Source organism: Plectropomus leopardus, chromosome 10 (genome assembly GCF_008729295.1).
Source record: "Plectropomus leopardus isolate mb chromosome 10, YSFRI_Pleo_2.0, whole genome shotgun sequence".
Lineage (NCBI taxonomy): Eukaryota > Metazoa > Chordata > Actinopteri > Perciformes > Serranidae > Plectropomus > Plectropomus leopardus.
The window spans coordinates 18,851,533-18,972,969 of NC_056472.1; the positions used below are offsets into that span (position 1 = coordinate 18,851,533).

The 121,437-nt window shown below is 39.4% G+C and overlaps 3 protein-coding genes across 3 annotated transcripts; 2 read left to right on the forward strand and 1 right to left on the reverse strand.

Moving 5' to 3' along the window:
• The first annotated feature begins 37,083 nt into the window (after positions 1-37,083).
• Positions 37,084-61,503, forward strand: hnrnpa3 (heterogeneous nuclear ribonucleoprotein A3). Its single transcript, XM_042494758.1, has 12 exons — positions 37,084-37,335; positions 55,106-55,198; positions 55,963-56,085; positions 56,681-56,827; positions 56,909-57,119; positions 58,016-58,105; positions 58,214-58,285; positions 59,423-59,470; positions 59,642-59,779; positions 60,442-60,555; positions 60,657-60,727; positions 60,829-61,503. Exons 1-11 carry the CDS (start codon positions 37,084-37,086, stop codon positions 60,710-60,712), a joined length of 1,344 nt encoding a protein of 447 aa, XP_042350692.1. The 3' UTR covers positions 60,713-60,727; positions 60,829-61,503.
• Positions 61,504-65,602: 4,099 nt separating this feature from the next.
• On the reverse strand, positions 65,603-73,098 carry nfe2l2a (nuclear factor, erythroid 2-like 2a). The gene is made up of 5 exons (XM_042494848.1): positions 72,913-73,098; positions 68,783-69,049; positions 68,417-68,509; positions 68,164-68,334; positions 65,603-67,237 (listed from the first exon to the last, which is right to left on the reverse strand). The coding sequence occupies exons 1-5, from the start codon at positions 72,949-72,951 to the stop codon at positions 65,987-65,989; spliced, it is 1,821 nt and encodes a 606-aa protein (XP_042350782.1). The 5' UTR covers positions 72,952-73,098; the 3' UTR covers positions 65,603-65,986.
• Positions 73,099-79,822: 6,724 nt separating this feature from the next.
• agps (alkylglycerone phosphate synthase) lies at positions 79,823-116,270 on the forward strand. Its single transcript, XM_042494844.1, has 20 exons — positions 79,823-80,058; positions 84,979-85,068; positions 86,301-86,391; positions 86,471-86,591; positions 86,736-86,810; positions 87,833-87,904; positions 88,736-88,815; positions 91,734-91,814; positions 93,371-93,496; positions 93,733-93,841; positions 99,066-99,193; positions 99,781-99,832; positions 102,018-102,094; positions 102,182-102,294; positions 104,598-104,667; positions 105,940-106,001; positions 106,841-106,930; positions 109,478-109,577; positions 110,393-110,450; positions 114,660-116,270. Exons 1-20 carry the CDS (start codon positions 79,874-79,876, stop codon positions 114,779-114,781), a joined length of 1,902 nt encoding a protein of 633 aa, XP_042350778.1. The 5' UTR covers positions 79,823-79,873; the 3' UTR covers positions 114,782-116,270.
• The last annotated feature ends 5,167 nt before the right edge of the window (positions 116,271-121,437 follow it).

Genomic DNA, 121,437 nt, shown 5'->3' on the forward strand with positions numbered 1-121,437 from the left:
AATTCCTCATTGTTTCTAGATTTCAAAAGCTATTACTTTCCATTGTTATGTTTAATAGAATAATTAAAACATTCAGGCTTTTGCGATGAGATGTTGATGACATCTGAGTGTATTTTGGGTCAAATGAAACTGCTTGGATTTTTCATAAACATATATTAAGTTGTGACGCAGACATGCACACTGAATTATTATTTATCATAGGATTTATCAACTCAAAGAGAAAGATCCCCCCCGTTGTGTTGTCAAACCAGATCTGTGACACAATAAGCGACAAACAGTATAGTTTGAAAGGCAGTTTCTCTGAATATAATTTCTGCTGGCAAGATGAAGCGAAAGGACCATGCTGTGTGAGGAAATTGTTCTGCTAAGTGACTCTTCCCCTCACATTGCCAAGCAGCATCTCTCCATATAAATGGCCGTCCGGGCTATTTGTCAGGAGCCCACATCAATCTTGGAGCGTATCGCCACAGAGCCAGGAGGCGAGTCGGTGTAGTGCTGCTGTTGCCAGTCAGAAATGCGTTGAGCTTGTCTCCTCGGGCCATCCTCGCTCTGTACAGTAGACGAGCAAAGCTGCAGCCACTCTTCTGAAGACTGGTCACTTTCATTAGAGAAGTCATTAAAGGAATTACAGGAGCCTGGCCATAGATTTTTCTTGGATTATTGTATTCGGATTTAACTCAATTCATCAAGGATATAACTGTGAGGCTGCAGTGACAGTTGCAAAAATATGTGAAAAATAGAGAAAACAACATTTTTCTAATGTGTGTATGTGTAGGTCTTATTTTTTTTACCGCTCCTCTCTGCATCTGTGACTTGCTGATTTCCTCATGGCCTCTGTAATTACACCAAAAAGAAATATGAGGGCAGAAGGCTAACCCAGCAAGGAGAAGAATGACTAAACAGGATTTTACAATCAGTCTGCACTTAGTTAGGTCTTTTTTTTTGCCTCCAAAAGAAAACTGAGTTATTTAAAGAAAACAATCAAAAAGAGGCTGAAAACCTGTCAGGGATCTTAGTTCATCTTCACTAATTTACTCATGTTCCTGATCTTAAAAAGATACATGTGGCAATATTCTATATCAGTGATACTCAGTTTACAGATATGGTGCCACAACCTTGTCTCCTAGGGATGACAGCTGTATGTTATTAAACTGCTTTCTTAATGACATTCTTGCGGCATAATATCGCTCGAATATGATCATATACAACGCTTCTTTCAAGTAACAAAACATCACATTCATGTACCACTAACCCTTCAGAAAGAGGTAATTTGGGAGGATGCAGGGCGTACAAAGTGCAGGACCTTGACACCAGCTGCTGTCTTACTGTAGGTTTAGGTAACAAATGCACTTTGGTTCAGGTCCAGGAGTCAGGTAAAAAAACGAATAATCTTCTCTTCGGTTTTAGCAAGAAATGCACTTTTGTCAAGGTTAGAAAAAGATTATGATTTTGGCCAAATACTCATTAAAAAAAGGTAATAAAAAATAATAATGTGGTCACTACAAGTGGAAACAGTTTTGCAAGATTGCCTATTTTGGTGGAAAACAACTGAAATATGTTGTAAATGAACATTTTACTGATATGTTCAGTATCAACATTTTTGCAGCTTGAAAGATATGTTAATTTGCAACATTTTAAAAAAATGTTAACAGAAGTGTTAATAGAAAGCAATGTGCTTGCCATCACATTTCTCGCAAAACATATTTATTGTTTAGTTGTATTTAAACATAACTTCCATGAGACGAGGCTCAATGGGATTTTATTTTGTACTTTCAATGTAAAAAAAAAGTTACGAGAGTAAATAATAAAGCATCAGAAGATCAGTATCAGTAGTCGTCTTCTGATTCTTATATCAGTAGTATAAGAATCAGAAGAGGGTAAAGATGAGTGAGAACAGAAAATGTCAAAAGGTTGAAAACAGGCAATTCATTTATTATAAATACTGATCAATTTTAAAATATTTGTACATGAACTGGCCCCTTGTGTTCTGTCATTTTGCAAAAGTGGCCGCCGAGCAAAGCAAGTTGAGAATCCCTGATTATGATTCTTATTGTCAACAAATCCTAAAAAAAATAAACAAATAAATAAATAAAATTAAGAATTAATCTCAGTTTGTCTGAGTGAGTCATCAGAAACATCATTCATAGGACATTGTTTGCCCTCCAATGGAGAGCTTCAGAAGGTGGCATTCCTTTCTACTGGCAGACTGAGATCCCCCTCAAATATCTGATTAACTTGTACAAGATTTGTCCAAAGATCTTTGCATTTTGAGGAAATCTTTTATCATTTCATTCACGCTTTGATAAAACCGAAAGCCATTTGAAATAAAACCCTTCTCATTTCTCAAATCTTCCAACACTTTTACTAGAGACACTTGAAATAAAGAAACATTCACATCTTTCTTCAGCTTAGCCTGATAATAATCAGTCATCATAAATTGCTATATGTGGATTTCCACCATGTTCCCCCCCCCCTGCTCATTTTTCATGCTTATATTGTCATGACCTAGAAGAGTGTGTATTCAGGGGGATGTTTCTGATCTCGTGTCTTGAGCTGTGGAATAATGTAAGAGCACTGGTGTGTTGCTGCTGCGGCTGGGGAAGCGTGTTGCCATAAAATATTAACGACTTGGAAGCCCAGCCACCTGACAAGATGAATGTAATTGGCCCTCGCAGCTCTATCTGTGCATGTTAATGAGATGGGATGGTATTTAAATCAGTCGCGCCCCAGACACTGTGGCTGCAGTCTAGAAAACCACAAACAAAGACGCAGTGAGAGAGCACGGATGCAGCGAGATAGATACAGAAAATGTCACTTATTATTCAGTTTTGGGGGACCTGCTGCTTGCATCTCTTTGTGTTATTATTGTTTGTTTAAGCAGAACAATATTTGTAGCTGAGCCTTTGAACGACTTTTGATCAAAATTACCTAAACTAATGCTGAGATTAATTTGTTTTTTAAGAACATTTTGAGCAAGGAGGTGCTTGGGAGAAGCTGTGGACAAAAGCCAGATATAAAGCTGTGGTAAAGGTGTGCACCTGCACAGCACCTGTCTTTCCAAGGCGCCGGGGTCAAGGCCCACCTGTCACCAGTGGTCTGGAACAAAGCTGTAGTCTCTAAAACAAAATGTGACCACCTCAGGAGAAAACACGAGGCTGTGGTAACCGCAAACAACAGCTTGAGTCAGCTCTCCCAGGGGGCACGACTCGAGATATTGTAGCAGGTAGCAATAATATAACCTGAATCTTAAAGGGAAAGAAGGCCAGCTTGTGCTCAGCGAAGACATGTGTGAGAGAGACTGTGTGTGTGCGTGTGAGCCTCTCAGATTTCTGGCAACTGAATGAATTTAAAAAAAACGTTAGCAGATGGGAAACTGTGTCACATTACTTTCATTATTCTGACAACTTTTACCTTTTATGTGACAGTGCTGTGGTCATCCTCACCAGCACCTCGTAAAACCACACTTATGTTCTCCGCTGTAGTCATGTGATGCTGGCTGGACGAAGGTGTGATGTATCAAAGCCCCGGTGTCTCAGACAGAAATCTTGGCATGCTGCGTTTGTATCCGTGTGTGTGCAGACTGGGAGAGACCTGACGCCAAAGGGTGGGGGAAGTGCAGGCAGGAGGACAGATGGTCTCCCTCATGGTGGCTGAAATAAAAGAGGGAATTAGAGGACTCCAAGGTGTACACTCTGACGGCAATTACAGCAAATAGATTGGAAGTGGACCTCCAGGCACCCAGGGAGGAAGCTCCGTGGGGGGGAGCTCCACCTCAACGCATCTGGTTCCCCCAAAACAAGTCAAGATAAAACCACACACCCTGTTTACGCTGAGCCCACTGACCATTAGCATACTACTGTATATCAAAATAAGTGTCAGAGCATTAAAAAAACCTGAAAATAAACTTCATGTGCACTGTAGAGTTTGAAATGGATTTCTATATTACCATTTTTCTTGGTTCAGATATGTAGCTGAAGGATTTGCAAAACCAATTTCAGACATCCCTGGGAGCTGTTTTGGTTAGTTATTCTGCTGCCTGCAGGAGTTTGAAAACAGTCAATTATTTTTGTCTTGCTTGCTTCCGCCCATTGATTCTCAAACGATTTTCACTGCCCCTCCAAGTAAGGATATGCAGCAATTGAATTAAATAAGCCCGCCCAATCAATATAAAATACGTAACACATCCACGCTTCTCTTTCATAGCCTGTGGAAACCGACAATTCATTGCAGATGAAAATGCAAACAAAGTGGAAGATACTTTTATAGATCTATGAAAGCTGTTATGGAGTTTATGGATAGCCATCAAATATTTTGAATATAAAATATTTAATGCATTACTTCTGGCGATATTTGTGCGCAGAATTTCAAGCAGAATTTGGGGCTGCTGTCTTTCTTTCTCCAAAGCCATTTACGGCGGTATAGGGATCAGCAGATTCCATTAGCCTTGCCCCGTGGCTGAATGAGTGAGATACCATTTAGAGAATGTGTCTCTAACCCCAAAAACCTGCATTCCCATCAATGTATAAATGATAAAGACACAGTCTAATGAAACAAAAGGCTCCCTGCCAAAGTCGTCCATAAAAATAACATTTGGGTGAGAGAGACCTTAAGCTTATCCATTAACCTCGGAAAAGTGTCTTTACTGTTACTCCCACACTGTACATGCTGCTGTGCCAACAGCACTGAAATACACACAGGATAACTATAATAAAAACTTAAAGGTCCAGTGTGTAGGATTTAGAGAAATATACTGGCATAAATGGAATATAATATATTAAGTAGGGCTGTCAAACTATTAACATTAACAAAATGTGATTACTTGCAGAATTTTAATAATTAATTGCGATTAATTGCATTTTTTAATCACATTTCTAATTCCATTATTTTACATTTCAAAACAGTGTTGAAGTTCATATTGACAAGGCAGATCATTTCTTACCAGATTGTCTTGATTGAAAAAACTGCAGGACTGGAATAAAGTGGGCGTGCCTGTAAAGGAGAGACTCATGGGTACGCACAGAACCCATTTTCATTCAGATAACTTGAGGTCAGAGGTCAAGGGACCCCTGTGAAATGACCATGCTGATTTTAATTACCAAAATTTTGCAGAGCTTTGGATTGTTATTTAGCCCCTTGACAAGCGAGCATGAAACGGTTGGTATCACTGATTCTTAAGGTCTTTCAGCTTCATATAATACCAGTATCATCACCCTAGCTTTTAAACTCAGCCGGCTACAGCCTCTTAAAGCCAGGAATGCCAGCCAACGGTTAACACAAATGAAAAAAAATGCGTTATGTACAGACTTTAAACGAATCGCGAGTAACGCGTTAAAGTTGACAGCCTGTTCTTATAAAACAGTTCATACAATATACATACAACAGTTTGCACAATATCCTATGAATTAGCATCCCATGAATGACATAAAGTCTGTATTAACTCAAGTACATAATTAACTTTAAGTTATGGAGGTTAGGTTTAGGCAAGTAAAGTTACTGTGGTTAGGTTTAGAAATCGAAACATGGTGTGCATATTCCTTAAAATGACTCAAAGTTCACACGATTCCAAATATGCATCCCCTGTGGACAGTCTGCATTTTTGTTACTCATCCATCACCCAAACTTGGTGATTTGTTTTTTTCGTCAGTCACGACATAAAGCAGTCCCTCCATGATAAGCCGAATAGCATCCAAAAAAACCAATGATTTATAGCATTAAACTGCTTCATTTAGACTTTTATATATATATATATCATTTTTAATCACCTGGTCTGTTTGTTTCAGAGAGAAAGGGACCTCTGCAAATAATTCAGCTCCTGCTTAAAACCTCATGAACATCTGGATCTTTGTTTCTCCGAGCTGTTAGGCTTGTAATGATAACTCTGATTTTAACTGAGAAAATGCTTTACTCTGTGTTTTTTTTTTGTTTTAGCTTTAGTTTATAATTTTTTTTTCACCTGGTCTGTTTAATTTGTAGAGCAAGATTCCTCTGTGGATAGTTCAGCTCCCAATACAAACATCCTGGACAATGAACAGTGAAACAATTCTAACCAGGACTTCATGGTTGGCACATGGGTGAAGTTTCAGCCGCTTGCAATCTGCAATCCTCACCACTAACTGCCACTAAATCCTGCACACTGCTCCTTTAAAGATTAAAGATTTTTCTATACATAGATATCTGGTTGTCAATCTGGAAGCAGAGACAGCTAAAAATGATATTCAAAGTATCTTTTATTGGGAAAAAATCTCCCAATGATTATGAATTTAATGACATTTGATCCTCACTATAAGAAATATGCCTCAAGCGCATAATAGATGCCATAGTTATTCCTTGCTGGCTAGTACAGAGTGAAGTTGTGCACTATTATAAACCTCACGTATTCCCATGAAGATTTACACAGCAGGCTTAAAACAAAATGAGAAATCAGGTTCGTATTGTATACAATGTAAATAAAGGCCGACTTTTGGCCCGTGAGTTATGGCCTCCAGAACTGGCTGCTTTCCCTCGTTGCATAAATTCATGAACAGTAAATCACCGGCTTCTGAAAAAACAAGGACTAAAAAAAAAAAAAAAAAGAAACCAATGCATAAAAGATAATTAGGCAGTGAACATATGTAACCAATCAAATGTTTGCATGAGTTTAGTTATTTTTACCCACATTATAATAAGATGCAAAGAAGAAAAAGTCACAAAAACAAAACATATATATATATATATATATATATATATATATATATATATATATATATATATATATATATATATATATATATATATATATACACATTTTTAAAAAAGTTCTTGCTTGCAGAAGTGAATTGTTTTATCGATGCTTGAGTGAATAGAAGCACAAAACTAACAGCTGATTTGAGAGTTGCTTTAGTCTCACATGCAGATGTGCAACATGTTTTAAGTTTTGAGGATGGAGGAGGTGTCCTGAGATTAGAGAAGCTGAAGAGAAACAGGATTGATGTGTGCTTGCTGGAAGCAGACAGAATAATATCTTACAGACTCGAGACCGAGAGAAAGCTTATATTTAAATACGCTTAGTTTTATGTGGAATCATCAGGGACCATCCTATGGAAGAAAGCACAAAGTGAGAATAACAAAAACTCACAATAAAACATTAGCAAGTCAAAATCCCTTCTGTTGATGGTGCTCTTGCGTTCAGTGATGCTGCAGTGTGTGGTGGCAATACCAATGTTTGTCATATTACCTTGGTTAAGAAATTCTTTAAGTTCAAGGAGTGAAAAGGCGAGATCAGTGTGCATGAGGCTGGAGGAACAGGTCAGGAGTGTTATGTATGGGGGTGTAAATTTGGCATGTGGCTGGTAGTCTTGAATTTATGTTGTTGAAAGATGACCATGGGCCTCTCTCTGAAAACATTTTATCTGTCCCAGTTGAGCACACATCACTTTTCTCCTGTTTTCTCCCTTTTTTTCTTACTTTATAAGTCCTCCTCTTTTCACCCTCAGTGCAACCCAAGAAAGAACTCCACAGCTGAACGTACAGCAGATATGCATGTTACATGTATGTGATCATAGCCCCTCTTATGTGCCTGATGCTCTCCATGTGCTTCTAAACCACCAACATTTTTTCGAGAAAGGAACATTTTTTTTTTTGTTTTAGAATACACCTCCACTCCATTTCATTTGATACACATGGCGATTTATATTAGACGCAATGCGCTTTTGAAATTTGAGCAATCTTTGGGTATTTGAGTATTTACAGCAGCTTCTTAGCATGCGAGAATAAAAACATCTGACCTTCACTGTGCATGACTGCTGTGTTTGTGTTGGACTGAAAAGTCTGAGAATCAAAGCAAGAGAGTCTGTTGAACTCATACATGGTCATAAATCATGGACAATACTGTAGATATGAACTTTCAAAACTATTATAATAAAAACATACAAAACTGCGAGATCACAAAATCTTATTTGCTTTGCAGATCTGTAAGTTAACCTCTGTATTTTCTATATGAGTCGAAGTTTTGAAAAATAAACCATAGAAATATTGTGGCAAGAAAAAATAATTCAAAATATATGTTTTACTAATGAGAGAACAGAGTGCTATTGATGCCACAATGACTATAACCCTAAATTAGAAAAAAATACCTAAATTATGCGATAGACCCCAGCACGCACAATGATACAGTACAGTTAAACATAATTTGATTTCAACATGTTTTATCTGCACACTTCACCTTTTTTCTCTCCCAGAGGTCCGTCTGTCTGAACTGTCTGCAGGTCAGCTCGGATCCCACTGCTGCTGCCGACAAACAGCAGCAGCAGGAAACTCCCCGCCTGGCGGAGCAAACACACTCTGCTAATTACTGAAACAAAAACATACTTTTGCAATGACCCAAACAACCTCATCTATTTCATTTTGTGGCACTTTATAAATGAAATTAAACCAAACTTTTCCCAGCGAGCACCAACTCAAACATGGATGTTACTATTTTAGTGAGAGTTATATTAAACTCAGGAAGCAAAAAGAAGGATTTGTTGTTCAATTCAGTGATGGAGGAAGTACTCAGATGTTTTACTTATGTAAAAGTAGTAAAACCATGGTGCATATGTGTAGATTTTGGCAGAATGGCAGAGGATACATTCCTATATCTATTTAGAATATGTGCATTTGTTCACTCCCAATAAAAACATGGAAGTAGCAGAGGGCTTTTATTTTGACAAAATTAGAAAAAAGACATTTCCACCCTAAACTCATGCAGAAAAGCAAAAATTGGTGCAGAAAAAATCACCAGACTGAAGGAAATTAGGTGTTTGATGCTCAAAATTTCCTGGTAGAGGACCAAGGGACAACTTCTGAGGCTAAATAATAAGCCAGTGTGGGATACCTAAAAACTGCAGTTCATTGAATGGCCACTTGAGGCTGGCTCCAAAACATAGTTAATCCCCATAGACTCCCATGTTAAAAGGCCCAACTCTACAGCAGAAATAAACATGTTTACAGCCTGGTATAAAGAACAGCTTTGGTTTCTATAGCTAATTTAATCATTCGCGACAACTGTATGGGTGTTGAACATTTACATAATTCGCCCTTTTACTTTTTATTAAGGCCCAAAGTGATGCATATTTAAGCACGTGGCCACATTGTGTAACAGGCTGTCTACGAGGCGTCACTGCAGTCTGAGTCAGACCTCCCCTCCAAATACGGTCACTTCTGGCTCCACAAAAACAAGATGGGGGCAGCCTAAATGCAGAACTTGAGGCTTCAGAACGGGAGTCCACAAGCCAATAGGTGACATCACAGTAGCTACATCCATTATTAATGCAGTCTGTGGTCCCCACTCAATGTTGAATTGAACCCCATGCCACAGTGTAATTTTACTCTCCTACATTCAAAATCTTACTTATGTAAAAGTACATAAGTGTTAGCATCAAAATATACTTAAAGTATCAAATGAAGAATTATGCAGACATTTTTCAGAATGTTATACAACTTATTTTATGCACAAATATTGTGCACATAGTAACACATAGTATTTTTAACTGTCACATAAATGTTCAAGGTAGAAGGTAGGTTTATTTGTCATTTTTTCTTAAATGTGATTTAAGAAGAAATTAAATTAAAGTTGACCCTAAATCCTGCTACATCTTTTTGGCGTCATAGGATGAGTTGAGGAGTCTCACAGTCTGGGGAAAGAAGCTGCTCCGTAGTCTGGTGGTTCTGCAGCGGATACTTCTGTATCTTTGTCCAGATGGCAGCAGAGTGAACAGACTGTGGCTGGGGTGGCTGCTGTCTTTCAGTATCCTTTGGACTCTGTGCAGACACCTCACTTCACAGAGGTCACTGATGCTTCATAGATGGGAACCAGTGATGTTCTGGGCAATTTTAATCACCCGCTGTAGAGCCCTCCCGTCCTGGGTCATGCACGAAACATGCCAGTTTGTGATGTTTCCAGTCAGTATGCTTTCTATTGCTCCTCTGTAGAAGTTAACCAGGATCTTGCTCTGGAATTTAGCCTTCCTAAGTTTCCGTAGGAAACAGAGCCTTTTCTGTGCTTTTTTAACCTGAGTGGTGATGTGTGAAGACCAAAATAGGTTCTCAGTGATAGTAATTTGAAGGAACCTATAGCTGTTCACCTGCTCCACCTCAGCTCCACTGATGTAAACAGGGATGTGTGTATGTAGTGGAGTAGTTTTAAGTAGCATGAAACAGAAATACTCCAGTTAAGTGCAGTAATTGAGTAAATGTGTTTAGTCATCAGAACATTTAAATATGCACAACACAGAGTGATGGCAGAACATCTCATTGAACTGATAATTTGCCTGCGGTACAGACTGAGGAGGCTGTTGAAATAAACACCCTGTGATCCCACAGAGAGATTTATGTTTTCCCACAAACACATAAGTCGCCAAACTAATAACTGAACACAGCTGCAATAAGCACAAGTCTGTGCTTTTGTCTTAAACGTAATCATCATAGAAAACATTTAATCAAATGAAAATAAATCCTATCAGATATTTGAAGTCTTTAAAGAACTATTCAATATCCTCCATGAATGATTTTAATAGAGTGAGTCATATTTCAGGTGGCCTGCTTTTCAGATTGTATCACTGCTCAACATTTGTCACCTGTCAAATTATTTTCCCCCCGCATGTCATGTTCATTTGTCAAAACAGCGTCGTTCAAAGTTGCCTCCTGCTTCACATCCAACTAAATCAGATTTTAGTGGGGGTGGGTTTTTATTTGGATGTCATATTTATGGTAATGTTAGAATAATAAAATTGTGCAGAATTGTAAATGTCATTTATCTAAGTCTCAATGTATTTAAGCAAATTTCTGGACTAATGACTGGACCATAAAGTGAGAATGAAGGGTTGGATTTTTCAGGGAGAACATATTTAATCAGAACACAGACAGAAACAGCTGCTGCAGACTTTACCTCAATATGAGGCGCTTGCCAAAAGGAAACAAATGCAGTTCTGTTCAGTTTGTGGCAAAAAAAATGAAAATCATGACACTAAAAACTACGTTACCTGATTTTTTTTAAAGAGCGTTTAACCTCTTCACATTAATGAAAGCTGGACCTGGCCGGAGTCCAGACCACCAGAGGCCACGACTGTTCCCAGGCTAGAGACTTACTGCTGCCTCTTACCAGGGTTTTAACACGTTAATATTTCTGCAGTGTCTGATCAATGCCAGAGAAAACCATTTCTTATCATTCTTCCAGCTACTTAGAGCCACATCTGAATTACGGTTGGTGTATCCGATGCACATTTATTCTTCCCTCCTGACAGTTTTATGGAACTCATTATCCGCTTTGTGGCCATGGCTGTGAATGGAGAACCTGTGGGGGTTTTATGTGTAGCCAGTAGCTCCTCCACTGACCACATTTAATGTCCTCTCAGAAACAAAAAAACAGGCGGGTCGAAGGGTGGGGGGGTGGGGGGTCCGAGCCCCCTTTGACAACAGCAGTGAGAGAGTGCCAGTGTTGGGTCTGTTGATGTGAGGGTGAGGGAGCAGACATAGAGCCAGACCAGAGTTTTATTTACCTCAGGTGCAACGGCTCATTATAATGGTGTTAATGAGGAGCAGATGTAGCTGAGTGAAGAAGAAGGAAGAGGAGGAGGAGGAGGAGGAGGAGGAGGGGTACGGGTGGCTGGAGGAGCTAGGTGCGGCCTATCCAGGGCGAGCCTACATGGAGGTCCTGTCCAGGGATCCCCAAATCCCCCCTCTCATTGCAACCAACACGCCCGCTCTTCACGTGTTAATATCTACTCAGCAAGTGCTATTAGCAAACCCTGAAAACTGCCTACCACAGTGATTTAGTGAGCCCCTCTCGACATTGGCTATGCTGAAAGGTTATTGGGATATTACTGTAGTCATGAATGATTTAGACCTGTGAGGCACCGTCTTGTTCAAGTTATTTGAATAAGGATGGTGAGGCTTTTGGTTAGTCTGCACACAGAGGGGGCGTTCTCTATTTCTCTTATGGTCCACAAACCCAGGAAAATACCAAAACGGTCAATTAATTAATCATACTGATAAGTACTGCCTGTATTTTCAAAACCTGATTTAGCTTAGACCTCAGTTTCCATCATAATCTATTAAAACACATCACTGAGTGTGCCGAGTGAGATATTTTTTCATTTACACTTCAGTCTGTTTTGGTTCTGTCCCACATACACTGTCCCTCTGCCCAGTGTTGGAGGGTAACTAGTCACATGCAATGGATTTATGAAATTCAATTACAGAATGAATGCTATGTAATCTATTTCAGTTACTGAAAAGGTAATAAAATTAAATGTATGTATCAAAATGTTGGTTCTAATAAAGGCTTTCTGAATATGTATTTCTCTGTATAATAGAATACAATAGAACAGAATAGAAAGGTTTAAAAGTTTAAAAAAATAAAAACAGTGACACAATAAATACATTAAATACAATAAATAACAATAAATAAAAGGCTAGCATAGAAGTTAATTTATTATTGCACAGAATGGTTCTTGTTATAGTTACTGCACAGCGTGGATATAGATCATGAGAATGATGGGATGTTATGTCATATTTGTGAATTGTTTGAGTTTAGCAAAGAAGCTTAAATGTAGAATATAACATTCATTCTGTTGTTTTGCAGCTTTTACACTGTGGACGTCGCCTGTATAAATAATAGACGTAGCCACTGTGATGTCAACCATTTCTTTGTGGACTGCGGTTTTGAACCCTCGAGCTCTGCATTTCGGCAGTGGCCATCTTGTTTTTTTGGAGCCAGAAGTGGCCATATTTGGACGACAGGCTGGAGCTGTGGAGGAGCGAGGGGTGGATCTGACGGAGAAGCCGAGGACACTATTGGCCTGTCACTCAAAATGGCCTGCCCTTAAATACACGTAAGAAAAATCTTTATTAATACTAATATTATTTCTTCTTATGTTTGACATGTGCTTCATGTAATAGTTTGTAAAGCAAATATAGTGAATAAAGTAATAGTAAACAGAGTAAAATTTCAAAACTTAGCACCAGGAAACATTTTTGGATAAATCTGTGATGCGTCTGTTTATCTGTCCCTTCCCTGAATCCCTCAGTGAAGAGAAATGCAATCCTCTGTTAGAGACGAGCCCCTTTCTGCTGCTGACAATGGAGCGGCTTCAGCTTTGAGTTTGCCATTGTGACTTTTGCACTGACGGAGCCCCAGCAGTAATGATCTCCATGAGCCCTCTGTGCACGCCAATGGTGGGCCATAACAGTCTTTATTCACCATGAAACCTCCACTGGGAGCATCTCTTGGTCCCCGGGACAACAATGCTGGCAGCCAAGCCCACAGTCGGCCGGCTCGTCTTTTACGTTTTTATGGGCTTGGCCTTCCCCCTGCTATTGAGGCAAATGTAGGCCATCAAACAAAACAATTTATGACCCAGTCTAAATTTGACCTTGGGCCTCCTGAAATGCCATTGCCCTCAGAAAATGTAGAAACCCTATGAATGAAAATATGTATGTATATATATATATATATATATATATATATATATATATATATGAAGACATAAACTTATTTTTCAGTGGTTTTACATGAGAACATTTCACTAAGGAAACATGTAGCATGGGAGTTTTTGTTCCATGTTGCTGCACATGATGGATCGACATATCTAATGGGGAATTTTAGGATCAAAGCCTCCGTATTAGAGATAATAGTGTTGTCCTTTATGCCTGGAGCAGAGAGCGAGTGCATTTTTTACTGCCTGACCTCAAATATTTCTCTGCTATTAGGTTTTTTTTCTTTTTTTCTGTTTTTAGTTACTGACGCAACACAGTGACCTGGTCGACTTTTGCCTTCTGGTTTGTGAGCAGAGCTGCAGGGAATTCCTTATTTACTGCAGGGGTGTGCCTCGCCTTGTCTCCATTCAGCAGCACATGTTAGATATCTGTCTCTCGCGCCGCTGCAAAGCTTCAGTTGTTTATGGCCTCGGTTGTTTATGGCTCATCCTTTCTAGGAAGGGGAAAACCCCAGGTTGCTGATTGTGTCGCTCCAGATTTTTCAGATTTGCCTTTCACCGGTTTGGTTTGGTTTGGTTTTATTTGTCATAAAACAACTAACACATAATAACATTATTATCTAAATATTCACATATTCAATATAACAGGAAACATGGACATACAAAACACAAAATGGAACAAAATAAAACACACTATAAAGATGAATTATGCATAAAATTGATGCAAACTACATACATATATTTAAGTTTGCTGTGTGTCTGTTTGTTATGTTAAAGTATATAAAATATTACTCTTAGAGGACCAAGGTTTCATTTCAATTTTGGCAAAGACACATTTGAAACAGTTAGGTATTCTCATCCCAGCTTGTGAAATACTGCCACTCCTGTGGCAGTTTTGGAATTCAGGGATTATAATTTATTTATTTTCAAAATTTTGGCAACAAAAGTCTGTGGTTAAGTTTAGTCAACAAAGGTCAATGCTTAGTTGGAGGTAACAAAAGTCTGTGGTTAGGTTTAGTCATACAGGCCTAATATACTCAGTGTTGTAATGTAACAAAGTAATAATAACCTCCTTTGTTACTATTTTTAAGTATTGGGAGTGTTTTGGGAGTATCTTTAGCCTACTTTACTTGAGTTTTTATATTTCTGTCAACTCTTTTAATCCATTACCATTTCTTAGATAAATATATATACTATTACTCTTCTATATTTCCTAAATAAAATGTATACTTTTACTCCACTACATTTCCCCTAAGCGTTTTAGTTACTTACCCTACTACAAAAAAATCTCCTTTAAAAACTAATTTGTTCTCTTTGGCTCTGTCAGGCCTTGTATGGGAGTTGACAGTTTTTGTGATTTTGCCTTGTTTTTTTTATTGCCTTTTTATTAGCAATTTTAAATTTTAAAAAATAAAATTCTATTTATTGATTGACTTTGGTTAACTCGGTTGTTTTTAAATGTGCATCATATCCTAAATAAATGTGGATTAGATTGGAAAATGGAGCAAAGGGAGGAAAGGAAGGAAAATGGGTTTTGTTCTTTAAATAAATCCTTTAAATTGTGAAAATGACATTCTTCTCAAAGTGTAGGCAAATGTTAGTTCAGTTTTTAAGGTAGCATATATTACATAAAAAAGGTAAAAATTCAGACAGCCTGCTTTTTTATTACCAGCATTTACCTGTACTTTTACTTTAAGTGCATTTAATATCATTAAATTATTTTTGATAGTCCTACTTAAGTACAGTAAATATCAGTTAAGCATGCTTTAAGATTTTTATCCAAGTAATATTCTAATAGGTGAGTTTAACTTCCACCAAAGTCATATTCTGTAAGTAAATCTGTACTTTTACTCAAGTATGGCTTTGAGATTCTTCATCCGCCACTGAATATAGGCCCACTGTTTAAAATCTCTTTTAAATGTCTGTAACATTCACATGGACAATGGTGTCATTTCCTGAAGACAGTGAATGCCCGGCGGTAGACGCTCAAAGCTCTTATTGGACAGTCATGAGGCAACGTCAAGTTCCTGAGCTGCTGATTGGCTGGTGGGCGGGAGCTCAGCAGGTGAGGGTGTGGTCGTCGTGAGGACGGAAAGAGAATCTTCGATGTTTAAAGCGATTATCGTTACCAAAATATTTGTAGAGAGGCAATATTAACGCTACATAGTAATTCACACTGTTTGATAAAAGCGTTTAGGGTCTGTCAGAGTTTAATGTGAGTTTCCAGTTAAGCTAACAGCCGCGCTGTTGCCAAGCTAACGTTAGCTCGCGTTGACTTAGACTGAATTAGCTTCGGTGCTAACCTTCAGCTAGCACCCTCATGGACATCGTTGGCCTTGACAGCGGACGGCAGGAGACCAGACAGCGCACTGGGTGACCAGGTAAAGCCCAGCTGCACCTCTGGCGACGAGGGAGGAGAAACTTTCTCATCTACCGCAGAGGACATGGTGAAAGGAAGCTGTAGCAACTGATCTCCGGGTGGGTGAGTAAGCCCACTCCATTAAATCATCTGCAAATATCGAGCTGCTTCTCGCATCATGTGGATTATTAAAGGCAAAAGAGGTATGTAAAAATTAGACAAACACCAACTTCACCTGTCAGTGAAAAGAAATTCACTGTTGACTTGCTGCAGGGGTCTGTATTGTCTGGTTTAATTGTTTTGGGGATTTGCCCATAGAGGTTTTTTTGCAGCAATAATGACGCAATATTACACTTGAGGGTGTGCTTTAACTTTGTGGCACTTCAGTGATGCGGTCACTGTAATATTGCAATTATATAACTGTTACCAAAGTGAAATAAAGAATCAAAATATTTTCATGTTTAGGGGCAATTAGTTCTCAAAATAAAAAAAGCTTATTGCGACTGTTGTCTCCTGTTTCCATGGAAATACAGCCTGTTAACTGTTTAACAATCAGCCACATCAGTGGATCCCTATATGTATTACTCCAGCAAGTAGGTCAAACCTTTGTAATGATCGAGTAAGGGACATGTTTTCTAGTCCCTGTTGAGTCCGCTGGCTAATATGTGCTTATGATAGAGATCATAGGGGTTTTCCAAACTAAATAAATATCCCCGATATAAACATGCAAAATGCTTAGCTTGCTCGCTCTTGTTATGACTAAAATATATGCTGAAAAAAAATCCATAAAGAAATCGAGCTACTACATCCGAATACTTTTCTTGTATTTTTAAGCTAGTAGCTGCCATGTCACCGGCACAGCTGGCGGAGGATGTTTAACATTTCCAAAAACTCAACCACACAGCCGAAGTCCAAATGTCATAATTAATGAATAAAATTTAGACGTTAATTTTTTTTAAATTCCCAACATGTTATCTGACAAAGTGCTCCACAATCACAATCACTTCGCCTACATTTCCCATCATGTTTAGTGCTGGACTGAGTTTTAGTTTGCTGTTAAGTTTTCTGTTTTCTTTTCCGATGTCACTATTATCAGTGTTTATAATGTGTATGCTCAGAACGTTCGGGTTTATGCTGGTTATTGTCATCTTTTTGTAATAGTTTACACTGTAAGCGTGTTGGCTGGTACTTTTTTTAATATCAGCTTTATTTCCACATTTTTGGTTTCCAGTCCTGCGACATTGTGCAATATAAATCCCTTTATACTCCTCTGAGGTGTTCCTCGTCCCTTGCCTGATAAATGTTACCATGATCGGATCATTTTAAGTGCAGTGGTTAAGAATCGGCAGAGTAATACTTTTAGGGATGTGGAAGGAGTGCTGTCTGAATTTGAGCGCATTATAAATGTCACATTGCTTGGTCGGAAATTACTTGTATAATATTTGTTTTATTGCTCTTACGGCCTAATCTTTGGTTTAAAACATCTTGTAATTTGAGGTTTAAAGTGTTCAATGTGGTTAATTGTTATGTTATTTACTTGAAAACACATACAGCTTTAAAGTCTATATTCTTTTACAAAGTAGACAGACACACTCTCAATACACATCAGAATACAGTATAGGTAATATTACTATGGAGTGCAAGTAAACAAATCTGGGTGCTGTTTGTAAAGCCTGTAGAGTAGAACATTGTTACACATGTAAATCTCCATCCATGTAAATTGCATTATTGCAGTGTCAAATACAAGAAAACATCATCTTTCCTCTGAATATGTGTACACACGTTAGCTGGATTCCTGCGTTTGGTGTAGAGAGTGACCAAGAAGCATGAATGATACAAGATGAAAGAAGGGCTCTCCATCTCTGTATGTTATATGGATTCTTCTCACGCATTTCCCTCTGAGACAAGGGGTTCAGTAATCTGTATCCTTTAGTGAGAGAACCCCATGGAGATGCATTAAAGAGATAAATTGGTATCATCCCCAGTGTGACAGACTCCTCATCTGTCTCTGCTCGCCTCCATTGATCACAATTTATTTTATTTGTGTTGTTTCATTATTAGGCGGAAGAAAAGCATTGCATTAATAAAGCCCTGATTATAAAGTTAAACAGAAATGCTATACTGTTACACAGGAAGCCGGGGTTAAAGCGCGAGGCTCCGGCACGCCTGCCCTTGTATCTTCTTACAGAATAAACTGAGATCACAGGCGGCACTGATCAGTCACTGCAGATCTAATTCATTTCTTAACGATTATCAGGCTCTCCTGGAATGGACACACTTCTTCTAAATAGATCAGTAAAATATTGCATTTCCCAGTATGCTCGTCATATCTGAGACAAAGCACGGGAATGAACTCGCTGGCAGAAAGACTTGATCGGGCTTGTTTTGTGCTTTTTTACAGTCAGATTCTTCTGCATTTTTTCATCAGTAGAGAAACAGATGCACACTTTAATCTTTAAATCACTTTAAACCTGATATTATTATATGAAGCAAAGATTATAATTATTATAAGCTTTTGATCTTATGACTAAGTGATGATGAAGTAAAGTAAGATTAGCAAAAAAATGTGATGTATTTGGTGACTTTTTTAAAAAAAAAAACATAGTTTGTTGTACAATTATAGTAAATCGATAATGTACTTTGATTTCTGAGTATATAAGAAATATTTAGAACCTTACTTTAAGTAAAAGGAGCGAGTAGAAGTTATGTATTCAAAATTGTACTGAGAAAAAGTACATCAGTATTCATCGCAAATGTACTTTCAGTATTAAAATTAAAAGCAGATGGGCCCCTTTAAGACTATTATATATTTGCATTTATATGCTATGGTGTTGGTGTTTTTTTCTATAATGATTGTTCATATTTTAGAATAAAAAATATCACATGTGTGATACTTGTTATTTGTTGAAATTGTACTTGAGTAAATGTACTCACGATATGTACTAGAGCTGCTCCATTAAGGCAAAAATAATAATCACAATTATTTTGAATGGTATTGAAATCAAGATTATTTAACAATATTTAATACAATGACTCATTGGCTCTGAGAACATCATGCATTTATTGAACTTTAGCTCTAGTGTTTCTTTTTCACCTGGATATCTTTTAACTTTAAATTCAAGTGAGCTGAAAAACAGTGAAAGCTTTGTGCTGCAGCCACGGCTGTGTAACAAGTCTTGCACATGATTGTTGTTTGTCCACATTCACATAATGAATAAAACTTAACCCAACTACAATCATTTAACAAAACATAACAGTTACAGTATTAATAACAGCTAAACAAATTTTGAGTTGAGATCAAAAATGGTTTCCCTAACTGAGCAGAGACTCAGCAGACAGACATTTCTCTATGATCTGTTCAGGAGGGGCTGGGATTGTCACTAAAGCTGGTCCACCTTAACAGTCCACCTTAAGTGAGCCTGGTCAGTTTCCAATAGGAGTCTAATTTAGCTTGCTAACTTTGGGGCTAACTCCCTTTAATTTAATCAGCAGATGGTAAGAAAGAGGAGGAAACTTTGCTTGGTTCTTGAGGAGTTGTAGCATGTATTCACGTACAGTCAGCCTTACTTATTCACACTGCTCTGCTGCCTATAACTCCATACTCTCTGCTGCAGTCGCCACAGCCGCGCTGTAACCGTCACCGACACACACGTGTTTGCTCCCCACACTCGTGCCCGTTGCTTCTTGCGCTCTCTCTCGCCTTGCACATTTCCTGGAACCAAAATGAGACACCAAAGTTTCAAAACAGCTGGAGAGGTGGTGAGTCGTGACTCGCTGTTTTCCACTCGTGCTGAAACTTCTGTTTGGACTTGGAAGGGTGCACTTCATTTATAAAATAAAAGACATAACAGGAGCAACATTGGTAGACTCTTCGAGTAGCATAAAACTGTTTTATTGGGATTATCTTGTTTTGAAAATTGAGGAAAGCCAAACTTGTGATCAAAAATAAAATGCGATTTATCCCCCAGCCCTAATATGTACTTAAATCTTAAGATATGCAGATCATATTGTAATGATAGTTTAAAGGGACAGTTCTCCCTAAAATCAAACATACATATTTTCCCTTTTACCCGTAGTGCTACTTACCAGTCTACATTGTTTTGGTGTGAGTTGTGGAGTTTTGGAGATATCTGCCGTAGAGATGTCTGCCTTCTCTCCAATGTAATGGACTAGATGGCACTTGGCTTATGGTGCTCCAATCACCAAAATGTTAGGAACTATTCATAAAGGATTTGAGAAGATGCACATTTCCTTCTGCGTGGTGATACAGTTGGTAGAAAGAAAATAGTTCCTACATGAAACTGCTCTGTGGATTGTCCGAGTAACCGGGTCATGGTTTCTGAAAGAGACATTGCTGAAAGAGACTCTGCAACTCGCACTAAAAATATCTAGACTGATAATCAGCACTACGGGTAAGAGGAAACTAAATGTATTCTTAATCTTGGGGTGAACTACTCCTTTAAGAAAACTTGCATGACTCCAGACTGTGTGCATATTCAGAGAAATCCATGTTCCCACAGAAGTGATTATAAAGTTTCCTTGCAGCTGTTTTAGCATTAACAGAAACAATGTCAAGTGTTCACAGTTTAAAGAGCATTCAATAAAAACAGAGTAACTACTGTGTCGACCCTGATGTTTCAGGTGAGCGTGAGCTCTAACCATTTCACTACGGAGCACAATATTTTACTTTCCAAACCACTCGAATCCAGCTGTCGTGGTAAAGTGAGTGTTGATTCACTGCTCTTACTGGAGAACTGTAAAGCAAAGCAGTCATTCAAACACAATATGTCATAACATTTTTCTCTACAGACTCAAAAAATGAGTGCCAAAATTCCCTGTGTGAAAGCCAAGTGTCTCTAAAAATGCACTGAGCTGGTGACATGAACAGATTGATGTATATTTTGAACAATAACAAGGAATGCATTTATTAGCAATCTTGCAAAATGACTGCCGTTAAAGTGATTGCAATAAAGGGTGGAGCCTCGGATGTTAATTCCTGGCTCGGGTCGCAGCGAGGAGGCAGCCAGTAACAACACTGTGGTAAAAGGCTGCATGCCCCAACTTTATGTCATGAGGTGATGTGGTAATGTGCTGACAGCACAATATTTCAACACCATTTTGGAGGGACCTGACTTAATATTTTTCCTTATGAGCCCATACGATTCACCATAAACACACTCAGACACGCAGCAGCTGGAGCTGGATTTGCTCTTATTTCTGTGCAGTTTGAGTGCTGGTCAGGGATCAGTGGTGGAAGAAGTGTTTAGGTCCTTAGTTAAAGTATAAGTACTAATACCACACTCTGAAAATACTTTACTGCAAGTAAAAGCCATTCAAACAAAAGCTTACTTAAGTAAAAGTATTTAGGTATTGTCAATAAAATGAAAGAATGCAAAGAAAAAGTACTCATTGTGCAGTAAAATGTTTCCTCATAGCCATTTTTTTTTTATGTAGACGTGCTCAATTTAATGTCTTTACACACTGCAATGCATCATTTATATAAGATCATCATATGTTTGTTTTCCTGAGAGAACCACATATGTCTAAACAGTCAGCTTTTCAGCTTTGTGATGATGCATTTCCAACTAATCAAAGAGGATGTTTAAATTAAGAAAACATTCAGTTTGATCTGATACGTAATTTAAGCTGTCAGTTAAGTGTAGTGCAGTAAGAATGGTTTGTTGATGCCTTTTTGGAGCCTCGAGCTTGGTATTTCCACTGTCACCATCTTGATTTATTTATTTATTTATTTATTTTGGTGGGTCAGAAGGGACCAGAGGTGACTATATTTGGAGGGCAGGGTGTAACTGAGGAGGAGTGAGGGGTGAATCTGACTCAAACACTCTGGAGACCGCAGACAGCCTGTTGCTCAGAGTGGTCACGTCAGTAATAATGCGTAACTTTAAGCCTTACTAAAATGTTCATGGGTGAGTTATATAAACCCTCTGTACAGTTGTCACGACTATTGAAATTAGCTGCTGAGACCAAAACCGTTTCTTGTATCAGGCTGTAAACATGTCTATTTCTGCTGTAAAGTTATGCATTTTAACATGCGAGTGAATGGGGATTAACTGTTTTGGAGCCAGGCTCAAGTGGCCATTCAAGGAACTGCAGCTTATGTGACTTTCTAGTTGGCTTCTTCTTTCAGTCCTGGAGGTTGCTGCCTGAAAGGTTTGCCAAACAAGTCCAGTGCAATCAGTGGTTTAAATAAATGCACAGCGCAAATAACAGCAGCATAGCATTGATAGTGAGGAAGCAGCGCGAGAAAGAGAGGAGAGAAAGGTGTCTGACATGTAATGAGAGTCTCCAGCTGGAATCCAACCAGGAACACAGCGGTCATGGCATGTGCCTGAGCCACGAGACTACACTGATCAGCATTCACAAAGTTGGATTTATTGAGCCAAAATTAAAAAAAAAAAAAAAAGATTTAACAACGATCATGTTTCATGCAGGTGGTATTCACTGGCCTCTTCACTCTCTGAGCAACACAGAAAACATTACTGGTTTAGCAGCTCTAGTTTCTCAGTTACTCTTGTTAATGATCATATGGAAAATGTTCAGGATGAAAAGACATTCATGCACAGGCGTTATTGCTCGCTATAAAAATAACCCAGATTGGAAATAATTTCTATTCCTTTTAACTGCACATCAGAAGACTTCCTATAAGCTCTTTTCCACATTCTCAAATCTCCAGAAACAAGCCAATAAGAGTTATTTGAACCAAATAAAAATAAGTTGTGAAACATGAAATAATGGTAACATGCCCTGTGAGATTTAGTTGTGAATGTGTGGCAGCCTCAATGTGACAAAACTAGAATGGGGCGCTCCGGACGCCCACATGTCATGTGCTACACACCCTCGTACAGCAGGAGCTCCTGTTAAGGTTATTTTTACTCCGGCACCTGGAGGTGTTTCAGACTTGCTCTGGCCTGCACTTTTTTTTTTTCCCTCAGCACAATCAGGTGTGAGAGCAAGTGATCTTCATTCACTGCAATTAAGATTCTGCCTTCATCTTCTCCTGGTACACAATTACTGCTCTGCTGCTGTTTGCTCTAATTGCTCTTTCTGCGGGGATTGGTGGGAAGCCAGTGATTGTGATGGGTAGGGGATTATCTCCTTTCCTTTACTCTGCCCCCTTAAAAAAATCATTTGTAAACTCCCCGGTGTAATTACTGAGCCTCATGATTAATTGTCTATTGAAATTAGCGCGGGCCGAGCTTTCATTTTTACTGCAACGAATATTAATTAATGTTAACTCTCCCCTTTTCTTTTTTTTTCACCCTTTTCCAAAGCACATCTTTTGAATATTCATTGTGGTCTTGAAAAATGGGCACAAGCCATCGCCTTGAGTCCGAGTACTGACACTTGGCTATCACAGAAAAATATATATCTGGAATTAAAAGATGCGTTTTAGGCCATAAATAATATTTACAGGAGGTCGACAGGTGAAGAAAGCAAGCTCTTATTTAAATCACGTCTCATCTGTTAGTCGAGAGGTGTCAGGGAATATGCAAAGCAGCGCCTCAGCCTTTGTTTTCCTTTTGGAGAGGGAAGAATAGTCACATTTAATTCAGTTTGTATTTATTTAACCCTTGTGGGCAATGACAAGTTGAATAAGTGCCATGTAATCACATTCAGCATATTGTCATGCCATAATGTATAGAACACAATGTCACCTTGAATAAAGCTTGCAGCAAAGGAATACATTTGGGTAATAATATGGAAATGTACACTAAGGTCTTAACATTAGAATATCTCCATATTCTATCAAGTAGAAAATGCTCTCATTGGCCTGCTGGACCCCAAGCTGGAGCTCAACATCTGCAAACTCCCAGATCACACTAGTGTCCAGTGTGTGACACCAATTGGCACACCCATTTTAAACATTACCACTTGATTAAATGGGCATTATTAGTGCTATCAGCCTATACATGTAAGTTAACAGGGTCCTGCTACACAGAGTACATTTACATGCACGAAATAATCCGTTTTGTTGCCCTTACTCCGAAAAATATTCCTATTAAGCTGTTTAGATGTCTAATGAAAAGGAGTATTCCACTAACACATCTGTTAACAAACGGCCGTGCATACTCCGATAATGTGCTTTTATCATCGAACCCACCCTAGAATATGTGCATTAACCCCCCCAAATAAAACCATGAAATTTAAAGGCATTTACATCATAAATTGATGCATGCAGTACACAAATTGATCAATGAAAATTCACCACAATGCAGAAAACATGGTGTCAGATGCTCAAAATCTTTCAGCGGAGGACCCTCAAAATCCCCATTTCATATTTGTCTTCGACAAAGTTGAAACTTGCGTAAACCTCAAACTGCATTTAGATCTCTGCAGCCATATTAACCAAACATAAAAAAATAATCATTCACTGATATTCATTGTTTTTGACATGATCGTGATCATACATCCTCATGCATATATCTTCTGTCCTGGCATATTTGCACTCAGGGTCATGGGATTTAAACTATTATTATTGTGTTTTAATGACAAAGCAAAGACTCAAAATTGTTTTATTACTCCCAAGGCAGCTAAATCTGACGCAAAATACCTTTGTCAACCTTACAATAACACACTTTTATTGCACATTAATGTAATCTTCATATTAAAAAATGCCGAACCCCATAACATAACCTGTCAAATATAAAAATCAGATTTCTATTATCTCTCCTAAATGCAATTTTACTGTCATTTGTCAAAGTTATTGGTCATTTATCCTGGCAGAACAATGTCTCAGTACAGTGAGATGTATAACAGTTGGTGACTCACAAAGACATAAAGAAGGGAGCTCAAAGTGATGGCCATAAATACTTAATTGTTTATGATCACAGAAAATAAATTGTAGGCTTTTCAGCTGTAAATCAAATGTGAATTGTCAAACAATAAGGTGAGCAGTAATGTTTGTACTGCTTCAAGCCAAGCCCATGATCATCAAGACAACTTTTATGTGCCGCATTTAAAGTTACGCACATCATTTAAAATTATGCACACACATTTAGTTCACAAGATAAATGCAGAAAACACTTTTACTCAATTGGTGGTTTTGTAGTTTAGGATTTACACAAAAGATCAGTTGTAATAATTTACACAAGTTTGCTGTGATGACTTTAAAGCATTTTGTGTTTTCTCTTTTGTGTGCTTAGTCAGGAAGAAGTTGAATGAATGACCGCTCAGTCCAGAAACACAGTTACAGCAGATACAGTTAGAGGGATGCTTGTGTTTGCTGCTGTTTTGGTATAGATGAACTCTCCCCAGAGGCTCCGTGGCCCCTGATTCAATCAGTGTGTCTCCACGTCCACTGTTTCCTGGCACTGATATATTACAGGGTGCAAGTGGTGGTGTGCTCCGTCACTGCGTGGATCAAGTTATGTCACAGCCATTTCACAGCTGCTGCGATTTTATTCCGTGGCCGTTCAGAGACGCTGAAGGGTGAAGACATTAGTTTGATCTGCGGGGTATGATCCCTTTATCTGAATGTGGATTGAGTAAGGCGAGATGAAGGTCGACTGGAATTCGTAGTGCGCGCACAGAGACAAAGAGGGCAGAGGGAGTGCAACTGGAGAGAGAGAGTGAATGGAGGCAAAGACAAAAGAGTTAATGTTATATTTTACAATACTCATAAACATTAATTAAATCAGACAAATTAAAGTATAGAGTGGGAGTTTTTCTGTTTGTTTCTTATTGTCAACCCAGTCTATTTATGGTACAGCAGCTCAGGCAACATTATGCTGGTAACAAACGTGCTCATTTTGACTCAAAGCATGATGTTTTTTTCTTAAAGAAGTATTTCACAGATAGAAAGAAGACCCTCACATAAAACTAGGCCATCTCTGCAGTATGAAAATGCAAATACTTTTAAAATTGGTGCTACATGACCAGAGAGAAACAGAGACTGCTTTTATTTAAGAGGTAGAAAAACTACAATTACCAGAATTCTTTGCGCCTGAGTAAAACAATGGTAGCGGGTGATCTCGAGCTAGAGTTAAACACTAAGCTAAATCATGTTTCTAAAAACATTTGACCCCAAAGATATTTAACTTAGTTATGCAATCTTGGTTTATATTTAATCAGCGCCGCCTAGTTTAGCCTATTTTATCTCTGTTTTTTCAGCCTCCATTTGTACTGTGTAGGAAGCAGTATGGTGCCCTCTTCCTGTTCACAAATGATCGCCATTACGGCGAAACGGGGCATTAAAATGCATTTCTGAAAACATTTTAGGCTAGAAATAGGCAGTTCAGTAACATAATCTTGATTTATATTTGATCAGCGCTGCCTAGTTGTAAGTTAGCGGAAGTACAGCCTGAGTTTTGCCGTGGGGGAAAGGAACGATTTTTAGGCCCTGGTTAGATGGAGTTAAGTTTACTACAGTTCATTTGCATTACTACCCACACAGTTTTGAAACAAAGCTGGTTGAAAATCAACAAAACATCCCCTTAAAAAGCAAAAGTAGCCAAACACAGAGACCGAGTGTGTGCCATTATAGCCTATATCTTCAGTGGCTAGCAAGTGACACTTTCACGAAGAACAGAAGGAAAAGAAAATTTGACACAACTACATGAAGGTCGGAGGAGCACGGCCGTGCAGTTGTCGGACACTTTTATGAACAGGTCGATGCAACGCTATGATCGGTCGGTCTGCGTTAGAGGAGCGCGACTTAGCCAAGGGTCAATTCACATAAATATTGACAAGAAGAAGAAGGAAATCCTTTCTAGGGGTTATTGTTTTACAGACATTTTTGCTCAATCTAGACTAGTGGACAAATCAAGTGTTTGGGATGAACTGATAAATTAAATGGTCCATCAGTGCTTTAACTGGATTGATCAATTTTTGTATCTTTGATGAGTGATTGATGAACAGACACAGATGAGTAAGTTGAGTAAGCGATGTATTTGAATGAAGAATTATTCTGACAGCTGCCTAAAGAAATGAATGATGCCACTGGATGGTACCTACGACTGCTGACATGATTTCTATAAAAAAAAAAAGGGAAAAAGATGGTGTGCTTGTTTAACTGAATCTGTTCAGTTTAAATCCTTGTGACATTATTTTGGCATCTGCAGGGAAGCCAAAATAATAAAGACTTACCACACAGTCTGAAAAAGTGATTTGTGAATCTGTTCTCTGAGAGACACAGCATGTTGATGTATTAAATAATGGCACACACCCGGTCTCTGTGTTTGAATTTGAGTGATAAATGCTTAAATTAGCTGTAGAATTTCGGTTTTATTGTCCAACTGGACACTACATGCTACGTGCAGTAAAGCATCTCTTTGAAAATACGATAAGTTATTAAACTGCTCTCTAATATGCTAATTTGTTAAATTAAACTGTCTTTGGCTCAGCAGGAATAATAAAGCAAACTGATTTAAAAGAAGTCCTCTCATTTTGCGATACTAGAGCTGATAGAGACTGTACATCTGTCATGTTTCTGTACCTGCGTCTTCTGGCGGGGAACAAGGACAAGTGACTAATTCTCCTCACAAGTGTTCGAGCTCACCCCTCCCAAAAAGAAAGCAGGCTCCATCCCATCCCCTGCACCGCTGTGACCCCGATCCTCTCCGGAGTTGCACCGCTCCAAAGTAGCCTGTGTTGCCATAGTTACCTCCTCCCGGCTACTTTGTAAGGTCACCAGCTCTGGCGAGCTCTTCCCTCAGAGAACAGGCATAACTAATGTCCTGCAGGTTCAGGCTTGATGTAAATAGTCTCAGCTGACAGCCTACTGTACAAATACTCAATTACGTTTGCTTAAAGGAAATGATTTGTTGTAACAGCGAGCACTCAACTTGTGTGACATCAGCGTTGCCTGGGCAACGGCGGCTGATTGCACAGGCTGGAATTAGGTATTGATCAGAGGAGGGGGCCTGGCGCCAGTGAGGGACTGGAAGCGATCCGCCACTACGATTTACAGAGGATGGGGGTGGGGGTGAACCTGCACACTTCGCCCCAGCTCAGAGAGCTGAAAACCCCTCAGGAACCAATTTACACACCGCTACAGTGCAATATCTGCAGCAGTCAATAATGGAAATCTGATGCCCCCTCTGCCATCAATGTGACCGCTCCTCTCCCTCTCGTTAGAGCACCTTGAAAGTTCTAGGCCAATCCATAGACACAATGGATTTCCAATGGCGTAGGGATATTTTGACTTTGGTATTCTCCGTGTAATTACAACTCTAAGTAAGGTTGCAGCTTTAAACTGGATCTGTCCTTTGTAGTCCTTTTTAAAAATAATTCCCTCTGTAATTTAATCATGGTCTCATCACGTCCTTACTTCTCTTACGTTATTTCAAACTGTCGACTCTTTCCGCCCATTTGCTAGTCAGTGGGCAGTGCTGATGGCTTAGCTCCTGCTGACACACGTGATTTAAAATGCCACTCAAATCGCATCTTCACTGAATGAATTAGGAGCCTTCAGTGTGTGTGTCAGTGTGGGTCTTACATCACTGCATGCTCTTCCTTTGTGCATATGTCTGTAGAGTCTGTATAAATAATGGACGTTGCTATTGGGACATCACCCATTGGTTTATGGGCTCCCGTTTTGAAGCCTCAAGCTCGGCATTTCGACCATATTTTGGCGAGAGGATAGCGCTGTGAAGGAGCCTTCCTAAATTATGCATAACTTTAAGTCTTATTAAATTGTTAACAGGTGAGTTTTTTAACAAAAATTCACTCCCAATACAGTTGTCATGAATGTTGAAATTAGCTATAAAGACCAAAACTATCTTTGTACCAGAGTGTAAAAATGTTTATTTCTGCTGTCAAGTTTGGGTATTTTTACATGGTGGTTTGTGGTAATTAACTCATTTCTGGACCCGGCCTCATGTGGGCACTTGGGGTACTACAGTTTTTGGCGTTTCTGCGTTGACTTCATCTTTCAGCCACAGAGGTTGCGGCTTGCTTTATGTCCACACTTACACTTGGTGGTTCAGAGAGAGGATTAGCTCCAGCTTTCAGAGGCTGCTTTGGAAATAATGACAAATCCTAGATGTTAAGTAATTTGAGAGCATTTAAAAAAAAAAAAAAAAGCTGACGTGTACATATTAAACAATTTCTGAGCATGTTTTTGACACATGAGCATCACAATTATTTATTTAATCTTTTTAAGCTTCTTAAGCTAGTCTTTAGTATTACTTGTTTAGATTTGTATCATTTTAATTTTTTAAAAGATATTTAAATTAAAATATTTGTATGTACAATCAGGATAAGCATATAAAGCTGTCATTAATTTCAGTGTTTGGTGGGGTCCTTTTACAATTCCTGAGGGATTTATTTTTTCATCCCACCCGAGCATTGCCTTGTGTTACTGTATTTTATTTTATCGTATGCACAAATAAAAACTAAAGAAGTAGTAAATCAAATAAATATTTGATTTAACAGCATAAATTTAGTGAAGAATCCTTCACAATCCTTATTAAAAATGTTGACAATATATTAGATGGACAAGTGGAGGTTCAGTGGTTAGCGCTGGGTTTAAATTCTAACCACAGTCATTTCTGCTGTATATGTGAAGTTGGTTTGTTCTTCTCATGTTCATGTAGGTTTTTCTGTGGTTTCCTCTCAGAGAAAAGGATGCATGTTCAGTTTCAAGAGGCATGACCCTCACCTCAAACAGACAAGCACCACTTTGTTACTGCTCAACAGATGATGTGTGAAACTAAAACTTTTGTAGAAGACATCAAACATGAAACTTCCTTCCCAAAGGGCAGATATTTGAACAACCAAAATCAGTCACACACAAGATACATCCCCTACACAGTATTGAGTACCTGCTTGTGGTTTAACAAAATGTTTGTTTTCGCTGAACTGAGGCTGAAACCAGCTGTTGAACCCTGAATGTTGAAGCCTGTTTCTGCAGCAGATGCTTCATGCAAACAGTGTCTGAATTGTTGCTGCTTAGACGTGCAGTCATTGAGAGGCAAGCCACCGCTGCCTTAATGGAGCCAATCACATTCTTGACAAGAAAAACTCCCTCTCCTGGCAGGGCTCCGCAGTGCAATCCAGAGTGTGAAGTAACACCCTGTGACATCTGAGGATGTTTAACCCTGAAGGGCTCATTGTAGCCAAATTTTCTCCATCTTCACAGGGAGGCGTCTGCGCTACAAAAGATAGAGCTGTCTCTTTTACATTACGCAGACCTGGGAGATGTCAACCGCTTGTCTCATCACAGGAATCGATTATAGAATACATTTGCCATAATGTGATATATGCATATTAAGGCAAAGCCTCAAAGGCAACAGAGACTGCCTCTTTAATGGAATCCAGCTATCATCGAGAGTAAATTCCAAGACCTCGATGTAATGGAAAAAACTGCCTGTCTGATTTTCCCAAAGCTCTCGTGTGGAATCTGAAAGGCTGCTCGCTGCTGTTGAACTGGGCTGCGGTCACAGGGGTGTTATGGGTAGTCAGCCTCGACATCTAGGGGGAAGGGGTGGAGGGGGTGATGTCACCAAATACACACATTTGCTGCAAAGTTATGGCACCATCATCAGAGAAGCAATGACAGCTTCATAAAGTTTGATTTAATCAGACAGGAGAAATTGAACCATTATATGACATAATCTACAACTCCATGATGATATATCTCAAATGTGATGTGCGGCGGTGCTGATGAGAATTCATCCCTTTGCGTGCAATCCCTGAAAATCTAATCAAGAAAGCAGCTTGAAACGAAAAATCTTTACAACATAACCACCTGCCTGCCTGTGTGTGTGTGTGTGTGTTCATGTGAGTCTGCCTGCCAAACATATCTATTAATTTTCTTCTGTATGTGTAGTATTATTACACATTGGCTAGTGCTGCAAGTTTAATATGTTGCACATCTTTTTTTTGTTTCACTCCTTATAGCAGGTTCAATGTCATCTCTTTGTTGTCTCAAAATGCAATCAATGAAGGTCTTCCTACCCCATCCACTGAAAGTCAAAGCCAACCTATCTGGGGCCACTCTGAGCTGTTCTGTCAAATCTAAGAATCAAGCCCATATTTCTTGGAGTCATGTTGTGCTAGTCCTCACTCCAGTTTGTGTGTGCCCTCGCACCTAATATACAAAAGATCTATTGAAATATGCATGAGGCCCATGATGCCTGCACTAAAAATACACTCAAATAGGGAATACATTGACAGCTCTGTTATTGAGCTCTCCTTGAGCTTCCTCTGTCACAGCAGCCACAGATCGCTCTCAAGACTCATGTATTATCAAAAGCACGCAACGCCGCTCCCTCTCTTTCTCTCTCTGACACAATCTATCTCCTCCTCTCACTACGGCGCTCTCTCTCTCTCTCTCTTTCTTCTATCATCCTCTTTCTCTTTGCCAGGTAGTCACATGCAAATTCACACTAAAAAACAGTCTTTTTTTTCAAATTCCCCTCAAAAATTCCTTTTCCCCCAAAAATTGTAGAAAAGCCAAATTGCACCAGCTGTTCTTAGGCTAAAACTTCTAATTTAAAATGTTTATCAAAGTAATGTCATGTAGGAATTGCCACTGTTTGCAAGCACAACATTCAAACTTGGCCCCCTCCTTTCTACATCTCTTTGCACACTTCAAGCTACTGTTGTAGGAAAGTTACTGTTGTTAAAGTGAAAAAAGCCGCTATTCTAGTAAGCTGACAAAGATAACTGTTAAGATCCAGTGCTCACCAGAAAAGCTGAAAGTGAAAGCTGAGCTCATACCCTTTTCCCGCCAAAATCTGCATGTGTGCACTGGTTTTTCAGACATGGGTAAACCCGCTAAAAATAGGCTAGATTGCTTTCCCATGGCCTGTAGAGCAGAGCTGTGTACACTGCTCCACAGCAGATGAGTTTGCCTTCTTTTGGTGTGTCCGTGCGACATCACGGACAGGCCGGAGAAACAGGTAAGGGGCAGAAAGCAGCATGGACAGCGGTCTGTGAAAACTTTAGAATGGTTACTTCTCTTCATTTATTTCATCCTTTTTCAGTCTCTCAAACTCGGTGCAGATTATTTTCGATTGAGATTGTAGTGCTGCTTAGGAGGAGACTGACAGTAATTAATGGCGCTACATCCTTTCATCTCGCCAGTTGAGTTGAAATTTCTGTGTTGACTTAGATATTGTGTTCCCATCAATGCTGATCGATTCCAGAGGCGATACTGCAGAGGTATTTGAACTTGGTGTAAATGCCAATTGTACACATTCCCACTGGATTATAAAGCCAGATGTTAGCAGGTGTTTGTGCAGTGGGAATGAGGCACCAGAGTCACTGTTTTTGGAACAAGCTTTGTCAGCTCGGTGTTTCTCTTCATGATATTTGAATTTTTTCTGTGCTGTCTCTGTGATATTCGTGGCTTCCTCTTGGATGAGTGCTGCCACTTCCTGGTTGCTGCCTTTTCCATAAAATCCCTGCGTGCACCTGAGTACTGTTTTTGGCTGAGGGCTTCACACCACTGGCTAAAGGTTGTAGCTGATAAATGTCCCAAACACAGAAAATAAGACAATATAGGTAGAGGACAGATTCTTTGCAGACATATATACACTCCTAATGATGATTGAGAAAAAATACTTTTGTATGAGTCTATACTTTTTTTTTTTTATAAATCCTGTGTAGGATACCTTTTAAAACAAAGTTTGTGCATTAATGCAGGTTGCACCACAAAAAGTAGTTTGTATGTGGAGATACTAAATATTTACACATTCTAACTGACAGTTGTTACTGTTGAATCTCTAACATTGCCTGCAGCTTGCTAGTACATGACACTACATTTTACAAACTTAATACAGGATATTTAAAAAGACTTGTGAAATATTTTGCCGCAAACATTGAGCTTACGTGTGTCCACATACGTGTACGTTAGCAGTCTTTATTTCCATCTCACTCTAAAATGCTTAAATGCCACAAATACACATACGCACTTTTGCATGTAATCACACAATTTACAAAAGATTGTCTGGTTTATTATGGTGTTTCTCTTAATTTTAAAGTCATCATATGGCTTGTGATACTACAGAACATCCCTTTTTAAACTGTTATTTGCTATCGAAATGATGGCACTGATTTTGTTTTCTTGCAACTTATTTTTACATTATTGAAGTAACATAGCCAAGATATTTTTTAAGTTTCAGTGGTCCAACTTGATTTAGTTAATCATTACTTTAGGCGTTACACAGAACATATGAAAGGACTGTACACACAAACTTGGATTTAGCTTGTGCAACCGAATCCTGCAGGGTAACCGACTCTCTGAAACACACCCTGAGGCCCCATGTGTATAAATGCAAGGAGCAGTTAAAACCAACCACCTTCAAACCAATTTCAACAATTATTCCTATAATACAGTCAAGGCCTCTTTTTACTACCATAGATGATCTAGAGGGCAGAGTTTTATGCCACATTAGCCGCTGCTCTACCATAAAGAACGATGAAGGGTTAGAAATTGGCCACCAACATACATGTACAGACCCTTTTTATTTGACATAATATGACATAAAAGCGGAGCTCGCATCCTGCAAAGCCCCTTGTATTATTGGTTCTGTTAAAACATTTTTTCAATATAATCGTCGTAAACTGTGCTGTTGTCCTGTCCACTTTGACAAAAGTGGTAGTGCTTTACAGTTCGGACTTGGGGGCCAAATTGGTAGGCATCAGTACCAGCTACACCTCGGTAATTGGGCAGATTTTAGAGAGGTGCTATGAAATACACCCCTGCAACTTTAATAAGTTCCAGAGTCCTGGGCTCCAGGTTGCTGCTCCCAAGGTGCTGGTCTGAGTTAGCTAACATTTATCACATAAACATCTAACGCCGCTCCTGCTAAAGCAGACAAATGCCTTCCTGCTCTGCAATCCCTTCCGTAGCCATCAGAATCAGGGCAACAAATCCAGCTTTAATAGTTATCTATGGAGTCTCTCGCATGCAATGAACACCCACATTTATTTCTCTGCTTTCTCCCGATGAGGGTAAGTGGATCAATTAGTGAAGACTACAAGTTCAGCATCTTTACACATAGTATCAATTGTTAAGTTGAGCAACAGCAGGTCCCCAGATTATCTCAGATCTGTACCTCCCCTCACTCCCATCCCTCCTTCTCTCCCTCCTCCAGATCCAAAGCTAGCCTCATTACAAATGATCCTCTGATACACACAACCTTGGCACACACCTTCGCGCTAATGGCCCACAGATTGATTTTTAATTAGTAACACTTTTGGACGGTGGCCAACTCAAATGGACTTTTATGAAAAACTAATCACCTTTTAGCTTTAAGTGTTAAAAGGTATAAGTGGACTATTTGAAGCTTTAGCGGCGTTTGGATTTTCACAATAAGGGAAACTACTAAGACCCTAATTATTCATCAGTTTACATTTGTATGATTTAGTGTGATATCTTTAAGGATAAAACTACATTTATCACCACACGGAGAACAAAAATGACCCTGAGTTCTTAAAGTTCTGTGCTGAGAGGACGACGGTGGAGGGGATGAAAAGTGGGTCAGGTCAGATTAGCGTCTCAGGGTTGCTGAAAATTTTGGGCCAATGAAATGTCAGTCCACATTAAACAAGCAGGTCAGATGAGACCAAAGCTGTGTACCCAGTGAGTTCATCTGGCAGGAGTTCATTATCAAAGTGTACCCAGCTTTGATAAACTGGGCCAATATTTATGATGGCGAAAAAGAGACACGAACAACATCTGCAACATTTTAGGCCCAGATGTGCACTCTGTGGTTTGCTGGGTCAAGCCTGCTGCAGAGGAGTACACATGCTATCATTCATGATAGGAGAGGATTTGGAATATTTTTAGGCATCAGTATATTTATTTTCACACATTATTACTCAGAGTGTTACATATTATTCTGCTGTTAAACTACTGCAAATTTCACTGCGTCTTTTTTGCTGTGATTTTACAGGCACCTTTTGCATCCTGAGTGCCCTATTTTAGGAAAGGGAATTATCAGTGGACAGTTTAGTCCTTTCATGCATGGAGTTCACTATAGTGTACAGATATTTGGAAGCCATTTTGGACTATTTAAGTTGTAGTGACATGTCCCAGTCACCAGGTGGTGGACACCCAAACAATTGTCTCCAATTCCAGTGGTTATTGTCTTCATGTCTCTTTGTCTTTTTAAGATATTGCATTGTCAATTCAAAATGGTAGAGGGAAGATGAAATGGCACCAAGTTCCTCGGGAGTGTTAAATCCTTTTATTCTCAGAAAAAAGGACAGCTCAAAAAATATTTTTGTTCAACTAAATAAGATGAAGTAAAAAAATGTATGTTTAAGGAAAACATTATTCAAATCTGGTAGAAAATATTTCTGGAACTCTCAGTGGATGTATGCCCCAAAGGGTTTACTGTAACTGTCCACCACAATGGACACCATACATGAAAGGTATAAAAAAAAGAACTCAGTGTAGGTCTAAAAAAATATGTTTGTCGTAAGTAAATTTCTTATTCTTCTGAGTATTATTATCATGGGCTCTTAGTAAACATTTTAAACATATGTTTTTGGGAGTGACTGGTTGAGCAGTTACAGTGTGTGTCATATGTCTACAATGTCCCTGGTGTGATGGGACTTCACCCTCCGTCCTCTCTTTCCTCCCATTCCTCTTCTGTCAAATAAAGGCGAAATAGCCAAAAAACAAACGTGTTTTTTATGACTAATATTGAGTTCCACTGAATATCTTTTTGTACCATCGATGCATGGTGTCAATTTAAATGGACAGTTATGTAACTCCTTTTAAATAACATATATCGAGGGAGTAAATTATGGGCATGACTTTATACTTGTTTAGAAGTAAAAACTAACATAAAAAGTATATATGATACTTTGTAATCCATGCATGAAAGGGCTAGATATACAGTACTGTTGCTGAATGTCCTCTCTTATTCACTTTATAAATGTTAACATATGTTTTTACTAATATTGTCATTCCGTTTCTAAATTTTGTAATTTTATTATGTATATATTTCTGTCCACTCTCATACAAGAGTAGACAGTTTTCTGGAAGAAAGATCTCTCCTGTTTTTTCTGCATGAAAAAGTTTTTGTTGAGTCCTCTCATATCCAAACTGAGGGTCTGAGGATTCGAGGATGTGCAGATTTTAAAGCCCTTTAAACTGAATTTGCAATTTTGTGGCATGACAAATAAAATTGACTTGACATAAATATTGGGAAAGAGACGCTGTCAATAAATACTTCTTTTGTTCTCATAGGCGACAGTCGGCCGCATAAGGCAGAGTGGGGTGCCGAAATTGTGACCAAAAAAAAAAAAGAAATTTCAAAAAAATCTAACAAAAGGGGAAAATAGTAATGTGAGCGGTTGGTCTGTAGTCGGAGTACCACCTCTAGTCCTGGAAATGTAGTTCACCTTAATGTGTTCAGCAGTGAGTGATCATCACAGTCAGAACGTGGTAGAGCATTGATGGATATGTGGAGTGAATTTGGAGGGATTCTTTGGGATACTTTGATTAAAGTAAGAGGAATGAAAATGCAAAAGTTACCTGGGGCGCAGTGAAAAAAAAAAAAAAAAAAGATGAAATTTGCAAGTTTGCACATCTTCTATTTATCTTTTTTTTTTGTTGTGTGATTAGTTAGGTCGTGTTGCATCAGGTTAGGTTAGCTTCTGGCACCAAATTTGCTAGGTACAGCATTGTCTTCTTTTGAATATTTTTTAGCAGAATACATATATTTAAAATAGCTGAGGGAGCAATATATATATTCAAGATAGCGTAGGTTCAAGGTTTTGCTGTTGTTGGCAACAAAAGGCAAACGACAGGGGGAATGTAAAAATGCAAAAGAAAATGTGTCAAAACGGGGCCTAACACAAGCCATAAAAACACAAATGTCTGAAGTTCCTTACACAAATATAGACGACCCCACCGGACATGTATTCACAACACAAGACATTTTTGCAGCACTCTGCAGAGAATGACTGCAACATTTTAAAAACCTACATCCAAAATACGTAATGACCTCAGGATTCAGGTGGTTTTTTTTACTGCTAACTGTCAGCGGATAAGATGAATGATAGAGTTTGCTTTGTAAAATCCACACAATGTATTGCATGACATGCAAACCCATGTTTGTTCTTTATTTGTCTCTATGTGTGTTTACCTTCCTCAGGGGGGTATTCATATTTTCCTGGGTGTTCAGGGCTATCACACACTCGCTGCAGCTCACACACACACACACACACGTTAACACATCTGACCTAACAATCCACTCAACAGTAATTTATCGGTGTGATCCATCATTATCATGTTTTATTATGGCCACCGTTGGAGATATAATTCACAAATAGGCACACGCTGTAGCGATGACAGTGAGGGAGAGGGATGTCCTTTACCTTCGTCCTCTGCCAGGAGCCTTCAGGAGTCTCTGTGGCCCTGTATGCAAGAGACCAGACCCTGAATGGGCAGGGAAGCTGGGGATCTGGGGAGCAGGAGACTGCCCTGTTAGCCCGCTGCATTGTGGGCCAGCAGGACTCCCATTAAGTGCCAGAGAGAAAAAGAGAGAGAACACAGCACAGCAACAGCAGAGCCGCATCGGTGCCATGTCACATGACCACGTTTGTATTCGGTGGCCATAACTCACTGCCTGTGCGCGGGGATTGATCCCAGGCTGGACACTCCCCGGAGGAGCCCTGGCACTCAGCGGAGTTTGATCCCTCAGATTAATGCAATAGGGATTCCCGGTCCAGGCCTTTGTCTCTAGCCAAACACTTAACGTCCCCCGAATTTGTATCCAGCAAAGGTTGAGTCCCATGTTTATTTGGGTAATGAATTGCTGTAATTAATGCACCTATTGATTCCTCCTCAGTGTCTCCTACAAAGGCCAGTCCGATATCTAATTTAAAGGGAGTGGGAGTGTTAGCGAGAGGATGAGGAAAGGGGAGGAGAGCCCACTATAGGCAAAACAATTGCACTATGTGCTCCCAGAATGAGAGTGTAATTGTTCAATGAATCACATTTGAATACATTCAATTAAATCTTTCAAGTTGAGGGCGCTCGGTTCTGTGCGTGTGCTGTTATATCACTTTGGTTTCCCTCTCGTGTTGTAATAAAAATGTAAATCCTTGGAGGGCATCCGAGAGCCGATGAGGACGTTCGCCAAGTAGCATCTCAGAGCTCTGGTGTCGCGCTAATAACCACAATGCAATTTTCTCGCACAAACAGGCAAGAGTGCATTAGCATATAATCCCCTGGAATTATGACTATACTAATCTCCGTCACTTTGCCCTCCCAGAGGAATTCTGGGTGTACAAAAACTGTTAGCGCACGTGGAGGAATTTTCTGTGCACTTCAAGGACAGATGACGAATATGTAATATCCATTTAAGTCTGTATCGTATGTGTGTGGCTTTTCTTTGAGCCCTTTGCAGGGCGCCTTTAAATGCTGTTTATGTCCTTCTCCTTGCCGTGAGGCTGTGTGGCTGTGCCCTGTGTAAACACCTGGTCACCGCCGCTGAGCAGCGTCTGACCACAGAACAATGAACAGCCAGCTGCTCCATCTATTATTGTTTATTGAGGTTCACCTCAAGACTTGCATTCGCCCCCCTGTGAGTAATTACAAGAAAATGAGCCTTTGACCTTTAATGTATATTGGAAAATAAAACTTTAAGAGTAATATTGTCAATATGTGTGTATTGATCACAACTGTAATTACTACTAAATACCATGACAGTCCAGAGGTGGGTGGTTTTACTGTGTAATAAATTACAACACAGAAAACAGATAACATTACTCTAATCACAAAGTAGTCCATTAGATTTGTTCCCGCTTACCATTAAGTGTGATATTTAAATTGGTTTGATATTCGCGGAGAGTACCGATTGTGTGAGTAACAACAATGTAACAGGGCTACTTATTCAGCTCATTAATAATGCACTTTAACTAAATCAGAGCCAGCAGTTCAGTCTATTGCTCGGTTTTCACCATTCTCACAACAATGATGATGAATAATGATTCGTTCTAACCTCCTAGATTTTCTAAGAACCTATGGCATGCCTTATTAAAGACAAAATAGGTAGAAGACTAATTAAGCAGACCAAATAGGAATGACGGCATGCCCAACTGCCAGAGCCAAGTAAGGGCTTGAAAAATGGCTCCTCTGCTATTTCAATTAATCAGTTGTATTTTGCTTAATTTTGTTTGACGTTGGCAGAGGAAACGTCCTCTGGGAGTTTCTGTCCTTTGACCACTAATGCTTTAGTAATTCTTCCATCAGTAGGACCCGTGATTGAAACAATCGAGTGTGTGTCTGTAAATGTGTGTGTGCGTTCGTTTGTCCCAACATGTATGACTGCATTCTGGCCTACATTCAGCGAATACATGCACCTGTTCACCGCAGAGCAGCGTGCATCAGTCTTTCATTCATTTGTGGTGCGTTCATCATTTTTTCCTCCTCTGGAGACGAGTATGGAGGGTGATTGCGAAGCCCACACAACTGAAAGTGGAACCTGATTAACCTTACAGTGACTCCAGAAGCATGTGACCACCGCTGCTTCCCCTCCTCTCCAACCCGTAGCCCAGGAAGGAGATGCTGAACTTAACCTCTGCTACAGTGATGAATTAACAATAGAACAATTCAATGCCCCAGTAATTACCAAACACTTTGGACACGGCGACATTTTTCAGCTCTGCCACACAGGTTTGTCAGTATTGGTGGCTTTCACCTGGAATCCTGGGGCTCTTTGCTCTTCCTAACTTTGTTTTCTCTGACGCAGATTAGATCTGCCACCCCATTACAGATTCATTTTCCTAATTTTTCATGTCTGCGCCGCGCCCCATCTGCACAGGGCTGATAATTGTGGGGACCAGCCCTGGTGATTAACATCAGCAGAATTAATTACGCCCGCCATTAAGGCTCCAGGTTGCACACAATGATCAAGAGAAATTAACTTTCTCCCAGGCCCCTAAATCATCTCACCTTCAAGTGGAGTGATGGCAAAGAGACAGGCCCAGAGTCCTGGACCCCGCTCGGCACCTTCTTAACCAAACATGAGGTGCGCATCCCACACCTGCACTGCTTCCCACCAAGGAGATTATAGCCGCGGCTGATGGGTATCAATTACGCTACCTTATGTGGTGGGATGAGCGAGGGGTGTCCAGGGGTCTGGTGACTAATGGACCTGGGTTGGAGCCACCCTACAGCTGGAGACCAGGGAGCTGACTGCCTCTCTGGCCAGGGGAGCAGCAGCCAGATGCTGAGGGGCTCAGTTCACTGGCCTGACACACACAGGTATATATCTGCGCAGCACATTTGACTGTGCACTCTGGAGTAGGGTGGCCGTGTGATTGCAGGTTAGCCAGAAACTGACGAGGGAAAAGACTTTGTCACCTTTGTCATGCAGTCAGACTGCTGCTGGATAAGTTAATTAGATTGTTGTCTTATAAAACTTCATCTGGTCTTTAAAAAAAAAAAAAAAAGCCTGATTGGAAGACATTTGACCCTTTAAAACCTTGTTTGACATCCGTTTTCTTGTAGTGCGTTCAGATGCCTTTCACAAGCTATTTATCCCTTTGAAACCTGAAAAAAAATTGTCTTTTTCTTTTTTTTAATTATTTAATAAAAGGTACAATGTTCAAAAAAACTATTTTCATAATCATTGTTATTATATATTTGAAATGATGTTAAAGATACAAAATTATGCATATATTTTTTGCACTTTTTCAGGTCATTTTCTTGTTTGTTTTTTTGTTTTTTATTCTAATTTCAAGGTAGTTTTCTCATAACTTTTTTACTACTCTGTAAAATCTGACAAGTTGATCATACTTTAAATAATCTTACAAAATTAATATTGTGAAGTAGTTGCAACCTAAAAATGACAAGTGACATTACCTTGTTCTCTAAGTTTTAGCAACTTCAGTAAATCAAGTTATTCTGACTTAACTTGATCACAACAAAGACGTTCTTGCCAATGATGAAGTTAGGAGACAGCAAGTTTTGTTTTGTAAACATTTTATTATACAACTATGACTGACTAGTTTGCAACCAGCAGAATACAGAGTTATAGCACAGTGAACTTGGCTTACAGATGTTGCTAAAACTTAAAAGGATTGAATTAATCATTTTTGCAATCACAAGTTGCAACAACTTCACAAAATAAAGTAAATATACCTACATTTTAAGTAGACTTAACGATTACACAAATTGAGATGAATAGTCATATTTTATTATATTTTTAAGGTGATCAGTTACCTAGATTTTTTTTAATGTAAAATCAGTGTTTTACAGTGTTGTTTTGGAGAATTTGTGGATCATATGTTAAGTTCCTCATTTCTTTCAAGTTTGAAAGAAATCAAACCAATTTGCTCAGGGTTAAAATGTTGCCTTATTTTATTAATAATGCCTAACTCCTGTAAGATGTGGAGATGAGCATCCATAGGCATCCGCTCTCACTCTCCCTCAGAGAGAGAGAGTGATGTGTTTGTAAGCTATGCTAATGGAGCAGGCCCCATGCCCCCGCAGCAGGGAGAACAGTGGTAATGTCAGGAGGAGATAAGCAAATTGCGCCTGTATCATATTGACTTGTCAAGGTTAAGCAGTGTGAGCAGGAGGAGGAGGAAGAGGCGAAAACTCTCCATCCTTCTCACTCCCTCTTTCCTTGAAAGATACATGAGACGCTGGAGGAGAGAGCGAACAAGTGAACAGGTAGAGAGGCGGCTTTGCCTTTAAGCGACCAACCTCCAAACGCAGAGTCCTGTTGAGATCGCAATCACATGGAGCAGACAACAGACACGCGTTTGAACGGGGAGGGTTTGGCTCTCTGCTCTCGTTTAGACTGATTTGATTTAGCTCCACAGGATCTAATTAAGCTCAGACCCAAACCTCTTTGGAGTTTCAGCAGCCATATTGTGAATGTCAGGCTTTGAGAAATGGCCATGAGCGATCAAACCCTGCGTATGTGTGTTTTTATGAACACACATCGAAACGATAGAATAATGGCTGTCAATGGGTATATGGTAATAAAATCTGACGATCGTTATGCATAAGGGGCCGTATAAATTTTAATGACAGCAAATGCGACGTGTAGTAAACATAATAACCAAAACAGTAACAATAATGGCTCTGCCAAGTTAACTTGAGCAAAAAAAAGTGAGAAATGCAGTGAAAAAATCTGCCAGCACTGCCTGAGGTCCATCCCATGGTGATTGTCACAGCGCTTCCCTCTCCCTCTAATTAGCTGTAGCAGTTTTGCTTGAATTCGGTGTATAATCCCCTGGATGAGGTGCAGTCAGCATCTTTCCTTTTCCTAAAAGCACGAGAGGTGCAGTATCATCAACTCCATCTTCGCTCCAACACTGCCTCTGGATGATTTAATAAGGTTAAAAGACTAGTCAGCAATTACCCCCCGCTCAGTGGAGGAAAACTCTGAAACACAATTGCATTACAGACAAAAGCTAGACGCTACATCCACAAAGAAAGCCTTTTACAGTCCAGGCATTAAAAGAGCATTTTTAGTCAACAGCAGTGGTGGAAGAAGTATTCAGATCCTTTACTTAAGTAGAAGTACTAATACCACACCGTGAACATACTTACATACATACAAGTCCTTCATTGAACTTGTTACCTAAGTATTATCAGAAAAATGGACTTTAAGTATTAAAAGTAAAAAAAACACCTCAAAACTCAAAATGATTTGTATAAAAAAAACACCCAAAAAAAACTAAAAACTTTTTTAAAAAAGAAAAAACAAAAAATATTCAATTATTAAAAAGAAAAAAAAACACGCCCCAAAAACAGATTTTTTTTTTAAAAAAAGAAGAAACAAAACCTTTTTTTTTTAAATTAAACATTAAAAAAAACAGCACCCCCAAGAAATCAAAATCATTACAAAAAATGTTTGTTTTTTTAATGCAAAAATCTAAAGCTGATGAATGTAGTGAACTAAAAAGTACAATATTCCCTCTGAAATGAAGTGGTGTTAAAGAATGAAGTAGCATAAAAATACTCAAGTTAAGTACTAATTCCTCAAATTCATACTTAAGTACAGTACTTTAGTAAATGTACTCAGTTGTATTCCAACACTAGTCAGCAGGGTTTTTTTTTTTAACAACTCTTTTTGATTTTCTAGTTTGTGTGTCCATCCCAGAGCCTGGTAATGGTCAGGCTGAGATAGTCCAGAGAGTGTCATAGAGTGACATTTACTGCCTCTGCTGTGGGGAAACAGGTAAGCAGAGCACACCATCTACAAAGTAGTCCCCTTTGACACCAGCACTCTACAAATCAGGGCTGAACGGCAGGCCAGAACGGGGGGCACTGACACAGAGGTCCTTTAGAGTTCCAGCGTGGCCCAGGAATGTGGCAGAGCGAAGGCAGCTGGGGCAGAGCAACCAGACGTCTGGGATTTGTCTGGCACCATGTTTGATTTTACTAACCTCAACTTAAGATAACTCAGGGGGAGAGAAGTGTCCGGCCAGCTCCTGTCCCACTAAACTAACTCGTTTCCAATTGATAAAAGTTTCTAACTGGGTTGTCATCTCCTCCGCTTGGCTGTGGGGGGTATCAGCTCTATTGAAATTAGTCCTCCTAGTTGCACTTATTAGATAATACTTCCTGTATTAGTGGGGCAGCAGTGATAGCAGGCAGATTTACAGCTCTCTGCGGCAGGCAGCTCACTTTAACATGGGCAGTGTTAACTCTGCTCATTAAACAGAGGATGTCATCACTCCACGCCACCGCTGCATGTTACATGTCACACATATCCTCCATAGGCCAGCCTCTGTCCACCTCCGTCCACAACATCCTCTAAATCTGTCATTGCCACCTGGACCAGCGTCCCACGTTGACCACACCGCCCCGCTTCAGCTTTGTGCATGTGTTGGGCACATGTGGACGGAGACACACAGGTGTTTGTGTGTGCCGAGTGGCACAAAGAGCATTACACACCCAACCTTTCCTCCGCTCACTGCATGTGTGGACGGATGTGTGGGACAGCGGTCGGTCCATCCGCATGAGGAGAGGTGTAGGCGTGACGCTCATTACAGACCCAACTCTGTACACAGGCCAGATAAGCAGAACAGGACAAGATAAGGAAGCGAGGCCAGCTACAGCAAAGTGCAGCCAGAGATTCTGATGCCAACACCAGATGAAACAGCAACCAACCTTCTCTAAACATTTACTCTACAGTTAGCCCATGAAAGTACTGTTTTCATAAACTATTTGCTGCTGCATTTTAATCAATGCAGGGAAAAGCAACTGCTGAATCTGCATGCTTTGCAAAATAATTTTTTTTACTGTAAGAAAAGCGTGCAAATACTAAAAAGATACAGAAAATCTACTTAAAGGGGTACTAAGCCCATTTTCAAAATCCATACATGTTATTCCTGAGGTCTAAGACAGTCAAAAAAATATAAGTAAACATGAACAACTCTTCCCAAATCCAAAACCAGAGTGTTAAAACTTTAAAAAGCTAAAAAAAATTTTTAAAAATGTGATATCATCAAGTATTAAGTCTGGAGTTGCTCAATTTACAGTGAATGGTGAGAGACATATTAGTCAGATCAGTGATTCCCAACTGGTGGATCGCGGTCCAAAATTGGGTCACTGGTTGATTCTCGATTGACTGTCTTATGAACGTTTCAGATATGTTAAAAACAATTTAAAAAAACACCTTATTTTGAAGTGCATTGAATTTGCAGCACAAAGCTTTTATTTTTTAGTGTTTTTATTCTTGCAACTTGTTCTATTTCTAAGTGTTGCTTACATTTTGTGAAATAAAATTGAATATGTGGGCATTTCTAATGTGTGGACCTTGAAGTAATGACTAATCTGGAAGCCATGATTGGAGTATATGGGTACATGTTCTGTTTCAGAGCTGAAAAAACTACCACAGAATAAAGCTTATTTTGGTCTGAAAAGAAAACAAACATACTGTGGGTCCACAAAATTGGTCTGAAGAAGCTCCAGACTTTACACTTGATGGCATCATAAGTTTGAGACTTACTGTTATGGATTCTGGCTTTAAGAAATAGTAGCTCATGTTCAAAAATATTGACTAAACTAGGTGGTGTTCTTCTTATAAATCGTTATGAGAGGCCATCACCTGTGTCTGTCATCCCATTTACACAGAATTGATACTCTAACAGTGTTTTAAAAGTAATACACCTTTGCAACACAACATATTTCTGCTGAAAATTCAGGGAATTCCTTAAATATTATATTTTGCACATCAAAGTAAATCTGAGACAATTTATTGGGTTTTTGTACTATTAATATTTGCTTAAGAGGAGAGAAAGGGAGTAATGCCATGGGGCTCAACCTCATGCTAAAGGCTCCCTCCAAAGTTTTGTCTCAGCATTGCATGTAATAAATTTTTCGAGGCTTCCACAAACCTTTACATAAAGCACAAATTGCATCAAATACATAAAGAATTTTTAATTGAAGCAATCAAATTTATAAAAATATAACCATGTATTCAAATTTGCACTTGATTAAAAACAAAATAAATCCAATAAAATAAAATATTATTATTACTTGCTTATATTGTCACTGTCTGTGCAATACATGCTTTGCTGAATGGGTTTTTTTTTTTTAAGCACATTGAGTTTACCTGTGAATGAAATGTGCTGTACAAATAAAATTACCTGACGTGATTAAAAGTGAATAGAGGCATCACACTTCACCATTTGTTCATTTTTTATCAATTTGTGAAAATTTCATTTTTGCTTAAAGCAGCTGTTTGAAAAAGTTTCCTGAATTACTTGGAGCACCATTTTACCATTGATATCCATTGATTAAATATCTGATGCAGGAAATGTTTATTGTGGCCATTGCATGATGAAAATGGATTTCTACGAAGTCTTAAAATGTGTCGAAATGCACTGATAGTAATAATTTTTCTAACTGCATAAAGGGCCATTGAGGATTTGCCTGGGTCGACTTGCAAAATGACCCTTGCCAGCACTGGCTATTATACTACATTAGTCATTGACTTCTGGGACCAAGCAGGCTTTATGGTTATTCTTCTTTAAGTGGAGTCATCTAATTCAAAACATGGAAATGTGTTTATCTGACTGCCTGTGCATAGTTTCTATGTGTTTGTGTGCATGTGTGTGTACGTGTGTTCATGTGTTTATGGGCTCTGTGCATTAGTGTGCATGAGTATGTGTCTGTATTGGATCACCAGGCAGGTGCGAAGGTCATAATTCAGCTGTGATGCAGATAGTGTTTACTGTATCCAAGCGGTGCCATTAGACATCATGTCTGCAGAAATTTAGCCGTTGCCTCTCATCCAATAGATTGCTCCTCTCATCATCAACAGTGCAATCATTCTCAGTGATAGTAAAGCACAGGGGAGGAAAGAGGAGCCAGCCCTCCAAGATGGATGTGTGTTATTGTTTGTGGGATGACAGTGTGTTTCAATCAGGTCCTCTGTGCGCTAATCCCAGGTAGAGCTTTTGAAGTGCTGAGTCAGTTACTGCTTCATCGATCCATCACAGTGGGTTAGTAGTGGGCAGGTGTACTCGCTGGCTCCCAGGAGACCGAGGAAACACCTGCCCTGCACTGCTCGGGACTTCATCATCCCGCCATTCCTTTGTCTAGTTCTGCCGGGAGCTCAACGTCGGGCCACAGAAAACTGTGAAAGCAGCACTTTTGTGGTCGTTTGTTGCCTGTACACAAAAATTAGGGGAAGGGAGAAATGGTTTTCCCTTGCCTCCCACACCTGCCCCCTCCCTTATTTCTCACCCATGGAGAAGGGACATGCACTGAATGGACCGCACGCAACCGCCTTGGAGCAGGTCCATTTAAACAGAGAGCAACTGAAAAAATGCAGTCCCCAAATCTTAATTTTATTAGACAATCCCTGTGTTATCAAAATGAATACTCTTTTTACGAGAGGAGGATGACTTTGGAAGTACATTGAGAGAAAGCATAGTGGTTATTATTACATCTGAGAGCAGTGCGCCAGCGAGGGGTGAGAGTCTATGTTTCTCCTGCTGCAGGCAGTCAATTAGTGCCAGGGGGAAACACAGCACTCCTCTGTTGCTCTCCACTGAGGAGCTGTAAATAAAGGTTTTTATTACACCACACTATCTGCGTCTCTTCTCTGGACATCAATAGGCCAATGCACTGGACTGTTTCCTAACATAATCACTCCCCCTCTTTTTATTTCTCACTAAAATCAAGGAGGAAAGTCACAGTCACTGCCTTAAAAATGCAAAAATGGTCCCATTCTTGCATTGATTGTTATACTGACTTTAGCACCAACTTTAACACAAGTGTGTGGAATCCTATCACTGCATTATTCATTTGGGAAAGGATTGACAAACCAAGCTACCTAACACAGTTTATTGCTCCCACAGAGCATTTGGAGAAAACCTGCAATTATCTGTCCATATAAAGGAGAAGGAGAAAAATACTCGGAGCCCATCCTGACCTGTAGCTCATTTAAAAAGGCTTTTACACACAGGGAACGTGTCCCCTTCAGTCCTCCTATAGAACATGTGCACTGATTCTCCACAATTAAAAGAACGATAGTAACAGAAGAGGACTTCTAATTTGACAAAATGAGACACATTTCCACCTTCACCAAAATTGTGCAGAAAGTGCAGACAATTCACAAGAAACCATGAATGATGCTCAAAATGACCAGATGGAGAACCTCCCCCAAACACCCCGTTTCATGTGTCTCCCCATGTTAAAAAAACAAAACAAACTATGCCCTTGATGATCTTAATGACACATTAGCTTAAACTAACATTTTTTTTCATTTTCAGAAAAAGTTAAATGTTACATAAAACTTTCTTGACACTAGACTGAAAGACATTTAAAAAAGTTTGTTTATAATAATTTACTCATGTAGTTACTTTCTGTAGAATCATTGTCATTATCACAAGAAAACAGTATTTTAAATATATATTTATGTTCACTTAGTAGTGACTCGTTTAGTTTACCACTGAATGAGATATATTTTTAGCACTATCATGTTGGACTCTAACACCTTTTTTAAATCATTGTGCTGTAGACTGTGCAGTCTAATAAGGATACTTCTATAGCCAAAAACATACCAAAAAATATTGAATTGTCTTTATGAATAGGGTTATTTTGTGTAATTATTATTTTTTCGTGCCCTTATACGGCAAAATATGTAATTCTATAGAGCAGGAAAAGATATAATTCTTGCTTTGTTATATTTTTTAGTTTATAAAGCACATTAATGCTTTGTAATGCGTATAATGTAGTGATATGTCCTCATACACCCATTTTAGTTACAGAAAGAATCCAAATGCAAGGCCACAATAATCAACTTTAGCTCCTGTAAATTGAATGCTGATTCTATTTATATTTGGTGTGATTTACACCCAGTTTCCTCTATGCAAGTGAACAGGAAACAGATGCTAGGAATTGTTCTTTCCCTAAATTCCTCAGAGAGAGATTCTAGTCAACACCGACGTGTGAGATTGGCTTTGTACTTGCATGCGAAAAGGTAGTAGACAGTGACTAAATTGACTCTCTGGTTTCCCTGCGCTGAATCTCCATTTCCTCAGAGTTTCCACTTGCGTACGTCCGTCTACCCAAACCCAGGCTGTGGCAGGCAGGCAGGCTTCCCTAATGGTGTCATGGAGCCAAGTCTACGCCTTCTCAGGACAAGGTCAACCTTAACACCCCAGGCACCGCAGACAAGGGTTCGGGTGTGTGAGGACATTAAGTTCATAAAAATACTTCAGTGACATGTGATAAGACAAAGTAAACACATGTGACTCGCCGCTTAAAATAAAACGGTTTGAATGTTGTCTCGTGCAAATATTTTAAAGTTAGAATCCTAAATCAATTATCTTTCAACAGTCCCCCCCTAATAAAGTACACCTCTGCTGTGCAACAGCAAGCAGGCCAATAATAAAAATGTGTTCCCCATAATGACATTAATTAAGGAAACAAATACAATTAAGGTTTTGAGATGATTGCGGATAATCAAGTAGGCAGACATGTGACACTGGGGAAAAATAATAATTTAGTATCGAGGAATATTGTTTGACATTTACAAGGTGATATGATTTGAAAATAAAAGGCCCATCTTTTCATGGACCATGGTGCCATCTAGAGGTTGCTGAAAAAATGACAGAATCAGGCACAATATGGCCTCATCTGAGAGGTTAGTGTTAGTAATTGCTTTGTGAACATTGCAAATCTTGTGTTTGGGGATATGTGAGTTCATGGTTAACTGGTAAAGGTAATTTTTGCGTTAGTCAGAGTTGATTATGGGGGTTTAGTGGAAAGGAAACCCTGCAGGCTGAGCTGTTCTTTAATGTATGATCCTTAACACCCTGTGTGCAGTATTATGAGATGGTGCCACCTACTGTTGGATCTTTTATGTCTGAACTTAGAGCACTGTTACTGTAATCAAATTGATGCAAAGGTCAAAAACGATACAGTTTAATAAGTGTGTGTGTTTCCGCACTCTGTATTTTCACCCTTTCACCCACCTGATAAGAATAAAAAGGGGCAAAAGGTTATATTCATGTCATCCTTCACCTCACACATGATTTGCAGCCTCTGGCTCCTCCCTCACAAAGATTTACAGTACATGAAATTTTTGCTGACATGGTGCTCTTGGGCCGCTGCATCTCAGATATATGGTGAACCATAATTTGGAGGTGTAAAATGGGTATAAAACCTGTATTAATTATTTAATCGTGGTTCTAAGTGCTGCCTTTTACTCCACACCAGGATGTCATCCCCCTCTATTTCAGGGGATCGTTATATCACTCATTTGTCACAGAAAAAAAAAAAAAATTACAATCAAGCCCGAGATTGTGTATGGTAAATCAGAGCGAACCAAGACTTTTTTATTGGTGTCGTTAACTGTTACTTTTATTAATTTTTCACTCCATTTGATATAAGTGAACTGCTAATTGCATTTAAATCTCAAGCGCTGGACCTAATTGAAGGCCAACCGGCATACGTAGCTGTGATAAATACCCAAAACTACAGTGATAAGAAGAGACTTTAGAAATAAAAACCTATTTCTTCAAAATGCCATATGAAAGGACAAAGCAGCCACCACGAGCGCAGAGAATAGAAATGTCCCTGCCAGGTAGCAGTGTGTGGGACCTGTGATATATCTTTGTGTCAGGGGGCAGTTAGGTACAAAGACTGCGGGGTGTGATCAACAACCAAACAAACATGTTGTCCTGAGGTTGGGGCGAGGAGGTGTACACAGAGCATCCATCAAACTACATCTGTGAGAGGCTGATACTGTACTGTTTAATCTCACGACACCCGCTGCGCCCCGCTCAGCTCCTCCTCGCACATCTCAGATGTGGACTTTCAATTGTGAGATTATTTATCGGGCCTGTCGTGATGATTGCTCAGCATTAGTTCACCGTGGTCACAGGTCTGTATGAGATATGATAATGGACAATATGCAGCAGAAAATAAGGTACCACTTCAGCCACTAGCAAATTACATAGCCTACATATTTTTTTCAAAAACAAGTCAAAATGCATATGTGTTAATAACAACTACAGGCATCATAAGAATATTCATCTACAGACATGCAGTCTGTTAAACCACAGCTATTCGTAGACAAGTTATAATGTGATGTGTCAGTCTTAGTTGATTCAGGCAGTTACATATTCAAATACCTGCTTTTCTCTCTCTTAGTCTTGCATGTATATTGAACATAGGACTGTACAATGTGAAAGAACACTAATTATTTTAACTTAAAAAAGGCTAGTGTCTGCCTGCCTTAAAATTTGAAATTTGAGAAGACAGGTGGTGGTAATTTTATAATGGTTTTACTTGTCTTCTCAAATTCGGTCAACCTAAAGTTAACACAAAGTTAGAACAAATAGTTGCTTTTAAAAGTGTACATATTTCTATGTCTTGTTATTCTGTTTGTACAGGCATATATATTTTTGTACTTTGTAGCATAACACACATACCTATTTTTACATCAGCAAAAACTTTACATACTGATTTCATACATTATAGCATAATTCACACACATTTTATATATATATATTTTACATAATACATTTTAGAAAGAATAAGCTTTCTTTGTGTAGCACATGTCAAAACACAGTTACAAAGTGCTTTACAGAACAAGATGAAATAGTATACATGGTCGATATACAAACAGCAAAAACATAAAAACAAATGAAAACATTGAACAGGCTTAGACCAGATAAAACAGAGTGTGTAATAAAAGCAATGAAAGAGAGATAGAAACTATAGACAAACAACAGATTTACTGGGTTTTTTTGAACATGCTGTTCAGTAAAAGTAGGTTTTGAGGAGTGATTCAAAACGAGGTACTGAGTTTGACAACCTAAGTAGATACGAACCTACGGTATCCAAGCCTACTTCTTATTCTCATACTTCTTATTTCTATTTTCTTATAATTCTTTATATCAGCGCAACTGTTACTGAATTTCTAGTCAGCCATGGAGAGGTTTCAGATATAACTGACAGAGGTGGAAGGTATTTGGTATTTGTGAATACAACCAGCAACATCACTATTAAAAAATTCTGCTTAACAAGTGAAAGTCCTGCACTCAAAGGGTTATTCAAGTAAAGATGCATAAGCAAAATAAACTTTAATTATCCAAAGTGAAAGTATTCATAATGCAGGCAGAATATCCCTTGTCTGTGTGACATTATTACATATTATTTGATCATCATTACTGATACATCAATGTGTTTTCAGTATTTGTGTGTAGCATTTTATGAAAACTTTATATATACGTTTTTATACTGTTGGTTGGTTCAACATACGGTGAGGCATTGAATTTTAGAAGTATATAAATGCAATCTATTATATGTTTTGCTTGTAAAATATTTTTGCATGAATATTAATTATTCAACGTTCAGCAACTATGTAACTGTAGCTGTTGGAAAAATATTGTGGTGTGAAATGCAGTGAAGGATAAACTAACCAGTGAGAGTACTCAAGTACAATACCCGAGCAAATGTACTTAGTTAGTTTCCACTGCTGACATTAGTAATAGTTTCAGATACTGACATTAATTTAGAAAATTCAAACTGCTGGGTGAAAAATATATGAAGATGCATCAGCTGTATTTCCAGAATCAGTGATTTTTAGCTTTTCACTTCAGGAAAAATGTTGGCTGTCTGGATCTACATGATAATACACATAATAATAACTGTGTACATGATAATTACATTTAAAATACAAGTAACAAAGCCACACTATTGCCATCAGGTCAGTTCTGCAATGCAGAGTTTTGGTTGCATTACTACATAATGCATTCAAATGCTTGTTTGGGTTTTGATTTGTTCCATTACTGACATTAAGCAAAACTTCCTCATGACATTTAGACAATACCCAACCATCTGCCCTACTCCAACAACAGCAGCTCACTCAGGCTTCAGATGCAAAGTGTAGCTTCAGTCTTACTGAACAGGTACTCAGTGCAAATATGCAGAAAATATACAGCCCTTTGTTGTAGGCAATACCATCACCATCCTCAAATGGTCCAACAGAGTCCAGTTTTCAAAGAAGAAGATAGTTTTTCACATTGCAGGGCATCAAAAGTAAATACACAACCCAATAAAATAGGATATTACTGTTTTCAATAATGTTTCCTAACTAAGGGTAGCCTACTGTCTGAAGCACAAATGTTACCAACCCCTCACACTCATCAGGAGTTTAATTAAGGAAAAATATACATTGAAACTATAATGTGGCTGTGATTTAGTCATATTTTTAAAGATAAGAGGAACAGAGCAATTTCTGCTCAGCTATTTGTGTTGTGCCCACAAATCTATCCATTATCTCTAAGCAAATACTGTAACTGCAGGAGAATAAAAGGACCAACACACAGACTGTCTCTTGAATTTGAACTATGGACTGGCCATAAATACTCATCATTAACAGTGTCAGAAAAACATTACCCTTTTTATTGGGGCTGTATTTTCCTCACACACTACAATAAAGTTAATGACAGACATTGTCCAAACCATAAAACAGTCATATATTTGGATGCTGGTCAGCTTCAACAAGGCTCAGTAGCATCTGGCTCATAGATCATTCTCACCCAATCAAGTATTCTTTTCAGAAAGATCTGACTTGAACTAAAAACACAGATGTATGTCTTTTTTTCCCCCCAAAATCACAGCTGAATACAGTTTACATATCAGTCTGAGGACACTTTCGATCACTCTCCATGAAGTCTGAGAAGCTGCTGCTAAATGTGTAACACCGTGCAAATATATACCACACAGAATAAATGTGTTCATGAAAGTTAGCAATAAGAGTGATACTTGAGATGATGCAGCTAACAAAGATAAACAAAACAGCTCCTTACAAAACAATCCAAAAGCACTTCAGTGAATATACGACTTTGTGAAGTTCATTTGCTTTGATCAGTGCAGCCGAGGGTGAGCTGTGAAATCCGTTCCTCTTGGTTTGGTTTGATTTATTTGTTTACACATATGCGAGTGACAGGAGCAACAGAAATGTGAAAGTTGAAAAAAAAAAAAAAAGACTCCGAATGGCTCGATCGAGGGTACTCTCCAGTGATTACCATAATCCATTGGTTAATGAATAAAAATATTACAAAGATGGGAAGGAGAGAAAGAAAAAAGGAAGAAAGAGAATCACTAATTATTTGTATGAAGTTTATACAGATAATTCGTAAATATAACATTTGTACATCCATAAGTGATGTTCTGAGTTCACTTTTGAATTTGTTAATAAATTGCACTTAATGCAGCTACAGTGTGTGGACCTTTTTTAATGTTTTAATTGCTATCTTTTTTGTCCAGCACCTGCCTGAAACATTTTTTGGATGTGCACAACTACTATGTTTGTAATACACATCCATAAGTGTAATATACACAAGTATAACTCTTCATTATTGCAGTATATGCTGCTATTATTTTGAATTTTTCACCTTACAAATAGTTAGCATGTTGCAGAGTCTGATGCATCATCATATGACTGACTGCAGGGCCTTTATAGTAGTGCTATTAGCAGTAAACTTCCTCAACTTGAACATCAACAAATGCAATGATTACAATGAAATGATTGCTCTCTTTACTGAAACGTACTTTTTTTTGACTATTTGAATTAACTTCCATTATAACTGTGTTGTTTTGTGATCATTTGTAGGTTATCAGTTACAATTTATGAAACGGGACCAGGATGTTCATTGTACTTGTTGTGGTCACAGATTGTTGTAGTAACTGATATTGCACCAGTAAAGAGCAATATCAGTTAAGTTCAGTCCCGCATTATAAGCTCATTTGAACCATGCCTTGTAGTAGGGGCCCTGTGTTGAACTATAGTTTTAAGAGCCTTGTTGTTTTTGTGTTTACATGTTGCACATCTATCCATACGTGCATATTAAATACATGTATGGAGGGATGCATGTATGAATGTAGTAGGAATTAAAGACAAATAATTCTACGTTGTACCTTTTTTTTTTGCCCTGGAGCCTCAATTAATCCAGTTTACTCACACTAGTTAAACACCATAGTTTTACATGTCATGCTTTCTAATAACTGATCCATCCAAATAAAGCAATTTAAATGCATTAGAACAATTGCATTTTCATTGCCAAAGTTGCACCTTACTTTTCGCCACTTCTGTTATCCAGCTGGTTCTTTTATTGCCTATACTCTATTAATATTCATGTCTCTTTTATTTAGGGCTTGATAATCAGATTTAATTTGGCTATTGTTGCGGAGCTTTATGTCAAAAATTGAGTTTCTGCTTCTCAAATTTGTAGATTTTATTCCAACATTGGGGGGTAACGGGAATTTCGGGTTGTGTCCCAGAAATCTTTGAGATTAAATGGTACATTTGGTATCTATTGGTGATTTCCCCCCCATTATTTTATGGTGGGATTGTCTTAAATTTCTTCAAAAATAAAAGTCCTCTGCTACTGTCATGTTTTTATAACCAACACTGAACAAGAAGTTGATGAAATTATCAGTTGCTTTGCAACACAAAAATGATGTTATAGGTGAGATCAGAAACAGACATCTAATTAAAACCACACCCAGCAGCCTCACTGAACAATGAGCCACTCAAAATGATGGGTTACTTCAAGGTTTGTCTTTGTGTTTTTCTTGTATGTTTCCTACTATGAAACTGACAGCACTGTAGTAGGTCTCTTTTAAATTAAATGTCAATTTTGGACTGGAGTCTGCCCCAAAATTCAGGGGCTGACTGAGAAACATGTCCCTGTTTAACCAGGAGGAGGCGCAAATTATCTTTTCTTTTTCACTGCACGAAACCAAACAGGGACAAAGTCTGCAAACAAAACATGACATTTCAGTGCGCAACACTTTGTTGATTTATACTGAATTTTGTATAATCACGTGAACCACAGTATGTATCTGGTGTTATAGTTTTAATGTGGATGATCGTCCTGCAGGACAGACAGACAACCAGACCGACTGGTGTCCTGGTCACGTGATCCACTCAGCTCTGCGGCCGTGGACATCTGCAAAATGGAGGTGAAGTGCCCTCAAATGTTGCAAATAAAATACCGTTATTTGTCAAGTGCATTAAAACCGAGGTTACTATTTAACATAAATGTAACATTGGGAAGGGAATGCATGTTGTGTCAGAAAAGATCGTACATTTTCTGTAGCGTTAGCATGGCTCGACGTTTAGCGCTGTTTACTGTAGCTAACGCTGCAGCTAAGTTAAGCTAATGGCTGTCACACTAACATTTAAAGGGCGCTTCTGCCGGAGAGCTCTGTGATGGGTTACTGTTTGAATTTACAGTTGAATGAACATTATTCTTTTCTTTCTTTAACCCGCATTACTTGTCCAAACAAAGAGTTAAAGTGAGTATTTATTAATAGCAATGTTGCAGCGTTCCTGTAGGCAAACGCTAGCTGTCAAAGCTAGCATTAGGCCGCTCGGCTAATTTAGCCTGATGTAACCTGTATTTTGGATTTCAGGCCTCGGTCTGGAGGCTTTTTGCATATCAACAAATTAACATACATAATGCAGCCATGTTAGCGTTTATCCATGCACTGGGTTTGTTTGAGATGTGAGATTTTTAATGACATGTTTAACGTTAGCTCACAATGTAGCTAAAATGGTACGACCCAGTGTGAAGACTGTCAGTGCTGTGCAGGCGCAGATATATTGTTTATATCTGCAAGAGCATTAAAACGTCATGTAACCCCGCTGTTTTTTCCCCCTAAACTCGTCTCTCCAACATCTTCACTGCTACAATGATATTTAGTTTGTTGTGTTGCTTGTATAGGACCGTGAAGCTAAAGAGCCCGAGCAGCTCAGAAAGCTGTTTATTGGAGGCCTGAGCTTTGAAACCACGGAAGAGAGTTTACGGGCCCATTTTGAACAATGGGGAACCCTCACGGACTGTGTGGTGCGTATTTTTATTGTGATCTGTTAGATAGTCTCATGTTGTAATAATGGACAACATTAACTTGCTGCAGACCTGTAACCATTTAAAACTTGGACGAAGTGGCTTGACTTCTTTCAAAAACATTGAAAGAAGGTAATGAGCAAATCTACAGGAAATGAGTACGAAGGTAAATGAATATTAACTGGAATCATTCAAAAAGCAGTAAAAGAATAAAAATCCTTAAATTATAATAGATAAGAATAATATTTATCTTCAGTAACCCCATTTTATGTATATAGTTATCATAATTCTGTGTTTAGTAATCTTTATTTTTCACTAGTTATTTGATTTTATTTTTTCTAATGATTTACTCTCTTATTTTAAGTAATTTTCAGGTGATTTTCTTGTCACTCTTTTTTGTTTTTTTGCAATTTGCCAGACATTTCATGCCAAGTGCCTTTTCCCCCTATGTTTTCAAAAGAAGTTAAACCAATTTGTTAACTTTTAGGTTTAAATACTTGTGAAAGGCATCTGAATGCAGCACAAGAAAACTAATGATGATGCTGGTTTCAAAGGGTTAACCTGTTCTCACTATTATTGTGTATGTTATTTCTAGGTGATGAGGGACCCCAGCAACAAGCGCTCAAGAGGGTTTGGCTTTGTGACATACTCCACGGTATCAGAGGTTGATGAGGCCATGAAAGCAAGGCCTCATAAAGTAGATGGGCGAGTTGTTGAACCCAAGAGGGCCGTGTCCAGAGAGGTACAAATCTCAGAGCGGAAGGCAGATACTACAGCCATGTTAATGTTTGGTGTGTGTGCTCACTGATACACTCTGTTTCAGGACTCGAACAAACCAGGCGCCCACCTTACAGTGAAGAAAATCTTTGTCGGTGGAATCAAGGAGGACACTGAGGAGTACCACATTCGGGAGCATTTTGAGAAATACGGAAGGATTGAATGCATTGACATCATGGAGGAACGCTCCACTGGAAAGAAGCGAGGGTTCTGCTTTGTCTCCTTTGATGACCACGACACTGTTGACAAAATTGTTGGTATGTGGATGTTTAGACGTCAGAGTTCACCAGGCTGTTAGTCGGGCTGCACAGTTAGTCAATTGTTTATCACAGTTGCGGTTTTGTCTTCTCACAAATAGACGAACACGATTAACTGCAATATTGGCAGTTAAGACGTGTACTCCGCTCATTAAAAGCTGTGCTGCATATCAAATCAAGTGCTTCATGAATTAACAACTAGCCTCCACTTTTGAAGAGCTGCCTGCAGCACGTGCACCCCACAGCGGCAGCTTGTTAAAAACGTTCCTGAATGTTGAATCTGCAGACTGTAAAAAGAAAAATTATTCATCATCAAACATTATCTTCCGTAATTTGGAAGTATTTGGGATTTGAAAAAACAAAGTGGCACAGCTGATGTGTGAAAGCCCCGGAAAACAACATAATGCAAACATAAATACAATGAATGCATGAAGATCAAAAAGAATAACATCACTGACATTAGCTCATTGAATCCCTGTCCTTGTCCAGCTTTAGCTCAGACATCCATGACAGCAACGCTGCAGTGTGTCACTGTACTGTGACTGCTGTATAAAAAAATATATACATATTTAGTGGCAGATACATATCCATGGGAGATGTCGTGAATTCAGTTGATGAGGAATTTATTTTAAGTCTTATTTTTATGCTGTTTTATGTACGTTAAACAGAATGTATTACAAAATTAAAGTAAAAGCAGTACTCTTTATTTAAATATGAAAATGCAATAAATATTTGTCCCTAAATACACTGAATAAACATAATTAATAGTTTGTATCTCAATATTTGATTAAAACAGTTGTAATTATCATTTTGGCCATTATACAGCAGCCTTAGGTGTTAGTATTAAAGCAATAATATGTAACTATATTCTTTTTCTTCTTTTTGTTTTCTTATAGCCCAAAAATTCCACACAATCAACTTCCACAACTGTGAGGTCAGGAAAGCGCTCTCAAAGCAGGAAATGAGTGCTATTTCCCATAACAGGGGTAAGCATACCAACAAATGTCGAGGAAAATTTATACTCGCTGACAAATATTGTATACACTGTTTGGAAGTGACTGATGATGTAATCAGCTCTAAAATGTCCATTTCAGGCAGAAGTGGAGGATCTGGAAACTTCATGGGGAGAGGTAGTAATTTTGGCGGTGGTGGCAACTTCGGTCGAGGTGAGTAGTATTTGCCTGCCAGGTTAAAGTGGCTCTGGCGTCAATCACACTGATGCAGGCGATATGCAGGTGATGTTTACATGTCAGTAGGGGTTGCGGGATCCAACTAACAAACTAAAGAAAGTAAAATGATTGTATCGTTTGAGTTGTATCTTAAGTAATTGAAATGATCAGCCCTTGACATGTAGCATCTCATTTTGAGGGGGGTCCTAAAGACAAAAATAGAAAACTATAAACACAAACAAAAAAGTATTACATTATAAACATGCAGTATGAATAGGCAGCTCTCTCACCCTCAGTGCTCAGCGGTTGTAAATAAGGAATTTGACTCAAGGACTTTGTTAATAAATTAGTTAAATCAATTACATAAGCATAAACATAACAAGCATTTTGAGTAGTTTGTCATTTTTTATTGCAATTCACAAATTAACAGCATGAAGAGGTTGGTTTAAAATGGGAAAATCAAGATGTCTTGAAGTAGCGAAAAAAGGTAGCTGACTTCAGAAGGAAGATTATATTTCTTATGTCAAAGGGCATCTGAACAACTACGAAGGACCAGAAATTGTTTAAATGGAAGGGACAATTCCTACTGTGTGTTTTGTTTATAGATCAAATGCAAATAAATGGGCCGTAACTATCAGGTAAAATCAGTTACACAGCTTAGTCTAAGCAGGATGAAGCTCTGCTTTGAAAACTACCTTTGTGAGTTGATTTCCGCATGCACTTGTCAGACAGCAGACAGATTTATATCGGATTTATGGAACGTGTAAGACGATCGGCCGTATTGACATGCAAAATAAGACAAAGTCAGGCGACAGAAGCATGTCTTTAGCCTCATTCCCACTCGTTTTGGAGAGAAAAGGGTATTTCTATCATTGCTGCTATACAAAAATGCTTTTGAATATTTGAGTCACATGTCAGCATTTACAGTGGAGTTGTGTTGTCTCTTCTAGCCTCATTTTCAAATGTATCCACTTCATATTTAAAAATGTCACCTAGGTTTGGACAACAGGTCAAAGCAGAGAGAGATTGTTAATCACATGAAAATTCATTAATGTGGACGTCTGTGACAGGACTTCAAGAATACAACGGACCAGTCGTTTTTAATGCAAAACATATTTTATCCTTGTTTTTTAGGTGGCTTTGGCGGAGGACGAGGTGGTTACGGTGATGATTTTGACAATGGTTAGCCCTGGTAAAATTTTAATTTAAGAGGTGTAAAATATTTCAATTCAATAATAAGTTAAATATCCGTGCTCACTTGCACTACAACTGTGTCCCATCTTTGAAAGGTGCTTCACAGCAGTTAGCGTTTTTCGTAGTTGTTTTAAGTTTGCTAGTTTTCTGCTGTTACAGGTCCAGGAGGAAACTACGGTGGAGGACCAGGTTACGGAGGGGGCCGGGGGGGCTATGGAGGTGGTGGTCCAGGGTATGGCAACCAGGGTGGTGGCTTTGGTGGCAGCTGTGACGGAGGGTATGGAGGCAATGACGGAGGTAAGAATTGGACTTATTTAATAATAATAATAAATAAATAATAAACTTTAGATTAGATTAAATTAAATCAAAAAAGGCCAACAAGGCAATGTAATATAAAAAAACATTCATATATAGTTTATAAACTAAAAACAGAGTATTTAGTACACACATACCTACCTGAAAATTCACTGGGGTGTACGCTATATGACGTGATAAGTGAGCAACGCTAAACACTCCCTACATACCCGAGTGTACTGTAATACCGTGATAAAGCCCAAGCCTAACTTGTAATGTTAAGTGATGAAAATTAACGTAAACAGCTTATTTGCTGCTTGATACAAACGGAAAACTCGCCTAGTTCTCATTTTTCATGACTTAATAGCCAAGCCTTCCCCTTTAAGAAAGGTTACCTGTATATGTGATGAATGTGCTAGCATTTGTTATTAAAAGTGAGGCTCTCCTGAGTTTATGTGTGGAAAAAAAAAGTATCGTAACCACACCAGCAAGTGTCGCAGACACAGTGACATGCATATTATTATGGGTCTTTTAAAAGTCATGGAAAAGTTTTGAAAATGAAACAAATGTGTGGGAACCCTGCTTATACGTAACTCATAGAGGACGTGCTGAGCTGAACTCTTTGAACCAGTGCTTGCCTCTAAATTGACACTTATATCTTTTAGGATATGGTGGTGGGAATTACAATGACTTTGGGAATTATGGTGGACAGCAGTCCAACTATGGGCCCATGAAGGGAAACAACTATGGTGGCAGAAACTCAGGTGGACCCTACGGCGGTGAGTTTTACCCTCCATAGTGATATATCCAGCAACAAAACATCACAGTTACTCCTGAGGAGCATCTCACGTTTTACATGGTAACCAATTCTTGACTTCAGGTGGCTACGGCTCTGGCGGCGGCGGCGGAAGTGGCTACGGCTCCCGGCGATATTAATTATTTCATGTTTTGGTAAGTTACATTCAGTTCCACACCGCCCTCGTAGCACAGTACAGAGTGAGCCCATGAAAGTGCAGAATAACTATTTGTTCTATCCTGTATCCATTCAACAGGCTTCAGTTCTTAGCAGGAGAGGCGAGGAGGTGAGCAAAGGAATTGTCAGGAAAGCTGCAGGTTACTTTGAGGCAGTCATCTGAGAGCATTAGAGGAACACACAAGTCAGACATTACCGCAGCTAAATCGGAGAAGTTTATGGAAGAAGGACTGTATACACAAGACATGAGTGCAGATGATACCCTTCCCTAATTGTGATAGATGTTTCCCTACAAAGCTATTTTTCCTTTTATGCGTCTGAAGTGTGTGTATTGTGCCTATGGTATCAGGGTTAAAGAGTAAATTGTTTTTTTTATCTGAAGCCAGTTCTTAATATCTTTATTTTTCTTTTTTTATATGGGTTAGTTGTCTGCTGGGCAATTAATCTTTTGTCTTTTAACCTTGTTTTTTTTGTCATAGTTATTTCAGGCCCTCAGATGAGCTAGAACTGCTCCATTTTTTTCTTTCTGACATTATTATGATTGCTCAATTGCAAGTGTCAAGTGTATTTTGATTTTGTATGTGAAGCACAGTGTGTAAAATCCTTCGTAGTACCAGTGTCAACAAATATAAGCAATTAAATTAGAATTAAGGGAATCCCCTCAACTCTTCTTGTTCCCAGAAAATCAAATTCTAGATTGTTCGACTATTTTGATTAGAAGAAAAAGACCGAATAAAATTGTGTAGTAAAGTAACACAAGGTTCAGTGCGTCATTGGTTCAGAAAAAGAGAAAATGAGTCATTGATTGATATGTTGCTTGCACATTGTGACTGTGAAGTTTAGCAAAGCAGCCTGTCCAGAACTTTCTCCTCTTTTGGGGGCATTATTTAAGATGTGTGGGTGAAATAGTGTATTTACTGTATTTACTTGTACAAGGGAGTTTTGGGTAGTCCTAGGGCCCATACACCACCTATGCCAGTGTTGAGCGAGTAGGATTATAACGGCCACAAGCACCTGCAGTTGGGCCCTCAGCATCACTAGTGTGGAAGATTGCAGATGACTGTCAGACAGGACGTCTTCAGCCCCCAGCCAGCACAGTGGACCAGTCAGCAGTTTGAGAGAGAAGGGAGAAGGCAGCATCGAGCACACCGACCATGGAGGAAGCTTGCAGTGTCGTTCCTGGTAGTGAGCGTCTATCTCTTTTCAAGGCTAGCTAAACCCTCCAGCAGCTGGTGCTAGCGAAGAAAGACTAGTTCCTGGACACATTGAAGATCCTGTTGAGTCAGAGATACCACAGTTTTTACCCTAGATTTCAGACATTAACAAGAAAAGGGAGTGAGTATTTCACAAAAAGCTGACTTAAGAAGATGGAGCAGGTAAGAGTAACCACTTTGCTTGATTTGCAGATGTGGAAAGAGGCATTCTCTTCTTGCTGAAAATCTGTAAAGACCTGATAACATGGAAGGTTCTGGATGGGTAAGACTTTTTCAAAATATTATCCAAGGCTGCTCTTATTGTAATCTAACTGCACATGGTGGAGAGTTCTTTTAAGGTGAATGGAGATATCTAGTGTTGCTCCACTTTGACCAGGAATCAGCCTGTGACCTTCACACACTGCTGGAGAATAACTATCTTTCCATGTTTTATTGCATTTGCTATCAGTAAAACAGTCCCGATAAAGTTGACAGAGATGAGACGCCCTTGGGTCATGATGGGAAAATTAAAACTATGTACACTTGTTGGCCACTTTATTAGGCACACCTTAACAATCTAGGCAGGGCAAGTTTATTTATAGCACATTTTGTCAACAAGGCTATTCAGATTGCTTTATGTAAACATCAAAAGCATTGAGACTAAGTGCAGAAGCAACACACTATAAAAGGAAATTTCAATTCAATCTAAAATGCCATTCAAGAGCAAGAGGGTAGAAAATTAAAACACAGACATTCAAAAAGCAAAGTGACTACAAGAAATGAAAAATATTTGACATAGCAAAATATTTAAAAAAGTCGATTATTTAAAAGGAGCGTCGCAGCAGGTCTGTAGTTTTCTGAAAGGTAGCTCCAGATGTGTGGTTTATTAAAACTAAAACATTGCTTCCCCATGTTTTGTCTTGACCTGAGAGGTCTTCACATTTCATACGGTAGCACTAGGTCAGAAATGTATTTGCTTAGTTAACCAACAATGGTATTTTGAAATGGATTCTCTGACAGGAAGTCAGTGTAAATACTGGTGCAATGTGATCCACCTTACTCCTATTGAGGACTTACGCAGTAGCCTTTAAAATCAGCCGCAGCTGTCTGATCAATTTTTACTGAGACCAGTAAAGACACTGTTACAATAGTCAAGTCTACTGACTTTGTACATAATTTATTGTAACTATTAAAATTCAGGTCTGAGTCCAAGACTACAGCAAGATTTGTGGCACTGTTACAGTTCAGTACAACGGTTCTTGTGTTTCAGTTTTGGAAACTAAACCTCTTATTACAGAGGTCATAGTTAAAAGGTGGTGTTGTAATGGAAAACATTATATTGAGAGGCGTTTCTAAGTTTTGTCCTCCCTATTACATACATACGGATCAGAATATTAGAAACACCTCATTATAATTCAGTGCAGTCCAACACCACCACATACAACAACCCCACTGTTAAAACATGGAATTGAATTAATTGATTGATTAATTGATAGTTAAAAGAAAGCTTGCACATTATAGGCATCATGCATTACATTGTGTGTGTACCCAAAAGTGGCCACTGAGTGTATATGCTAATGCTAAGCTAGCACGCGCATCATGCAGCGATAAAATGTCTTGAGGTCTCATCAGCCTGTAAATAAGCAGAACAAAGTAAACAGTGGTGGGGGTAAAGTTGATATTTTTCATGGCAATATTATATTGATATACAAACACAAAATACATTTTTTTAAAATACAAATGAATAATATCACAAATACAAATTGAACCTGGTAGCCTACTAGTTAATAAATTCAATTGCCTTTTCAGTCAAGTCAATACATTTTGCAGCAATAAAATCACTGAAGTTAGATGAACAGACTAATTATTTCTTAAATTAAACAGATGTTGACAAAGTTTCCTGTTCCTGGACATAACCTGCAGTAGGTAAAAGTAATGAATAGAAATATATTACAATACTTAAAATATTGCAAAATGTTAAAAATGGCAATATTTCAGATCATGACTCAAGTATCATAATAATATAGTTTACCCCAGGTAAACATAGTAAAAAAGTACTTTTTACCAATAAATTGTATAGTAATGTAAAGGCTGTTGCTCATAGTGATCATAATGCAATGAATAAATATGTAATATGTAATTGATTAGATTAGTAATCAGTATGATTCAACAGTCCTGAGGAGGTCAAATCCTCTGCATAAATAACAAGGGCAATTCCCCTAAAAAGATAAATCATGAATCAAATGTTAATTTTATTTTATTATTCATATTTATTAACTTGACAGTTAGTTGGTTAATATGGGGAACTGGGCAAATCCTATCAACAGAATGAAACCAAGGTCACAAGTTGAAACTAACAGTGGTATGACTAACACAGTGTACAGACTTACAGCAAAAACTCACAACTCTCCTGCTGTCTGCAAGGTGTTAGCACAGATGAGTATTGGTTCAAAAGCCAAAATCACTTTCATATTGGCTGACAATTTTTTTACCTCCCAAGTTCTGAATCATTGAAATGTCAAGGGAAATTTGGTAAGGTTTTTTCAAAAGATCTTCTGCTACTGTACTTGTAGTTTTGTTACTGTACATATATATATATATATATATATATATATATATATATATATATTCACATTTTTGATAATTTAACTTTAAGATTGAAATGTATCTAACATGTTTATATTCATTGGCCATGCTAAACATGTTATCCAATATCCATGGTTGAACTAGGACCCAAAGGATAAACTGCTTTAAATTAAATGGATTTGAAAGAATTCAAACACACACTAGTCTAAAAATGGGAAGAAAAAAAAACAATACCTGCTGATATGTTTCTCAGTCAGTTGAAGACTAGTGTTTCTGCAGAGGAATGTAGAATAACTAACTCCACTGGAGTACAGCCATGCTTGGCATAGGCACACCAGTTTCAATGAATTATGTTGGCTAAACCAGTACAATATGTGAAGTGTTACTTGTGCTCTTAAATAAAATCATTTTTCAATGACTTGAGTGTTTTATTTGTAAAACAAATACATAATTGTGTGTAGCTGTAAATGTATTTTTGTAAAATCCAGCTGTTAATAGTTGACTCCCAGACTTCCTTTAGTCTCTCACCAGTTCAGTTTGCCACACGCCCTCTGACGTTTGTCATGAAGGCGGAAAATTGGCTTGGTGATCAAAGGTAGTGTTTGTGTGTGAAAGTGCATGTAGAGCACATACTGATTGCGTAGGGCTTTATCTTTGAATATGCGTGCCGAGGTTGGACCATTGTGAAGTCGCCATGTGTGGTTCACACTGAGCATACTCTACTGTAGCTCCACAATTGTGCTCTTTGTTGTGTAACATAATGAATTCGGTGGGTCTGATTCCTTTTGAGGCTCGAGTTTTTCAGTATTAAAAGATTTAGGTTACTGTACAAACAAGGTTGCTCTTATAAAATGCAAGCAGATTGTAAAAGTGGTTCAAGCCAATAACTCTTTTGTTTCAGTACAATATTCCTTTTCTTTGCTTCATTATAAGCCCTCTGGTAGAGCCTCCAAGTCAACAACTTGAACATGTGGTAAGTTATGTAATCATTCCTTAGACTATACATCCATCTGGCATCAATCTGTTGAGGCCATAGTACACCACATAATGTTCTTCCAGTAAACAGGGAAGTCGTCCAGCTGTAGGAATACTTTATTGAAAAGCACAGAAGATTTTATAAAAGAACCTGGGCAGCAAATCATAAAGGGACAGTTATAAAATATGAGTAACAATGATTGAAACAATCATTAGCATACAGAAATATGATATATACAATATATGTACACATACAGTAACAGTTTCATCAATCTCAAAAGCAAGTGTTCATATTTACAAACAATATTGGTTAAAGAATCTGTTTAAGGTATCTGAGTACAAAAGAAGTAAAATATCAAAAATATTACAACATTCAAGAGAAGTGAGCAAAAACTATACAATAGTTCTGCTGAGCTACTAATGCTTAAAGCTGAATGACTACAAAGTTATTGCATAGTATTACTATGATAATGCAGTACCACGTTACAAAGGAGATACGAGGTTGTCTTCACTCTTAATGAAAGTCTTTTTGATGCGAGGGACGAGAAAAACGCTGCCGTCAGTTGATTGCTGGAGGGAGTAGTCGGAGGGGGAGTACGAGTTCCCCTTCTCGTCTCGCAGCATGCTGAAGACCTCCAGGTACAAGCTGTTGAGTTGCTGCTTCATTTCCTTCAGGTTCGTGATGTTCTGGCTCTTCTCGCTCAGCAGACGCTCCTTCTCCTCCTTCAGTGAGTCCAGGTTGCTCTCCAGACCCACTATGTTCTCCATCTTGCGTTTGCGGCAGTTCTGGGCGGCTACCTTGTTCTTGCCACGGCGGCGTATGTCTCGGACCAGGGCCAGCTGGGCCTCATTCAATTGGTGCTTTGACATCATCTCGTTGAAGTCATCAACGGGCAGATTGATGATCAGGTCAACAGTGAAAGGGATTTTGAGGGCCTTTGCCCTCTGCTCGTCTCTGGAGAGACGTATTTCCGAGCGTTTCTTCTGCTTGTCTTTGGTGAACGGGGCGTTGTTGTGGCCGTTCTCCTCTGCAGGCTCCGTCTTGTGTTGTTTGGGTTTCTTTTCCTGCGTCTGATGTGGCTGTCCTATCGGTGCAGACAGACCAGTTGCTGATGGGAGATCATCAGGTTGGAAATTGAGTGAGAACATCTCTGAGTAGTCAGATTCCGCACTTCCAGGGTTTTGGTCCATCTCCTCCATGTCTGACTCGCTGTAACTAAACGACCCGTCTCCAAATACAGACTTCCCAGGTGAACTAGCATTTGGACTTGTGTTTGAAGAGATTCCTGAATCTGAGTCTGGTAAATCTGCCTTCATATTCTGTTTGCCTCTGTCAAAGGCATCTTCAGGTGAGAGGCTGTAAAGGTCCACTGTAGTGAAAGGAGGCTTGTTTGGGATATCCGACATGGCGTTACTTTCATTTCCTTCGAGGCCATGTTGACCACTGCTCTCTTCCAGAATGGCATTGGGGTAAAACATGTCGCAGAAACTTTCTGCAGCAAAGTTAGCATTTAACTGAGAAGCTTTTGCCTTCATCTGGCTCAGATTGTCCGGTGGGGCCACACTGGGAACAGAGCCATCAAATGTATTCATAAACTCTGCCGGACAAACATTTAAACTGTTTATTTCCCCATCGGTCATCGTAGTCATGGGGTATAAAGTGAAGTTTGGATTCTGCACTTCAGGATAAGCTGTGGTCTCCAGTGTGTCCTCCAGTTGCATGTTCAGGCATTGCTAGAAGAAAAATATAAAGAATATTTCATTAGAAACAATTAACATTTTGCAGCAAAAATTATGGATGCATGTATAGTGTGTGCTCATACACAAACCTAGACATTGTTTCAATGCACGATCTAAGGCACATTGTGATGACTGACGTAAAAAGATGCATACTTTATTTATTCTCTTCCCTAAACAATAAGGTTTTAGTCCTTGAGCAGTTGTTCAGAGTGACTCGTGGCTGGTAGAGCTCAGTATAGCACAAGGTAGAGTATTGTAACTTCCAAGACTAACTAGACATCCGATTGCTGTAATGGATCAGAAATCCCCAATCTCCCCGCTTGCTGTTGCTGAGAAGTTAAGCGACTACATTATCTTCGCAAAGCAGCTTACAAGAACTAAAACTTAATTCCACACAGCCCTTTTTTCTGTGTAGAGTCTTATCAGCAGCTTACCAGAGCAACCAATGCAATGCTATGTATGCTGTATGTCTGGGATTGTAGTCCACAGTGAGAGGTCAAGGCAACAAATGGCACACTGCTCCACCCATTGGCTAATGCAAATATGAGCTGGCTTGAAACAAAACTGATAAGGCAGCTACTGAAAAACTACCGTGGGTAAATCTTTTCTTTAGGTGGTAAAGGTTACAAGATAGCCACACCCTTTTTTAACAAGATGTCATCTTGTTCTACTAGATAAAGCTTATGGCATCACATCTTGAACGTCCACCTCCCTAATTTAAAAAAAAAAAAAAAAACCCAAAATCTCAACAGTGAAACCTAATCACAGTGGAATGAGCACCTGTCTCACGTGTAAGAGACCCCATTCAGAGTAACAAAAAGGTGTTTGTCCTCTAACGCTGTGCTCCTGCCCGTTGATGCATTCTTTGGGTATTTGTTCCACAACGCAAAACATCATGCCATTGAGGCGATGTATTATACCTGCAGCTCAGGGAGGGACAAAAGCTCCATCCAGGCCTGCTCCAAATCTGGGGACATCCTCTGTGGTGGTGGTAGTGGACCCGGAGAGAGAGTGCTTGGAGGCAGAGCCGGCTGCTCGGGGGACATCATGGGTGCTGGAACAGCAGTTGTGTCCAGGCAAACTGAGGTGTTCTGTCAAATACGAGAATTTGTCAGTTTCAATACGGCTGCAAGCTGTCATGTCACACGTGTGGTAATAATTCAGTGTTCTTACCTCAGTTTCCTCTACAGGAAATGTCTCTGCCAGTAGCTGTAAGCATTCATCAAATGACATGGCATCACCGCTCTCTTCTGTGAAGCTGACATTCTGCAAGAAAGGTTAAAATTCGAGGTTTTAACCGCCGAGCATCCTTTGTGGCACACCATCTTTTAAAAGCAGCACATGGATTTATATTTATAGCACTTCTGTCTCTGTAGAGTAGTTTCCAGAGCAGAATACACCGATGCAAAACTGCAGACCCACCTGTGTTTCTGTAATTACACAGGATGAGTTGGTTACCTAGCTACACAGCCGCAGCCTATCAGATCAGGTGGGAGTGGTCCACCTCTGACATGAGTAATGATGGCTATGTGCACGTACCTGTGTAACCTCTAGAGGTGTGACAGCCGACTGCAGTGGGGCGCTGGGTGGCGGGCGGGGTATGTACTCTCCTGTTTCCTCATCGAGCTGTAGCTGTGCCAGCAGGGCCTTCTCCTGCTCCCGCACCAGATGCTGCCTCTTCTCTTCTTCCAGCTCCCGCTGCCTCTGCAGCTCATGTTCTTTCTGACGGTGGTTGTAGTCAAACACCTCTCGCCTGGCGCCGAGATCGATGTCCTGCTTCCACAGTATGTCAATCAGCTCCATGGCCTAGAAAGAGAAGCGCAGAGCAGTTTAGAGTTGTGAGCCATGCCGTCCTGCAGTGAGAATGTGAGCAGCATTGGAGCAAGGAAGAGCGTGCCCTGCTGTGAAGTGAGGCTGCTGCACCCGCCACACCCTGTCCCTCAGTGTCTGTTCACTGACAACAACACAGGCACTAAAGTCAAGGGAGAGAAGCCATATGAATAATGGATGTACTTCTCTCTTTCCCCTGTTGTAACCACATGCCAGCAGAGGACACATATCCTCACTTGATACTCTTTCCAACTGAAGCGATCATTACCCATCTAATTACATTGAGGTGTGAATTCATTTGTTTCACCCAAAACTTGAAATAGAGCCCACTTTAAGTCAAGCCTTTGCACACGGGACTTCATGTTACAGTTAAGTTCTCTGAATTAAGTTACATCCTGAATATCATGTCATATTATACTGCATTTGTAAAACTGGGAAGTCAGAGGTAAATCTATTGTTGTTGTTTTTTTAAGGGACAGTTCACACAAAGATCAAAAATACATATTTTTATTCTTACCTGTAGTGTTATTTGTCTGTGTAGATTATTTTGGTGTGAGTGGCCAAATGTCGGAGATGTCAGCTGAAGAGATGTCTGCCTTCTCTTGAAAATAATGGAACTAGATGGTTTGAGGTGCTCAAAGCACTAAAAAAATACATCTGAAAAACTCAACAGCAATGTCTCTTCACAGAAATCATGTCCCGGTTACTCAAAATAATCTACAGACCTTGTTGTGAGTAGTTTCACGTAGGAACGATTTTCTTTCCTCTGAAGTATACTTGCCACTGTATCACTGCGCAATGAACAAGTGGCTAGAGCTTGAGACGGCGCGTAATGTAAAAATTAATGGCGTCCTCCTCCGCTGAGCTGTTTTATTAGCTGGCTCAGTTGTGCTAGGTGAGTTAGCAATGTGTGGAAAGGTCTAAACACTGTTGCGCCCTTAAGTGTAGACTAATCGAAGTCTGAAAAAGCGCACTGGCTTGAAATTTGTGGATGGGCAAATAAAGCAACAGTGAGCCGACCTTTCTTCATGTTGGCTATTGCTATCTTTTATTGGTCCAGCAGCTGCCTTAAAGGGTTTCTGGATGTGCACAACTAATATGCTGTTATTGGCTGGGTGACTTAGCACCACTGAGCTGAGTAGATGCACACTTCCTTTTGCGCTGTGATGTGGTTGGTGGGTGTTGTTCAGTAGAACAAAAATAGTTCTCACATAAAACTGCACACAACAAGGTCTGTGAATTATCTGGAGTAACTGGGTCATGATTTCTGTAAAAGAGACATTGCTGTTGAGTTTTTCAAATGCATTTTTGGGCGATTTGAGCACCACAAGCTGAGTGCCATCTAGTTTCATTATATTAGAGAGAAGGCAGACATCTCTACGGCCAACATCTCCAACACTCTGCAACACACACCAAAACAGTCTAGACTGATGAATAGCACTACAGGTAAGAGGAAATATAGGTATTTTTGATTTAGGGGTGAAGTGTCCCTTTAAATATGATACCTTAATGATTGGAGAATATTCCTTTTTCAAACAACATAGCAGTAATAATCCTGAAAGGGTGGTATAATATAATCAAATGAAATAGAGAATATAAGTCAGTAGCTCTGTTGCTGGGTGAATTACAGGCCTTGTCTTCCTTCCTGCTGTATCTTCAAGTAAATAACTACAAGCAGTGATAATTAAGCTCAGCGTATTCTGTCACAAACTGCAAACATTTTTGTCTGACATTTATTTTCACTTATGGTTAAGAGCTGCTGACAATAAAGGATGTAAGTCATAGCATACTAACAACTGTGAATTCTTTCTAGAGTTTCCTGTAGATTTCCACACACAGGCTGAATGTTATTTGCCCTTTCAAACAAGAATGTCTAAAGATAAACTGTGCCGCTCTCTTCCTCGGGTCTTTTACACAGAAATTATTTACAGAAGGAAACCATTTCACAAGGCAGGGGGATGTTGCATAAACTCCAGACACTGGTTCACAGGAACACGTCTGGGCATGTGACTTGTTTGTTCCTCAGATTTGTGTATAAACAGAACTTATGGGCTTCTTAATGGTCATGAGGCCAGAATAGACAGGAGGAAACTAGCTGAAGGGAAATGGGGCACAAAGCATTCACAATGAAGAGGATGTGAAACTGAGGACAAGATACTTACAATGTTTTCTCCTTTTTTTTGATTAAATGAGAATTTGATGTGTTAAAGCTGAATAATAACAGCAAACAATCTATATATACACTCTAAAACATTGTTGACACCGTTTTTTTCTCACTACAGCTGTGGCCCTGCAAAATAAGAACCCACTAACTCTCTTTGACTCAATGTTGCATCAGAGGCATGACCGCTGAAGGATTACACGTCACTAAGGCTGCCTAAAACCATACTCACAGAGTGAGAGGTGGGCACACAACCTGGCATTATGGGTTCTGCAGAAATGAGGAAGTAGCCTTAAAATGGCCAAGTGGGACATTTGTCATCTGTGTTTTCAAAACTAATAAACCGCACTCTTGTCTGTTTGTCACACCTTTAAAAGCTCATCTGACAAGTCATACGAGTCTTTTTAAAAACAATCGCATGACTAAAGAACATCTGTTGGGAAGGTCCACTCAGCCCTTTCACTTATTAAATATACTTTTATATTCCACTTAACAATATGCGTGTGTTAATATCAAACAGATCGTGTAAATGTGAAGTTGTGTAAGATCAGGTTGTCGGTGTGGTATCAAAATGTAGCTGTCACAAGACCTGCACTGGCACCAGAACAAGGAAACTGGCTCATAAAAATGATTTCCCAGACAGCACTGCCACACAATACACAGCCATACAAGCCCAACAACATGCCTTTAGTTTAAAATAGTGGCACAATGTGCAGAGCAGAGACACAGCTCAAAATCACCACAGAGCACACGTCACACACATTGAGACATTTGAAAACATGCCAAACATGCCATACTAACTAATCCTGGCTATCAAACTGGGTCATAGAGGATACTAAGTGTGTGTGCTTTTGTATGTATGGGTTGTTCATTTACCTCTGTCCAGCTAAAAAACAAGGGCCTCAAAGGGGACCAGTGGTTTATCACAGCTTCAACTCGCTGGACATCCACCCTTGACCGAGGATGATGAAACCCAGCAGGCACATGTTCCAAAACAGCCCTTTTTAGGGCCCTCATCAGTCAACCGTGGACTTCCACTGACCCTCTCTTATGACAGCTTTAACCAAACACTCTGGATGTGAGACCATATCACATGAGAGATAATCCCAAACTCTCAGTCAATGTGTGTGAACTAAACAAGAGCTTAATGTGAGTTTATGTGGTTATTTTTGTTCAAAAACACTGAAACAGAAAAGACAGAGGCAACAGAATAGAAATGTTGTCTGTGTGAGATATGGGATATCACATGCTTGGAGGCTTGGAGGAGGCGGGGGGAGGGGGCGGGGGGCAGTTACGAGAAATAAGCTCATGGCACTCGTAGTTTCTCAAATTCGTCCCGAAAAATAAAATAAAGTAATTTTATTCAAAATAACAACTCGAATACTCAGATACCACGCTGGGTTTCTATAAATAAGATTTCCTGTAGAGGAAAAACGTCATAAGTGAATGACTTGCAGAAGTGAAACTGTTCAAAGGGTAACCCAAATTTGTCTATAACTGAAAAAAAGCCACAATAATTGCATATTTTCCATTACCGCAGCTGTTATTCTTACATCATAACACCTTAATAATGTCATAACTAGGTTGTCACTGAGTATTTAATGCGTAAAAACTTCACCTGAACTATTATTACGTCTCAGTGTCTGGCGTTTACTTCGTATAGAAATTGCGTATTTACCTGTTGACCGGAATGTATCACCTCCATTTCCATCATCATGGAGATATGTGTGGCCGTAAAAAAAAACGCCTTATGATAAATAAATTTGGGTATTATTCCTTCAAACGGCAAATGAAAATGGCGAGCGGTCCGAAGCCGATAAAGTCCGTCGCAGCAGCTGAGCCGAGGGAAACATTAACTGCTTCCTTTAAATCTAATGAACATTACGGAAATGATGGCCCTGCCCACCGAGCTGCGGCGCTGGGATCGTCCCCCTCACAGCGGCCTATGGGGCGGTCACAGCTCTGCGTGCATGCGTGTGGAGCCGGACAGGCCTATGTGCACCGAATACACTTTTTTTTTTCCAAAATAAAAATACAACACAACATATTAATGTGCATTTCAAAGTTACAGTAATAATTAAATATGACAATAGAATACATTGAATTGATAAAACAAATAATTTCCACTTGTCCAAAAACCATTAAAGCCACTCAAATTAGACCTACATTTTTAAAGGGCATTAATTTTACATTTACTGGTTGCTTTGGAACCTGCTTATCTGTAATTATAAGGCTATAACACCAAATTTATCGTTTCTATTTTAACTCCGTCATCAGGAGAGTTTTGATTGGTGCATAGCGCCCCCTGCTGGTGGCCGGGCCCGGTGTGGAGCTGGAGGCCCTGGGGCCCTAAAGTCCCCACTGACAGCTGCGAGACTGCCACAAAGCTGTCAAGAGACAAATGTAGGCTTTGGTCAGTGAAAAGTAGGAACAGGCCTATTCAGTTTCAAGTTAGAGCCCTGCACTCAATCATTATGCAGTATGGCCCCTGTCAGTGCACATTATTCTGTTTCTGTGTTGTTATTATTGATTCTTATTGTGTGTAAACTGTACTTAAATGTTATAGCTGATCGAGGTACAACTCATTTTACACTAATGCTTTTTTGGCCATAATGCATTATGTTTTACTTGTTGATCATATGATACAAATCTAAAATCTTAATTTAAAAAGCAACTAGTAACTTAGCTAAAAACTTAGCTATCTAGTGGAATAGAAAGCACAATATTCCCCTTATGAAAATGTAGTAGAGTGGAGTAATAAAGTAGCAAAAATGGAAGTAGTCAAGTGAAGGACTTAAAGTGAAGTACCTAACTGCACTGAAGTACATTAGATGAGTAAATGTAAAGTACTTTCCACAGCTAAATTTTGGTAGGCTACATTCAGTTTATTTATTTGGCTTATATTTATATCCCAAGGGTGGTAAACTCTTATGTTATTTATTAAAGAACACCTTCCTAGAGACATAACCATATACACTACAGTATTGCATACAGTGTTAAATGAATATCCTAACATAAAGTGATGATTAATGTATTACTGAGTGAGATGTGCAACAGTGGTAGAAATTAACTATTTACCTAAGTACTGTACTTATGAGTACAATTTTGAGCTTCTTTTACTTGAATATTTCTGAAGCTATGGTGCCGTGCTTATCAACCTGTGTCAACACAGTTGAGTAGATAACCATGAAGGAATGAAATTTATGGTCACAATGGTCATTCTGATACTGACGCACATTGGGCTCTCTGTGAAATAAATAGTAAAAATAATTCTCCATTCTCAATTCTCTATTCTCCATTTTTGGGGACCCCCTGGAACTCTCTCAGGGATCCCTGGATGTCCCCAGACCTCTGGTTAGAAACCACTAGGCTGCATTATGGAAATATTGTGCTCTCTCTCCCACTAGCCTACATTCATGTTTTTATGAGCAACACATTTATCATCTTGTAAAATATGATGCAATACTGTGCAGTAGTGGCCTATAACTGAGTAGAGTACTCCATTATGTTGCTCAAGTACTGTACTCAAGTACAATTATGAAATATTTTCCTTTACTTAGGTATTTACATTTTCTGCTACTTTATAGGCTACTTTACCATATTTAATGGGCCATGTTGTCCTCTTTACTGCATTTATTATCATCAGCTGTAGTTATGTTGTGGATTAAGATTTTACATATCAATCATTCATAAAATGGGCTAAAGTAGTTCATATTACAATTAGCTCAACCTTGACTGGCTACACAGTGATGGAATGTGACTAAGTACATTTTCTCAAGTACCATACTTAAGTACAATTTTGAAGTACTTGTACTTACCTTTTTAGAATACTCTTTACTTCTGCTCCATTACTGCAGGGGTAAATCTACTTTTACATCTCTGTTTACCCGCTAGCCTCAGTTACTAGTTTGCAGAATTCGATTATTGATATAAAATATAATAAGATTATGTCAGATCATAAAATATGTTGTAACACTGTAGCTTAATAGTATGTAAAGCAGTTACTAATCCCACCTTTACCAGCTACAATACCAAAGTGATGAACACCTGCATCAATAATTACAATCCAGTAAAATATATTAATCTGAAATGACCATAAGGAGTATTTTTGGTACTTTGAGTATATCCATCTTAATACTTTTGTACTTTTACTTAAGTACAATGTAGGACTTCTACTTGTAACAGAGCAGTTTAACACTGTTGTATCACTCATTTTATTTATGTTAAAGATCTGAGTACTTCTTTCACCACAGCCGCTATGTTAAAAACCTGCTTATATAATAATACAATACTATTTCAGTAATATTTTCATTCTGGTGCATAAGGAGTAGTTTACTAATACTTGTAATTGAGTATTATTACACTGTGGTATTAGTACTTTCACTTAAGTATAAGGTTTGAATACTTCATCCACCACTGGTGGTATAGATTAAACAAAAGTAAATACAGTTGCATTAAATTTTGAATGCAATTCAGTTTTTTTGTCCATACTCCTGCCTTATTACTTTAGTAAAAAAAAAATATTTGTAGTACTGTGTTATACTTCTACTTAAGTAATGCATTTGAATACTTCTGTCAGCAGCGTTGCCCTTAACTTTTTTTTTTTAACCTGAAATGATCACTCCTATTTTAAAAAGTTGTCTAGGCTTCCACGAGTTAATTAACTGTGAACTATTCTGACACCTCAGCGTAAGGAAGAAGTCGGATCGAGATGTAATTAGGCTAAGTGTCTTTTGAAATATGCCAGTGTAATAAGACAGACTTGGTCCGGGCGGTTGCACCTATCTGTAAAGAACCTCACACTAAAGTGCAGCTCACTGTGTCACTGCGTGAAATTACACTAAAAAAGCCTTTTTTTTTCTCTCCCCCCTCTCATGCGCGCTCATGAAGACGCGTTCACGTTTGGCAGCTCCACGTCGACATTCTTCCAGCTGCATATAGTGAACTGCACAGGACTGGGGGAAGAAAAGGTAAAAGCGGCGGTGGCCACCTTACGATTAGAGCGCTGCAAGTCCGCACACGGACACCAACCGCAGTGAAAACACACGTTTGCACCGTGAATCCAGCCGTGGCCTGCCATATCTCCTGATCGCTTTCTGCTTTTGCATTTTATCATCAAGACTATTTGCCCCTCGTGTTGGATTGCAGCTGTGTCCCTTGCGTCTACCTTTATCAGGTACAGTATGACTTGCAGAACTTCATCATATTACTTCTTGTCTAAATCCTTGTCAAGATAATGATCGAGGCGTAACACTGTTTGTTTTGTTGCATTATTTTGCACTTGTAAAGTTGCTGTCACTTGATTGTTGTGGAAATGGCAAGTGCCCAAAGTACCTTCAAGCTGACAGAACTTAATACTCCTGGAGCTCAACTAGCCTTCTGCACTCTCTTCATTGCTATCATATCTTTCTACATTGTTAAGTGAATAGCTCATTTTTCCACGGGCCTATTCAGTTCAGAAAGTTGGTAAAAGCTCAACAGGTAGAATCAATGACACACCAGCACAGGAGTGAAATAATGGACTTAAATGTATCACTAAAACCTGGAAACTTCAAACATTCCAGCTAATATTAAACCATAGTTCACGTGTTAACTTTGCAACCAGATGGTCAAGCATAAAGAGGTGAGTAAATACGTTTTAGGATCCTTTTCAGTGGAGCCTACCACAGGATCAACTGTTGCACATGACTTAATGATAAATAGCCATTTAATCAATTCTGTATAGAGCTGACAATGTGTAAAAAGACTCCATCTGGCCTGCTTTACCTGTCTTACCCTAGGGAGGACCCACCACACAGCAACTCTTGCTGTAGGCCCAATCCACTCAAGTCTTAACTGCTTCTTGTAGAAATTACACCAGTAAGTTTCTCTCTCACATCAGTACAATGAAAAATGAGATAATCAAAGTAGATGTCCTGCTTTCCCTGTTGTTTCAGCTTTACTCCAGGTTAAAGGAGCACCCAGTCATGAGGAGGACAGGGCTCAGCACAAGGACAAACCTATGAGGTGGCACTGTGGCTTTCCAAATAAAGTTCTGTGATACACTTAGACTCTAATTGCTTGCAGTCAGTGCATTACAGAACTTTGTTTTGGGAGTTAATACTTAAACTCGTGGGAATAAACCCTCAGACAACTGGATATCTAAGTTTGCAGCATGGTGAAATATACCTGTTGATGAATGAATGTTTGTTTTTTTTCTCAAATAAAGTTTCTGTTTTAAGCTTTTTTTTCGCAGCCTGTCTTTTTTTAAGAAACTTTCAACCAAGGTTAATATATATTCTAAAGTGGCAATACTGTTGTTTGTCATTTACGTACTCTAACTTTGTGTTAAATCATTACTGAAAGAGCACTGCTGTGTGCCATATGGAAACAGTAGGCAGGTGAGTGAGTGGAGGTGAGCCCAGGAGGTAAACAGTGGAGTCATATTGTTTCAGGTTACTCTCTGTGTTTAAAACCAACTCACAAATCTCACGCATGGGGGCTTTTGGCATATTCATGATGCAGTTTTAATAAGTGTAAATCGTCAAAAGTCGGATAAAAATTATTTTTAAAGATATGGCAGACAATGCAATTATATTAAAAAACAACAACATATCCACTGTTTCACTCCTGCACAAGTTATTTTGTCCAGTGTAGTTTTTTATAAGCTCATTTCATTAAAGATGTGTGAAACTCCATATATGCTATAACCTCATCTGTGCACACTGACAACAACTTTTATCTATTGTTGCATCATCATACTGTAGAAACATCACTGTGATTCAAAATGAGTTGTCTCAAACTATAGATTTACCAAAAAAGTTGACATTTCTAGTCAAGTGTCAAACATATAGGGGTTGGCAATCTGATATTTATGGATTTGAGTAACTGTATTTTTCCACTTTTGGTCCACTGTAACACTTTCTTGCATTATTCTAAGCCAAGCCAAGCTGGTGTTTATTTTCACTGCTTAATTTCGCACAAGCTTTAGGCTATTTTTAACTGTATAGACTGCTGAGAAAGGCATTTTTTGTGTGTTCACTTTTAATATACTGCAGAATTTCCCCTGCTTTGTACCGTATTTATTTTTAATTTACTGTGATCTAAAACTCTCTTTTACATTAATTAATAAAAAAACGTATTGTCAATAGTGTCCTGTTTCGTATACTGTGGATTTTTAAACTATTAAAATATATTTTTTGCACCACTTCCTGTCATCTTGGATATTTCAAGCAGACTAGTAAAACAAGAAGGGCTAAATTCGTTTTGTTATCTATTTAGTTATCTATTTAACTATGCAAGTCTTTTGTAAACTATGCAAAGTGACTGTAAATTCCTCTCAACAGTCAATGGAGTATAGCCATGGTATATGCAAGCAGTCGTATATTGCAAGGCATGCTGGGAAATGCGTAAAATGGTGCCTTCACGTGCAAAATGAAGAATGTCGGTTGTGTAACTAAATTCCCTGGTTTAGAAGTTAAAGAAAGAGGATAAAAACATACAGCATACAACGGGTTTATGCAAGGTTTCACATTAACATAGCTTGTTATGTCTGCACTTCAAAAGCCAAACATAGGCTGCAGTTTATTACCATGTGAGAGAAAGCTAGGGGTAGCTTGTACAAGCAATGCATGTTTGGATTATTAAAGTAGTTGCAGATTTTCTATCTAATTTTCTATCGATCTCCCGTTTAGGCCCCTCAGCTATGGAGCTCCCTGCCTTAGGACCTGAGCTTGCATAATCAATGACATCTTTGAAAATTAATGCTTAAAATGTATCTGTTTTAAGAAAAAGCCTCTTATTCATTTTACTATACTGTTTATTTTAATCATTTCTTATTTTATTATTATTATTGTTGCTGGTATTTTTTTTTAACCTCATATAGTCAGTGGCAATCTCTTCTTTTGTTTTTGCATTATCCTAATTAATGATGGGATTTTTTTCCTAATGCCAACAATGGCTGGGAAAATTCCCATTTTTTCCCAGCTGTCAGGCATTTAAATAAGCAAAGCAAAGCAAAACAAAATAAAGACATTTTTTTAGAAACAAATTCTGGCTATTATACCAAGTTGATATGTAAACAATATAAATCATCGACTGAACACATAACTCTTATGGAAAATAACTCAAAAGAAAAAAATAGCAATGAAATAAAAGAAAAACAACCAAAAAAAAAAAAAAAAAAAAAGATCAGAGGTCTATTCAGAAAATAATACATGAATATTGTCGTAAATATGCAACGCTTGTTTGGTCTGTAGCCTACACATTTCAGTGCTTTCTTAAAATTTAAGACTCATTCATGAAGACAAGGAACATTGTTAAATCTACATCTCGAGAAATTGTTTATTCATAATAACCACATCATATCTCCTTTTTTATCCGCCATTAAAACATCAAATTCAATATCATTATTTTCTAAATTGGGAGCTTGTGGCTCATTTTCCGATATCTAAAAACTTCTTACATAATGACATGCAAAAAAAAAAAAAAAAAATGTTCCAGATAATTCCAGGTAGCCTGTTACCACTAATCGGGTCACTCGTGCAGACTGACGATGATATTTCCGACGGGCCGTGAACGCAGCGCACTTTCCCTGCGCTGACCTCTGACAGGCAGCCGCTCATGGATCCGCTCCCTCCCTTCACAAACACGGAAGCAGCATGGCGTCTAACAGCAGCGGCGGCAGCTCCGACAGGCAACGGGTTGCACAACATAGACTGAGAATAATTGCCGGGCATTTACAAGGACCGGTGGACGGCGACTCGAACATCCTAGCCGCGGAGTGCAAAGCCCCGGACGGCAAGACACATGTCTCCAGCGAGGGGAAGACGATGCCGAGGAGGAGGTACAAGGCTGGGATGGAGCGGTGGACAGACAGGGGTCCATCCTCTGTCGCTTTAGCTAGTTGTGAAGTCAGTGGACTGACATGTAAACAAGAAATAATGGGGTGACATGCACTAACAGGCCGGCTTCCCTTTGTCTTCCAAGCGGTTATAACGCAGGGAGACACGACTGAAGCTGTTTTAATTAGCCTGCTAGCTAACATTACTTGGCTACAGAGTGGGCATTCATTTGCTACGGAGTGGGTGCGGCTAGCGTTACTCTCAAGAGTTTAACGTCGGTGTGGGTTGACTTTGTCAAAGTTTATTAGTTTTAGCTTTTTCTGTGGTGTACAACAGATGATTTAATTTGTTCTGTGGTCATTCTTCAGCATTAGTGAGGTTGTAAAAGCTAAAGAGAAGTGTTGACATGATGGCTAATCAGGCGTTTTTCGATGCTTCAGATAACAGTAATGGAATCGAATCTTGTCGAATAGCCGTTACTGTGCAGCCGTTACTGTTACTATGCAGCCGTTACTGTTACTATGCGGCCGTTACTGTTACTATGCGGCCGTTACTGTTACGTACAGCCGTTACGTATAGTCAGATTCACTAGCTTTGCCAGTCAATAACTGTATGCTACTGTATGCGATTCATTTTAACTGATATAAGTACTCCTTATTTTGTTGTTGGTTGGCAAATTAGTGAGATACGGTTCTTATACGTTTTAGATTTTTCTTGACTAAATTTCAAGGTACGGGACACCTTAAAAAAACTAATTCATTCTTTACAACAGAGAAAAGAGACAGTGAAACTTCTCTGTCTTCGCTCTGCTGATCTGATTGGCCAGAACAAGTGGTGGTCTGACTTTCAACCTATTGGCAGCCCAGTTCCTTTTGAGGAAGCACCACCAAACTGTGCTGACATCTAGTGTCAGTCTGAGTAAACAGCTGCACTCAAAAGTATGAGCATCTGAGCATTTGGCCTTGAGAATATCATCATGTCACCATGTCCTGCTCTGGTCATTATGACACTGTGATGATATGGTAGAGTATTATGTCTTGCAGCTGTGTGTTATACAAATTGTTATGTTGGGCTTGAGTCTTGTGCTTTTGGTGTTGTCGATGTAGGAAGTTTGATAGTTATGGACATAAATCATCGGTGTAGTGGAGGGTAAACTGAGGTTTATGAGGTATATCCACCTCTTATTCTTGTTGTTTACTGTATATCCACCTATCAGCTAACATCAGTATATTGTAGAGTTGCAGGGGCGTAGCACCAAATTCTGGGCTCAGTGGGCCCCCCACCCTTACTCTCTAAATCTATCTCTCTCATGCACCTTTTGAATTGTTTTTACAATTAGGTTTGCTGTGATTAAAGACAAATCCTAGTGCAGGGGCAGACAAAACCATTTTGTACTTCAAGGGGTGACATTGGCGTAAAAGCTTCCACTATTTTTTAATTTATTTACTTTTTTAAAATGGTATTTGCACATAAACATTAATACATGCACTAAAACATTCATACAATACACATATCTACATACATTTGCATACATATTGGGTATAATAATAATTATATTTCTGTATGTAAGGTTTTTGATAATCTAAGAATGTCCCATTTATTTCAACTTTTTTCTTTACCTTTCATAATAAGCATCTCTTGAAGGTGATTATCCGTAAGATCTTAAATAAAAGTTCCTAATGCCTGCTTTTTTGAGAATTTACTAAATAAATTTTGCCAAGTACTACATTGATGTTCAGTAACATTTTGATCATCTTGAAAGTCCCAAATAATGTTGAAACAGGATAAAGGTGAAAGCATTGCCTGTTCAGCAAGCCAGTCTGCCATCTGCCACCTGAACCCTAAGTTCAGTCCAGTAACCAATTCATTCATCCACTTTCAATTTAGTTGTGGCATTAATTGCTTAGAAATTTCAAAAAAAGACAACAAAACCAAGCTTTTTATTCCAGGCCTTTGCTCACTTCATCTTCAGTAACCTATCCATCTGTTTACAAGTGCATCCACCTTTTTTATGACCGCCACGCCACTTGACAAAATAATGTAACAGTCAAGGGTTGTCCGTCAACATTATCCTAAGTAATAGTATAGTAACAGAATTACACAGGACTTAAACGAAGGGAAAACTTATAAAATATCAAATAATGGGTTTTTCTAACAGGGGCAATACAACAGTGTGAAGTTCAGGTAGTTGTTCCTGTCTTTTATTTAATCATACATACTGTAACCACATGCCATGCTGCAATAAGTAACTTATAGTTACTCACTGTTTGGATACGTGTCTTCTGTTCAGCCCTTCAGACACAAGTTAGCAGTTTTGACATTCTTGCTGCTATCTTTCTGGTAGGGTTAGTAAGGTGGTTAGTGGTTCAGGCAGAAATCCTGATTTGCAGGTTGTGTGGTATCTAAACTCCACCATGGTAAACTATTGCCGTTTAATACAGCAGCCCCACAAGAAATCTAACCTATATAAAAGTGTTAAAGAGTTGTTAATTCATGTTGGTAATTTTTGAGGCTGTAGTTTGAGATGCTGTTGAATTGTGTTGCATTATATTTAGAGGTATTTCTAGTATTTGTTAGCAGTTGGAGTCACCAGTCCCCACAACACAATATTATGCCTAAGTCACTATGAAATATTTTTGAGGTGTTAACATTTTATGATATATTGAGTATTGCGATGACATTTATTGCAATATATTGGGATTTATTACCTTTTTTTTTGCATATTATGTCCCCTAAGGGAAACTTTGTGATCATCTGTTTGTCTAATAAGATAAAGTGTTAAGTCTGTTCATCTTACCTAAAAGTCTCATTGTGTCAAATGTATTACATTTTTGTCAAGGTAATTTTATTTATATAAAACCAAAAATTACAAATCACAAATTTGCCTTAAATGGCTTTAACATCTGTACAGCACAGAACACACCCCACACATTCTCAACCATAAACTGTATGAATAATGGACGTAGCTACCGTGACGACACCCACTGGTTTGTGGACTGCCAGCCTCGAGTTCAGCCTTTTGGCTGTCGCCGTCTTAGTTTTTTTTGGAGCCCAAAGTGACAATATTTGGGCAAGAGGCAGACGCTTTGGAGGAGCGAGGGGTGGATCTGACTGAGAAGCCGAGGGCACTTTGGGCAGACAGCCTGTCTCTCAAAGCGGCCACACCCTTGATCATGTGCAACTTCAAGCCTTAAAAATATGTTACAGGTGCGTTATATAAAACTTCAGCCCCCATGCAGTTGTCATGAAGGGGGAAATTAGCTTAAGAGACATTTTTTTGTACCAGGCTATCAACATGTTAATTTCTGCTTTAAAGTGAGGCACTTTAACATGGGGGTCTATTGGACTTGTTTCTGGAGCCAGCCTCAAGTAGCTATTCTAGGAATGGCAGTTTTGGGCACTTAGTGTGCATGTTTGCAACTTTCAGCCTCGGGTTTGCCCTTTGTTCTTAGGCTTTATCCTGCCAAGGACCCCAAGGATTTTGGTTGTTAGATTTGATCAAGACCAGAACTCTATAGTTGTCAACTATGGTTGAGAAGATAACCGTGGAAGAGGTGAAACCCAAAGAATAGCCACTATTATGACTTCTAGTGACATTGGGCTCACGTCTATAGTGAAAATAAAGTGTTTGAGACCCCCATTGTTGAGAACCACTCCTCTAGACCCTTTATTACGATACGGAAAAACTTTGAGATACACACAGGCAGTAACAAGCTAATTTTATCAAAACAAATTCACAAAGACCTACATTTGTGCCTTCAAACACGACCTTGCAAATAGGCTTAAATTGTCTGTATGTAACTGTAACGTGTACTCATTGACCTTGCCACACACTTGCCCCCTTTTTAGATATATTTTTATTCAGTATGTTCAGGAGTGATGACAGCATATCAATGATGGCGAGGATTCATTAAAGTGTGTGTCACTCTCATTTTCACTCTCACTCTTAATTTATGGGAAACTCAATTTTGGCAGGTATTAATCTCAATTATGGCTTTTACTCCACAGTGTTAGCATCCCATCCCAAGTGTCCCATGAGTTATGGTTGCTCTGTGAGTGGTATAGCAGCACAAGGTCTGCACAGTATTATAGACAGTGTGTCCTGTGAAGCAGGTGATTATTATGGGATATCTCTCAGCACTCACTCCATTATGGTTGGTGATTCCACAACAAAGAAAAGAAAGTATGGCTTGTGCGTAGGTGCTATTTAAATGGATACATGTGCTAAATAATTAGCTGAAGCTTAATAGTCCAGCTCACACGTTCGGAGTTAATCATAAAAACTGAGCAGTATTAAAAGTAGCTATGGATAAGCGTGTCTACCCGGTGCCATAAATGTAAAATATTTGAATGTGTTGGATAGGAAATGGCTGACAGCACAGCGGGAGTGTCTGCTAGCTTTCTCTGTTGATGGATGTGCTATTTGAATGTGTCGTATCTGCCTCTGCATTACCATGTCAACAAGCTGCGAGTTTGCATGCCTGTGTGCAGAGGGTTGTGTAGTTGTAGGCACCCGGGGAATATTGTAGGTGTGCCTGTCTGCACCCTCCCATATTGTAAATTTGCCAACTGATAGGCAGCCCCACCCTAGATGAATGCAAAGATGGTGAATGGCAGAATAAAACAAGGAAACATTGACATTCCCCCTCAGTGAAATGCTATATGTCTGGGTGTTAACATTTCAGCATGAAATATCATATTATCAGCAAGGAGTGTTTGTCTTGGTGAAATTGCCCGATGCCAAGCATAGCCATGAGGGACTCTGGTGGCAAATGAAGAATATACCAAGCCAACTTCATACCTGAATCATATTCACCCTTGTTTTTTAAATTCCTTTGATGGTATTTCACATTGTGACGTAACTTCTGTGAAAGGTGTATGAATTGTAGGCTTAACCTCTGCCAATATTTGTTTTTCCCCAGGCAGGAGATTATGAAATGGAACGGCTGGGGATACAGCGATTCAAGATTTCTCTTCAACAAGAAAGGTCAAGCAGAATTTACTGGCAAAAGGTACAGTATAATAACACATCAAAGCTCTTAGATAAAGCATATCTGTTGCGGATTTAGAGAAATCAATCAGAATAAAGTCTCATTCACAGCCTCTAATCTTGTGTTTTTACAGCTGTTGTGTCTACCTTTATTCATATGTTTGGGGAGCGTGGGGCTGGACATCTGTATTGATCATTTTCACAGTCCATACATAGGGTGTGCTTTTGAAATCAGCTGCTGTCCTCTTCCTACACTCAGAGCAATGTGGTGCTACTGCCACCTAGTGGCTGGCATTTGAAGTGTTCATTGTCATCTGAGAAGGTCACTGGTTGTGATTGTCAGCTCTCCCAAACTCTGTTGCTCATTTACAGAAACCACCTTTTAAATCTGTTCGAAAATGGAACGTATTACGTCATTAATTATTGATGTGTCTCTGTGGAGTTGTGGCTAAACACAGTAATTCACTGAGAAAAAAAGACTGAGTTTGAACCTCTGAGGGAAACAAAGACACTTGTCTCTCAAACTTTCTAGACGTGGCTTCAGTTTAGAACAGCACCTTTCTCCATGTCTCCCATGACAAGAGCAGATGCATAGATGAGCCCCGTGACTGTAATCATGACATACGACTTTGGAAGAGACAGCCCTGTTTGTCAGATTGTAAACACAGAGAACTGGCACATTTTGTATGAGGATATATTTCGAGTAATGAGCCGAGCTGAACAGGATGTTGCGCAGCAAATGGTTTCCTCCTGTGCAAGCAGTTGCCACAATCCAGTCAGTGCCCTCTCGACTGAAAAGCTACCTGGGCGGCGTACAGTAACCAAGGCTAGGGCACTGTTGAATGAATGTCAAAGACGGTATTCTCCTCCTCCGCGCTCACTGTGACAGAGGCTTTTTCATTATAGAGTGTGTTTCATGCTCTCTTGGACAAAGGCGCGCCACAGTCCCCTGATGGGCTGGCCCGGGCTGTGCCAGCGGCTCAATTATGCAGGGGATGGCGAGGGCGATCACACGGACAGCACTGTCTCTGCTGCTCTGCTTGCCTAATAACCTCATTGGATTCAAACCTCACACTCTATTCTTATTAGACACAGGCCTGGTTTTCCAAATGAATAAGCCCAGTCAAGCATGTAGATGTTTTCAATCGAGGGCTTCGACTTAAACTACTGGAAATCACTAATACATGAGGTGCAGTTGATTGATTTTTTTTTTTTTCTCTTTTCACATAATCTGTCGTCCTTTACACAATCCAGGTATAGATTAAGTGGTATGATCATTCCTGCTCTGAAAGATTGGTTTGAAGGCACGTTTGGAGCCAGTTTGCAGCATAAATCTCCAGCAACAGTGAGTTTAATTCATATTTATTTGTTGTGTCTTTAATGAATTGCAAAGAAGAGTCACCACAGTGGTTTGTTTGTTTCAGCCCATTCTGACTAACGGTGCTGTACAGCCTCCCACTCTTAACGAGGCCTTCGTGGAGGATCTGAAATCCACAGGTATTCCCTTCTCTCATGATGCAGAGGACCGCGTGTTTCGTGCCCACGGTAAGGCATGCTGGGAAAAGACTTTGGACATAATTAAATCACTCACTTTTAATACCTGTAAACCACAATTAACATATAATGTATTTGATTGATTTTATTTGTGATGATCATATTGATATCACTCAGTTCTGTATGTACTTCCAGGCCATTGCTTACATGAGATCTTTGCTCTGCGAGAGGGGAAAGTTGGTCGTGTTCCAGATATGGTGGTATGGCCAAGTGAGTTCACAAGCTGTGTCATCTCTGTGTCTGTTTACTCCTCCCATAATGCAATTGCTGATATGCCCACCACTGGCTTATGTGATTTAAAGGGTTAATCTCTGCAGAGGCAGAGATATTAATATGTATGAGTGGAGGCTTAATAAGAAGCGTCAGGGGGAGGACAGTTGACACCCAATACTCCACGGTCTGGCCCCGCACAGAACACCCATGAATTATGATTCTGAGATTGGTTTTCTGTTGTTATGGCTGGCTTTATTTTATCATGCAAATGAGTGTTGACTGATGGTTGAAACTTGATTAGCACCCTCCCAAACGGGCGACAAATCACCAGGCAACTGTTGGCATCTTTTCATCCTTGCCAGCACCAAATTTGAATATAACCAACCCCACAAATACGCTCTCATTTGCTATGTATCTAACAGATAGTTTGACCTGTAATTTGCATTCCTCAGTAGTCCCTCCGAGTCAAGCTGTGTATTTTAAGTGGCGGTTTAGTTTTTTGAACTGTAATCCGTAGGAACAAGCTGTGTGTTTAATTGGATGGTAAAATGCACTAGAATGCAGGCATTTCTCACCGCCTCTAAAAGCACTCGAGGCTAGTCGAGCACATCCTCGTAGGTGGGTATTGCCACTCTTCCCACTCACTCACCACTCCAGCGTGAATGGATGTGAGCGCCGTGATTGGCTAAAGCACATTTGTATTGATCCAGCACAGCCCACCCCAGAGAGCGTGGCTTCATGCAGCCTGACTCCGCCTGAGGAAAGCCCCAGGCAAATCACAACTATCAGGCAAATCAAAACGTCCCCCAGCTCTAACGGCTCAGGCCATATACATTTATTTATTGTCTTCTGCATAGACATAGTGTGAGTGTGTGAGTGCCATTTTATTTCCTTTACAATGTGTCCACTCTGGTTATTATGTAAACACTTAATTTATGAGTGTAATAGAGGACTGTAAATAAGAACATTTCCTTTATGACGGCCACTAATGTCTGAAATGATGTTTTGTGTCTTTACAGACTGCCACAATGATGTAGTAAAAATTGTTGAACTGGCCTGCAAACATAATGTTTGTTTGATACCATATGGAGGTGAGTCGTGAAATAAATGTCTCTAATCAGCATAATTAGCTGTACTGTACTTCATATTAAAGCTACTAGATGTGTTTTTTCACTTGAAGCAATTTATTATTCACTCCCATCCCTTATTTTTTGTTAATGAAACCACATAATCTATGAATGACCTGGTAAATAAGGTACTTCTGACAGTGCAGTGGACGCTATACAGCATTCATGAAGTAATGTATGATGTATTGGTAACATTTCTAGTTCACTTCCAGCCAGGGACCTCCTCCTATCAGATGTGATACCTTTCTCTGCCCCTCATGTCTCCTGTCACGCACTCCTTTTAAGTTTTTCATCATGGCAGAATGGCTGAAATGAATCTTTCACTGTATTACAGCAGCTTGTCAGTAGGTTCATGAGAGTGATGTAATAAAAATTAGTCACATTTGTAAAATTATATCCTGCTGCCTCCAGTCATTTTAGGTGGAGGATGGGTTATTTGCACTGTGCAAAGTTTGCTTTTTTTTTAATATGTATTTTGCATTAATGTCATCGCAGTCATTTCAACACATTGCAGTGCAGCATCCATATTGCTTTCTGAAACAATGAAATGTCTCACTCATTAAAAGAGCTGTGTATCGCTTGAAATATTTCCATACTAGTTTCAATATGATACCTGATATCTGCTACTTATTTTTTTGGCTTTGACAAATACAAACACTTGTTATTTTCCTAAATATTTTTTTCTTCATTGTTTGATACCATTGTGTTAAAACTATAAAACCAGGAAAGAGTCCACTGCAATTACATAGTCCATTTGAAGGCGTCTCTGCTATAACTCTTGTTTTTCTCTCCCAGGAGGAACTAGTGTCTCTAGTGCCCTGGAGTGCCCCCTGGAGGAGACTCGCTCCATCGTCTCTCTGGATACCTCACAGATGGTACGTAAACACCTGTGTCTCTAAGGGTGAGAGGAGCTAATCTGAACCACTGACGAGATTTAAGTGTAACCAAATCAAATGCAGTCTGATACAACCGGGTAAATTCTGTCATTAATACTTCAAATGTCGAGTTTCTGAGACTGTCTGAGAGACTGCTGTATTGGCTTCCATTAAAGAGTGTTTCTATTGTTTTTAATATATGGAAATTAAGGTTGACAATATGTGAAATATAATTGATTAATAGAAATATATAAACTTTTATTCAGTGACACCAGCAGAAGATATGAGAGGGGTACGCAGATTTAATCATCATCGGCTTTAATAGTTTATTTTGAAACTTTAAAAATATCTGATTTTATTGTTGATGTTTCTGCATAATTGAAAAAAATATGAAAAATATGTCCAGTAGTAAGGACATAGAAAAGAAGAAGAAAAAATGTTGATACTTTTCTGATACTTTCATTTACCACTTTTTCCATTTTTCCAGAAGTAATATACTCCATATTCTGAAAATATATATTATAATGTTAAAAATGATGAATCAATTAGTCAGTCAGTAGAAATATATTATTTTATTTATTCATCAAGTAAACACATTTTCTGGTTCCACCCTGTGAGGTCATAGGATAGGATTTGCATTTTTTACATTTGGATTTCACATTATTTTTAAAACATTTGTCAGATAAAACCTCATAATCTGCATTAGGGATGTTCCTAATGACTAATTTCCCTGACTTTTAAACAAAGGTTTAAACTTGCTTAACTAGTCTAAAAGTAGGAAAACACTCAAAATAGAGCACAATTTAAACTATGAGGTTAGACAATGAAGAACATTGTCTAAACATACAGTATATTGCCCATATTATAAGAGCCATCTGAAATCGATAATCACATTGTTCAATAACCAAGGTATATTTTAAATGCCACTGAAATGTGTGGCACTTTTAGCCATTATGAACATTGCACATGATGTTATCAAAAACATAACAACTCGCCAAATAAAAGTAAACATATAACATTTATTTACTGTGTATTTAACATCCTAACTCAGCTCCATTCACAAAGGCACACAGACATACACACGGTAACTCTGGTAAGCACGAGTAAGCACCCAAACTGGCACACACACACTCGTCCAGGATTCTCTGGATATCCAGTGCACCTAAAAACACCGGGGGTGTGTGAGGCTCTGACATATTTTCTGTGTTAAATATCCAGACAGCCGGTTAATCTCACACGCTGATCCAAACTCCCATTTTCCTATGAGTACCTTAATAAAAAGTTTAACCAACTAGTATCTCTGGTGCCGACTTGCAAGGGTAGCACCCTTTTTGAATTTAATTGAATACTATATTTTGAATATTTAAAAAATATTATACTACTACTGCAAATAATAAATACAAACAAAAAATAATAGTGAACATATAAGCACCATAAATTTTACATTTCATGTCCAAAAAGAAGTAGGAAGAAGCAAATGCTTGTCTAGTCCTACACTTGTTCTATTTTAAACTATTTATCCACAATCATAAACCAAATCTCCGCCCAAGTGCCCATCCACACCCAAACCACTCTATTTCATGCTCTCCTATGTATAACCAACAAACCTATCCCAGTATAAAAGATGAAAACCATTAACAACAATATCACAATTAGCATGCTTTACTTTCCTAGCCCACATCTCGGGTCCTTGCAAATATTAACTTTTTGAACGTAGTTTTAAATGGTGTGATAGTCTTAATTTGTTTGACTTCTTCTTCTAATCCATTCCAAAAAAGCACAACACAAATAGACACATACTTTAAAGATTATTGTGTGCATGACATTGTTTCAGATTTAATTTTATTCTTTAGTTATCACCCTTTTCTCTCTCTCGAACAGTTTTTGTATGTTGCCAGGTGGTAGATTATTTCTTGATTTGGACACTGTTTGTGCACTGCAAATTCCACTAGTCTATTTGTGCACTACAGCACTACAGCACAGAGGGCTCTGGGAACCTGTAATGGTCATTAATAGAAATAAACATTCATTGCAGCTATAGTTAGAATTAAGTTGTTTTTTGTGTGTACTTGGTACACTGTTTAATTCTTGTTTTTTTACAATGACTAACGTGTTACTCAGGCACCAGTCATTCATTTTACTGGAATCCCAAGAATCTCATTATGAAACTCATGACGTTTAATTAGATCTGATATAAAATGTTGAATATTGTCACCGGTGCAGTACGGCCCTTTGATCTCAGGCTCACACAGCAGTGATATATAAGCTGTTGGGATGCTGGTAGCCCAGCACTCATCGAGTTTGGTGCCGCAGACACCAGTGTTCTGTGTCAGGGAGGTCAGAGGTGAGGTGGCTCCGATGGAAGCACATGAAAGGAGCAGTGTGGTCAGAACATAAAGTTTATTACCTCTGGAGAATAATTGATGGCAGGTGTGAAATGACCTCCTGCAGGTAAGGGTAGGCCACGTGCCCAGCGGCCCAAATAAGAGGCATATATTTGGAATTAGATGTTAAATTGAGTTTAACCTTGAGAAAACTGTCTCCGTCCCGCAGCCCCTCTGCACTCATTTATCCTGAGACATGTGACCGTCAGGCTAGAAGGACATGCTGGTGTGGAACTTAAAAAAGTATTGCAGGCAAACTGTCAAGGGACTGTCTCCACGGACTGCTGTTGAGGGCAGTGTTTGTGTCGGAGCCTGAGATATTTCAAGTAACAGATGTAGGCAGTTTTAGAGTTCAGATGACAGTCATGGTGATACACAACATTTTGTATTACGATTTTGTAACTTACACAAATGCGTTTGTTTTCATTTAAGACAAAGCATTAGAGAGCAATTCTGTTGCACTGTGTGTTGTAAAGCATTTGTATAGAATGTTTTATGACCTCCTCAGTCATGTTGCTTGTTTTTCATTTACAGAACCGCATTCTGTGGATTGACGAGAAAAATTTAACTGCCCATGCGGAAGCTGGCATCGTCGGTCAGGATTTGGAGAGACTGGTAAGCACTGCTCATCCATCCATATTCATCCACCAAAAGAGCTTACATCGCTGTAAAATGTCGTGCCAACAATCAAGCAGCGTGACCATTCACATGCAGGTTGCCCCATGCTCAGTCACCTTGGTACTCTTTGCTCAGTAGATGGAACAGCGTTTAGGAAGGAGTTTTAGAGCAGAGTGCTGAAGGGGAGAGATTAGAGAGTGAGGCGGCGGTCATGAGCAGATGGCACCATCAAGCTAATTCAGAAAAATGGAGAAGGAGCGGGCATTTGATGCAGAGGAATGCGTGAGTCGCATCTAAAGCAGACTCCACCTCTGCATTTAGACTGGGCCGTTTTGATGGAGCAGATGGGTCTGCAGTATAAACTGCCTTCCAGGGGAGTGCTGTGATAAAACAAGGCCTGACTTAACCCCCATCTCGTGCTTCTGGTGGGGGTTGTTGTTGTACTTGAAGGTCCTTATTGTTATTATTACTATTAAATGTTCTGCCTAAAGATGCAATCTCTTAGAGGTTGGGCTGCCTTGAAAAAAACGCGTTTGTTCCTGATGACTAACACATTCTCCTCATAGCCTCAGGGGTGGTGCATCTGATAAATGTTGCTCAAAGGTTGTTTTTTTTGTGTGTGTGTGTGTGTTTTGTATTGTCACATTGTTATGGCCATGAGGCATATAATCACTTACAGTGTTTTGTGGATTGGGTGGAGCTGAATGCGCAGCACTCTTGCACCATAACTGTCTTAGACATTTCTGTTGTCTGCTCTGTGTTTGGAATTTTACCAGTATTGATTTAAAAAAACAGGCCCATACGTGTCACCTGTCAGAATGCAGGTATTATTTTATGCGTAACATCAGTGATCCAGTCAAGCAGTGGAATTTGGCTCTGCCCAGATAACGCGATGATCTCTGTTTTCATGCCTCTGCAGCGACGATAGATGTGGTCAGAGGCATCAGGTTTTTCGGTTTGTCTGCCTGTACGCATGGTCATCCAAACTGTACAATATCTCATGAATACCTTGAAGGAATTTCTTCAGATTGGGCGCAAACATCCACTTGACTCAACAATGAACTTATTAGAATGTGATGGTCAAAGGTCAAGGTTACTGTGACCTCAAATTATTTCACACAAATGTCTAATAGGATATAATGATATCTCAATGATATTACTCTCAGGAACAGAAGGGGAGACATTTGGCCACATACTGAATTAGTGACACTAATCCTCGAAACTGTGCTGATTGAATAGATATTATACGTGTTGTGGTTAAGATGTGTGTGAAGCATCCATGTTTCCAGACATGGAGGTGTACTTTGAGTGCTTCTTACCACAAGGCAGTAATCCTAGTTAGGCTTTTGGTTTATTTTAGGCAGTTGTTAAAATGTATGATGCCATGAAACCAGTTCCACCACTGCAATTATATTTGTTTTCCCTTTTTTTTGGTTCCCCTTTGCTCACTCGTTCTTTTGCTTGTTATTAAAACATTCTTGTGGGTTTGCAGCGTCATTGTTTTCCAAACATTTTTGGCTCATTTTTTAAAATTATTTATTTATTTTTCACAGCTCAATGAGAGCGGCTACTGCACAGGGCATGAGCCGGACTCCATGGAGTTCAGTTCTCTGGGGGGTTGGGTAGCAACCAGAGCATCAGGCATGAAGAAGAACATCTACGGCAACATTGAGGACCTGGTGAGTCGCTCGCCCTCTTTGTTAGCTTCTTGCTCATGTTTGTTCCAGAGGATGACAGTCAGCACACAGCTGTAACTGCACAGTAATTAGAAAGGAAATTATTAGCAGCAGTTTTGCGGACTTAACCCTGACCTCTAAAATGTGGTGGTCACAGTATCAGATATGAAATGGTTTCACACATGACATTTTTTGTTTCTAACTAGTTTTTGTCGTGTTGCTGTTTTGTGACTGAACAGGTTGTCCATGTAAAGATGGTGACCCCACAAGGAGTGATTGAAAAAAGCTGTCAGGGCCCACGCATGTCCACGGGGCCAGACGTTCACCACTTCATCATGGGCTCAGAAGGTTTGCTACCTTTCTCATGTGATTCCAGTACAGCAGAGCATGTGTGTGAGTTTGTGTGTTAATGTGCGGTTTGTGTGCAAGCCTTTGTGATAAAACAGTAACATCAGGACGGTTCTCATGCTCTCGGCTACCTACACATTAACCAGCTTTGGTGGAAAAATGATCTGGAGGGGTGTTAGTTAGGAACCAGCAAGTGTCCTCCTCCCCACCCCATCTGCAGTGCCCTGTCCTTGTGAACGCCCACAGAGAATACTGCCATATGCCAGGTTCCCCCTACATAATGAGGAGGTTCAGAGACTCTTGGCATGGCTATGTTAAACAGCTGTGGATGCAAACTTTATATTCGCCCTACAAAGCTCAGCAATCTGCTCCCTGACTGGGCTGGGATCACTGCAGAAATCAACATTTGTACTCATTAGGAGTGATTTCAAAACCAAGAGCACACCTATATATATCAGATTAAAATCAAATGCAGAAGAACTACAATGAAAAACATTTATTGTATAGTTGACAATGGTTGTGAGTTGGAGTGATTAATGCTCTCAACGGTTGTTTTTTCTTTTTATTTGATTTTGGTGTTAATGTCAAAATTACTAATGATACCTTTGCATAAATACAATTTGTTTACAAGTTGTGCCTTGACTGCAGGTTAACTATGACTTACACAGTTTAAGCCTGTGTTTATAAACTGGTCACAAACAAACATTTTGTGTTATTTTATACTAAATTTAGTTTTCTCTGTTGGTCAGGACTCAGTTAATGATCTCATAAATTAAATTTCATTATGCCCGAAAGATGTTTTCCATACGTTAAATTGCCTTTGTCCAGATCTTATAATCCGCCTACTCGACTGACTTGACTGATTCCTCTGACATTGTGACATGAAACGCTGGTGTCTTGGTTAAAATAAAAACAGTACTGCAGGGGGACAGATGATTAGACAATCAGCGCCATGGGAGGGACTAAGGCCGCTGTCAAGCTTTTGTCAAGCATTATCAAGCGGTGCGCTGGAATCAAGCAGGAGTAACAACAATAACTGTGACTCCTAAAGACAAGATAGACTCTGCTATTGTGGTCGTTCTAGATCAGCATTTCCTCTCAATGTTGCCCAGCATTGTAGTTTATTTTACTTTGCCTTGCTCCACCCTCAAAGCCAGTGGTAAAACCAGTATGTTGGCATGACCACCTATCACTGTGGACTTAAAATTCCTTTAGATGTGGGATTGGTTTGGAAAAATCAAATCCTACTCCCCCACAGAATTCGAGTGAAGTGGACAAAATGTTTGAAGATGCAAATGGAGTGTAACAAGTTGACACTTCTGTCTGATATCAGACAGCAGGTTGTAAGCACTTGTGAGTTCAGGGGGTTATATAGAGTTTTTGTAGTTTCCCATAACCGTATGACTTCCAAAGATCAAACATGTGATGGCTGTGAACACAGAACACATATCAAGACTTTTGTCAAAACTTTATGGCCCTTTCAAGTAGAAGTCAGATGGTGTGGTGTATTAAGGTACAAAGTACCAGTAACTATATAGTGAGAGGAAGAGCTGGCGTTATTGCATCACTAAAAATAAAAATGGACTTCATTGCATACATTTACTCGAGTAAAAGCACGTAGAATTATTGAAACATAACATAGTGTTTCAAAAGTTTATAAGATATTGTGCCTTTTAATTGTCAGAAAACGCTGCAGTTTTTTTTTAAAATTACATCCTTTGTCACTTGGCTGTAAAAACTACATAAAAGAAGTTTGCTGTTTCCAAATGAGCAAATGAATGCAATTGTTAATGTCTCATCCTTAAACAGATATTAGGTCACTTAAAGTAAAGTTAACGTATGTCTGTACTGTGCTTACTTTATTTGAAAAATGCTGCTAAGATTCCTTAGTTCCTTTGACCAGATATGCTTCACTTTATAAAATCATGAAATGGATTTGTAAATTATTAACTACTTTCATAAGAGCAAACTGATTCAATCTAAAAATCTAAAAATGGCTGGCAGAGAAATTAATTTTGAATGGGTCCATCTAATATCAGAAAGTCTATAATCTTTATTAAATAAAAAAAACTTTTCTAGCAAATACTATAACTCCACAACTTGAGCTTTGAGAGAAAAATATGAAAACTGTAATAACATGAAAAGCTATGATGATTCCTTATAATGCAACCACATAAAAGTACCTGGTATCATTCTGAGGGTGAGCTTGCTGCTTGGGTTTGGTGATGTAACAGAGATGGGACGGGACCACACGTCTGTGAGAGGACATGCACTTCTGGGAGGCCTAATGTTGGAGCTAAGAGGTCACACCGGCGCACAGTCTCATTAAAATTATCTCCCTCCTCAACCCAGGAACTGCGTCCTGCAGCCTGACAGTAGGCCGCAACAAAAACAAAAACAACAATAACAACAACAAAGCACCACATTAAACCTTCAACTACGCTCTGCATGTTAAGTGGAACGCGTCGTTCTTATCAGAAATGACGGTGAAACCTCAGAGCTTCTCATTCACAGCACAACAACAGGGTCTCTCTATCTCGCTGACCTTGAAGTAGCCTGAATGCAAAGTCTTCTTTCTTGCTTTCAACCAGTGTAAAGAACCAGTGGAATAATCAATGATAATCCCTTTTCTCTTTTAAACTCCTCTCGGCCGTGGAGGATGTAATTTAGGTGTGTGGAGCCAACCAATGCTAATTCAATGTAGTGAGTCAATTCTTTGATTCTAAAGTGGTGGTGTCACACTGATTTTTTTTTGTTTTGTTTAAGAAATATTTGATGCTGGAAGCCAAGGGACTTTTCATCATGAATAGTCCCTCTCCCCAAATATTAATGCTGCAAGACGAGGTTGGCTTAATAGAGACGGTCACAGTAAAAAATGGCTTAAGCTGCACTCCAGCATTTCATTACGTTGCATTCATCCCCAGGAGAGTATTTTTCTGACCTTGCTGTTCTTATTGCCTCCCTTTATTCCTCACTCGCTCACCCTCCTTTTACTCCCCTCCACGCTGGCTCCTGCCTAGCTTTCTCTCTCTCTCTCTCTCTGCTTCTCTGATTCCTCCTCGCTCTCTCACTCTGTGGCTCCTCCTGCGCTTTCGTCAGGAAGGAGGAGCCTTATCTTGGCTGAGGCCTAATGGAGTCACATGTTTTCCACTGGGCCACTAGGGAGCAGCGTGTGGCATGTAGTGTCACGTTGGAGGGCTCATTAACAGCCATAACAGGCTGAGGAAACCACCTAATGGAGCCGGCCATGTTCAGGGGAGATGCATCACGTCGTCTGTAGTAACACTGAACATTCAGGCTGGGGAGGGGAGTAAAAGGTTTGGTTCAAACCAATAAGATTCACAAACATGAAATCAGGTCTGCAGTTAACATTTATTTTTGCTGTTTGTTGTTTTTTTTATTCATTGATGAAATATATTCAAGTGACAATGATGTAAAGCAAAAGAAAAGCAATAAATCTTCACATCTGAGGCGTTTGGACCAGCTAATATTAGGTATTTTGCTTAATGAAATAAACTTAAAATTATTGATAGATTAATATATTTATACATCATGGTTAACAATAAGTTGGATTCATGCTCATGCGTTGTGCATATTTTCATTTTTTAATTAAAGAAAATAAATAGAAAAATTATGTATTAAAAATGGTCAATAATTTAGAAGCCCCCTGCAGTAACTCTGACGACCCCTAGGGGCCACAAACCCCATGGTGAAGATCGCTGATTTAAACAAATAAAATATTATCAAAATTGCTGATAAATATTTTCTGTCAATGAACAAACCATTTCAGTTATACAAAATAACTGTAATGTAGTGTTAACACATTGTCTAATTTGATAATTGGCTTGAGTAATTTTATTAGGGGAAAAATAAGTCCAAATACTCTAATTTCAGCTTCTAAAATATGGCCTCTTTTTTTTAACTTCTCTGTGACAGTAAACCGAATAGGATAATATATAACTGAGGATATTGTTGCGGGGTTTTAGAAACACTGATTGACATTTTTTGACATTTTATAGAGCAAAAAACTAATCGCCTAATCGAAAAAATAATCAACATGAAAATTATGTTGTTGGAGCCCCACTTTCAAGAACCTTTGAGGAGAAGAGCTGGTGGTTTTACTCGATCCAATTCTAAACATTTAAAAATGTTTCTGGATAAAATGTAATCATGTAATAATTAAAAATTAGGAAGAGATGGTTTAGAAAACACGACCTGCTCAGCACCAAATGGCAGACTGACAAAGTAACAGACTAGTTGTGAGCACAGTGAAGCCTTCAGCAGCTAAAGAGCCAGATATTTCCCTCAGGAGTCCAAAGAGACCAGAACCAGAGCAGTTAGAGGGCAAATAATGGACTTAAATTCACAAGGTGGCCACAAACAAAACTCCAAATTATGTTGCTCCTCAATGTTGCTGGATGATAAATAAGCAATCAATTGCCATATCAACTTGAAAGATGATGAAATGTCAATGTTGTGTTTACAACTTGTTTCCATTGTACCTAAGTGGACATAGGAAGTGCAACACATGAATTAATCTAGTTAAAAATATATATATAATAATCTCATTTGTTTTCTCAGAGGGATCAGAAAAAAAACACTTGCTCAGTTTATGAGTTTTTGAGGCTTGTGGTGAGTTTTTGTTGGACTGAATGTTTTGTTCACCTCATGGACATAAAGCAAAAAGAACTGCAAGTTCTAGAAGAGGATTTCAACACGGGGGGGGGGGGGTCAGCACTCCCAGGCTACAGTTCACTGTAAACGCGGATATTTGCATGAAAGCAGTTTTTAAGTATTATTTCCAAAAATATTTGCTGTGTAAGGTAGACACTTTTAAACATGCAATGTGACTCTCTCTCAGCCGCAGCAGCAGCAGCTAATGGATGACAGTTTTGAGGGTCATAAGGTCAGACTGAGGTTTTGGCGGTCCTGTATATGTGTTGCTGCTGCTGTTTGCCTGGCTGCCTTTGATAGAGCCCTGCTTTATTTCCTCACACTTCTAAGTTGATAAATCTTAGTTGTCCCCCCAGTGTGTGGTAGAAAACCAGATCCACTGGGTGAAATGTGAGACAGAGGTCACCCAAAGGACCCTCGGGACGTGTACCAGAGCCCTGTAAAACGGTCTTTAAGTTCCACTCTAAGAGGGGGTTAGGTCATATGAATTGTGGGAACTGATTTACTTCTTTTTGTTCTTCTCAAAATCTCTCGCTGTGATTTTCCACAGGAACCCTGGGCGTGGTTACTGAGGTAACGATGAAGATTCGTCCCATGCCAGAGTATCAAAAATACGGCTCAGTGGTATTCCCTAATTTTGAGCAGGGAGTTGCCTGCCTTCGAGAGGTTGCCAAACAGGTAATATGTTAATCTATATTTAAACATGCTGCACTTCTTTCTCTCGCTGTCTCAACATGAGGCTAAGGCCAGAAACTTTTTGAGCCCAAACTACAATAAGCACTCTCAGGTCTTCACCTCACCTCTTCACTCGTTTAATCTATCCTCCCAACAAACGTTAACGTGTACTCTTTGTTAAAATCTAGAAGTTACGCTCATCCAGCACTGTTGTGCAGCTGTTGCACAGTTAAACCTGTGATCAGACCTTTATGTTGGGAGACTCTTTACTGCCACGATACTGCAGAAAGCTTATTTTCACCATGGCTAATGATGATATAACTAAGCAAATCAAAACTTTTTGGTGCGAGTTGGAACTTTTTTTCATCAGATGCATCAAGCTAGAGGAAAGGTCTTGAAGTCTATTGACTGTACATTTTGGACTTTTAAGAAAGATACCAAAATCTCTAAAGCCAAGGTTTTAACGGTTGCTCAGAAGGTTGACAATAATAAATATTGGTTGAATTTAGAAACTTTTTCATGGCTCAGCCTTGTGAAATAATTTTGCCCTGTGATTAAAACAAACTAATACAGACCAACTTATTTTTCAGAGATGTGCCCCAGCATCTATACGACTCATGGATAATGAGCAGTTTAAATTTGGTAAGTTTCTTTTGATCATTCACAATATTACAAAGTACTTATGCCATGAAGGTTACATCCATACTAATGCATTTTCATTTTAAAACACATTGCTATGTTGACGCCTGGGGTCCACACTACTTTCATGTTTAGAAACCTGTAAAACTGAGACCTCTGAAAATGCCGCTGACTGTGTTTTAGTGTAAAAACTCTGGGGTTGCCTTTACGCTTTATCCGCTTTTATCAGTCATGAATCTGTCAGGCCAAAACATGCCTTCTGTCATTTTCTTCTTCCGCTGATGGATAATGCTCCAAGCCGGTGCCGCTCTGAAATGTGTGACATGCAGCAAAGTGCCAAGGCTGATATTGAACCCACAGCAACTGCAATATCCAGTGAGCCACCAGGCACCCTAAGCAGGACTTTATTTGACCTGGTTTTAATTTTCAGGAAGTGTTTTTTCTCCCTTTTAGCTCTTTTAGGCTGTTGATGGACATGATTTAGTGTTGAAGTCTTAAGAAAAGCATGTAGCTCGAAACATCACTCGTGAGTAGCTCAAAAAAAGCTGGAAGGGGAGCTGAAGTGTGCGGACTTTTCTCTGTTTTATGATGTAGTGTGGAACGTGATTTATTAGGCTTCCGGTCATTATTGTATTCAGGATATGTGTTTACATGTGTGCAGAGAAATTGGGTTATTTATATTAGCCGTATACATTGCAGTTTCTTTCAGAGTACTTTAGCAAGCATATTGAGGTTTCTCATGTTTACTTGCTCAAACACAGAAACAGAATAATCCAAAACCGGATCATAAACTGGGTATCCATGTCCATATAAACACACTCAGTGTGACTTTTGGCTCTGATAAGAGAGCTTTACACAATACACACAACAGGCTAGTAACGAGATAGTAATCATATTCATTTAGAGCTGAAATTTGCCGTATATTTTTGGTCAATATTTGGGTTGGTGTTTCATTGATGTGCTGTATCCCTGTGAGAGAGGAACAATGAATGGCAATGGTACAGCATGCAACGATTTTACCTTCCACAGCACTGAATTGTTAAATTGATTATTATTTCTGCAGCAAAATAGCTGCACACACACACACACACACACACACACACACACACACAGACAAAGAATTGAAGCAAGATGAAAAATGACCCCGGCCAAAATTAAGTAGTTGTTACATTGAAGTTTTATGATGTTGTTTCTTAAGGTCTAGTGGAATGCATCTGGCATTGCCAGAGATTTCTGTAAAGTTCCCCAGTCTCCAGGGATCTCATTATCTCCCCTATATTTCCACTTTTCACAGAGTAGGCACTTCTTAGCATTAAGCAGGGAAGATGAAGCGACCAGGTTTTTCACTAATAACTAAAACTCATGGCTCTATGATACCTTCTTGGGCTTATTAGTGGCTTGTCCTCACTTTTAATCATGTTGGCTGTTGAGTAAGGAGGGTTGATGTATTCACAGGTCTTTTTCAGATTGGGAGTACAAGTACTATTTAGCGCTGCTGCCTGTCTCGATACGCAAGATGAAAAATGAGAATGTTGTAGTTAGTAGCAGAGTGTTGATATGCAAAAAAATCCCACAACCAAACTACAGAGGGGAAAGTTAAAACTAAAATGATGCGCAGTGTAGGTGTAATTCTGTCTTTGGATGTTGAGTATTTAATTAAGGAGTATGATGGCTGTGAGGGACCTAAAGACCTGCAATCAAATTTTGGAATGGAAACAATTAGGACACTAAGTGATGAAGAGACTTGAGCATGGGGGGAAATAAATGAACTGTTAAGTCTCGGCGACATCACCCGTGACTTACCCGCAGTGATTGATAACCATCCCATCGGCCCCAGCCCCTCATTTTCGCTTGTCCACAGGCGCTTTTGTGCGTCCGATCAGAAATAAATCAAAAAGTGTGGGTGAGGAAGACGGATATCGCTGTGTCAACCCCACTTCCCTTCGGAAACCCTCTGATTTATAGTCGCTGTCGCTGGCAGCCACTGGCCAGTTGTAAAGTTATTCAAATGTTACCATTTATTTTTCCTCCTTTTGTTTGAAACCCCAAATAAATCTGACTCGCTTGCCCTCTCAGAGCGCCAGAGGATGTAAGCAGAAGCAGAGTATGACTAATGTGTGAAAAAAAAATATGTCGGCCCACTTCTTTGTGAATAGACAGAGCTGAATCTTATCTCATATCTTCACAGGTCACGCCCTGAAGCCTCAAGTATCTTCAATTTTCACATCCTTTCTGGACGGACTGAAGAAATTTTACATCACCAAGGTTAAAAAATAATAAGAAGTGAACACCAGCAGTTGCTTGCCCCTAATGCTTTTCATGAATAACGAAAATGCTTCTTTTAATCACCAGTTCAAAGGGTTCGACCCCAACTGCTTGTGTGTGGCCACCCTGCTGTTTGAGGGAGACCGTGAGAAGGTCCTGCAGCATGAGAAACAAGTTTATGACATTGCTGCAAAATTTGGGTAAGTAGTCGTTTCTCTCTGTCTTACGGCTGCAGATCCATGTGAAGCACAGAAATGACAAAGCACCGTTTGGTTAGACTTTGATGCCTGAGGCCCTGATGTCACTTTATTTAACCAGCCATAATGCAGTAGCAGTAAAAAGGATGGAGAAGCACAGTTACACACTTCAGACTTGGTCTCCTACTCAGTAGTTTGTCTCTGTGTGGATTGATGGATCACCTGTGGATGTCCTCCTGTCAGGCCAGCTTTTATGTTAAAGTAGGTGTGTTGTGGGCGGTGATAGCAGGACACAGCTCCCCTCAGGACAGCGCAGGGCGAGAGGACACAGCCTGGGAGTGCTTGGCTGTTGTGATTGATCATGAAACAGATCAATGAGGACTTTGGTGGAAATAAGTTCCCTGTCAGCCTGAGAGAGATACTCTCTCTATCCTCTGTCTGTTTTAAACCCTGAACAATAGTTTCATAGATGAGTTCATCCTAATGTAAATTAAGCTCTGTGCCATCCAATTGATTATTGTTTTAATGGTGATTTTGAGGGGACTGTGAAGTCAAATGTGTCAAAATGTTGTTCACTGTTGAAAATTTAAAAACATTTTAAAAAAAAACCCCAACCAGTTAGCTGTCATATGTAGCTGTCAGTGAGTAGAGTTTTGGAGAGTTTTTTCTCTTAATTTTCGAGTTTATCATTTTTGTTTTCATTTTTAAAAAATGTGACACTATTTTTTTATTTAGACTTTGAAAAAATCTTATTTTTTAAGCAGCAAAATTATGCAAACATGATTTTTTTTAAACTGCCATTTGAAATTCAACCATTCTATTTTTTTTCTCCAATTTGTTTAAAGGAACTATGAATGATATTCAGAACATATTTATTAGGGTGGGAATGACCAGAGGCCCACGATCCAATATAATCACAATACTTAAGTCACAGTACATTATTATTGCAATTTTGTTGCAATATGTTGCATATTGTGATAACATATATTGCGCTTTATTACCTTTTTTCAACTGCTAATCATTTTCTTGAAGGAAAACGTTGAATATCTTTTTTATCTAATAGATAATGCTTTCAGTCTGTTCATCTCATTTCAATTTTATTGCAGCAAAATGTATCCAGTTGACTAAAAAGCAGCTGATTTTATTATTCCGATAGGCTACCAAAAATTTAGTTTGTATTTGTAAAATTGATAATTTATATATGATACTATACTTGGCATCTGTGCATCCATATTGCCATGCAAAAATGTTCCAATACTAGGCTGTATCAGTTGTTTCCCCTCTACCCCAAGTATGTGTGATTCATAGGTTGTTTGCACATAGCTCTTAACATGGAGGTGGCTGAGCCAGCAGCTAGCAGCTTCGTTATATGTATGCCGTTATCATGATGGCCCACCAGCAGATGAAACATGAAATAAAATGCCTTTCAATGTATGAAATTTTCATTCATTGTGCAAAATCAGAAAAATACTTCAACTTCAAAGGTTGGTGTTTTGTACATGTTCACTTAGAATAGAATAAGAAATATGTATCGGTTTGTAATATTGACAGAAATCAGTTTGTTGGCCAATCCCGATATTTCATTTTAAAGCCAATATCCCCCAATGACTGGCCAATAATATCGTGCATCCCTAAGAAAAATAAAAAAAGTGAGCCTTATATACGCTGTGCATGCAAAGATAAGATAAATTAATTCAAATAAATTGTTGAATGCAGCAGTTCATTAAAACAAGTTAAAATAGGGAATGAAGCACGAATCCTCTGTGCTCCTCATGGGCGATGTCAGTGATTTTTTTGCCTGGCTAAAGTTTGGTAAAAATACATTACAGTTGGTGTTACCGTTTGGCTCAGTGGCCAGAATGGCAGGTAGCCGGAGCTCTGTGCTGGAAGCAGCCAGCAATTAAATCATAAGAAACTTGTCAGTTACATGCAGCATCCTCTGCTTTATTGCATTATTAAAAATAAGTCGTGATCACCCATCAGATCAAGTGCCAGTGATGGATTAGTGCGGTTCTGTGAGGAATATTTTCCTGTGGTGTTGGGGAAACAGGAAGAAGGGTGAAAATCAATATAGTGATTTTCTAATGAGCTTGGCCTGATTAGTTTGGATGGTAGATGAAAATCTGATTACCCACTGCAGGTGATGGATGTGTGGCTGACCTGTGGCGATGCACAGAGCATAGCTTCATTGATCTGTACATTGTTGGATTGACAGGCTCCCAGGCAGCTGCTGTGAGGCGAGCGGTCGGACCAACAAAGCTGAAAGAAAAGAGCTGTTAAATATTAACCCTGTTATCTTCTTCCAGGGGGCTGGCAGCTGGAGAGGACAATGGGCAGAGGGGCTACATGTTGACCTTCGTCATCGCTTACCTCCGGGTGGGTCACTCCTCTGGCTTTTTTTCTGCCTGCGCTGATGGGCAGGTGGGGCGGGCGGGGACGGCTCAGGCTGCCAGCAGATAGGATAGTGAGCAACACAGAAAGGCTGCAGAATGTGACCTTAGGAGGTCTTTGATTTGATGTGGTCACAGTTGTAGTCAGGGTGTCTAACAGGAGGTATCTACACCACGAGGGGAGCACAGTGGCTGCAGTCAAAATGACAATGGAGAGCTGTCTCATCAGCTCTGTCAGAGGTCCTTTTGATTATCACAGAAACATGAGAAGAGTTTATATGTACCTAAATAACCTTTAATTACTTGAGGCTTTCTGTAGTAATTTACTTTCTTAAATGTAAAGCTCTTTTTTTTAAGAAACACAAATTATGGCTTGAAAGTTAGATGTCACCATCAGAGCACAGGGTGGCCACAGGTCCTTAAAAAGTCTTAAAATGTCTTAAATACACACACAAAATTAAATGACCTTAAAAAGTACTACATCACAGTGAGAATTTCCAGCGTTGGCACTGCGAGAAACATCATTTTAACAGGAGGGAAACACTATTCGACACAACACCTGTATGTACGCAATGCTGTCTGTTTTTGCTGCCTCTAAACAATGACTCAAACCATTATTTTTTTCTGTGTTTAGAGCAGTAAGCACAGTTTCATTTTACCTTACTGTTCATTTTGAACTGACACCAATGTGTTGACTTAGAAAGAGTATAATTTCTCTTTTCTGTTGCAAGTTTGGTCTTAAATTTGATTTAAAATTGTATTTCAAAGTTCTTAAAAAGTCTTAAATTTACCTTGTTTGTCTATATAGACACCCTGAAGGATCACTAAAAATGACTGAAATCTGTTAGCCATGGTCCCAAAATAAGATTGTGACTCACAGGATGGATAATCGATCCGTCGATCTTTTTCGAGCTGACTAGATCGTACCAATGGGTGAGAGGAGCAGCTGCTGTAAGTGAATGCAAACTTTTAGACCCAGGGCAATGAACAGTTCTGTTTCACTTTTACTGCGCCTGAGGTTCTACTGCTCCATCTGTGCCCAGAGTATGCTCTGCGCTCAGAGAGTGTAGTGTCCAGTGTTTGCATACTATTGTATTACACTGAAAAAAGTGTACAATTCTCACGCTACTGGTTTCATATTAAAATCTCTCACCTACTGTTTTTGCCTACTAAATAGCATGTTTCGGATGTAGCCCATGTTAATCATGTGTGTTAATCGCCTGTCAGCCAACTAATTACAATACTGTACTCTGAGCAGGACTTGGGGATGGACTACTATGTGATCGGGGAGTCCTTTGAAACCTCTGTGCCTTGGGACAGGTAAAGACACTGATATGACTGCAGGCTTTTCACTGTTTAGTTTAAATAGCTGTAAACATTTTTCTTTTCTCAACTCCCACATAGTTAGTCCTAAGAGACTCCTCTGCCTTCTTCCTGCCCCTGTTTCTTTTATTTCTCTTTGCCTCTGTCTTTGACATTCACCTTCATGCCTGCCTTCTCTCCTCCCCATTAACTGGCTCTGCGTTGGCGGAAGCTTTGCCTCCTCCTCAGCCTACAAACCCGCCATTACTGACACACACACACACACACACACACACACACACTCACTCTCTCACCAGGAGAGACCTATGTGTGTGTACTCTGTGTGAGGAAATGTAATATGAGCCGCATATTCATCTCACATCCACATGTGGTGTGTTCTGCATTTTCTCCATGGTTTCATCATCATTTTTGTCTCACTCACCCTAACACACACACACACACACATACATACACAACTCCGTGTTGTGTAACATGCCTGACGGGAGAGACCAAGAGATCAGGCACTGAGGCGAGCATATGTGCCTGGCTCATTACCCATCCTCCCCCCATCCTCCACACACGGCTGCACATGCTTAGGACTGGCGGCCATTTCCACACCAGAGGGAACCTCTCCCACAATGGTTGTCATGCTAGTCTCCTCCTCTTCCTCTTTTCATGTCTTTTTTAAATTTTGAAAATTTTGCATCGCTAATTTGTAATTCAGTTAAATGTAAGTTCCGTATACACAAGTAGCATGTTTTAAATACTCAAATGACAAAGTTAAGACTGTTGATGTGAAACTCAAAAAGTCATCAGCAATTCTGTTTTATACAGTTCTGCCATTGCTTTATTTCCAGGGTGTTGGACATTTGTCGGAATGTGAAGGCACGCATCATTCGAGAGTGTAAAGACAAAGGAGTGCAGTTTCCACCATTGTCAACATGCAGGTAATGAATTGCAAATGTTTAAAGGGATTCTATGCAGGATTGTTATAACTGTAAACACACTCGCCCGCAGAAGGGAGGGTTGAAGCCAATCCCAGATTTACTCTCATCTGGCATTTGGCTTCGCTATATTTGGGTTTTTTGTTTTCAGTCGCTGTGTCTCTTAGATGCCAGTTGCTTACAGTTTGGCATCTAATTACTACCTTTTTATAAAATCAGGACCTTACCTGAGTGCTGTGCGATTGCACAGTATACACACAGTTATATGTATACGCCTGTATACATATAAATGCACCACCACACACTTCTAGTGGCTCATAAGTGATGATCGAGAGGAGTTACCTCTGTATTAGTCTATCCGTTGTTTTATTTTTTTTGCAAAATTCTTCATGGTATATCTTTAAAGGATAAGTCCATTCCTCTATGGCATTAAAAGCTTTTAGAGAGTGTAGAGTACAGGAGTAAATAGTGCTTTTGTCAGTGACTATTTTCAACTACAGTTAAATACACATTTTGGTGCTTGAGTGAGTATTTAAAGCAGTAGGACTGTGTAAGACTGACTCAAAATAAACTACAGTGGCCATGTTCATTATAAAAAAAGAGCATGTCACCCAGTTTACTTGTAGCTCATATATATGTTTTTGATAGTTTGTGGACAATAATAGAGCTCCATTGCACATTGGAATAAGTCATACGAAGTGGGCCTGGACAGTACCTATTTTTCCATACCTTCCTGATATCTCAGAAGGGTATAAGGTGTATGAAAATATTTGAGTGTAGCACAAACACCTCCCACCCCGACCAGCAATGATTCTGCAGACTTTGAGCCTTTTCAGTTTAATTTGAAAAATATGTAAATTCACAAAATTATCAGTTGATATTCCTACACCTGTTTTCCTTATTAAAATGAGGACTGAAACTGTACACCTTTTGAATTCAAATCTCTTAATTGCCGCTTTAATTCGCCATAAAACACACTTCATTTAAACTCAACAGAAACAAAATAACACTCACCAAAACTGTCTTGGTCAGTCTAGTTAGTTATCTAGTTAGTTAGTCCACTGTTCCAACAATCACCTGTTCTGGTTCTGTTGAATTAAACCCTTAACTTAAAGAGTTAGGTGTGAAAATATGCCTGTGGTCTCTCTTTGATGTTGCTAGCCGGCTGTCTTTTAGTCCTGTAACGTTATCCCCACCACTTGCAGTCGCCAAGTTTCACAGCTCAGCTGCCTGTTTCACCAGTAGAGAATGACCTCTGGTGACGCGTGATGTGTACTTCATACAATACAGCAATACAGCATCTCCTCATGAAAAAAGACGAGCGTATTTTTGGCACTATAGAGAATGATACCCTCCAAAATTCTGAGTACGCTGTTATACAGTAATACCATGATACCGCCCAGGCCTGGCTCTGGTTCAAACGAGCAATATTTGTTAGAAGGATAAATTAATTGTTGGTTTTGGAGTTTCATTGGATTTGTATATCACAAGAAAAAATATGGACTTATCTTTTAAATGTTTGAACACAAGCAGCTGAGATAAGCAGCTGAACATATTTGTCGTTTTTGTCTGAAATTGTCAAAATTTTGCTGTAGATCAGGAACTATATGGAAAAAAAATAGCACACAAAATTATGAATCTGACCAGACATTCATGGACAACTTTTGGTACTTGACAGTCATCAATATTCAAAAAAATAAAAAAATACTAAAAAAATACTCATCAATACTCCATAAATGTAATGGTTTGCCTAACTAGTCCAACCCCTGACCTCTTGTGAGTTAGCAAGAGCCACGCATATAGACAGATGGACGGACAATCTGACAAACAGACGGTGAACCGGTCGAGGAGCACCACCAGGCTCCCGCTCGCCGATTGCGGACAGATTAGGCCTCAGCCTGATTATGCGACAGCCATTCATTTCCCGGCTGCAGTCTGTCACATGATTGATTTGTCCATTTAACCTCTAGAACAGTCAGTGTGCCAGGTGATGGGGCATGTCAAATGAACAAGAGCTCTGCACTCTGCTCCTCCACAGGGAACGAGACCAGAGAGAGAAAACATGCAAACTGGAAAACTTTTTTTTTTTTTTTACACATATTCTTGATGAACAGGAGCGATATTTTGTGCTGTGTAAAAAAAAAAAAAAAAAAAAAAAAATCTCTGATCAGTTTTCTGTCCCGCATCAGTGAGTCATTGAGGTCTGTGCAGCACAAATGTGGCTCAGATGATTCAGTAAAAGCATTTGGTGGCCATTAAATGTCTGATAATGTTATGTTATTAAAGGTGACTGCTTCCACGCTGCCTCTGCTCTCTGGAAACCTGGATGGAATTGAGGTCAGGGGTTCATTGGGGGAAGTAAAACCACCCACATTACTTTGTCTTTCAATCAGGGGGCAAAAAATGCGTTTATTGTATGAAAATGGAGCGCCATGACAAAGTGGTACTCTTTGTATATATGTAAATTAGATTTCCAGCGCTGAAGGAGAAACATTAAGGAGTCTTTTCTGCTCATGTAAACTTAAAAGACTTTTACCTGTTTTCTCGCAGGGTGACTCAGACGTATGACGCTGGTGCCTGTGTCTACTTTTACTTTGCCTTCAACTACAGGGGACTCAGTGATCCAGTACACGTGTATGAACAAGTGGAGGTATGAACAGTTTCATTTTGATCAACATTATGGCATGAGTCAGTGCTTTCAAAGGTCAGAATTACATCTGATTTGATGTTATGTTGAATCTCCAGCACAGCAGAGAGTAATATGTAATTAAGGATGTAACGAGAACTGATTCTTTAGTACCAACATGACACCAAAATCCTGAAGACATGACGGTACTTTTTTTTCAAGTACCGGGAATGCAACCTGACAGGGCAGCATATACACCTACAAGTGTTCCAGTCTGCCGTTAAATGCCAAAGGAAGAAAAATACCTAAAAGTACAAAAGAACAAAAACAACACATTGAAGACAATAACATGCACCTCTGCTTGTTAAAAACAAAAGCGTTTTTTCCTGAAGCCACTTTTTTTTCCCATTCTTTGGAATAAGATCAGCGTATATTTACACTACGCTTAGTGCTGAGTGCTGAGCGCTGAGCGCTGAGCGCTGCACATTTGGCATTGTTTTTCTGGATGCCAAAAGCTGTAAAACTTTGAGGGTGAAATTTCTGCATTTGTACCAGTCACTTTTTGTCAAAATCTCATTAACCCATGTAGATTAGCACTTTGCATTTGAGGTGGGTCATCAGGGATTAATAATAGAATTTAAATTAACTTAAATATAGATGCTTTTAATTAAGGAGTGTATGTTTAAGCACATGGCACTGTTTTATTTTTGTTTTTTACAGTGGTAATCCACTGGATATTAGGAAGTGTGAAATTTTGCTGGTATCGACTACAAAATTTCTGGTATTGTGACATGCCTGTATGCCATATGTAATAAAAGTATCTTTTTTTTTCTTCCCAGCATGCAGCTAGAGAAGAGATCCTTGCCAATGGAGGGAGCTTGTCACATCACCATGGAGGTACCTCAACCTGAAAACTTAATTCTAAAATATTGGGTCTCTTTCTGCAAACATGCACTAAACAAATGCACATAATTCACAAGTAGAACATTGAGTGGGATGACATATTTCGCACCTTCTCCCAGATTATAATTTATGAAAAGAGGCTGCAGCGAGTGGCAAAGGCAGCATGGCGAGCTCTCCCAGAGGGCCCTTCCATGCTAGCAAGCAGGCGGCCAGTCGTTCTATAAATGTGCATTTGGTCGGAGATCTTTCATCGCTTCCTTCACGTGTCCAAAATACGTTCCTGCGGCTCAGATGAATGGCTCTGACTCGGCTATTTGTTCATTTTAGCAGTGACCAAATGAAACGTGAGAAGGGGAGGGCGGCGAAACAACTCTGCGGGCCCCATCAGGGCTAACCGAAATGGCTGCCTTATCTATATTGCCATCCGCCTCGCTGTTTTCATACATCACTTCAGGCTATTCATCACACCTGTCAAAAACAGTATGCAGTGAATCAGCTGCGATATTAAATCACAATTTTTCCTGAAGGCGGGGACGGGTTCAAAATTAAAAGATTGCTAATAAAAAGGAGGCGGCGGGTCGGGGTAAATGATGCTGCCGTTATCGCTGGCTGTATACTGACCTCCAAACGGTGGCCCAGCCACCCCGTGCAGCACGGGGAGGTGACAGGGGGGGAGGAGAGGAGGGGATATTGATGCAGCTCCCGCGTGCGAGGCCCACTCTGTAATTGTGATTAATAACAGTGGGGCTCGCTATCTGAGCGCAGACAGGCCGGTTTGTCTGCCCACAATCAGCGCTTGACAAATGGAGCTAGTTTTACTGGGTTTTGTGTATCAAACAAAACAGATGTAGTCAAGGATGGTGAGGTGGGAGGGCACCGGAGGAAATATACATTTTTGTGGCCCTGTATTTACAGCAGGTCAGTGTTGTGCTGCGTGGGCGTAGGTAAGGGAATCTGGGCGTGTAAAGCGCCGTACCTCTTCCTCTGCAGGACATAATACTCAGCCAAAACCACCATCATGGTGCTGTACTGCACGAAAACCGCAGACAGTTTTAACTTTAGATGGATTCAAGCTTATCACCCACAAAAAGATCTGCTCTATGTTTGATTATTCACTGGTTCTGAAAGCCAGGGCGTTGGGAGAAATGTCCTCTTTAACTAGGTCACCAGTGTCGCAGCGGTGAAGAGTTGTTGAACATCCATCACCAGGAGAGTCATCCATCTATCAGCCAATACTCCAGCTCGGCCATATCACAAGAAGGCAGGGCCGCTACCTTACCCCGTCTTTCATGTCCTGACCCCCATTTGTCAGAGAGGCTCGGGGAGTGCGAGAGGAGCGTGTCCAGGGGTTGAGGCTCAGCATGGCAACTATAGTCTCCTCTGTACGAGGGCCACCCTGGGGTGCTCAGCATCTGCACCTCACCTTGTGGCTCTGCAAAGCTCCCATCTCACTAACTCTGCCAACCGCAGCTCCGCACAGGTCACTGCACTCAGGAGGTAGAGAAATAACCTGATTCAGTGAGGTTCCCTCCTCGCCTTTTGCCCCGCGCTTCCCCGGGCTTTTCCGCACCGGAGAAATACAACACTTTTTAAAAAGAAATCTGTCATTTCTGGAATAACTACCTGCTCCTCTTTGCATGTCTCAGCTGCACAGTTCCAGCCTGCTGAGATTGATTGCAATAGCAAGCAAAAAAGAGAGAATATGACAAGATAGATGTGTAAATTATCACAGTGATGGAGGCAATGATGCAGTCCCAGCACCTTCTGTTTTCTCTCCTTTTCCTGAGAGGAGGGAGGGATGGAGGTGGAACGAGGAGGAAGGAGTGAAGAGGAGGAGGTTGTGGAGAGCAGGGTACTTTCTTAGTTATTGGGTAGCAGCTGATTGGTCCCTCTGTCACCATCTGGAGGTTTGTGTGGTATCAGAGTCCCTGGTGACCCCACTGTCTGCCCTGTTTTGTCAGGAAACGGGCCTCACTAGCCTCATGGCTGATCCCCATCTGGGTCTCCTGGCTGGACTCTGATAACAGGCGGCCCCTTCCCTCAACATGTCCTATTAACACCGGCGCTCGCCAGCTAGTGATGCAAAGAGAGGTGTGCAGAGAGAGAAGCGAAGGCGTGTGAACGCTCCCATCATACACCTTCCTTATTCAGGCCTCTGTATCTAATCTCAAGCGATTACACTGCTGGTTTCAGATGTTTACTCAGCGAGCAGCAGCTGCTCTAATCTGCTCTGTTCTCAAATTTATCTCAAGTTTTGGAATATAGATATGTGTTTCTTTTAGGTTGACACAACCTCCAAGTTAACATTTACCCAGCCACGATCTGATGTATTTTAGTTTTATTTTGTCTTTATTCATTTTTTCTTAATGTAGCCAACGCAAAGTTTTACTTCTACTTAAGGCTCTTTGCTTTGCTTTAAAATTAAATATTTTTGTGAGGATTAGCAGTGTTGGGGAGGCTACTTTAAAAGCTTTGCAAGTTGAACTACAGCAATCCTAGGATACATTTATTTTGGTGAACCAAAGCTACTAAAAAATAGATTTCAAACTCCTCTTTAGAAATGATCAAACTGACAATGTTCACTTCTCCACAATACTGATGACTAGTTGTTATTTCTAAACTGTTTTTAAAGTGTTCAAATGTGGAAACTGTTTAACAGCATTGTCCTCAGTTCAATTCAGGTTGGTGATTAAAGCTGCATCTATTAAGTTATTTTAATTATCAGTTGATCTTTTATTTTTCTAATCGTTTTTTTTTCTTTGAAAGATAAATTACCGAAAAAATGTCAACATAATTTGCTAGAGACCAACTTAAAACCCAAATATATTAAATTATGCTAATATAAAACAGAGAAAAGCAGCAAATCCTCACATTTGAGAAACTACAACTAGAGACTTTTTTGTCATTTTTGCTTTAAATTGACAATTTATTGATATTATCTGTTGATTAATGGATTTAAAAGTCTCATTCTACATGGCCTGGCAGGATAAACCTTTAGAGGTGGGGCAAGAATTTGCCATTGCACCCCCATTGTGGTCATTTTAATAAATGCTGTTTTATTTAGTGAAGTGTACCATAATACTTTAAATGTGCAATTAATTAAATGACCAAAAATCAATTGACACACATTAAGTCTATGGCTTTTCGGACCCTCAGGGGTCTTGGGGCCTCTGGGCCGTTTTCTGCTTAGCTTGGTCGGGATCTTTGTTGGATGTCATTCCTCTTGCTCACTCCCCCAATTTATTTTTTTTTTTTAGACTCAACTACCAAGTAAAAACAAAATAGAAAAAAAATCCCCAGCATTTACAGATAATGTGACATATTACAATCGATCCTCATTGTGCAGATTGTGGCTGTTTTTACACACAGCTTCAGAAATCCTTTATTGGCTGGTAGAAAATCAAAGTTTCTATTTTATGTGAAGTTCTCTAACAATAGTTTGGCTCTGCGGTGAGGTTCTCCCAGTCCTCCGCAGTCACCAGACCTCTCGCTGGCTCCAGACTCTCCGCTAAGAACCTGTCGGGCAAAGACGCCGTGGAGTATGTCGGACTGGACAGCTGGTGAAGCAATGGGCACCCTCACTAGGCTTGGTGCCACTGCCTCCCTCGCTCCTCAGGTTGGGGGTTTGGAGGAGGAGGAGGAGGGAGGGAGGGAGGGTGAAGAGCGGCTGAAAGCCAAAGTCCTGCTGACAGAGGACCATTGTGTGGCGCTCCATGGTTGGCTTTGGCACCCTGTTGGTGATCAGGCCAGTGTCAGAGGGCACGGAGTGGCGTTCAGGACAAGCAAGCACAACACCCCTCGCAGGTCAGCTGGAGGAGCGCGCTCGTGCGCACAATGAGACAGAAACACACAGACAAACGCTCCAGCGACTCTGGAGGGAGGGAAACGGAGGGGAGTGGTGGCTCAAAGAGCGAGGGAGCTGGGGACGGCCCGCTACAGCCGCCAGCCGGCCCCTCCTCTGGGAACACACAGAGCCTAATGAGTTTGATAGTCTGCTGAGCTCCATAAATCATGCCATGCAAAACATTTCTCCTCTCTGAATAAAAGCATTTATCACCCTCTGTTTATTCACTCACTCTCACAAGATTGATTGGCTCCCAGCAGCCCGCTGAGCAATCAGCCGTGCCGATTCCTCTATTTCTCCCCCTCGGTCCTCTTCCATGAGTTTATTTATTTATTTATTTTCTCTCCTCTGTCATTCAGTGGGAAAACTTCGGAAGGAGTGGATGAGAGAGACCATCTCCAGCGTCGGCATTGGGATGCTCAAGTCTGTCAAGGACTGGGTGGACCCCCAAAACATCTTCGGCAACAGGAACCTCCTCTAATTTCACATTTATCGCCCCTTTTTCTAAAAAAAAAAAAAAAAAAAAGGCATCTTGTGCATTTTGGATTAATAGATACTAAATGTGAATTTAAAACGGAGAGAGATGTTTGTCTTTTTCATCAAAAATGTCATTCGGTGCCATTTATCGATTCTTTTTTTTTCTGTTACGTTATATTGCACTTAATATGCTGTAACAATCACTCACAGTGAAGCTCGTTGTTGCTGATGAGTCGCGGCCTCGGCTTGTTGTAGGAGCTACGGCCATGATGCAACCAGACATGATGCAACAAAACCTTGATTTTTGTCATGTTTTCTTACGTAAATATCCTTGCCAACACTGTTAACTCATCTGTTTGTCTTTACTTTCCTCTTGTACGTTTGCGCGCGTGTGTGTGGCACTTCTTTAGTAAGTTAGATGAATGCGCTTTCTAAAGCTCTGTGCCTTTCTAAAGCTTATGTCTGCCTTCCCCTTCTCAGACTAAACGCTCCGCTTGTGAGTCCCTTTGTGAAGCGAATTAACTTTGGACATGATGTTTCCCGTGTCTCCCATCTTTTTTTCTTGCCCTCATGCCTTTTGTTGTACCGACCTATTGCCATAAGAGACTTTTTCTCGACTCTATATGTGTGTGCGTGCCTCGACTAAAACCTCCCCCTACCAAATTTTAACAAGAGCCCTCCCCTCCTAGAAGTACAGTATGATTACAAAGAGAGATATTCCTTGTGTGTTTAGTTTTTTGTACTGAAAGCGTTTACCTTGCATGGTTTGTTACTGAGAAAGCGAAGTAGGGGGAAAAAAAGCCATCGCGTTTTTTCGATCACGCCTGCTTCAAATGTGACGGCAGTTTAAGGCCTCTGGATCCCGGTGCTCACGTCGTACCAAAGACTCAACACATCAGATCATGCAGACATACTGTAAACACAGATGTGACCTTCACATATTAACTTCATGCACAGCTTAACTATATTTTTTAATCAGCATATGCAAAGAGAACCATTCTGATAGCTGTAGATATTTGTGACTGTTATATGTGCTAAAACTTTCTACATCATGTTTATGTTAAAGACACTGTATTTCTGCTCCATAGAGAAATCCGCCTGAAACAGTTCCCCTTGTTATCTGTACTGTGTAAAGGTTTTTTGGAACGGATACTGTAATGTACTACAATTTGATACCAGACTTGTACCATTTGTCCCCATTGATTTTGAAGCAAAGTAAATCTTTAAGAGAGCAGTTTGCCGAGGAATCTTGCCTTTCCCCCCCCCCCTCTACTTTTCACATGTCCCTTTGTCCATTTTAATCCATAACATTACCCCCAAATTAAAGGACCCGTCATGTAACATTTTACCTCTGTGTCAAAAAAAACCCAACAAAAACGTGCAAGAGCTTTTGAACGTTATGGATGTACCTTTTTGTTATTTTCCACGTCTCTTAACATCTGAGTACATTTTGTCAATGCTGTTTGTGCAATAAATTGAACTAAAACATCCCATTTATTGGATTTTTCTTTCGGTTATTTACAACACGGCTCAGAGAGCGGCGCCCTCCCCCTCTCTCATACATCATTTCCAATTCAGCTCCTCAATAGTAGCTTTTATTTATGTTGTCAGATGGAGCTCAGAGGGTCAACAGGAGCCTGAGAGCAGCTTTTTTTTTTATTCCTTTACCTGTGCTACGCTGAGCTCAAGGTAATCCGACGCAGAGGAGTCTAACACTGCCTGTATTTTGCTTCTTGACTGGAAGATTTTTTTTTCTACACACAGGCTCATTTGGGAGTCATCTTCACCCACACAGCCACCCACACACTGCTGGCTGACGTCACCACCACCTATCAACAGCAGTAGAGCTCAGCCTTGGACGATGCAATACACTGCAGTTATCACACTGTAGCTTAATACTGAGGATTGTGTGAGAGAAATGCAGCAGATATAAATAATACATGAGGGATTTACCATCTCTGATTAATCACTGCAATTCTTAGAGCTGTCAAATATTGATAACAGGTTCATATACATGCATTTAATTTATATTTTCCTTTTAATGTGTTATTGTATTTCTAACGTGGCTGCATCACGTAATTCCTTTTCAATGAAATGTGCGTATATCTGCAGTATGTCATTGACACATTTCATGTGTAAGTATACATTTGTCCACATGAGGTCAGCACTGCACTGGGAGAAATGCGGTGTGTATGAAGTGGCAGAAAATATAGTGGAGGAAGTATTTAGGTTCTTTACTTAATGGTTTATAGAAATACTTCATTACAAGTGAAAGTCCTGCATTCATCAATTCCAACATTTCTCCCCTAAATCTGACTTCAACAACAATATCTGAGAGAACAACAAGATGACCTGCACCCTTCATTTTCAGAAGCAGAATGGAAAAATGTTAACTAATCAATTCATTTATTTAACCTACTTACTTATTATTTCTTTTGTGTGTGTGTTTTATTGTATGTGCCAAAAGTTGGAGGTGGGTCTAGGTGGGAAGTTGGGAGTAAATTCTATTTGGTGTCCATTACATTTATTGCATTTTGCCCTTATAATTAACAATTCAATACAAAAATCAGTGAAAAAATGAACTGTGGTCAGCAGCTGCAGCAGAGATGAAGCTGCTGATGTCTGCAGGAGGACAGAGAGGTGACTCTGTACCAGAAAACATACCTGTTGACTACAAACTTATTTTAAACTTGATTTTTAATCATTTAAAATAATCTTTTTACCTTTGCACACCTTGTCTGCATTTTTTTTTAACCATTTAGTAATTATTTTTATCTTTTCTATTTCATCTCTTTCTCTTTTATTGTAAATCCGTATCCTTAATTATATTTTTTGTATTTTATTGCTCTGTAAAGCACTTTGAATTGCCCTGTTGCATGAAATGTGTTATACAAATAAAGCTGCCTCACCTGTTATAATGTTCACTTTCACTGTTCGCGTGTCGGAGCTGAATCAGAGCTTCCGGTAGCCATACATCTACATCCACAGGTATGAATGTGGTTCATGTGAAAGCAGTCCTGCACTTTATATAAATATCTTCTCCAGGATCACTATCAAACTGACAGAGATTTAATGTGATACCAAGACCGACCTGTGAGCGGCAGCTTAATGCCGCAAAGCATCACGACTGCCGGGAATCTAAACGAAGAAGAAGAATGTAAGCAAAGGTGTGGGCGTGTCCTCGACAATTGAAACCTACGTCGTGTTGGCGGGTAATTCTGCGCGGTCAAAACGCCGGATAACCATAATACCGTTTGAACAGTTAGCTGGGCCTACATGCATGCACAACAGCGCAGTCAGATTAAGGATCAAGTCATATAAAGAGGTTGCATCCACCTTCATTTGATTTAATGCGCCAAAAGTGACCCAAATCAAACACACCAGGGATGTCGCCATGACAGTTGCCTGCAGACATGCAGAAGGTGATGCATGTTTGTGGATCCTCCAGGTGGTCCACAGAGGAGCTTTGGCCTTCAGTGATGTTGGAGATCCAAAGAAACAGAAGCTGTTTGGGACTGCAGAGCCTCTGTCAGCTCAACATGTTGGAAAACTGTGAGGATCCCAGTGGGACAGAGAGGCTGAATAGACTGGTTATACTGGGACAGAAGGACAAAGTGGACTGGTTGTATCATGCTTTGAGGACGACCGAGCAGAGCAGCTGAACCTGCAGCAGATTATGGAGGACTTCACTGTGCAGGATGACATCCAGACCAGGTGGGTGAGTACAAAAACACATTTTTGTTGTACCTTTTTGTAAGTAACAAGTAGCACCCAGTAATGTAGTGTTGTGTGTCTCGTTGCTGTAATGATTGACCATAATAACATTGTTATTGGTTCAGGAGAAATGATGAAATATCTACATTATTTTGTTACGGGGTTTAGTAAAATGGCCACAAGGCACTTTTTCGATTGCTCCATTTGTGAAAATGTTCAGGGTTTCAAACTGTACAAATGCACCAAGTTTTTCTGCTTTTATGAAAAAGTGAGCATAGTTTGTTTGTTGTAGTTTGTCTGCTTGCTGCCGACTATAATATGTGTCTGGTTGCTGCCGCCGTGCAGTTTACATTGTTTGTACATCATGCATATGTGTTGATGGCTACGTTTTAGTCTGCTGTGGATTTCATATGAATTGTCAGGATATCATATTATATTTATGCAGTCTAATAATGTGTGTTGCAGCTACCATGGACTTCATATTTATTGTGGGTTATTTTTGTTTAATTGTCTGAGTTTTGTCCTGTTTTCTGATTAATTCTAGTAATATATATATATATATCCTCAGTGGAGTTTGGCTTTGAAGAGTGCGATATAACAGCTTATTTTTTCTGTGTTAAATCACAACTACTATCTGTTCTTTTAACATGTAAAAAGTGCATTTTAAGTGGTCTGCATTTTACTTTTATCTATGTACATTTTTTACACCTATAGCCTTAACTTTTGCTTTTACTTAAGTACATTTTTAAAGTGACAGTATTTCTATTTGAATATAATATTCTAGTGCCCTTTACGTCCCTTGATGTTGGTTAAAGTGATGGTCATTTTAATGGTTGTTTATACTGCTGGGTAGTTTAATCTATAACATTTTTTCATATTTTCTAAGTTAATTATTGGTCTAAAATCAATCTTTAAAGTAACAATATCGGCCTCTGAATTGTAGCGGAGAAGAAGAATAAAATAGAGATACTCAAGTAAAGTACAATCATCTTAAATACTTGGGTGAATGTAGTTTTGCGTCTGAATAAAGCTGAAGACATATAGCAGCATATTTTTATTTAAACTCTGAACAGAAACATTGCACATTTGCCTTTTCATGCCTTAGGTTTCTTTCAGTTTAGCCCGCCGTTAACAAATCCAGAGTCCAAACAGGGAGAGGAAAGAAGAAATACAAGAAGCACGTTACATTGCAAAAAAGACAAAGTAGAAGTTTGGCTCCATTTGGAGACCTAATAGAAAAATAGAACAGCGATATTCATAATTCACGTAACATGATGCAATAATAGAATTTAAATCATGCATTTCCGATGAGATAATGTGTTTACTCATGAAGTTCAAAGTACGAGGTATTTGTTGGCTCACGTTTGCTACATCCTTAGCAAGTGGTTCAATTTAATACTGCATAAAACATGCAATTCAAAATTTTTCTGGTCGACTTCAATTCAGCTCTTCAACTAAAATACAGTAGAGTACACAGATCCATGCCACACAATGTGCACAGTCACATTTTAAACTCTAATTAACAAAGCTACAACACAATTCATAAGGCATACCCCCACCTAAAAAATAATACTTATAATAATAATAATAATAATAATAATATCAAAATAATAGCATGTGACTACACGGGCACTTCAGTACTACAAGTTTCAGTGTCTCAGTCTTGTTTCGGAGATTATAAAAGTTGTTTAAGTAGCATTTGTGAGCTTTGAGAGAGACAGAAATCTGATTAAAGCAAAAGTGTGACATTTTAGGAAATACACTTACTCACTTACTGGCAGCAAGTTAGACAAGAGGATACCACTTTCATAATTTCACCTTAAATAAAGCTGCTGGTTATCTTGGCTTTCTTTACTTAATACAAACAGTGAAGGGTAAAAAGCGCAGCACACCGTACTGTATAAAGTCTATGCGAAACAGTCTTTTTTGGGGCCAAATGGCATCACGTGATGGACGTGGACGTTGTTCTTACACGGTGTGGCCACTACATCTCATTGGCTTTAAAGTTTGTACACCCACTGAGGGCCTGGCAGGTCTGCTGCACTGCCATGTTTCTACAGCAGCCCAGAACGGACAAACCAAACCCTGACTCGAGATAGGGCATTTTTACGTCACCAGAGGGTCATCGGAAATAGCCGTAAGCGAGGGGTCAGGGAAGCGTTCAGTTGGTCGCATTCTGCAGCGTCACCACTACATGGACGACAAATCCTACACACTGTTCCTTTAAGAGAGGGATATGAGTGTGAAGCCTCTTGTCTAAGTATTTGTATTTCTTAAAATTTCAAACTGCTCTTTTTGAAGTAGTTTCGTGAGGAGTTTATTTAATTTAACATTACTTCATGTTTCAGCCGTCAGCGTTAAATCAGCAGATGAAATTTCTGCAGAAATTAATGTGATATCAGAACAACGTCATCAAGGCACATTGTGTGTGTTTGTGTGTGTGTGACAAGTGAGACCCTGCGTTTATAAAATTGGGCAAAATAGACTTCTTCATGTGTATAATGTTGATGCTTTGTGGCTAACAAGGGGTCGGGAATACAGAGCTGCAGTCATTGGTTTTTATAAATTATGGCAAAAATATGTTATCGTTCAACACGGGTTTCCGTACTATGTAAGAATCTCGGTGAGGAGGCCATGCATTTTTTCAGTAGGATCTTAAAACAAGGCACAGGAAGGGAGGGAGCGGAGCACTCAATTTGCATTGCAAGCGCTGTCACAGGTCCTGCTGCCCCTGCACTCCTTTATCCTTCAGAAACTTTACAGCCACGTTACACTTCAGAGCTTACACGTCCTTAAACAGCACTTGTAAATAATAACTTATGTACAGATTTACAAAAAATATCTCTGTTACTCTGGACAAAATGCGAGCAACAAGGAGGTACTGAGAGCAAAACGAACCACAGCAGAGACAAACGTTCCTCTCCAATAATCTCCATGCCTTATTGT

Coding starts and splice junctions, on each gene's coding strand:
- hnrnpa3 (XM_042494758.1), top strand. CDS start 37,084: ATGACAGTGAGGGAGAGGGATGTCCTTTACCTTCGTCCTCTGCCAGGA. Junction 56,828..56,908: donor AGAGGGCCGTGTCCAGAGAG/GTACAAATCTCA, acceptor ACTCTGTTTCAG/GACTCGAACAAACCAGGCGC. Junction 59,471..59,641: donor CGGTGATGATTTTGACAATG/GTTAGCCCTGGT, acceptor CTGCTGTTACAG/GTCCAGGAGGAAACTACGGT.
- nfe2l2a (XM_042494848.1), bottom strand. CDS start 72,951: ATGATGATGGAAATGGAGGTGATACATTCCGGTCAACAG. Junction 69,050..72,912: donor TGATACATTCCGGTCAACAG/GTAAATACGCAA, acceptor TTCTCTTTCTAG/GCCATGGAGCTGATTGACAT. Junction 68,510..68,782: donor CACCTCTAGAGGTTACACAG/GTACGTGCACAT, acceptor CCTTTCTTGCAG/AATGTCAGCTTCACAGAAGA.
- agps (XM_042494844.1), top strand. CDS start 79,874: ATGGCGTCTAACAGCAGCGGCGGCAGCTCCGACAGGCAACGGGTTGCA. Junction 86,592..86,735: donor CCGCGTGTTTCGTGCCCACG/GTAAGGCATGCT, acceptor ATGTACTTCCAG/GCCATTGCTTACATGAGATC. Junction 93,842..99,065: donor CTTCATCATGGGCTCAGAAG/GTTTGCTACCTT, acceptor GATTTTCCACAG/GAACCCTGGGCGTGGTTACT.